The sequence below is a fragment of the Manihot esculenta genome, chromosome 4 (genome assembly GCF_001659605.2).
Source record: "Manihot esculenta cultivar AM560-2 chromosome 4, M.esculenta_v8, whole genome shotgun sequence".
NCBI classification, from domain to species: Eukaryota; Viridiplantae; Streptophyta; class Magnoliopsida; order Malpighiales; family Euphorbiaceae; genus Manihot; species Manihot esculenta.
In genome coordinates, this window is record NC_035164.2 from 4,082,839 (window position 1) to 4,210,945 (window position 128,107).

At 36.3% G+C, this 128,107-nt stretch overlaps 8 protein-coding genes, 1 long non-coding RNA gene and 1 other non-coding gene across 11 annotated transcripts; 3 read left to right on the forward strand and 7 right to left on the reverse strand.

Annotated features, from left to right (window-relative positions):
• Window positions 1-32,731: 32,731 nt before the first annotated feature.
• Window positions 32,732-32,805, reverse strand: TRNAV-AAC. The gene has a single exon. It is a non-coding gene; the product is annotated as a tRNA-Val (tRNA).
• Window positions 32,806-32,868: 63 nt separating this feature from the next.
• On the forward strand, window positions 32,869-34,849 carry LOC110613754 (THO complex subunit 4A). Its single transcript, XM_021755046.2, has 5 exons — window positions 32,869-33,162; window positions 33,258-33,404; window positions 33,885-33,953; window positions 34,039-34,214; window positions 34,484-34,849. Exons 1-5 carry the CDS (start codon window positions 33,001-33,003, stop codon window positions 34,644-34,646), a joined length of 717 nt encoding a protein of 238 aa, XP_021610738.1. The 5' UTR covers window positions 32,869-33,000; the 3' UTR covers window positions 34,647-34,849.
• Window positions 34,850-42,823: 7,974 nt separating this feature from the next.
• LOC110612958 lies at window positions 42,824-48,857 on the reverse strand. 2 transcript variants are annotated; one of them, XM_021753831.2, is made up of 11 exons: window positions 48,563-48,857; window positions 48,117-48,201; window positions 47,444-47,640; window positions 45,927-46,009; window positions 45,123-45,168; window positions 44,936-44,992; window positions 44,728-44,782; window positions 44,542-44,642; window positions 44,354-44,417; window positions 44,124-44,257; window positions 42,824-43,421 (listed from the first exon to the last, which is right to left on the reverse strand). In XM_021753831.2, the coding sequence occupies exons 1-11, from the start codon at window positions 48,641-48,643 to the stop codon at window positions 43,257-43,259; spliced, it is 1,068 nt and encodes a 355-aa protein (XP_021609523.1). In that variant the 5' UTR covers window positions 48,644-48,857; the 3' UTR covers window positions 42,824-43,256. The 2 variants fall into 2 exon arrangements, with proteins under 2 accessions (XP_021609523.1, XP_021609522.1); XM_021753830.2 differs by having other exon boundaries at window positions 44,124-44,260.
• An 11,116-nt stretch (window positions 48,858-59,973) lies between these two features.
• Window positions 59,974-65,253, reverse strand: LOC110612801 (ACT domain-containing protein ACR9). Its single transcript, XM_021753604.2, has 6 exons — window positions 64,870-65,253; window positions 64,077-64,292; window positions 63,878-63,983; window positions 61,159-61,510; window positions 60,443-60,727; window positions 59,974-60,263 (listed from the first exon to the last, which is right to left on the reverse strand). The coding sequence occupies exons 1-6, from the start codon at window positions 65,021-65,023 to the stop codon at window positions 60,123-60,125; spliced, it is 1,254 nt and encodes a 417-aa protein (XP_021609296.1). The 5' UTR covers window positions 65,024-65,253; the 3' UTR covers window positions 59,974-60,122.
• A 1,884-nt stretch (window positions 65,254-67,137) lies between these two features.
• On the reverse strand, window positions 67,138-67,703 carry LOC110612877 (histone H4). The gene has a single exon (XM_021753711.2). It carries the CDS (start codon window positions 67,612-67,614, stop codon window positions 67,303-67,305), a length of 312 nt encoding a protein of 103 aa, XP_021609403.1. The 5' UTR covers window positions 67,615-67,703; the 3' UTR covers window positions 67,138-67,302.
• A 1,544-nt stretch (window positions 67,704-69,247) lies between these two features.
• LOC110614152 lies at window positions 69,248-71,509 on the forward strand. Its single transcript, XR_002487744.2, has 2 exons — window positions 69,248-70,677; window positions 70,771-71,509. It is a non-coding gene; the product is annotated as an uncharacterized LOC110614152 (long non-coding RNA).
• A 792-nt stretch (window positions 71,510-72,301) lies between these two features.
• On the forward strand, window positions 72,302-72,698 carry LOC110612952. Its single transcript, XM_021753821.2, has 2 exons — window positions 72,302-72,554; window positions 72,652-72,698. Exons 1-2 carry the CDS (start codon window positions 72,431-72,433, stop codon window positions 72,696-72,698), a joined length of 171 nt encoding a protein of 56 aa, XP_021609513.1. The 5' UTR covers window positions 72,302-72,430.
• A 6,119-nt stretch (window positions 72,699-78,817) lies between these two features.
• Window positions 78,818-85,480, reverse strand: LOC110613808 (UDP-glucuronic acid decarboxylase 6). The gene is made up of 13 exons (XM_021755135.2): window positions 85,129-85,480; window positions 84,867-84,974; window positions 83,785-83,871; window positions 83,502-83,589; window positions 81,843-81,934; window positions 81,023-81,087; window positions 80,854-80,942; window positions 80,503-80,580; window positions 80,323-80,416; window positions 80,062-80,128; window positions 79,900-79,963; window positions 79,744-79,784; window positions 78,818-79,180 (listed from the first exon to the last, which is right to left on the reverse strand). Exons 2-13 carry the CDS (start codon window positions 84,954-84,956, stop codon window positions 78,995-78,997), a joined length of 1,041 nt encoding a protein of 346 aa, XP_021610827.1. The 5' UTR covers window positions 84,957-84,974; window positions 85,129-85,480; the 3' UTR covers window positions 78,818-78,994.
• A 4,539-nt stretch (window positions 85,481-90,019) lies between these two features.
• LOC110613713 (protein real-time) lies at window positions 90,020-101,586 on the reverse strand. The gene is made up of 7 exons (XM_021754962.2): window positions 101,403-101,586; window positions 100,502-101,034; window positions 100,258-100,409; window positions 93,928-94,023; window positions 93,125-93,381; window positions 90,783-91,003; window positions 90,020-90,618 (listed from the first exon to the last, which is right to left on the reverse strand). Exons 2-7 carry the CDS (start codon window positions 100,853-100,855, stop codon window positions 90,256-90,258), a joined length of 1,443 nt encoding a protein of 480 aa, XP_021610654.1. The 5' UTR covers window positions 100,856-101,034; window positions 101,403-101,586; the 3' UTR covers window positions 90,020-90,255.
• Window positions 101,030-106,801, reverse strand: LOC122723550 (cell surface glycoprotein 1-like). Its single transcript, XM_043956061.1, has 3 exons — window positions 106,375-106,801; window positions 101,251-101,337; window positions 101,030-101,034 (listed from the first exon to the last, which is right to left on the reverse strand). The coding sequence occupies exons 1-3, from the start codon at window positions 106,799-106,801 to the stop codon at window positions 101,030-101,032; spliced, it is 519 nt and encodes a 172-aa protein (XP_043811996.1).
• Between the last annotated feature and the right edge of the window lie 21,306 nt (window positions 106,802-128,107).

Sequence of the window (128,107 nt, forward strand, 5' to 3'; positions counted from 1 at the left end):
CCACCTGTGTAGGTTCGGACCCGAGGAACCGAGGACCCCAGCAGTGAGTCAGCTGCTCCAGTGTCTGGTCAGAGCTACCCAGAGGTGAGTGGAATATCTCATTATGTTTTAAAGCAAATAATGGACTTTTTAGCATGATTCACGCATCATGAATGCCATGAGATGTACTAGGTTGTTTGCATTAGAATTCACAAATATGTTGCATTGCACCTTTTATTGTTGATGTGGATGAACGTTGGATGATCCATAGCCCTCGATCTATGATATGACGATGTGATATGTACGGTACGGAATGTAAGACCAGTGGGACCCATTCTACGTTCGCTGGCACTATGTAAGGGAAAGACCAGGACCCATTCTATGTTCTGGCACAGTTGGACACTGTTATGTTATGATATGTAAGGGAAAGACCAGGACCCATTCTACGTTTTGGCACAGTTGGACACTGTTATGTTATGATATGTAAGGGAAAGACCAGGACCCATTCTACGTTCTGGCACAGTTGGACCATGTAGAGGGCTATTGGTGACAGGTTCATCCTTGATGTGATTAGCTGTGATGTGATGCATTCCATGATCCATATGATTTAAATGTTTTTATTATTCTGCTCACTGGGCTCTAGTAGCTCACCCCTCTCCCATTTTTCCCCAGGATTGCAGGTACAGGGTAGACCAGGAGGTTTACAAGAGTGATAAAGTCTGATGTATGAAATAGATAGTGTGGACATGATAAATGTATTAATGTTATGTAAAAGTATAGTTTCAGTCATGTAATGATATTGAGGATTAGAGATGGTGCTTGACTTTATGTATGAGGTATCCCTTTTTATACATGATCTTAAATCTTTTTATGATGTTTATGTAGACCAACTCAACATATGATGTTTTGCCCATTGGGGCATTGATGAGATCCCACAGAGGGGTCATGATTATGATTATGAGTATGTTCAGTGCATGCACAGGTTGAGTTTGGCATATGAATGAAAGAAAAGTTTTAAATTTTTATGTATTTTCTTGATCATGTATGGGATTAAACAGGTTTTCAGGATGTATGTTTGGCTTGCTACGGGTCCCGGCGGCCTTAAGTCGACCCGGATCCTAGCGCCGGTAGCGGTCCGAATTTCGGGTCGTTACAGAATGGTATCAGAGCCCTAGGTTCATAGGATCGGACCTAGAGTGTCGGGCTCATAGATGTTTTAGAAGGTCAAGCACAATAGGAAAGATCATGTCCACTAGGATAGGATGTGGAAGTCCTGTCTTGTATGATGATGTGAAATGCCATGATTATATGCATGTGCATAAAAGATATGTGATGTATGTGATGAGGGTTCATGTGTGCCCACATGAACCATATGATGCTAATGTTTATGTGATGTGTACTGTTTTTCAGAAAACAGGATGAGAGGAACCCGTCGATCTGCAAGATTGACTGGAGTACCACCTGAGGATGAGGGCACGAGCGCCCGTCCTCCTACATTGCCTAGGGCAATGTCATGTAGAGCAAACAGAGAAAGAGTGTCAAGGGACCCTAGAAGGTCTTTTGATGCTAGCAGAAGGGGGACAGATAGAGGAGGAAGTTCTTCAGATGTGAGGGAGGTTACGGAAGAGGATCAGAGGAGGGATGGGAATCTGGATGTTAACATGGAGGAAGAGGGGACAGGGGAGTCTCAGGGAGGCGTTCAGGCCTCGGGGTATGGTTTTCCACCCCATTATCCACCCTTTCCACAGGGTTCAGGGTATCCGATGGGAGGTACGTCGGATTATTCCAGCTTTAACCCCTATCCTACCTACATGCCTTATCCACCTTTCTATCCACCTTACACACAGTACCCAGCTTATCCACCCTCACCCTTCTATCCAAACCCGGCAAACCCCACCTCGGGGAATGCTGCACCCCCACCTCCACCACCTACAGAACCAGCAGCCCCAGTTACTCAACCTCCCAGACCTAGCTCGGCCGGTGGGAGCAAAGTAAAGATGACAGATTACCTTAAACTAGATGCTCCCAAATACAAGTCAGGGGATGACCCCTTTGAGTATCTGAGAGTAGTGAAGACAATAACTGATGAGCTAGGGGCGGATGATAGCAGGGCCATTCAGATGGCAGGGTTCACTTTAAAATGCAAGAAGGCACGGGAATGGTTCAAGTGTTATGTGGACCCGAGACTAGACGGCATGACATGGGAGGAATTTGCGAATGAGTTCGCTAGTTGGGCTTTTCCAGACAGTTCCAGAGAACTGAAGATGATTGAGTTTGAACAGCTGAGACAGACAGAGCACATGAGTGTAGAGGAGTTCACGGATAAATTCTTAGAGCTATTGCCTTTTTCAGGGCAAGCTCTAGATACCGATTCGAAGAAAGCCAAGAGATATGTTATGAAGCTGCATTCCAGGTACTCCTCGTTGATTCAGTCAGTTGAGAGGGAAAGTTTCCACACTGTGGTGGATATGGCTCGAAGGATGGAGGCGAGTGCTATAGTTGAGGGGTCAGTGAAGCAGTCAGTGACCCAGTCTTCAGGGGTTAAGACCCCAGGCAGAGGAGGGCCAGGTCTCTCTTCTCAGAGCTCAAGTAAGAAGAGATGGGATAACACCACCAAGAAGCCGAAGAAGAATAAGTTTTGGAATAAGTTGAAATCCGGTCTGGGATTTGGCGGTGGCTCGAGCTCAGGCTCAGATGGTACAGAATGCCAGAGATGTGGAAGGCCGCACAGGGGAGTGTGTCGAGCTGGGACCAATACATGTTTCAGATGTGGACAGGAGGGACACATGGCTCGGGAGTGTACTAGAGCACCTTTTATAGGCCAGCCCCAGCAGACAGCTTCTGGTAGTGTGGCACAGCCAGCAGCTCCAGCCACAACTCAGGGCAGTGGCAGAGGTAGAGGGAGAGGGGCAGCTTCTTCTTCTGGTTTCCGAGGTGAAGGTCCATCAGCTCCAGCCAGGATCTTCACCATGACTCAGCAGGAGGCTAACACATCCAACACCATGGTGTCAGGTAATCTCGTCATTGGGTGTTCTGATGTGTATGCTTTAATGGACCCGGGTGCATCTCATTCATTTATTGCTCCGAGAGCCGTTGAGAGGTTGGGTCTGATAGTCTCTGGGTTAGAGTGTCCCCTATGGGTCAGTGGACCCAAGTGTGACCCGTCAGTGGCAGTGTCAGTCTGCCGGTACAGTCCAGTTTTTGTTGAGGGAAGATGCCTCTCCGCCGACCTTGTGGTTCTAGATTTGACCGATTTTGACGTCATTCTAGGGATGGATTGGCTATCTACTCATGGTGCTACCTTGGACTGCAGGGACAAGGTAGTCAGGTTCAGAGATCAGAACGGTTCAGAGGTCGTCTTCAGAGGAGACAAAAGGGGTACACCTAGAGGTCTGATATCAGCTCTTCAGGCTCGTAGGTTGCTTAGGAAGGGATGTCAGGGGTACTTAGCTCATGTGAGAGAGCTAGACAGTCAGGTCAGGGAGCCAGCCTCGGTGCCAGTTGTCAGAGAGTTTCAGGATGTCTTTCCAGATGAGCTTCCAGGTTTACCACCTGCTAGGGAGATAGAGTTCGAAATAGAGTTGGTGCCTGGGACTAGACCGATCTCTATCCCTCCCTACAGGATGGCCCCAGCCAAGTTGAAGGAGTTAAAAGAGCAGTTGCAGGAATTGGTAGAAAAGGGCTTCATCCAACAGAGTACCTCACCTTGGGGTGCTCCGGTCTTATTTATGAGGAAGAAGGATGGGTCCCTTAGACTTTGTATCGACTACAGGCAGTTGAACAAAGTCACTACCAAAAATAGGTACCCTCTGCCAAGGATCGATGATCTATTCGACCAGCTAGCAGGAGCGGGTTGTTTCTCCAAAATAGATCTAAGATCGGGGTACCATCAACTAAGAATAAGGGATGAAGATGTGCCAAAGACAGCTTTCAGGACCAGATATGGGCATTTTGAGTTCCTTGTGATGCCGTTCGGGTTAACAAACGCCCCTGCAGCATTCATGGATCTCATGAACAGAGTATTTAGCCAATACCTGGATCACTTCGTTATTGTCTTCATAGATGATATCTTAGTGTATTCTAGGAACGCAGAGGAGCATGCCCATCATCTGAGGTTGGTTCTGCAGACCTTGAGGGAATATGGCTTGTATGCCAAGTTCTCTAAGTGTGAGTTCTGGCTGAGGAGCATTTCGTTCTTGGGGCATGTAGTGTCAGAGAATGGGATAGAGGTGGACCCCAAGAAGACAGAAACTGTGGCTAACTGGCCTAGACCCACTTCAGTGACGGAGATCAGGAGTTTCTTGGGTTTGGCAGGTTACTACAGGAGGTTCGTTCAGGACTTCTCGAAAATAGCAGCTCCTATGACCAGACTAACCAGAAAGAATCAGAAGTTTGTGTGGACCGACCAGTGCGAAGAGAGTTTTGAAGAGCTTAAGAAGAGGTTGACTTCGGCACCAGTTTTAGCTCTGCCATCTAGTGATGAGGACTTTACAGTCTTTTGTGATGCGTCCCGTGTGGGACTGGGTTGTGTACTAATGCAGAATGAGAGGGTGATCGCTTATGCTTCTAGGCAGCTGAAGAAGCATGAGTTGAATTACCCCACACATGACCTTGAGATGGCAGCAGTAATCTTTGCACTCAAGATGTGGAGGCACTACCTCTATGGGGTTAAATGTGAGATCTTTACAGATCATAAAAGCCTGCAGTACATCCTGAGTCAAAGAGATTTGAACTTGAGACAGAGGAGATGGGTAGAGCTGCTGAGTGACTATGATTGCAAGATTCAGTATCATCCGGGTAAGGCGAATGTCGTGGCAGACGCCCTAAGCCGGAAGTCACTAGGCAGTCTATCCCACATCACGGCAGAGAGGAGACCAGTGGTGAAGGAGTTTTACAAGCTCATTGATGAAGGTCTACAGATGGAGTTGTCTGGTACAGGTGCCTTGGTGGCCCAGATGAGAGTGGCACCCGTGTTTCTGGAGCAGGTGGCTCAGAAACAGCATGAGGACCCGGAGTTAGTGAAGATTGCCAGGACTGTTCAGTCAGGCAATGATAGTGAGTTCAGATTCGACAGCAAGGGGATCCTCCGCTATGGGAGCAGACTATGTGTACCAGATGACATAGGGCTAAAAGGAGACATTATGAGAGAGGCTCATAATGCAAGATACAGCATTCACCCCGGAGCCACCAAGATGTATCAAGATCTAAAGAAGGTTTATTGGTGGCCAGCTATGAAGAAAGAAGTGGCACAGTTTGTGTCAGCCTGCGAAGTGTGTCAAAGGGTGAAGCTGGAACATCAGAAGCCGGCTGGAATGCTTAACCCGCTACCTATTCCAGAATGGAAATGGGAAAATATAGCTATGGACTTCGTAGTGGGGTTACCGGCGGCGTCCAACAGATTGGACTCCATATGGGTGATTGTGGACAGACTCACCAAATCTGCTCACTTCATCCCTGTCCGAAGTGGCTATTCTGTGGACAAGTTGGCGCAGGTGTATGTAGATGAGATCGTCAGGCTGCATGGGGTTCCTGTTTCGATAGTGTCAGATAGAGGGCCCCAGTTCACCTCCAGGTTTTGGCGGAGTCTGCAGAGTGCCATGGGTACCAGGTTGGATTTCAGTACTGCCTTCTACCCCCAGACTGATGGACAGTCGGAAAGGACCATCCAGACTATCGAGGATATGCTCAAAATGTGTGTGCTGGACTTTGGCGGTTCTTGGAGGCAGCATCTACCTTTGGTGGAGTTTGCCTACAATAACAGCCATCATGCTAGCATCGGGATGGCTCCATATGAAGCTTTATATGGAAGGAAGTGCAGATCACCTGTTTGCTGGGAAGAGGTTGGAGAAAAGGCCTTGGCAGGGCCTGAGCTAGTAGAGATTACCAGCAAGGTAGTACCCATAATCAGAGAAAGGATCAAGACTGCTGCAAGCAGACAGAAGAGTTATGCAGACATCCGCAGAAGGCAGTTAGAGTTTCAAGAGGGGGATCTGGTATTGCTCAAGGTGTCTCCTATGAAAGGAGTGGTTCGCTTCGGAAAGAAAGGTAAACTAGCCCCACGATACATCGGACCCTTTGAAATCTTGCAAAAGATTGGGAATGTGTCGTACAAGCTGGATTTACCTGCTTCAATGGAAAGAATCCATCCGATTTTCCATGTTTCAATGTTGAGGAAGTTTGTGTCAGATACGAGCAAGGTTCTTAGTGAGCCTGATGTGGAGGTCCAAGAGGATCTCACCTATGTTGAACAGCCCGTACGGATCATAGACACCCATATCAGAAAGCTAAGAAACAAGGAAATCCCGATGGTGAAAGTCTTGTGGAACCACCACAATTTGGAAGAATGCACTTGGGAGACACGAGAGTCTATGCTCCAGCAGTACCCTCATCTCTTTTAAGGTTAGATCTCTATGTGTTTATGTGTTTATGTATGTATGTTATGTTTTATGCCATGCTATGTGCTAGTTGGAGGAACATTCGGGGACGAATGTTCTTAAGGGGGGGAGAATGTAATACCCGGCTAGACTCCGGTATCGGAATTCCTACCGTCCGGTGGAATCTCGGATGTCGGAAGCCTCTAGTAGGGTAGAATCATGTTTTCATAAAATGTTTTAAGGTATTTCATGGTTTTAAGTAAAATGGAAATGAGTTTTTGCATGAAAACAACCTTGAAGGAAAACTCAGGTTCGGCCGCCGAACCTCAAGTTCGGCCGCCGAACATGCATGCCTTCGGGAGCGCCTTTAGGCCCCCCGAAAGCATAAGTGAGGAAAGTCCAGGTTCGGCCGCCGAACATGACATGCATGCGGAGGCACGTTCGGCCCCGAACGTGGCCTGGCCAGCTACTATAAAAGGGTCCCTTAGCCGAAAACGGGCGAGCTTTTTCCCCATTTCCGGCCAAGGTGAGTTCTCCGCCACCCCTCACCGATCTTGAGTCTTTTCCTTCAGATCTTTCGAGTTTTTCACAAGTTTTTACTTTTTTTTGAAGATTTTCGAATTTTAAGCAAGTTTTGGAGCTTTGGGGTTCAAGAACTCAAAAATCTCCCACCTCCGAGTTTAGGACGTCTCTCTCTCGATCTTCAAGAGGTAAGAGCCGATCTTAAGCTCATTGCATGTTTAAAGTAAGTTTTATGCAAGATCTATGGGGTAGAATGCATGTTTAGCTCATGGTTAGGTTTATGGGTTCTATTTGTGTTTTTGAACAATGTGAGTTTCTTGTGTGTTGCAGTTGGGGTTTTTGATGGTTTGATGCCCCTAGGAACTTGTATGCTTGTGTATGAGTGTTGTAGAATAGGTTTATGCATGTTTGGATGAGAGTGGAGGCATAAATGCATAAGGGAGCTGAGTTTCTGCCATTCTGGGAGAAACCAGGTTCGGCAGCCGAAGGAACTTTCGGCCGCCGAACGTGCTTGTGGAGGCAGCCTTCGGCTGCCGAAGCTTTCCCCCGAAAGGAGACTTTCGTCTCTGTCTGGGAGTTTCGGCCGCCGAAAGTGCCGCCGAACATGCATGAGTTTCGCCTCTGTCTGGGAGTTTCGGCCGCCGAAGGTGCCGCCGAACCTGCCTGACTTTCGGCTCTGGAGGGACTTTCGGCCGCCGAACCTGCCGCCGAAAGTGCCCTGTCCAGCCCTCTCTTGCATGTTCTTCTATGATTGTTTCATGATGTTTTAGGGGGTTTTTGGGGAGTAGTTTAGAGTTATGTTCATGTTTGTTTGGTCCCTCATTTGAGTCCACCTGTGTAGGTTCGGACCCGAGGAACCGAGGACCCCAGCAGTGAGTCAGCTGCTCCAGTGTCTGGTCAGAGCTACCCAGAGGTGAGTGGAATATCTCATTATGTTTTAAAGCAAATAATGGACTTTTTAGCATGATTCACGCATCATGAATGCCATGAGATGTACTAGGTTGTTTGCATTAGAATTCACAAATATGTTGCATTGCACCTTTTATTGTTGATGTGGATGAACGTTGGATGATCCATAGCCCTCGATCTATGATATGACAATGTGATATGTACGGTACGGAATGTAAGACCAGTGGGACCCATTCTACGTTCGCTGGCACTATGTAAGGGAAAGACCAGGACCCATTCTACGTTCTGGCACAATTGGACACTGTTATGTTATGATATGTAAGGGAAAGACCAGGACCCATTCTACGTTCTGGCACAGTTGGACCATGTAGAGGGCTATTGGTGACAGGTTCATCCTTGATGTGATTAGCTGTGATGTGATGCATTCCATGATCCATATGATTTAAATGTTTTTATTATTCTGCTCACTGGGCTCTAGTAGCTCACCCCTCTCCCATTTTTCCCCAGGATTGCAGGTACAGGGTAGACCAGGAGGTTTACAAGAGTGATAAAGTCTGATGTATGAAATAGATAGTGTGGACATGATAAATGTATTAATGTTATGTAAAAGTATAGTTTCAGTCATGTAATGATATTGAGGATTAGAGATGGTGCTTGACTTTATGTATGAGGTATCCCTTTTTATACATGATCTTAAATCTTTTTATGATGTTTATGTAGACCAACTCAACATATGATGTTTTGCCCATTGGGGCATTGATGAGATCCCACAGAGGGGTCATGATTATGATTATGAGTATGTTCAGTGCATGCACAGGTTGAGTTTGGCATATGAATGAAAGAAAAGTTTTAAATTTTTATGTATTTTCTTGATCATGTATGGGATTAAACAGGTTTTCAGGATGTATGTTTGGCTTGCTACGGGTCCCGGCGGCCTTAAGTCGACCCGGATCCTAGCGCCGGTAGCGGTCCGAATTTCGGGTCGTTACAGAATGGTATCAGAGCCCTAGGTTCATAGGATCGGACCTAGAGTGTCGGGCTCATAGATGTTTTAGAAGGTCAAGCACAATAGGAAAGATCATGTCCACTAGGATAGGATGTGGAAGTCCTGTCTTGTATGATGATGTGAAATGCCATGATTATATGCATGTGCATAAAAGATATGTGATGTATGTGATGAGGGTTCATGTGTGCCCACATGAACCATATGATGCTAATGTTTATGTGATGTGTACTGTTTTTCAGAAAACAGGATGAGAGGAACCCGTCGATCTGCAAGATTGACTGGAGTACCACCTGAGGATGAGGGCACGAGCGCCCGTCCTCCTACATTGCCTAGGGCAATGTCATGTAGAGCAAACAGAGAAAGAGTGTCAAGGGACCCTAGAAGGTCTTTTGATGCTAGCAGAAGGGGGACAGATAGAGGAGGAAGTTCTTCAGATGTGAGGGAGGTTACGGAAGAGGATCAGAGGAGGGATGGGAATCTGGATGTTAACATGGAGGAAGAGGGGACAGGGGAGTCTCAGGGAGGCGTTCAGGCCTCGGGGTATGGTTTTCCACCCCATTATCCACCCTTTCCACAGGGTTCAGGGTATCCGATGGGAGGTACGTCGGATTATTCCAGCTTTAACCCCTATCCTACCTACATGCCTTATCCACCTTTCTATCCACCTTACACACAGTACCCAGCTTATCCACCCTCACCCTTCTATCCAAACCCGGCAAACCCCACCTCGGGGAATGCTGCACCCCCACCTCCACCACCTACAGAACCAGCAGCCCCAGTTACTCAACCTCCCAGACCTAGCTCGGCCGGTGGGAGCAAAGTAAAGATGACAGATTACCTTAAACTAGATGCTCCCAAATACAAGTCAGGGGATGACCCCTTTGAGTATCTGAGAGTAGTGAAGACAATAACTGATGAGCTAGGGGCGGATGATAGCAGGGCCATTCAGATGGCAGGGTTCACTTTAAAATGCAAGAAGGCACGGGAATGGTTCAAGTGTTATGTGGACCCGAGACTAGACGGCATGACATGGGAGGAATTTGCGAATGAGTTCGCTAGTTGGGCTTTTCCAGACAGTTCCAGAGAACTGAAGATGATTGAGTTTGAACAGCTGAGACAGACAGAGCACATGAGTGTAGAGGAGTTCACGGATAAATTCTTAGAGCTATTGCCTTTTTCAGGGCAAGCTCTAGATACCGATTCGAAGAAAGCCAAGAGATATGTTATGAAGCTGCATTCCAGGTACTCCTCGTTGATTCAGTCAGTTGAGAGGGAAAGTTTCCACACTGTGGTGGATATGGCTCGAAGGATGGAGGCGAGTGCTATAGTTGAGGGGTCAGTGAAGCAGTCAGTGACCCAGTCTTCAGGGGTTAAGACCCCAGGCAGAGGAGGGCCAGGTCTCTCTTCTCAGAGCTCAAGTAAGAAGAGATGGGATAACACCACCAAGAAGCCGAAGAAGAATAAGTTTTGGAATAAGTTGAAATCCGGTCTGGGATTTGGCGGTGGCTCGAGCTCAGGCTCAGATGGTACAGAATGCCAGAGATGTGGAAGGCCGCACAGGGGAGTGTGTCGAGCTGGGACCAATACATGTTTCAGATGTGGACAGGAGGGACACATGGCTCGGGAGTGTACTAGAGCACCTTTTATAGGCCAGCCCCAGCAGACAGCTTCTGGTAGTGTGGCACAGCCAGCAGCTCCAGCCACAACTCAGGGCAGTGGCAGAGGTAGAGGGAGAGGGGCAGCTTCTTCTTCTGGTTTCCGAGGTGAAGGTCCATCAGCTCCAGCTAGGATCTTCACCATGACTCAGCAGGAGGCTAACACATCCAACACCGTGGTGTCAGGTAATCTCGTCATTGGGTGTTCTGATGTGTATGCTTTAATGGACCCGGGTGCATCTCATTCATTTATTGCTCCGAGAGCCGTTGAGAGGTTGGGTCTGATAGTCTCTGGGTTAGAGTGTCCCCTATGGGTCAGTGGACCCAAGTGTGACCCGTCAGTGGCAGTGTCAGTCTGCCGGTACAGTCCAGTTTTTGTTGAGGGAAGATGCCTCTCCGCCGACCTTGTGGTTCTAGATTTGACCGATTTTGACGTCATTCTAGGGATGGATTGGCTATCTACTCATGGTGCTACCTTGGACTGCAGGGACAAGGTAGTCAGGTTCAGAGATCAGAACGGTTCAGAGGTCGTCTTCAGAGGAGACAAAAGGGGTACACCTAGAGGTCTGATATCAGCTCTTCAGGCTCGTAGGTTGCTTAGGAAGGGATGTCAGGGGTACTTAGCTCATGTGAGAGAGCTAGACAGTCAGGTCAGGGAGCCAGCCTCGGTGCCAGTTGTCAGAGAGTTTCAGGATGTCTTTCCAGATGAGCTTCCAGGTTTACCACCTGCTAGGGAGATAGAGTTCGAAATAGAGTTGGTGCCTGGGACTAGACCGATCTCTATCCCTCCCTACAGGATGGCCCCAGCCAAGTTGAAGGAGTTGAAAGAGCAGTTGCAGGAATTGGTAGAAAAGGGCTTCATCCAACAGAGTACCTCACCTTGGGGTGCTCCGGTCTTATTTATGAGGAAGAAGGATGGGTCCCTTAGACTTTGTATCGACTACAGGCAGTTGAACAAAGTCACTACCAAAAATAGGTACCCTCTGCCAAGGATCGATGATCTATTCGACCAGCTAGCAGGAGCGGGTTGTTTCTCCAAAATAGATCTAAGATCGGGGTACCATCAACTAAGAATAAGGGATGAAGATGTGCCAAAGACAGCTTTCAGGACCAGATATGGGCATTTTGAGTTCCTTGTGATGCCGTTCGGGTTAACAAACGCCCCTGCAGCATTCATGGATCTCATGAACAGAGTATTTAGCCAATACCTGGATCACTTCGTTATTGTCTTCATAGATGATATCTTAGTGTATTCTAGGAACGCAGAGGAGCATGCCCATCATCTGAGGTTGGTTCTGCAGACCTTGAGGGAATATGGCTTGTATGCCAAGTTCTCTAAGTGTGAGTTCTGGCTGAGGAGCATTTCGTTCTTGGGGCATGTAGTGTCAGAGAATGGGATAGAGGTGGACCCCAAGAAGACAGAAACTGTGGCTAACTGGCCTAGACCCACTTCAGTGACGGAGATCAGGAGTTTCTTGGGTTTGGCAGGTTACTACAGGAGGTTCGTTCAGGACTTCTCGAAAATAGCAGCTCCTATGACCAGACTAACCAGAAAGAATCAGAAGTTTGTGTGGACCGACCAGTGCGAAGAGAGTTTTGAAGAGCTTAAGAAGAGGTTGACTTCGGCACCAGTTTTAGCTCTGCCATCTAGTGATGAGGACTTTACAGTCTTTTGTGATGCGTCCCGTGTGGGACTGGGTTGTGTACTAATGCAGAATGAGAGGGTGATCGCTTATGCTTCTAGGCAGCTGAAGAAGCATGAGTTGAATTACCCCACACATGACCTTGAGATGGCAGCAGTAATCTTTGCACTCAAGATGTGGAGGCACTACCTCTATGGGGTTAAATGTGAGATCTTTACAGATCATAAAAGCCTGCAGTACATCCTGAGTCAAAGAGATTTGAACTTGAGACAGAGGAGATGGGTAGAGCTGCTGAGTGACTATGATTGCAAGATTCAGTATCATCCGGGTAAGGCGAATGTCGTGGCAGACGCCCTAAGCCGGAAGTCACTAGGCAGTCTATCCCACATCACGGCAGAGAGGAGACCAGTGGTGAAGGAGTTTTACAAGCTCATTGATGAAGGTCTACAGATGGAGTTGTCTGGTACAGGTGCCTTGGTGGCCCAGATGAGAGTGGCACCCGTGTTTCTGGAGCAGGTGGCTCAGAAACAGCATGAGGACCCGGAGTTAGTGAAGATTGCCAGGACTGTTCAGTCAGGCAATGATAGTGAGTTCAGATTCGACAGCAAGGGGATCCTCCGCTATGGGAGCAGACTATGTGTACCAGATGACATAGGGCTAAAAGGAGACATTATGAGAGAGGCTCATAATGCAAGATACAGCATTCACCCCGGAGCCACCAAGATGTATCAAGATCTAAAGAAGGTTTATTGGTGGCCAGCTATGAAGAAAGAAGTGGCACAGTTTGTGTCAGCCTGCGAAGTGTGTCAAAGGGTGAAGCTGGAACATCAGAAGCCGGCTGGAATGCTTAACCCGCTACCTATTCCAGAATGGAAATGGGAAAATATAGCTATGGACTTCGTAGTGGGGTTACCGGCGGCGTCCAACAGATTGGACTCCATATGGGTGATTGTGGACAGACTCACCAAATCTGCTCACTTCATCCCTGTCCGAAGTGGCTATTCTGTGGACAAGTTGGCGCAGGTGTATGTAGATGAGATCGTCAGGCTGCATGGGGTTCCTGTTTCGATAGTGTCAGATAGAGGGCCCCAGTTCACCTCCAGGTTTTGGCGGAGTCTGCAGAGTGCCATGGGTACCAGGTTGGATTTCAGTACTGCCTTCTACCCCCAGACTGATGGACAGTCGGAAAGGACCATCCAGACTATCGAGGATATGCTCAAAATGTGTGTGCTGGACTTTGGCGGTTCTTGGAGGCAGCATCTACCTTTGGTGGAGTTTGCCTACAATAACAGCCATCATGCTAGCATCGGGATGGCTCCATATGAAGCTTTATATGGAAGGAAGTGCAGATCACCTGTTTGCTGGGAAGAGGTTGGAGAAAAGGCCTTGGCAGGGCCTGAGCTAGTAGAGATTACCAGCAAGGTAGTACCCATAATCAGAGAAAGGATCAAGACTGCTGCAAGCAGACAGAAGAGTTATGCAGACATCCGCAGAAGGCAGTTAGAGTTTCAAGAGGGGGATCTGGTATTGCTCAAGGTGTCTCCTATGAAAGGAGTGGTTCGCTTCGGAAAGAAAGGTAAACTAGCCCCACGATACATCGGACCCTTTGAAATCTTGCAAAAGATTGGGAATGTGTCGTACAAGCTGGATTTACCTGCTTCAATGGAAAGAATCCATCCGATTTTCCATGTTTCAATGTTGAGGAAGTTTGTGTCAGATACGAGCAAGGTTCTTAGTGAGCCTGATGTGGAGGTCCAAGAGGATCTCACCTATGTTGAACAGCCCGTACGGATCATAGACACCCATATCAGAAAGCTAAGAAACAAGGAAATCCCGATGGTGAAAGTCTTGTGGAACCACCACAATTTGGAAGAATGCACTTGGGAGACACGAGAGTCTATGCTCCAGCAGTACCCTCATCTCTTTTAAGGTTAGATCTCTATGTGTTTATGTGTTTATGTATGTATGTTATGTTTTATGCCATGCTATGTGCTAGTTGGAGGAACATTCGGGGACGAATGTTCTTAAGGGGGGGAGAATGTAATACCCGGCTAGACTCCGGTATCGGAATTCCTACCGTCCGGTGGAATCTCGGATGTCGGAAGCCTCTAGTAGGGTAGAATCATGTTTTCATAAAATGTTTTAAGGTATTTCATGGTTTTAAGTAAAATGGAAATGAGTTTTTGCATGAAAACAACCTTGAAGGAAAACTCAGGTTCGGCCGCCGAACCTCAAGTTCGGCCGCCGAACATGCATGCCTTCGGGAGCGCCTTTAGGCCCCCCGAAAGCATAAGTGAGGAAAGTCCAGGTTCGGCCGCCGAACATGACATGCATGCGGAGGCACGTTCGGCCCCGAACGTGGCCTGGCCAGCTACTATAAAAGGGTCCCTTAGCCGAAAACGGGCGAGCTTTTTCCCCATTTCCGGCCAAGGTGAGTTCTCCGCCACCCCTCACCGATCTTGAGTCTTTTCCTTCAGATCTTTCGAGTTTTTCACAAGTTTTTACTTTGTTTTGAAGATTTTCGAATTTTAAGCAAGTTTTGGAGCTTTGGGGTTCAAGAACTCAAAAATCTCCCACCTCCGAGTTTAGGACGTCTCTCTCTCGATCTTCAAGAGGTAAGAGCCGATCTTAAGCTCATTGCATGTTTAAAGTAAGTTTTATGCAAGATCTATGGGGTAGAATGCATGTTTAGCTCATGGTTAGGTTTATGGGTTCTATTTGTGTTTTTGAACAATGTGAGTTTCTTGTGTGTTGTAGTTGGGGTTTTTGATGGTTTGATGCCCCTAGGAACTTGTATGCTTGTGTATGAGTGTTGTAGAATAGGTTTATGCATGTTTGGATGAGAGTGGAGGCATAAATGCATAAGGGAGCTGAGTTTCTGCCATTCTGGGAGAAACCAGGTTCGGCAGCCGAAGGAACTTTCGGCCGCCGAACGTGCTTGTGGAGGCAGCCTTCGGCTGCCGAAGCTTTCCCCCGAAAGGAGACTTTCGTCTCTGTCTGGGAGTTTCGGCCGCCGAAAGTGCCGCCGAACATGCATGAGTTTCGCCTCTGTCTGGGAGTTTCGGCCGCCGAAGGTGCCGCCGAACCTGCCTGACTTTCGGCTCTGGAGGGACTTTCGGCCGCCGAACCTGCCGCCGAAAGTGCCCTGTCCAGCCCTCTCTTGCATGTTCTTCTATGATTGTTTCATGATGTTTTAGGGGGTTTTTGGGGAGTAGTTTAGAGTTATGTTCATGTTTGTTTGGTCCCTCATTTGAGTCCACCTGTGTAGGTTCGGACCCGAGGAACCGAGGACCCCAGCAGTGAGTCAGCTGCTCCAGTGTCTGGTCAGAGCTACCCAGAGGTGAGTGGAATATCTCATTATGTTTTAAAGCAAATAATGGACTTTTTAGCATGATTCACGCATTATGAATGCCATGAGATGTACTAGGTTGTTTGCATTAGAATTCACAAATATGTTGCATTGCACCTTTTATTGTTGATGTGGATGAACGTTGGATGATCCATAGCCCTCGATCTATGATATGACAATGTGATATGTACGGTACGGAATGTAAGACCAGTGGGACCCATTCTACGTTCGCTGGCACTATGTAAGGGAAAGACCAGGACCCATTCTACGTTCTGGCACAATTGGACACTGTTATGTTATGATATGTAAGGGAAAGACCAGGACCCATTCTACGTTCTGGCACAGTTGGACCATGTAGAGGGCTATTGGTGACAGGTTCATCCTTGATGTGATTAGCTGTGATGTGATGCATTCCATGATCCATATGATTTAAATGTTTTTATTATTCTGCTCACTGGGCTCTAGTAGCTCACCCCTCTCCCATTTTTCCCCAGGATTGCAGGTACAGGGTAGACCAGGAGGTTTACAAGAGTGATAAAGTCTGATGTATGAAATAGATAGTGTGGACATGATAAATGTATTAATGTTATGTAAAAGTATAGTTTCAGTCATGTAATGATATTGAGGATTAGAGATGGTGCTTGACTTTATGTATGAGGTATCCCTTTTTATACATGATCTTAAATCTTTTTATGATGTTTATGTAGACCAACTCAACATATGATGTTTTGCCCATTGGGGCATTGATGAGATCCCACAGAGGGGTCATGATTATGATTATGAGTATGTTCAGTGCATGCACAGGTTGAGTTTGGCATATGAATGAAAGAAAAGTTTTAAATTTTTATGTATTTTCTTGATCATGTATGGGATTAAACAGGTTTTCAGGATGTATGTTTGGCTTGCTACGGGTCCCGGCGGCCTTAAGTCGACCCGGATCCTAGCGCCGGTAGCGGTCCGAATTTCGGGTCGTTACAACTATAATCTACTCCTTTCATTTTAAGGTATCTATCTGGAATATCTGATGTTGAAAACCTGGGTTTTATTATAGTCTGGATTACAGGTTTAGGTTCGTCTTCTTTATAGGTTGCATATTGTAACGACCCAGAAACCGGACCGCTACAGGCGCTAGGATCCATATCAGCTTAAGGCCGCCGGGACCCGTAGCAAGCCTACTATGCATTCTGTAAACCTGGTAAATCCTATACATGATCAACAATTTCCATAAAAATTTGAAACTTTACATCTACCAAGCTTAACCTGTGCATGCACACTATCTCTGTAAACATAAAACCCCATACTAGAGCCCTCATCATATGCTCTAGTTGGGTCATCATTTCATATATTAAGCTTGGTCCTCAACATATATCATTACAAAACATAATAATATACAGATCATGTACAAAAGGGATCAACCAACTCTAGGGCCAAGCACAATTCTATTAATAACCATTACATGACTTTACATCATTTTACAATACATGTCCACTACTGCTATTACATAAACTTTTCTCTTCGTAGCTATCCCATGCTATCTCTGGCCCTGCAAACTTGGGGGTTAGGGAGAGGGGTGAGCTACTAGAGCCCAGTGAGTAGAGCACTAATAAAAACATTTACTAAAACATGCTTCCATGAAATGCATCACATCACAAACAATTATCATTCCGGATGGACTTGTCACCAATAACCTCTACAGATCGTAACATGTCCACTGTGCCAGGGGCGATTAGGCTACACCTGGTCTTCTCTTACTCTATGCCAGGGGTGATTAGGCCACACCTGGTCTTCTCTTACTATGTGCCAGGGGCGATTAGGCCACACCTGGTCTTTCCATCTCATATCATATCGAGGGCTAAAGGATCCTCCAATATCCATCCACATCAACAACGTATTATGCAATGCATCATATTCGTGAATACTAATGCAAACATCCTAATATATATACATGGCATTTATGATGCATGAGTCATGCATACTAAGGTAAACAACCTAACATATATACATGACATTGATGATGCATGAGTCATGCTAAAACCTTTCATTTAATTTGAAACATAGTTCAGTTCTACTCACCTCTAGTAGACGCTGGAATACCTCTGAACCAGCTAACACTGAGGGTCTCCTTGGTTCCTCGGGTCCGATCCTACACAGGTGGACTCAAATGAGGTACCTACAAACTCTAACATAACTCTAAACATTTTCCCAAAAACCCCTTTAAACATCTCAAACATGCATGGAAAAACAAGCAAAGGAAGGCTGGACAGGGGACTTTCGGCGGCAGGTTCGGCGGTCGAAGGTCCCTCCAGAGCCGAAAGTCAGGCACTTTCCGAGGCAGGGTTCGGCAGCCGAAAGTCCTTCCAGAGACGAAAGTCATAACCTTCGGCGGCATGTTCGGCAGCCGAAACTCCACTCCAGAGTCGAAAGTCCAAACTTTCGGGGGCGAGTTTAGACGGCTAAAACAACCTCCTCAAGGGGTTCAGCGGCCGAACTTGAGTTCTCCAAGAAGGCAGAACTCGATTCAACCTTAAGTCTCCAGCCTTCAAAACCTCTCCAAAACATGCACAACTCACAAACAAGCTCTCAAACACATGCATATACCCTTCTTAATGCATATAGGGGCTTAGAACTAGCTCAAACCCCCTAAAACAATACATATACATACATATGGCTTATGAGCAACATAAACCCTATCCATGCAAACCATGCAAAAACCACACTTAAACCCTTCCAAACTCACTTAAAACATAAAGAAAGGTGAGGATCCATGCTTACCTCTTGAAGATCGAGAGGATTGATGGTCTAAACTCGGAGATGCAAGGAAAAACAGATCCGAAACCTCTAAGCCTCACAACTTAGCTTCTTTGCTCAAAAACTTCAAAACCAACATGAAAACTACTTACAACTTGCTCAACTTTGAAGAAAACCAAGAAATCAACAAAAGGAGATCAATAACGCACCTATACCCGAAAAGAGAGAGAAAACTCACCTCTAATCCGGATAAGGGACCCTTTTATAAGTGGCCGGTCAACCACCTTCTGCGGCCAGAGCTGTTTCCACAGCTTCACCATGTTTGGAAGCCGAACTTGGGCTTCGGTGGCAACGAAAGCAAGCCACCTTCGGCGGCCGAAAGTGAGGTTCGGCGGCCGAACCTTACATTTCCCTCCTTGGTCTTTTCTTTTCAAAACTTCAAATTGTCTTAATCAAACCACTAAAAACAGTCAAAAATATTTTAGAAAACCTTTCTTTTACCCTTCTAGTAAACTCCGAAATCCTTGAATTCCAAATTCCAACGGAGCTTCCGCCGGAAAGTATGAATTCGCTGGGGTCTAGCCGGGTATTACATTCTCTCCCCTTAAGAACATTCGTCCCCGAATGTTCCTCAACTAACACATGCAAAGGAAGAACATAAACACAAAAACATATAAAGCACATAGAAATACACAAAAACTAACCTTAAAAGAGATGAGGGTATTGCCGGAGCATAGATTCCCGCTGTAACGATCCGGAAATCGGACCGCTACCGGCGCTAGGATCCAAATCGGCATAAGGCCGCCGGGACCCGTAGCAAGCCTAACATTCATCCTGTATACCTGTTAAATCACACACGTGATCATACAATTACATAGAAATTTAAACTTTTCTTTCAGTTCCCAAGCTTACCCTGTGCATGCACAACTCAAAATCATAATCCCCACACTGGAGCCATCATCAAATGCTCCAATGGGGTAACATCACATACAATAAGCTTGGGTTACATAAAAACATCATTAAACCATTACATTTGAAAGATCATGTATCAAAAGGGATTAACATACAAACTAGGGTCAAGCACAACTCTAATCCTCAATAACATCATTACATTTCATAACTGTTCAATACTGTTCATTACATTACTATACAATACCTTACATTTCAATAATTTATTATGTCCACCACTAGCTATTACATAAACATGACTTTACTCTAGCTGACCTCCTGGTCTATCCCGTACCTGCAAACCTGGGATTAAGGGAGTGGGGTGAGCTACTAGAGCCCAGTGAGCAGAATAATAAAACATTGTATTTAAAACATATGATATCATGGAATGCATCACAGCACAAACATTTCACATCAAGGATGGACTTGTCACCAATAGCCCTCTACATAATCCAATCATGCCAGGGGCGTAGTGCAGGCCACACCTGGTCTTTCTCTTATACATATCATATCATACATATCCAATTGTGCCGGGGGCGTAGTGCAGGCCATACCCGGACTTTCTCTTACATTGTGCCAGGGGCGTAGTGCAGGCCACACCTGGACTTCCATATCATATCATATCATATCTCATCATACTGAGGACTAATGGGTCATCCAACATCCATCCACATCAACATCAAGATATGCAATGCAACATATTCGTGGGTTCTAATGCAAACAACCTAATACATATCACATGGCATTTATGATGCATGAACATGCTCAAAACTTTATTAGTTTAATACATAGTTTAGTTCTACTCACCTCTGGCTAGCTCAGACAAGACTTGGAAGCAGCTATCTCACTGCTGGGGTCCTCGGTTCCTCGGGTCCGAACCTACACAGGTGGACTCAAATGAGGGACCAAACATACATGAACATGACTCTAAAATACTCCCCAAAAATCCCCTAAAACACCTTAAAACAATCATAGAAATCATGCAAAGGAAGGCTGAACAGGGCACTTTTGGCGGTAGGTTCGGCGGCCGAAAGTCCCTCCAGAGCCGAAACTCATGCACCTTCGGCGGCACTTTCGGCGGCCGAAGGTTCCTTCCAGAGACGAAACTCATGCATGTTCGGCGGCACCTTCGGCGGCCAAAACTCCCTTCTAGAGCCGAAAGTCCACTTTCGGGGGCAGGGTTCGGCAGCCAAAAGGGCAGAACTCAGCCTCCACAATGCACATTTGCCTCCCAAACCATTTCAACTCAAAGCCAACACTTCCAAAACATGCATACACACATACATAAGCTCCTAGGGGCTTCAAACTATCCTAAACCCCAACTACAACACATCAAACATACATATACAACACCCATTGCCCATATACTCAACATTAACCAAAAACTCACTATAAATCTAAACATGCATTTCTACCCCATAAACTTCATAAAACTTGTTTAAAACATGAAATGAGCTAAGGATCTACTCTTACCTCTTGGAGAACGAGAGGAGAGGCGATCCAACTCGGAGATGGGGGAGATCGAGCTCCTTGGGTCTCCAAGCTTCAAAACTTGCTTCTTTCGCTCAAATATCTTCAAACCAAGATAAAACTTGTTAAAACTCGAAAGATTTGAGGAAGAACATCAAAAATCAACCATGGGAGAGCATGGACTCACCATTGGCCGAAAATGGGGAGAAAGCTCCCCCGTTTCGGCCATGGAGCCCTTATATAGGGGCTGGCCAGACCACCTTCGGAGGCATAAGGTGCCTCTAAAACTCATGCAAGTTCGGCGGCCGAACCTTGGCCACTTTCGAAAGCCTAATTTGCCCCCCTAAACTATCCCATGTTCGGCGGCTGAACTTGAGGTTCGGGGGCCGAACCTGAAAATGCCTCCATAGTCTTTTTCATTCAAAACTCAGTTTCTTTCTCACTTAAAACCATAAAATACATTAAAACATTTCATAAAAGCATGATTTTACCCTTCTAGAGGTTTTCGACATCTGAGATTCCACCGGACTGTAGGAATTCCGATACCGGAGTCTAGCCGGGTATTACACCCGCGTCTCCCAGGTACATTCTTCGATATTATGGTGGGTCCAAAGGATTTTTACCATCGGAATTTCCTTGTTTCTCAACTTTCTGATCTGCGTGTCTAGAATCCGCACTGGCTGCTCAACATAGGTGAGATCTCCAAGGATCTCTACATCAGGCTCACTAAGAACCTTGCCCAGATCTGATACGAACTTTCGTAGCATAGAAACGTGAAAAATCGGATGGATTCTCTCCATAGAAGCAGGTAAATCTAACTTATACGATACATTCCCAACCTTCTGCAAGATCTCGAAGGGTCCAATGTACCGTGGAGCTAATTTACCTTTCTTCCCAAAACGAACCACCCCTTTCATTGGAGACACCTTGAGCAACACCAAATCTCCCTCCTGGAACTCTAGATGCTTCCTGTGGACATCTGCATAGCTTTTTTGCCGACTCACAGCAGTTCTGATTCTTTCTCTGATAATAGGCACTACCCTGCTGGTGATCTCAATCAACTCAGGCCCTGCTAAGGACCTTTCTCCAACTTCTTCCCAGCAAACAGGTGACCTGCACTTCCTCCCATAAAGAGCTTTATATGAAGCCATCCCTATACTAACATGATAGCTGTTATTGTAGGCAAACTCCACCAAAGGTAGATGCTGCCTCCAAGAACCGCCAAAATCAAGCACACACATTCTGAGCATATCTTTAATAGTCTGGATGGTCCTCTCTGACTGACCGTCAGTCTGTGGATGTAAAGCAGTGCTAAAGTCCAACCTTGTGCTCATAGCATTCTGCAGACTCTGCCAAAACCTGGAGGTAAACTGGGGTCCTCTATCTGACACAATTGAAACAGAAGCCCCATGCAACCTGACCACTTCATCAACAAACACCTGGGCCAACTTGTCTACAGAGTAGCCACTCCTGATAGGGATGAAATGAGCAGATTTGTTCAGTCTGTCCACAATCACCCATATGAAGTCTAGTCTGTTAGACGCTGCTGGTAACCCCACTACAAAATCTATAACTATATTCTCCCATTTCCACTCTGGAATCGGCAGTGGGTTAAGCATTCCAACCGGCTTCTGATGTTCCAGCTTCACCCTCTGACATACCTTGCAAGCTGACACAAACTGTTCCACCTCTCTTTTCATGGCTGGCCACCAATAAACTCTTTTCAGATCCTGATACATCTTGGTGGCTCCAGGGTGAACATAGTACCTGGCATTATGAGCTTCCCTCATAATGTCTCCTTTCAGGCTCACATCATCTGGTACACATAACCTGGTCTCATAACGGAGGATCCCTTTATTGTCAAATCTGAACTCACCATTGTTGTCTGACTGAACAGTCCTGGCAATCTTTACCAACTCTGGGTCCTCGTGCTGTTTCTGAGCCACCTGCTCTAGAAACACAGGCGTCACTCTCATATGAGCGATCAAGGCACCTGTATCAGTCACCTCTAACTGCAGCCCCTCATCAATGAGCTTATAAAACTCTCTCACCACCGATCTTCTCTCTACTGAGATGTGGGATAAACTGCCCAATGATTTCTGACTTAGGGCATCTGTCACAACATTTGCCTTACCCGGATGGTACTGAATCGTACAATCAGAGTCACTAAGCAGTTCCACCCATCTCCTCTGCCTCAAATTCAACTCTCTCTAACTCAAGATGTACTGCAAGCTTTTATGATCTGTGAAAATCTCACATTTAACCCCATAAAGGTAATGCCTCCACATCTTGAGTGCAAAGATCACAGCTGCCATCTCTAAGTCATGTGTAGGATAATTCAACTCATGCTTCTTCAACTGCCTCGAAGCATAAGCAATTACCCGCTCATTCTGCATCAACACACAACCCAGTCCCACTTGGGACGCATCATAATACACTATGAAGTCTTCATTGCTGATAGGTAGAGCTAATACCTGTGCTGAAGTCAACCTTTTCTTTAGCTCTTCAAAACTTTCTTCACATTGGTCAGACCACACAAAAGTCTGATTCTTCTTGGTTAACCTGGTCATAGGAGCAGAAATCTTAGAAAAGTCCTGAACGAACCTCCTGTAATAGCCTGCCAAACCCAGAAAGCTTTTAATCTCTGACACTAAAGTGGGTCTCGGTCAGCTAGCTACAGCTTCTATCTTCTTGGGGTCTACTTCAATGCCTTGGTCTGATACAACATGCCCCAAGAAAGAAATGCTCCTTAACCAGAACTCACACTTGGAGAACTTGGCATACAAGCCATGCTCCCTCAAGGTCTGTAACACTAACCTCAGATGATGGGCATGCTCCTCTGCATTCCTGGAATACACTAAGATATCATCAATGAAGACTGTAACGACCCGAAAATCGGACCGCTACCGGCGCTAGGATCCAGATCGGCTTAAGGCCGCCGGGACCCGTAGCAAGCCTGACATATAACCTGTAAACCTGTATAATCCCATACATGATCAACAACATGCATAAAAATTTAAACTTTTCTTTCATTCATTTCTCATACACCAAACTCAACCTGTGCATGCACTAAAACATAATCATAAACTTGACCCCTCAGTGGGATCTCATCAATGCCCCAATGGGCGATATACATGCGTTGAGTTGGCTAACATCTGTATCATCAAAAATCTAAGATCATGCATCAACAAGGGATTACAATACTCATAGGGTCAAGCACATCTATAACCTCAATATACCTCATTACATAACATACTGTAATCTCTTGCATTACATCATAGTACAATTGTCATGTCCACAATCTAACTATTACATAAACATACTTCAAAACTCTGGCTAACCTCCTGGTCTACCCTGTACCTGCACAGCTGGGGTTAGGGGAGAGGGGTGAGCTACAAAGCCCAGTGAGCAGAATAGTGAAATCATATATTAAAATTTCATGCCATTATGTAATGCAACACATCACAACTAATCACATCTCGGATGGTATTGTCACCAATAGTCCTCTACATAGTCCAACTGTGCCGGGACGTAGAATGGGTACAACCGGTCTTTCCCTTATCATAACATATCATAACATACCAATGTGCCAGGGACGTAGAATGGGTACAACCTGGACTTCCATACTATATCATGCCGTAACATCATCATGCCATATGAGGACTAAAGGATCATCCAATAACCAATCCACATCAACATCATAAATGCAATGCAACATATTCGTGAATACTAATGCAAACAACCTACTATATCTCATGGCATTCATGATGCATGGATCATGCTCAAAATTCATATTTCATTTATTTTAAAACTTAAGGTTTATTCCACTCACCTCTGGCTAGCTCTGATAAACTCTGTAGCAGCTGGCTCACTGCTGGGGTCCTCGGTTCCTCGGGTCCGAACCTACACAGGTGGACTCCAATGAGGGACCAAACATACATAAACATAACTCTAATATACTCCCCAAAAACCCCCTAAAACATCAGAAAATAACTACATAAAAACATGCAAGAAATGGCTGGACAGGGCACTTTCGGCGGCAGGTTCGGCGGCCGAAAGTCCCTCCAGAGCCGAAAGTCAGGCAGGTTCGGCGGCACCTTCGGCGGCCTAAACTCCCAGACAGAGGCGAAACTCATGCATGTTCGGCGGCACCTTCGGCGGCCGAAAGTCCCAGACAGAGACGAAAGTCTCTTTTCGGGGGCAACTTCGGCAGCCGAAAGGCCTGCCTCCCCAGCCATGTTCGGCGGCCGAAAGTGCCTTCGGCTGCTGAACCTGGTTTCTGCCAAAGGGCAGAAACTTGGCTCCTTTATGCACATTTGCCTCCTAACTCTTCCAACATGCATATAACTCAACCAAAACATGCATACAAGCTCCTAGGGGTCTCAAACTACCTTAAACCCCAACTACAACATACATACACAAGCATTTGCAAGCCACATTTGCATAAACTCAAAAATCATCCATAACTCACTAAAAACCCACACATGCATTTCTACCCCATAGATCTTGCATAAAACTTATTTAAAACATATAATGAGCTTAAGATCGGCTCTTACCTCTTGAAGATCGAGAGAGAGACGACCTAAACTCGGAGATCCAAGCAAATGAGCTCCTGAGTTCCCAAAGCTCCAAAACTTGTCTTAAAACTTGAAAATCTTCAAAACCACGTAAAAACTTGTGAAAATCTTGAAAGATTTGAAGGGAAGAACTCAAGGATGGTGAGGAATGGCGGAAGGACTCACCTTGGCCGAAAATGGGGAAAAAGCTTGCCCGTTTTCGGCTAAGGGACCCTTTTATAGTGGCTGGCCAGGCCACGTTCAGGGGCCGAAAGTGCCTCCGCATGCATGCCATGTTCGGCGGCCGATCTTGAGGTTCGGCGGCCGAACCTGGGCTTCCCTCACCTATGCCTTCGGGGGCCTAAAGTACTCCCGAAGTGCATGCATGTTCGGCGGCCGAACTTTGAGTTTCGGCGGCCGAACCTGGGTTTTCCTCCAAAGACTTTTCATGCAAAAACTCATTAAATCTTCATACTTAAAACCATGAAATACCTTAAAACATTTTATGAAAACATGTTTCTACCCTACTAAAGGCTTCCGACATCCGAGATTCCACCGGTCGGTAGGAATTCCGATACCGGAGTCTAGCCGGGTATTACAAAGACAATAACAAAGTGATCCAGATACTGGCTGAAAACTCTGTTTATGAGGTCCATGAATGCTGCAGGGGCATTAGTTAACCCGAACGGCATCACTAGGAACTCATAATGCCCATATCTGGTCCTGAAAGCTGTCTTTGGCACATCCTCTTCTCTGATTCTCAACTGATGATACCCAGATTTTAGATCTATTTTGGAGAATCAACCTGCTCCTGCTAGCTGGTCAAATAGATCATCGATCTTGGGTAGAGGATACATGTTCTTGGTAGTGATTTTGTTCAACTGCCTGTAGTCGATACAAAGTCTCAAGGATCCATCCTTCTTCTTTACAAACAGAACTGGAGCGCCCCAAGGTGAGGTACTCGGTCGGATGAAACCCTTATCTACCAACTCTTGCAACTGCTCTTTTAATTCTTGCAACTCTGTTGGTGCCATCCTGTAGGGAGGGATAGAGATCGGTCTGGTTCCAGGCATGACTTCTATTTCAAACTCTATCTCCCTAGCAGGTGGTAGTCTTGGAAGCTCGTCTGGAAAAATATCTGGAAACTCCCTGACTACGGGTACTGAGGCGGGCTCCCTAACCTGACTGTCAAGCTCTCTCACATGAGCTAGAAACCCCTGACAACCCCTCCTAAGCAACTTACCAGCCTGCAGGGCTGATATCAAACCTCTAGGCATACCCCTCCTGTCTCCTCTGAAGACAAACACTGATCCATCCTGATCTCTGAACCTGACTACCTTGTCTCTATAGTCCAAGGTAACATCATGAGCAGATAGCCAATCCATCCCTAGAATGACATTAAAATCCATCAAATCTAGAACCACAAGGTCAGCTGGAAGGCATCTACCCTCAATGAACACAGGACTAAACCGGCAGACTGACTCTGCCACTGATGGATCACACTTGGGCCCACTGACCCAAAGGGGAGACTCTAACCCAGAAGCCATCAAACTCACTCTCTCTATGGCTCTCGGTGCAATAAAGGAATGAGAAGCACTAGGGTCCAATAAAGCATACACATCAGAACACCCAATGATGAGATTACCTGACACCACAGTGTTTGATGCGTTAGCCTCCTGCTGTATCATAGTGAAGATCCGAGCTGGAGCTGATGGACCTTCACCTCGGGAACCTGCTGAAGAAGAGGCTGCTCCTCTCCCTCTGCCTCTGCTACTGCCCTGAGTCATGGCTGGAGCTGTTGGCTGAGCCATACTGCCTAGAGCTGTCTACTGGGACGGTGCCATGAAAGGCGTCCTCGGACACTCTCGAGCCATGTGTCCCTCCTGCCCACATCTGAAGCAGGCTGTAGTCCCAAATCGACACACTCCCTTATACGACTTACCGCACCTCAAACACTCTGCACCACCTGAACTTGAGCTCGAACCACTCCCCAAACCCAGACCTGACTTCAATTTGTTCCAGAACTTGTTCTTCTTTTATCTTCTGAAGCCTCTGTCTACCTTTTTACTGCCTGAAGCTGCTGCACTCTGAGAAGAGGGATCTAGCTTTCCCCCACCTGGGGTCTTGGAACCTGAAGACTGTGCCCCAGACTGCTTAACTGTCCCCTGAATAATGGCACTAGCCTCCATTTTCTAGCTGCATCCACTATGACGTGGAAGCTCTCCCTCTCTGCTGCTAGGATCAGGGAGGAATACCTGGGATGAAGCCTCACGGTATACCTCTTTGCTTTCTTCTGATATGTGTCATAAGCCTGACCCGCATACTGCAACAGCTCCAAGAACTTATCAGTGTACTCATCGACACTCATATCCTCAGACTGCCTCAGCTGCTAAAACTCTATCATCTTCAGCTCTATAGAACTATCTGGAAAAGCCCACCCAGCAAATTCATTTGCAAACTCCTCCCAAGACATGTTATCTATCCTAGGGTCCACATAATTATTAAACCACTCCTTTGCTTTCTTGCACTTCAGAGTGAACCCCGCCATCTGAATGGCTCTAGTATCATCTGCCCCCAGCTCATCTGCTATCATTTTCACCGTTTTCAGATACTCAAACGGATCACCTCCTGTTTTAAACTTAGGAGCATCCAGTTTTAAGTAATCTGTCATCTTTACCTTGCTCCTCACTAGCGAGCTAGGTTTAGGTGTTTGGATAACAGGGACAATTGGTTCCGCTGGTGGCAAAGGAGGTACAACACTTCCTGGATAAGGAGTTGCTGGACTTGGGAAAAAGGGTGAGGGTGGATACATAGGGTACTGTGAATATGGTGGGTAAAAAGGAGGATATGGCATGAAGGTGGGATATGGGTTAAAGCTAGGGTAATCCGATGTACCTCCCATTGAATACCCTGGGTCCTGAAAGAAAGGCTGATATTGGGGTGGATAACCAAACCCCGAGGCTTGAACGCCTCCCTGAGACTCTCCCATACCCTCTTCAGACATGCCAACACCCACACTTCCTTCTCTCTGATCCACATCCATAGCCTCCCTCACATCCTCAGGCTCTTCACCCTGAATTGTTCCTCTTCTGCTTGCATCAAAAGACCTTCTAGAGTCCCTTGATGTACCTTCTCTGCTTGTCCTGCTAGACCTTGCCCTTGGCAAAGCAGGGGGACGGGCATTCATGCCTTCATCCTCAGGTGGAACTCTAGTCAATCGTGCAGATCGACGAGTACCTCGCATTCTGACTTCTGAAAACACAACACATACACATAAACATTAGCATCATATGGTCCATATGAAAACACATGAACCCCATAACATACATAACATATCATGAATGCACATGCAAAAAGTCATGGCATTTCACATCATCAGCAAGATAGGACTCTACATCCTATCCTAGTGGACATGATTACTCCTATTGTGCTTGCCCTTTTATGACATCTATGAGCCCAACACTCTCTAGGTCCGACCATATGAACTAGGCTCTGATACCAATCTGTAACGACCCGAAAACCGGACCGCTACCGGCGCTAGGATCCAGATCAGCTTAAGGCCGCCGGGACCCGTAGCAAGCCTACTATGCATTCTGTAAACCTGGTAAATCCCATACATGATCAACAATTTCCATAAAAATTTAAAACTTTACATCTACCAAGTTTAACCTGTGCATGCACACTATCTCTGAAAACATAAAACCCCATACTAGAGCCCTCATCAAATGCTCTAGTTGGGTCATCATTTCATATATTAAGCTTGGTCCTCAACATATATCATTACAAAACATAATAATATACAGATCATGTGCAAAAGGGATCAACCAACTCTAGGGCCAAGCACAATTCTATCAATAACCATTATATGACTTTACATCATTTTACAATACATGTCCACTACCGCTATTACATAAACTTTTCACTTCGTAGCTATCCCATGCTATCTCTGGCCCTGCAAACCTGGGGGTTAGGGAGAGGGGTGAGCTACTAGAGCCCAGTGAGTAGAGCACTAATAAAAACATTTACTAAAACATGCTTCCATGAAATGCATCACATCACAAACAATTACCATTCTGGATGGACTTGTCACCAATAACCCTCTACAGATCGTAACATGTCCACTGTGCCGGGGCGATTAGGCCACACCTGGTCTTCTCTTACTCTGTGCCAGGGGCGATTAGGCCACACCTGGTCTTCTCTTCCTCTGTGCCAGGGGCGATTAGGCCACACCTGGTCTTTCCATCTCATATCATATCGAGGGCTAAAGGATCCTCCAATATCCATCCACATCAACAACGTATTATGCAATGCATCATATTCATGAATACTAATGCAAACATCCTAACATATATACATGGCATTTATGATGCATGAGTCATGCATACTAAGGCAAACAACCTAACATATATACATGGCATTGATGATGCATGAGTCATGCTAAAACCTTTCATTTAATTTGAAACATAGTTCAGTTCTACTCACCTCTAGTAGACGCTGGAATACCTCTGAACCAACTAACACTTAGGGCCTCGGTTCCTCGGGTCCGATCCTACACAGGTGGACTCAAATGAGGTACCGACAAACTCTAACATAACTCTAAACATTCCCCCAAAAACCCCTTTAAACATCTCAAACATGCATGGAAAAACAAGCAAAGGAAGGCTGGACAGGGGACTTTCGGCGGCAGGTTCGGCGGCCGAAGGTCCCTCCAGAGCCGAAAGTCAGGCACTTTCAGAGGCAGGGTTCGGCAGCCGAAAGTCCTTCTAGAGACGAAAGTCATAACCTTCGGCGGCATGTTCAGGGGCCGAAACTCCACTCCAGAGCTGAAAGTCCAAACTTTCAGAGGAGGGTTTAGGCGGCCAAAACAACCTCCTCAAGGGGTTCAGCGGCCGAACCTGAGTTCTCCAAGAAGGCAGAACTCGATTCAACTTTAAGTCTCCAGCCTCCAAAACCTCTCTAAAACATGCACAACTTACAAACAAGTTCTCAAACACATGCATATACCCTTCTTCATGCATATAGGGGCTTAGAACTAGCTCAAAACCCCTAAAACAACACATATACACTCATATGGCTTATGAGCAACATAAACCCTACCCATGCAAACCATGCAAAAACCACACTTAAACCCTTCCAAACTCACTTAAAACATAAAGAAAGGTGATGATCCATGCTTACCTCTTGAAGATCGAGAGGATTGATGGTCTAAACTCGGAGATGCAAGGAAAAACAGATCCGAAACCTCCAAGCCTCACAACTTAGCTTCTTTGCTCAAAAACTTCAAAACCAACATGAAAACTACTTACAACTTGCTCAACTTTGAAGAAAACCAAGAAATCAATCAAAGGAGGTCAAGAACACACCTATACCCGAAAAGAAAGAGAAAACTCACCTCTAATCCGAATAAGGGACCCTTTTATAGGTGGCCGGTCAACCACCTTCGGCGGTCAGAGTTGTTTCCACAGCTTCACCACGTTCGGAACCCGAACTTGGGCTTTGGTGGCAACGAAAGCAAGCCACCTTCGACGGCCGAAAGTGAGGTTCGGCGGCCGAACCTTACATTTCCCTCCTTGGTCTTTTCTTTTCAAAACTTCAAATTGTCTTAATCAAACCACTAAAAACAGTCAAAAACATTTTAGAAAACCTTTCTTTTACCCTTCTAGAAAACTCCGACATCCTTGAATTCCAAATTCCAACGGAGCTTCCGCCGGAAAGTATGAATTCCGACGCCGGGGTCTAGCCGGGTATTACACATATATTACTGATGGTATACTTGATACTCTTCCTATATCTTCTGTTATTACTGAAGATGTTGATCCTGTATATCTACTACTTATACTTCTATTAAATTTTAATGAGACTTTACCATCTTCAAACTGCTCTATTTTACTTAAACTTGTATTTGGTTTTACTTTTTCTTGTTCTGATGGAGGTAATATACCTTCTAAAATCCATTCTTCTGATAAGGTTATATCTTTCCATTATATTGTTTTAGGTATTACAGTATTTGTTTTAGTTAAATCTATCTGCAAAAACCTTGTTTCTCCCTTTTTAGGTTGTAATTTATATTTAGTTCCAAATGCTGAATTCATAGCTTTATAATGGATTTTATACATTAATGCTATCGGGATAGATCCTTGTTTCATTTTATAATTATGAGTTTTAATTTTCAAGACTATACTGTCTAAAATATTTAAATCATTTAATGATATTGTCATATCTGGATATACCTCAAAAGATATTGATCGTTCAATTAAACTAGTTTCTATAGATCCTAATAAAGAATTCTGAAAATTTAAAAATCTTGCATCTCTTACTACTGCTAAAATACTAGTATTTAATCCTTCTCTAGTTAAAGGTTTTATACCTACTTGAATTAGTCCTATATGAATATACTTGTATTTTTTTACTCCTATGACGATTTAATGTTTTTGATGATAAAAGTGTTATTTTCTCAAAAGGTTTGCTTAACCGAAAATCTCTTTCTTCTGTTTTTGTTACATAGTCTGTTTTAAAAATATTAAACTTTGGGATTTTATAAATCTGTTCCTTATCTATCTTAGGAATTTCCCACTCATCTATTGCTTTTACAAAATCTTCCAATATTAACTCATTTTTATTTATTACTCTTTTAATTTTTGAAGACTCTAAATCATCTGATTTTATTGTACTAACTGATTTATACAAAAAATGATCCATTTTCAAAAATCTTGAATTATGTCGCGGTCACTGCCTGTTATACCCTATGACACCCAAAACTTTAGCTAAAACGGGTTCAGTTGGCATACCCAAAACATACTATTTCAAAAAAATTTTAATAATGGATTCTTTCCCATGTAAATAACCTTAGGCTCTATACCATTCTACCAAAAACTTAAAGCTATTAGTAGAAGCGTTACTTTAATATAGCCCAGTGACCCTGCACACGGTAATGTCTCCACCCAATCCTTTTTCCTCTTTCCTTCCCTGCGGGCTCGAACCCGTGACCTGCTCTAATACCATTAGGGTGCATACCATTCTACCAAAAATTTAAGCTATTAGTAATGGCGCTACTTTAATCCTATATAGCCTAGGAACCCTGCACACGGTAACATCTCCACGTTGGGTGCCACTTTGGGGAGGCACACTCTTTGGATACTTTTTTGGATTAAATCCCTTTTTGCATGCGAGAGAATCCATTATTAAAAAATTTTTGAAAGAGTATATTTTGGGTATGAAAAAAATTTTTTGAGTAAATTTTTAACATGATTTGTGAAATTTAATAAAATTTACAATTTAATTTTTATTTTTTATTGAGAATTAATTTAATCCACATGATATTTATTAATAAGATAGTTATTATATTAAATTTACTGTTAAAATATAATGATATAATCATTCAAAATTTATTTTTTTATAACAGTTCAGTGTCTATAATTTAAATTTTATAATGATTTAATTTCCTCCATTCTATTTTAATTTTTTTTATATAGTTAATTAATAGTGAATTTAACATATTTCTAAAAAAAGGTAAGGATTAAAATGCTTATGTCCTTAAATGTGGAGGACTATATTGTAATTATTTTACAAAAATGGCGTCGCCCGGACTCGAACCGGAGACCTTCAGTGTGTTAGACTGACGTGATAACCAACTACACCACGACACCGTTTGTTTAACCGACTACTTTAGCCCTAAATTAACAGTTCTAAATGTGGCTTTTCTTCAAGGAAAACCCTATCATCCTCCTCTGATTACTTCGTTCTCTTTCTTCAAATTGATAAGTTTTCTCCGATTTCTTTCTCTCTTCCTGCTTAACCTGATTTTCCATTTATTTATAAATTTACAGAAATTTTAACAAAATATGTCTAGCGCTTTGGATATGTCCCTTGACGATATCATCAAGAGCAATAAAAAGTCCGGATCCAGCAAAACCCGAGGACGGGGCCGAGCTTCCGGACCTGGACCTGCTCGACGATTCACCAACCGCGGCGCTAATAGAGCTGCGCCGTATACCGCCCCTAAGGTAGTTGTTTATTTATGGTTTTGATTTTTGTGGCCAATTTTTTTTATTTTTTTTTCTGAATTAACTATTTTGCGATTGGAATGATTTCTTCTCAGGCGCCTGAAACGACGTGGCAGCACGACATGTTTGCGGATCAGGGTGTCGGGTACCCGGGACTGGCAGGTCGGTCCCCCGCTATAGAGACTGGAACGAAGCTTTACATTTCTAATCTTCATTTTGGCGTTTCAAACGAGGATATCAAGGTACTTAATTTACAATATCTTATATTTTTATTCTGTTTGTTGTTTGAATGCTTGGGGATATATTTTGATAGTATGATATACTATTCTTGGTGTAGTTTATAGATTCTGAATTAGTTTTAGTTGGAGTTACTTAATGAACATGTTTTTCAGAAAGTGTTTGGATTTAATTTGATGCTGCATGCAGAATGGAAATAAGGTGGTGGCTATTGAAATTAAAGGGTTGTTAAATTTGGATTATGAATGGAAACTATTAGTAGATCTTTTGCAGAATGATTTCTCTCTTGATTGTTATAAGTGCCTTCAAAAAAAGTTGTTTCAGTAGTCTGCATTCCACCAGTTTATGATTTTATTATGGAGAATTGATTCCCTAATTTTGTTGATGGCTGTGTAATTAAAGGGGAAACATATTGATAAGTGTTGGCTGCAAATTTTTCATGTTTTACAAGTTCCTTTAACTAATGGTTGTTAAACGCTATGCAGGAGTTGTTTTCTGAAGTTGGAGATTTGAAGCGGTGTTCAATCCATTATGATAGGAGTGGGAGATCGAAGGTATCTAATCAAGTTTGGCATGAACTGCATCCTTCTGATCAATACTTTGTGTCCAGTGTAGTTTAGAAAAACCTCTTTTTCTTAGGGAACAGCAGAAGTAGTCTTCTCCCGGAGAACAGATGCTGTAGCTGCTGTCAAGAGATATAACAATGTTCAGCTTGATGGGAAACCAATGAAGATAGAGATGGCAACAAATGTTGCTACTCCTGCTGCTCCAGCTTCAAGTGGCACATTTGTAAATTCAAATGGAGCTCCTAGAGGGTATGAATTCTACTCCTTTTTGTTTAACTTCATGCACTTTCCAAATTTGTTTCATGGTTTGAGAAGTTGTCAACTTAGCACATGTACCTGTAACAGTGTTGTTATTTATTATATGTAGATCTTGATAAAGCTTCAAATAGAACTTGTTTGTTGTGAAACATTTTGTTAGATTTTGTTTTGTACGGGAGAAAGTCAATTGAACCATTATAATTGTTCTAGATATGAAAGTTTTGTTGCAGTGTTTTTGACTGTTTTCCCTTATCTTTTAGGGGACAAGGAAGAGATGGTGCTACAGGGAGGCCACGTGGTGGCAGTGGCCGTGGATTTGGAAGGGGTCGTGGACGTGGAAGGGGTCGTGGTGAAAAGGTATCTGCAGAAGATCTTGATGCTGATCTGGAGAAGTATCATTCAGAGGCAATGCAGACAAATTGAACTCATTTCTTTTGTTTTCTTGGTTGGTCTTACACCTTTCTTTTGTGGCCTTTTATGTGCTTGATGATGCAACAACCCCGACTATGTTCTGTAACTTTATAAAGTCTTTAGGAATTACAGAAATGCTAAGAGAGATATTGTTGGGATCTTTGTAATGGAGTTTGAGCATCTATTTTCTATGGTTCTTTGACTTGGGCATTAAATATGTGGGTTAATGGACAGCAGTCAGTATGCAATTCCACTCATGCATTTTGTTTGGTTTGGTTAGCTTCTCAAATCCCTTATGCTTTACTCTGCAAGTTGGAGTAGCAAGTGGAAATATATTTTTTTATGGATTCTTGCACAAAGAGATGCTGTTTGCAAATGGTGTTGTTGGTTGTGCTTACATCACAAGGAGTGGAGGATTCAGCCTGAACAGAAATTGCCAAGTGTTCCTGTTTCTTTGGGTTGCTTCTTCATCATATAACAGGGAGATTTCCTCTGAGGTAGATTTCTTTATATCTGAACTATATATGTTTTTAGAACTTGAACTGTGTTTATGGTGCAGCTGATTTTGATGTTTGGGCTGTTAGCTTTGTAAGTTATGTCTCTTTCTGTATTCTGTCCAGGGAATTTTAGTTCCCCTGACTATTCCGTATGGCTGCTGATGTAGCACGTTATAGTGTTGGAATCTCTTTGCTTCAGTCATCCTGAAAATGTTGAGAATACATGTGGAGAAAATCTGGGACATGTTTTCAAGTAGAAACTGGCTTTAGGTAAGTGTTTGTCAATCTGTATGGATTATGAACTTTTGAGATGAAGAATTGAAGTAGTTTGGCCTGTGATAAAGAGTTATTATTTAAACCTCCTTGATTGAGGGTTTCAGAGCTTCTTTAATTGGCCAAGAAAGACACTTATCTTAAGAGGAACTGCATTGAGTGGTATGAGCTACTGATACTTGTTTCCCAACAGAACTTGGATATTTTGCTGCATGTATGAAAATTTGAACAATACTGTTTTTAGAGAATGGGTGCTTTATTATTGTGTTCCTTCTTTGTTGTTGAAAGCATTATGCTGGGTTACTTCCGACTCCTCAGTTCTTACTGATTTGGGATCGAGAAGCGACTGGCTGAAGGTTAATAGTCTGCGTGTGGAATGGAACATAACATGTATTATGTAATTTAGGTGCCTTGTTCAGGGATCTCAATGCAGGCAGTTCCGTTGTTGGAATTCAAAGTTGGTTGTATCCGAGTGAAATGGGTGCAAGTGATGGCATTACTTTCTTTTTCTGCTAATGTTGTTGGTGGCTGCCTATTCATTTGGTTTTACTGAACTCTACCAGCTACTGTAATGTGGTATGTTCTAACTCATGTTGAATGCCAATTAGAATGTTCCAGCTACTGGAATATGGAATGAAAAAGGGTGAAAAGAATGTGCATGAATGACCATAATTTATATATAATAGCTTTTCAGGTTATTATACTTATTGTTTTTTATATTTAAGATTATATAATATTAAATATTATTATGCTATTAAAAGTTTAAAATAAAATAATATGATTAATAATATATTTTTATCTTAAAAATATAATAAAGCATAATTGTTAAATTAAAAAAGAAATGTTTATATTTTTTTAGTTGTTTTAAAATTATTGTTATTTTATTATTGTAATATATAAATTGATTATTACAATTTTATTTATTTTTTATAAGATTTTTTACAATATTTTTTAATATTTAATAAAATTTAATATTTTTATAATAAATACAATTGAAAAATTAATGAAAAAAATATAATGACGAAGGGAGTATTGCTTTAGTTTCATATTATATATGTGTTTGGCTTTATTTAATATTTAATGATTAAATTTTAAATTTAAAAAAAATTAATTTATATTTATATTTTTTTCTATTTAATAATTTTATTTTTTAAAAATTTTAATTATATTTATTTTAAAAATATTAAATTTTTTTAAATAGTAAAAATATTTTAAAAAAATTTTATAGAATAAAATTATAATGATTTGTATAGTAGTGTAATAAAAATGGATAATAATTATGGTACAGTAAAAAAAAAAGAATTTTGAGTCGAAAAAAATATTAAATTAGAATATAGATGAACTCTAATAAAAGTATATAATAACCATTACATTTATTTAGGTAAAATAAGCCATTGGCTATAGTGTAGTGAAAATTAATTTTTCACTAAACAACTTTAAAAAAATTCACAAGATTCAATTAAAAAGCTTTTAGTGTTTGAAAAGGTCTTACTTGATGGTTAAAAAGCTGAAAGTTTCTAACCATGCAATATCCTTTTTGCTTATGTAAATACAAATTGTCGCGAACTCAATCATGTGACATGTTTAACAATTCTTTGATAAAACAAGAAAAAGTATTCAGATTATGTATGAAACTTGCTTTACTTTAAGCAACACTTTAATGATGAACTTTATAATCTCTTTTTTTCTTTTTCTTTTTTTTTTCTTTTTTACCATATCAAAACCAAAAGAAATTCACAATAACACCGTTGAATTTCATATATTAATCCCTAATAAAAAATAATGAAAAGATTTCTAATAAAATATTGAAATTTTATTTAAAAATTAAAGGATCTGAAAAATTAAAAATCAAAAATCAAAATTTGAGAAAAATATGTTGGACGTACACATATTCTAATAACTTACAAATTTTGACATTTACATCATAAAATTAAAATTTTGAATAATAAATTTAATACTTTCACATTTATCTCGATTTTAAAATTAATTTTGATCATATCATATTATTATTAAAATATCCGTCAAATAAAAAAAATTAAATTTTTAGACTAATTCATATTTATATTCAAAATTTTAAATTTTAAATAATAAAATTAAATATTTTTAATTTGTCACAATTATAATTAGGAGAACTAAATTGAATTTAGAAAACTTAAAGATAAATTACTATATAATTTTTAAAATTTTATATTAACAAAACATATAGCTCTTTAATTTAAATTTTATATTAAAAATAAATTTATTTTATATTTATCTATACAATATTAAATATATTATATTAAATAAATATTTATATATAAATAAATTCTCATTACATAAAATATCATATAAATATTATATATTACAATATTTCATTAGATATTTATAATTATATGGAGGACTGTAGTTCATATCAATAATCTACATACTTTAGTATGGATCAAGTCTAAAAATACTGGTAAAATAAAATAGTTTTAAAAGTCAATAATAAACTTCTCTTAAAAACACCAATAATTGAGGATAAGAGAAATACATGCCACAATTAAATTAATAAGTTTGACTTGATGCAATTTGAAGAATGTAATCTCACACGCACAATAACAAAAAGCACACAAATAATATGAATAATTTTGAATTTTTTATTAAAATTTCTTTCATATAAAAAGGACGGCTTAAATTTATATAGAAAAAATTAAACCTAACTCTAAGAGAATAAAAATAAATCAAATCATAAAGTATCCAAACAAAACTGATCGAATTTTAATAACCCATAATAAGGGAGCGGCACACTAAGGCCCAGACTAAGTTCAAACAACTAAACTAATAATACTAAAACAAATAAGATAGCATAAGTTTAACTTAAACAAATGGTCTTACAAAATACATCATTAAGGCCAAATAATATGTATAACACATCCTCAATGTTGTCTATGAGTTATGTACATACTTTTTAAGTTGCACATGCATTACACATATTTCTTTAAATCTGTCCACTTAGTTTGATAAATTTATACACCTTCTAATTAGGCACAATATACTTAAATTTTCACAAAATCCTTCCTTAATCCTCACTTTAGGTTTTTTTTTATATAATTTTGGTTCATAGGTTTAATTATACTCTTTAAACTCATAATTGCAAGCGTTGCATAAAATCTGTCCCATATGAATTGAAGTATGCTCCAAGTATTTTTAGATCATATGAATATGATTTTAAACTATTTTTATACCATTTGAATGATATAAATATAACAAATTGAAAATACTTAGTTTTATTATCTAAAATTTAAAAATTTAGATATAAATATAAATTAACATAAATATTTAAATTTTTTTATCTAACACATCTTAAAAATAATAATTTATATATGATATAACATGTGAATCAAAAAATTTTTTTATCAAAATTAATTGAGATTAGTTACTGAAATTAAATTAAATGTAAAAAAATTGACTTTAATAAAAGAAGATCAAAAGATACCCTCTGTTCATAAAAACAAAAATCAATAGAAGCGCTCCATACAAGATGGAGACAAACAAACAAACAAACACTACTAAACAATGAAAACTCTAAACTCTAATATGATTGTGATGTCGTATTATATTTTTTCAGAGTATAGATCTATAAAATAAAAGAAAATATTGGGTGAATTAACTTATAACCTATTTGATGTTTGATATTGAAGTCGGTATTTATATTGAATAAATTATGAAATTGATTGTTTATGGAATAATGCATCTGTATATAGAGTCATGAACTCTTTATATAATATATAAGATAAAATTCGAATACTATTAAAGGGGTGTATGAAATAATACAACTACATCTATGATAAAATATAGAATACTATATGAGATAAAATTATTAGATAAAGATAATTTTTAATATAGATAATGACTTATTTTAATTAGGATTTTACCAATTTATTAGAAGGTTTATAGAGTATTTAAATTGTTGATACATTTTCAATCATTGAAACCTAAATTTAATATATATGTTTGAATCAATTTATATCAGAAATTACTCGAAATAATAGTAAAACTGGGAGTTTGTCGAAGTCGGATTTAGAAATTATTGAATCGGAGTTTTCCCCAAGAATTTCAGGAATATAATTTTGTATTTCAATCGATTTTGAATAGGTGTTAATTAATTTTGTATTTCAATCAATTTTGAGCATGTGTTAATTAAAAGGAAAAAAAAGGTAAAATAGAAAATTTTGTGTTTATGAAGGAATATTGAACATAATAATCAAATTTAAGCTCTATTTATTTGCACAAAATTATTCATTTTTCATTGTTTAATTTTAATTTAAAAGTTAATTTATATTTTATTTGCATGAAATTATTTATTTTTCATTATTTAATTTTAATTTAAAAGTTAATTTATATTAACAAATTTATATATAAATATATTAATAAATTTTAAAAAATAATTTCTTTTTTAAAAAAGTCATTTTCTTTTTAAGATAACTATTAGTTTTATTAGAAAAATATTTTTCGTTAATTAATTTTTCTAAGTGCAGTATAAACGTTAGAAAATAAATGCAATTTTAAATATAATTTTAAATATCTAAATAATTTAAAATGAATCAAAATACTTTAATGTAAATTTTAACCAGGATTTTCCATGAGTATTGGAAACAAAAGGCAAACAATATTGGTTATCTTCAGGTGACTCTAATACTAGTTTTTCCATAAATATGCTTCTTTCAGGCGTGTAAAGAACCAGTTGCATAAGTTGAATGATTACATAGGAACTTGGCTATCTCGGGACAATGGTCTTTAGGATTTAATTATTTCTTATTTTCAATAGTGGTTTACGTCCTCAACGGATAGCTCCAAACAACTCTTATCTTATATACAATGCAAGGTCACAAAAGCTCATAATTTATCTCTTCTCAAACCTTGTACCTCTTAGGAAGTGGTTTTTGCATTGAAGGCAATGCTGCATCCAGATAAATTTTCTGGTCCAGATAGTTTCACGGTAGGTTTTTATCAGTAGTTTTGGGATGCTTGCCTCCGATTTCTTAATGGTGGTGCCCTCTAACAACAATTTGACTTCTATTGTGTTAATTCCTTAAGAAGCAAAAACCTAAATCTATTCCTCATTTGTTATCTAGAGCTAACAAGGCATGCTGATCGGGCTGCCAAGTGACTGAGTCTGTTCTCCTACCGCTTGTCACGTCACCAGACTAGACTGTCTTCTGATTTGGGCGCGGGATCAGTCCGGCCGGCCTTACTCACGAATTAGAGTATATGAGGTTGAGCCGGTCTCTTTCAGTGAATTTTATTAGACTTTGAGTCTATATTTTTCTCCAGGGTCCAGTCTCACCTCATTATGTATAGTAATTTCTGATGCAAATGAGGATATAGCCTTTTTATATTTCTCTGGGGTTTGTACTAGTATCGTAACAATTTAATCTAGAACACTAGGCATAGCACTATCACCAAGCTGCGTGCTAATGTGTGAAGTGTATATGATGAATGGTGTGTGGCATAGAACCTACACTTGCCAGATATCCAACCTGAAATGCCTTCCATTAGTGCAGTTTAGGTAGCTCTTCCTCCGCTTTTTCTGAAATATAATGTCAATGTTGCAGCACCAACAAATGGATGTGGGATTGGTTTAGGTTGGTTGGTCCATGATCACCCTGGTAGTTTTATCCATAGCAGTTTCATTTTTATTGATAAATATTTTCCAATTGCTATTGCAAAAGATTTGGTGGTAGGAGAGGCGTTGAACTGGATTAAACAACAAGATCTCAACATATTGTTAGGACTGTTAGGTAATAATAGTGGTAAAAAACTAGCTTATTAGTTGTTGAGAATTAATACAATAATACTCTCATTCTCTCTACCAGTCCCTTTGTAGAATTGTATTGTAGAAATGAGAATATATATACTCTAAAGAGGCGTATAAAATATTAATTGAAGAATTAATACAATAATACTTCCATTCTCTCTACCAGTCCCTCTCTCCTCCTTCTCAATCTCTCTTCTTCTTCCTTCCTCCTCTGCTCTATTCTGCCTTCTTCTATTCCCTTTCCCTGTCTTCTATTTCCTTCCCCTTTTCTCTATTTCTTGATTGAGTTGGGAGAGTCTTAACACATATCTAAGAAGAGTCGGACTATTTGTCAGTTATACAATTGACTTTACTCATTGTGTGTATTTTTCTTATTTTGGTACTTAATAGAAGATGTTAAAAGCCTTAAAAAATGGATCAATTGTCTAGATGTTAAAAGCCTTATAAAAAGGATGAATTGTCTCTTTATCCTATCTTAAGAAGCTTGCGAATCAGTATGCCCATCTCTTAGTAGAGGTTGTTCCTACATCAAGTTAGAATGCATGAAGTCTTTCGCCTCCGTATTTTATTTTTTAGAATGCTCTATCCATTTTATTTTGATATATTTTTTTCATAAGGATGAGGTGCAGGACTCAATAATTTGCATATGCCCATCTAACCACCGGAACAAGTTAAACTACCATATCAAATTTTTATAAATACTCTATCTATCGCCATTTCTATTTTCGTTAGACCTTTTTATATTAATTTTTATTACCGTGAATCCATTTTTATAATACATATGCATAACAAAAAGAATGATAAAAAAGAATTTATATTCTTTTGATCTCATAATTTTTATTTATTTTACTTCTTTATACATTAAAAAATACATAAATTTTTCAGAAACATCCATTTTACAAATATTAAATTGTTTTAAATATTAAAATACATTTTAAAAAAATTGTTAAAAATAAAATTAAAATCAAATATAATTATAATAATTAATTTATATATTACTATAATATAAAAAATAAAGTACAATAATTTTAAAATAATAAAAATAATAATAAAAATTATAAAATGAAAGGAATATAATCGTTTAAAATAAATTGTTAAAAACCAAGGAAAAAAAATATTTTTTGTCGTTTATTAGTTATAGTAAGTTTATTTTAAAGTTCTAAATTTTAGATTAATTTTAAAGATTTTATGTTAATTATTCTATGTGAATAAAGACATGACGTAAAATTTACGATAAAATTTTATATTTTAGCTATTCCCAATTAAAATGTTTTATTGATGGAAGTACCAAGTTAGATTAAAAAAACTATTTTTCTAAATTAAAAATTCATAAAAAAATTATTATTATTATTATTGGAAAGAGAAAGGAGATGATGTGCAAAGAAATAAAATAGAAAAAGATGAATAAAATAAAAGGGAAAGTGAGAAATGGTAGATGAAAGAAAAGATTCAACACCCAATAAATATACCATTAAATATCACTTACGTTGATTATTCGTAAATAATGATTATTGTGATTGACATTTTCCTATAAATTTCTAAATTTTAAAAAATTAATTTTCCATCTGCTTCTAAGCATAAGTTGCACATAGATAATATGGAAAAAGTTATAATGAGTGTTTATTTGTATACTAACAAAATTAAAATAATAAAAAAATTAGGCTTCATTATTATATACATAAAAAAATAATCTGCATCCTTACAGTGATGAACACAAACCTTTACAATTATATTACATTAACAAATTAGCTATAAAAATTGATAAAAATGCCTAAAAAAAACAGTTTGGACTTTGTTTAATTAAATGTACCCACTTAGAATTTGATGTTTTACAAAGAATCAAGAACTAGTATCGCAAAGAAAGAAAATTAAATTAAATTAAATTAAACAAAATAAAAAGGGAAAACAACATTGATCACTTCCCTTGGAGACTAAAATGGGAGGAGAGAAATAAAGAAAAACTTACTTGTACAACACACATGATCTGAAATGCGAAACATCTGCAGGCCTTCAATTCAGATTTAGACTTCCACTGGAGGCCTTTTTTTTTTTCCGACATTTTAGCATGGATACTTAGTTCTCCCTCAGCTTGTCCCAGCCAGAAAACAATTGTCGCACAAGACAGTAGAAAATTGCCTTCATGCAAGATTTTATGAAGTTGAAACAGGAAGAGGGCCAGCACCATGGATATAACAGCCGGAAAAACAGACTTATAAGATGTCGAGGGTATCGTCCCACCTGAGCCAGATACACTCTTGATGTTATTGCATTTAAGTTGAGAAGCATAAACTAGGTGGTGGGCATCATGCATGTTCTCAAGTTTTATCAAAATGATTTGGGAATTATTCTAACCATTTAAAAAATAGAGTGAAGTACAAAAAAAGAAAATTGTGGTTTCTTTAATTTTTCAATTCAAAGTCTATGATTCAATTTGTATCAAACTAGTATTTCGCAGTATCGCACTATTAACAGACGGCAGCAATTATAGACGCCATTAAGAAATGTCAATGTGAAAATTATATCAGGAGATATTATTTTGATACAAATTGAATCACAAACTTTAAGTGAAAAATCAATAAGATCACATGGTAGTTTTTTTGTATTAATCCCCTTAAAACTATTAAGAAAAATATTAATTAACAATTATATTTTGCTCGCTGCATCAGTATTTTCTAACGGAGTCTTGAAATTGCAAATGTTTGTTAAGAACTTGATATCACGAGTTACTACTTTGACACAAACTGAATCAAACCACATGGTACTCTTTTGTACTTTCACCAAAAATATTACATGGAACAAATCATCTTGAATCAGCATATATATAATTTGTTATAGAAGTAAGACATCACATGACATCAAAACAGAATAATTATGCCAGAAACCAAATAATGATTATTCATGTTGCTTTATATATGTTCATTGGGAAAGAAAGTAACTCACAGGGAAAAGCAGATCTAAAGTTTCCCAGGCTGCATGACGAACAGCTCTGGTGGGATACATTGGACCACCAGGAGAAGTAAAGCTATACAAGCACGCCCTTAGTCTTGTACTTGTGGTCATTCTCAGTTCCATTCCTGCTGAAATTCAATATGCAACTTCTTCAGAATGCTGTCAAGTATAACATTTGCTAGAAATATAAGTCTCAACTCTTTGATGTTGTATAGTACTACCTTGGAGAATTTTAATTTGAGAGAGGTAATGCAATAGAACTGGCTCCACCTTCAACTTTTGAAGCTGACCAACAAAGGAATTCCAACACCGTTACAACAGGCAACTACAAGCATATGTCCAACTACACAGAACAGATAAAAAATGAAATTTCAATAATAAAATATGTATAGACTAAAGATTGATATACCTGGTCTGCAAGTTCAATCACAAAGAAATCCACTGGACCACCAACCAAGAAAGCATTTGGAAAAACAGGAAAGTGCTTTAAGAAGATTTCTAGTTTGTCATCTACACAGAACAAAGTATCATAAATAAGCAAATAACCATGAATTCATTGTTCAATGTTGAATTAATGCAAAGTAATTAAGGTTACCTAAGTTGTAATAAAGTAAGGATCTTGAGAGTAGAAGAAACAGATCTTGTTGTGCCTGAATTAAATTGACAAATTACATTTTTCAATTATATCTGATTAAGGAAAATTTCACATGTTTGCTACTGAATGATGGTTCCAAAGTTCTAAACATATTTGTAGTATATAGTAATGACAGCAGAGCTAAATCATTCAACAGTGACTTCCTGACCTGTAATGGAATTTTATTCAAGCGCTTAGGCTCTAGTGCAACTTCCTCAAGGAGATACTGAAACCGACAAAGCACAAAGATAAAAGTAACAGGTATTAGAAAACAACAAGAAAAAAATAACAAAATGTGTTTTAACAATGTATATCAACTTTTATGGGTCACTTCAACTTATTGAAAGGCCTCTTACCCGAAAGAGGCTTTGAAAATGCCGGGTGTTTGTTTGGATGTCAATCCTGAGCAGATATCAAACAAAAAAAATTACCACATCTGCTGTAAAATACAAAATTTTAGTTTCCTCTATCTTGAAAGATATGTACACTACAGTATTAATCTGACAGCACAGAGTTGACACACTATGAAAAGGTACATCTGGACTTCTCCCACCCAAAATCCCCTCTTCTACTTTTCTTGCCAGGTTGACCTCTTGGCCACATATATGACATTATCTGACCAAATGAGAAAGCTATTTGATTGGAGCTCCAAGGTTATTAAGAACAGTATGACTTGCCATCTCAGTTCAGCATTAGACCACTTAGAAATGTGCAGTTTGATACCCAGATATTCAACAAGCAGAGGGGAAAACAAAATACATTGATTTTTTTACTCCAAGAAAAATGCTACAGATAGCAAGCTAAGAACAGTTAGATTTTGATCTGATTTATGACATGGAATTGATCTTACACGATGACCAGAACTTGATTCATCTTGAAAGAAGAGGAAAATGAAAAGAGATGTATAATCAACATTACTCGGAACCTTAAGATGGTCAACTTCAAAATGGAATCTTAAGGTGGTCAATTTCAAAACTAGTGCATTTCTTCCTTTTTTTTTTTCAAATCCAGCCATAAGAAACTCAGTTTCATTCCTGATGCATAAGTAATGTCAAAGAGTGCAGCCAACACTTGGCGATATTCAATCAAAAGAAATAAAAAAAACTATTAAGCAGGTGCTAAAGCACAATCAATCTACGCAAGATTGCAGGCATTCATACCAGAAAACGTTTGTAGCACCTTGAACTAGAGCAGATGAATAACGTAGAAGTACTTCAGTACTATGAAGATGGGATTCAAATAGCTGCAGAAAGGTACAAGTACTAATCAGGCAACATAGGACCTTGGAAAAGCGGTCCAGAATTGTCATTTACTACAGAATTTCGATAGACAAAATAGATGACATTGGCATATTGTTAACAGAAAAATTCAAAATGAGGCTTGAAATCACATTCATAGAAGCAACCTTTCAAATAAAAATCTCGGCTTAAGATAATAGCCTTAAATCTGAACTACAAAGGCATTGAATTATTCTGACCAGTTATCATGTGAAATAAATACAATGACTGAATGAGGGGAAAAAGTTTAAAGATGTGGTGAATAAATACAATGTTTGAATGAGGGAAAAAAGTTTAAAGAGGTGGTGAATAAATACAATGATTGAATGAGGGAAGAAAAGACAGTGGTGAATTCACTCTATAAAGACCATCTGTTCATTTTCCTAAAAAAAATAACATGTGATTAACAGTTCATTAGAGCCCGAAATATGAAAGAGGACAAGGTTAAGAAATAAGACAGGACAATACTAGTACAAATAAACAAATATATATATATATATATAAATGGGCCCAGACCTTACTTAAACTTTGATTCAGTTGGATGAGTCAAGTACCTCAAAACATGATCATATATAGTACAAAATTAATGGTATTTCTGTCTACTTCCAAACTAAATACTGTATCCTAACTTCAGATCTAGACTTTAGGCCATCTTCGGGTAGTAGATTGTGTGCATAAAGATGATATTTGAAGAGGCATGGGTTAATATATTTCCCAACTGAACCTCAAATACAATTGTGTACTCATTAATCCAACTACCATCTGGAAACACATTTAACATAATAATTCTGTGTATTAGGACATTCTCATACAAGTACTAACAGCCAGCTAGGCTCCTATACTTGCATTGTCATGGCAGCCAAGCTACTCATCCTCATTCCTTAATGACAATGTTGCAACATAAAAGGCTGAGAATAATGGATATTCTTCTTGGACCTGGAATCCAAATTTGGTATTATCTTAACTGCTAATAAGGAAAAGGATACCAGGTACTGGCGTCAGACTGAAGATCCTAAGAAATCAAGAAGGGCACAGCCATACATGCTAACTTTAACAATTTGAACAAATTGTTCCCCATAGCACTTCTACTTTTCAGTACAAGCTACCAGAGCATATACCTATTTTGCCAGTTTAAAGCACCTATAATTTAAATTTTCAACAATGGAGTAAAGCCATCTACTCATAACATAAGACAAAACAAAAAAAATACTGTCACTGCAGGCTTTCAAGTTCCATTCAACAGATGGTTTTAATTTCCTAAAATAAAAATAAAAGAATTATATGACTAAATAATAAAGTTCCATATCTATGCCTATTATTACTATAAGATTCTACAGGTAGAAGAACTTTTAGTGGAACAGCAATAAAAAAATAAAAAATAAAAGCCCAAGCTGGCATACCCATTTGTGGAACAGAAGAGAAAAAATATGTGATGCAAATGATTGGCTCCAAAGTTGGACAATTAAATCAAGAATTCTTTTTCCTCTCTCCGGCACCCTAGCATAATAATCAGCGAGAACATTGTAAAAGCATAATTGACCATCAGCATCATCCTCTGCAGGAGAAATTGTATCTTCATCCCTGCTGAGAATTATATCTGTGTTCAATTTAAATTAAAAAAAAAAAAAAATGAGAACCCAACAACAGTGGCCATATCTATATGTATAGCATCTGCAATTGACAATGCAACAGTTTGCTGATAAAAAAGTCAGTTTTAAAAAACTTGCCTTCCATTCCATGCCATGCTTGTGAATAATGAAAATGGTGTTCCACTATATGGACGTAGGGAAGAACTCAAAAGCATCCCCATTCTCTACTTCTAGAATTTTGTCTTAGTTTTCAGGAAACAACAATATGCTTACGCTTCATCCAATTTTAGCAAGCATTAAAACATAAAATAGCCCATTATATATATCTCTCAGCTCTTCTACTTAAACAAATCCCATCTAACAGCCAACACAAAAACCTTTACAAATGCAAACACGTTACTTCGTTAGATTCTAGATCCTAATTCTATACTAAGTTTCCAAATAATTACCAACAAAAAATGAATATTTTACAGCACTAACTCACCTCTGGCTCGATCATCTACTTCCAGAGCTATGTCAGCAAACAACTCTTGCAACAAGTTGCGTCTCAGCGATGCAGAAGCTAGTGCCTGCAACAAATTTTTAAATTAATTTTTGGATCAAATTAGGTTAATTTGGAAATGCTTCTCTTGCTTTCACATAGCAAAAGTCGCATTTCATTTTCAAGCTCAACAAGCAAGAAAAAAATATTAACGACGGAAACTAAACAATATCACAAAGAAGATTTTTAATTAACAGCCATTAATAAATTATCACTCCACCATTGCAGACGGACGTTTAATTTAGGGAATAAGATATCTCTACTACGTAATGACAACGAAAAAGAAAATTCAGAACTCAGCAATCAATTTTTTCCGTTTCCTTCTACGTCTAATTATTCTCGGGAAACAAACAGAAAGATGAAGGAAGACGATGGATGAGAAAACACACCCGTTGGAGCTTTTTCTCGATTTCTAGAGTGAGAGCATCGAGATAACCTGAGCTCGGAGGCGTGGAAGAAGCTTTTTCCATTTTCTCTAAAATTGAAACCTCACAGCAACAATATCACAACAGCCATGATTTGGACCCAAGGCCACAGATTGAGATTAGCTTTGCATCAATATATGTACACGTATAAACTTGAGCTTATAGCTTGTGAAGAGAAGAAGAAGAATCCAATCAAATCGAGAAACGGCAAGTTTTCTCAAGTATCGAAACTGTTTGTTTGGATCATTTACCAGAAAAACGTAAATTTAAAATTTAATATCTAAAAAAAGAAAAGAAAAAAAAAAAAGAAGAAAGGAGTACGGCTTATTTTTTATTAACAGTAATTTAAGAATTAATCTATAATTACATAAAATTAATTTTAATTTTAAAAATAAAATTTTAAAAATTTACGATTAACTTTTTTATTAATATTAATCATTAAATATAGTGAAAATTTTTAAATATTTTTAATATAAAATAATTAATTCATAGTCTTTTAAAATCTTTTATCCTAATCCATGAGTAAATTAAATAATAAATTTTCAATCGCTTAAAAAACGGATGAATTTAAATTTTATACATGTATTTTTAAAATTAAAAAATTAATTAAAAAATTTTTCATAATATGAAGGTAAAATAGTAATTTTATTGATATTTATAAAGTAATTAAAGGGCGAGTTGTGGTGGGTGACGTGGCGTAGGAAGAAAGCAACACGACAGCAGAGAAGATTGAAACATCGCAGCAGTTGCAGAGGTCCTCCGAACAGAACAATAAATGGAGGAGTGGGAAGACATCGTCACCGTGTTCTTGCAGGTCGGGTTTTTCTCTGTGTGTAACGTGTTTCCACTGACACGTGGAAATATAAGTGACAAGGAAACTTGAGACGAGGATTTATTGATAGGAATAAACAATGAGGGATGAGAAGTGATACAATTACTGGTGGAGGCCAAAAGGGGAAGGACAGTCACTCTATAAGTAGACTTAAGCCTTGCAATTGAATTGGGCTTAAGCAGAATGCAAGTTTTCCCTTTATAGTATTATCATTATCATTAAGTCTAATACTTGGCAGAAGAAAATTGAAGCAAACTAGCGCATAAGTCCACATTTGAATAAAAAATAAATAAATAAAAACTCATAAAATTATATATGATTTGAATTTATTTTAAAATAAATATCTTTATGTTATTTATAATCAAAATTTTTTTTAAATAAATTTTTTTAAATTAATTAAATTAAATTTTTATAAACTTTTAAATTATAAATGACCGCAACCGAATTGTATGCAATAATAATAATAATAATAATTATTATTATTATTATTATTATTGGCCTAAGTTTTTCTCCCCATTCCAGGTTGCGATTTATATAGTTTTTTTTTTTTTTTTGAGGTGGCGGATTATGGAGACTACTTTATATGTTGTTTTTTTTATGGTTGTTCCGATTGTATGTGATGATGGGCGGGTTCTGAACATTCAAGTCTTGCCTAAACCTGTGCTAAAAAATTAAACCTTAATTTTATTAGAACTCAATGCACGGGCCTACTCCTTATATAAGTCTAGGACTTGTCCCGTTGAGCCGGACTAGGCGCGAACCTGCATGTGAGGGACCTGGTTTCGAATATTCGTTAGTTCCGTGGGACAATAAATCCCGTGATGCTCAGAAATGCGTTCAAGTGGCGCCGAATGAAATTAAATGGCCGTTTAACGGTAGAAAAGGATGCAATACATCCGTACGTACGGCCAGTATGACTATGGCAGAAGGGTATAAAAGTAGGATGGCAATTACACATCACTAGAGAATAAAAGAAAACGAGTGAAAAATGAAAATCAGGCTTACTAAAATATACTCTGAGTCTAACCCCCTACTGGATCTCAGATATCAATTGGCGCCGTCTATGGGAACGAAGGCGAGGCGATCTTACCGTAATCAGAGTTCTCATCCTCATTTCACCCACTAAGATCCACATGGCCAATCACGATAAAAATTATACTGGAAACACCCCAAACGACCTAAGCTCAACTCGGGAAGGTTCATAGTTTTCATTCTCTAGCCCAACTGCCCCAATAAATCAGCCACCCATGTTATTTAACCCTTCACCAAGCTCAGCCAGGACCATGCTCTGAATTACTCTATCTAACCAAAAACTGCAAAGCATGGCTCTCCAGTTATAAAACATTGCCCACTGGCTAGACCAGATGTTACAGTAGAGAGGGCTCAGTACCCCGTCGAGCAGGATACCTGTAGCCAAGAGGCTCAATATCAATGAGCCCAACCCACATTGAACTATCAAATCCCCCAACAGAGCAGTAAGAGGACAGACGATGGAGACGAAGAAGCCAGTTGGAGAAATGAGCCGACAGCCCGAGCTAGAGGTAGGATAGTAAGGGAGTTTATTGAGAATGATGGAGCTGAGAGCTACTCTTTTGAACCAACAGAAAGGTCGAAGAGTGAAAAGCTAGAAAGAAACTACCGCTCAGAGAAGAGGCCCAAGAGAGAACACGCAGACGTAGACTAAAAGTTAGAAAGATTAAAAGAGCAACTATTGACAGAATTGGGAGTACGAGACAACAACAGTTCCCTATTGCCAACCTCATCGTCATTTGTAAAATAGGTTCAACAGGAAACCATATCAAAGAAGTTCATGATGCCAACTATGGCAGCCTATGACGGGACGAGAAACCCCCGAGAACGTCTTGAACGACAAGACATTCATGGATTTGCAGGCTCATTTGAACGCCCTGATGTGCAAGGTCTTTCCAACCACCTTAACAGGATCAACCCGGGCATGGTTTAACAACTTGGAGTTGAGGAGCATTAAGAACTTCATCAGTAGATCCAATGTTGAAGTTCCTGCAGAAAGAAAAATGAGCTACTTAGAAACTGTGCAGCAAAGGATGAATGAATTCTTAAGAGAGTAAATGGCCAAATTCAACTCTGAGGCTTTGCAGATACCTGAGCTAGGTGAGAGAAGGACAGCAGAAGCCATGTAGAAGGGCATAACTTCTCCGGAGTTCTTTGGGTCGTTGTGTAAAAAGCCCCTTACTACCCTGTCAGAGCTGATGAAAAGGGCAGAGAAATACATAAGATAGGATGGCGCCTTGACGACTAGTCCATTTACCAGGGATGATAGAGAAAGATACAGGGTTGGGGAGGACAAGAGACAAGACAAGTCAGAGAAGAGACAGGACCGGGGACCGGAGGTATTGAACAAACACCAAGGGTAAAAAGAGGAACATAAACCTTACCAACCCCAACTTCCTGCTGAAGTCACTCTCCGGAATGTGTCCAGAGCTGAAGTGCTCGTAGCAGTCCAGGACAAAGATTTCATGCAATGGTCCAAGCCCATGAAAGTAGAGGCAAGCAGAAGGGACCCGGATAAATACTACCAATACCACAGAACATATGGCCATGACACAAATGATTGCTATCAATTAATAAATGAGATAGAAAGCTTGATTAAAAGAGGTCATCTTCGAAATTTTGCAAAGAAGCCAAAAGGCCAAAGGCAACAACAAGGTGCGGCTAAAGAAAGGCTCAAGAGACGGATTGGAGCACCAATAAATGACGGGTCCAGTAGAACAATCAACATGATTGTAGGAGGGATTGTAAGCCGTATGAGTAGGAGGGAAAAGAAGAGAGGTAGAAATGAAAATGAAAGCAGTGCAGAGGTGATGCAAGTCGCTGAGCACTCCCCAATAATCATCTTCTTTCCCCTAGAGGATGCACAAGGGGTGCAAATGCCCTATGATGATGTCTTGGTCATCGAAGCAGTTATCCATAACTTCAGGGTTTGTAATGTGCTAGTGGACAATGGCAGCAAGGTGAATCTATTATCCTACCAAGTCTTCCAGCAGATGAAAATACCTGAGGAGTAGCTCGTCAGGGACCAAACCCCAGTCAAAGGGATAAGGGGAACCTCGTTAGTGGTGAAAGGAAAAGTAAAAGTAGCCCTCACTCTAGGGGAGCCTCCCCTGTCACGGAATCACTATGCCATATTCCTGGTGGTGAAGTTACCCTTAAGCTACAACGCTATCTCGAGAAGACTAATGTTGTATGATTTTGAAGCAGTGACCAATATTTGGTATCTGACCATGAAGTTCTCGACGGAGGCAGGAGTCAAAGTTGTCTAGAGAAGGCAGGAGGAGGCCAGAGCGATATATCTGGCTATAGTAGAGGAACAATGCACCCAGTCAGAGGAGGTAAATCCTAAAATTATGGAAGTTAGAGATAAGAGAAAGGAGGCCAGGACTGAACCAATTGACAAGATGAAGACCTTCTCATTATCTAGAGAAGAAGGCGACAAGATCTTTAGCATCAATTCGAGCCTGGAAGAAGGCTAGAAAGAAGCTGCAAAAGCCTTGATCAGGGGGCATGCCTCGAGCTTTGTTTGGAAACCCTTGGATATGCCGGGGATCGATCCCAAGGTGATGACTCATAAGCTAAACGTCTTCCCTCATGCCAAGCCAATAAAATAGAAAAAGAGAGTCTTTAGGAAAGAGAAGCAACAGGCCAAGAGGGAGGAGGTGGAAAAATTAGAAGAGACCGAGAGTAATATACCCAAAGTGGTTAGCTAACTCTATAACGGGAAGTATAGGATGTGTATAGACTTCACTAACCTAAACCGAAACTTTCCAAAAGATTGTTATCCACTTCCTGATATTAATAAAATGATAGATTCTACGGCCAGTTTTGATTACTTATCATCTCTAAATGCCATGTTGGGGTATCACCAAATATCTATGGATAGGTCAGATGAAGAGAAGACCTCCTTTATAACTGAAGATGTGACATATTGCTATAAGGTTATGCCTTTTGGGTTGAAAAACTCCTGTACATACCAGCGATCGATGAATAAAATCTTCAAAGACCAAATAGGGAGAAATGTAGAGGTGTACATTGATGACATGGTAGTTAAAGTCGAACCTTCCAACAACATCTAATTGACCTAGAAGAGGTCTTCCAAGTGCTGCAGTGATACAGAATGAGCTTGAATCCTACAAAGTGTGATTTTTTCATCAGAGGAGGAAAAGTTTTGGGTTACATGGTCAGTGGAAAGGATATAGAGCCAAACCCAGAAAAAGTAGAAGCTATATTGAATATGTCTGAGCCGACCTGCATAAAGGATGTACAAGGGCTCACGGGAAGAGTAGTAGCACTTAACAGGTTTATGTCCAGGTCTGCAGAAAGATGCCCACCTCTCTTCAAGAAATTAAGGAAAGTCCCAAATTTTGAATGGTCAGAGGATTTCTGAGAGGCCTTCAAGAGCCTTAAGGAATATTTTAACTCTCCACATGTGCTCAACAGTCCATTGGTGGGGGAAGAGCTATTGAACTATTTATCTGCATTAGAACAAGCGATAAGTGTTGTGCTGATAAGGGAAGAGGCAGGGATCCAGAAGCCGGTCTTCTATGTTATTAAGGTACTTAAGGACACCGAAGTCAGGTATATGAACATAGAAAAGTTGGCATTTACTCTATTACTAGCCGTAAAGAAATTCAGAATGTATCTAGAAGATCACTAAGGAGTGATAATGACTGATCAACCTTAAAAGATCCTGCACAGGCCTGAAACTTTAGAGCGGATGCTAACATGGTCAATAGAAATTAGACCATACTGTCTCATTTATCGACCTCAGACATCAATTAAAGCACAAGACTTGGCTGACTTTATAATTGAATGCTCCTTTAGCACAATCGAGAAAGAATAGAGTGATGCACTACCTTTTTCAAAGGAAAAAAGGCTAGGAAGCAAGCCCTAATATGAATTCTTGTAGGATCTATTTATGGATGGGGCATCAAGTTCTACCAGTAGTGGGGCAGGAGTCATTTTAAAAGAGTCTGATGAGTTCAAAGTATGTTATGCCTTACACTTCAGGTTCCCAGCGTCCAATAACATGGCTGAGTACAAAGCTCTTCTAAACAGAATACAAATAGCCTTGAAAGTATGGGAAACTAACCTCAGAATAAATAGTGATTCACAACTGGTGGTAAACCAAATAACAGGAGTATACCAGACGAAGGACCCGGTCATGCAAAAGTAGTTAGCTAAAGTACGAGTCTTGGAAGCTAAGCTCGGTGAGCGAGAGATTATAGTTGAATACAGATGAATACCTCGAGAAGGAAATGAAGAGGTAGACCTGCTCAGCAAACTGCCTGTAAAAGAGCTAGAGCAACTCTCGGACGAGGTGTATGTGCAGCAAATCAATTTTCCTACTTTTGAAAGCCAGCCTCCATTATGCAGGTTGATGAAGAACAAAGCTGGATGACCCCTTACCTTGAGTATCTTGAAGCCATGAAATTGCCAGAAGACAAAGCAGAAGCTCGGAGAATCGCGACTAAAGCCGCTAATTACTAAGCAGTAAGAGGGACTCTATATCAAATAGGGAAGTCCAATTCGTGGTTAAGGTGTGTAGGGTTAGAAGAGGCATATAGGATAATCCGAGAAATACATCAGGGGGTCTATGGAGTTCATGAAGGAGCAACCACGTTAGTGAATAAAATTTTCTTGTAGGAGTATTACTCAACAGCAAAGGAAGAAGACGAAGAATTTATGAATAGATGTAATGTTTGCCAAACATTTACCAATGTATTTAACAGCTCGGTTACACCACAGTCAAGTATATCCAGTCCGTGGCCATTCTCACAATAAGGAATAGACATTCTAGGACCATTCCTTAAGACTGTGGGAAAGAGGAGGTTAATGATCATAGCTGTAGAATATTTCGCCAAATGGCCTGAAATAAAGGCTGTACCCACCATCACAGCTCGAAAAATGATAGACTTTGTGTGGAACAATATCATCTGCCGATTTGGGATATCCATAGCACTCATATCGAACAATGGGAAGCAATTCACAACAAATATGGGTGTATGGCATAAGTTTTCCTCAGTAGCTCATCCGCAGACAAACGACTAAACCGAAGTGACGAATCGAGTTATCTTTCAATGGATGAATAAATGGTTAGATAGTGCTAAAAAGAATTGGGCATCTGAGCTACACAGCGTCCTGTGGGCATTCTGGAGTACACCTTGGACATCGACAGGAGAAATCCCGTTTGCATTAGCATTTGGCATAGAAGTCATAGTTCTTGTAGAGCTACAAATCTCCACTCACCGGGTTCAGTTCAACGATGAAGACACCAATGGTGAGAAATTAAGGAGCAACCTGAATATTCTAGAGGAAATCAGGGATGAAGCACAAATGCGAACAAGCGTCTATCAATAAAAAGCAACTCAATACTACAACCAGAAAGTTCACAACAGAAACTTGAAATTTAGAGATTTAGCCCTGAGAAGACTAGAAGTCACAGGAAAAAAAAGATGTTGTGGGAAAGCTATTACCGACTTAGGAAGGACCATTTCGAGTCCCCAAAGTCATCATACCGGAAGTATACAGAATCAAATATTTATAAGGAAATTCAGAACCCCACATCTGGAAAATTCAGCATTTAAAAAGGTATTTTACATAAAATGTACAATATAATTGTTACCGTGAGAATATGAATAAGAATCCTCTTTGAAAAGGTAGGCAACCAATCTCAAAAATAAAATTTTTGACACTACAAAACTAATTGAGAAAATAAAAATTTTAATGAGATAGCTGATCGGTCTTGAAAATAAAATCTGTAGGCAACACAAAATCGATTGAAAAAATAAAAATTTCAATGAACTTGATAATCGATCTCAAAAATAAAATTATGGATATCACAAAAATCAGTTGAAAGAATAAAGATTTTAATAAAGTGAGTGACTGATCTTATAAATAAATCATCGGTATTACAAAATTGATTAAAAAAATAAAGAGTAAATGAGGTGGATGACCGATCTGAATTCAACATCAATATTCATTTTTACAGATCTCAGAAGTGAATATCAATATTCGTTTTGCGGTATACCAGAAGCTCATATCTAAACCTATCGTGTCGAGATCCGATAGCAAGATGAAGAGATATTGTCGGCTGGTGGTAACTCGTTGGGGTTATCGACACCTTGGGAGGCATGAAATGGGTTTAGAGGACACCACCACCATCTTGTTGCGAGCTTTGTTCGATTGTGTTGCTTTTTATATGTTTGGAGTGCTCTTTTGTAGGTGGGTTTGGAAAGCTGGAGAATGGCAACTCAAGGACATTACCAACACTATTGAACGGCTTTAGTCCTTAAAGGCCACATGAGAGTGAGATCGCCGAGATCACTACTTCTCTGGCCCTGCAACCCCAGACTTTGAGCTTCTTTTTTTTTCTGACTGACCTGAGTTTGCTTACATGGTGGTTCTTGCGAGCTCTCCTCTAAGATCAGTGCATGCGTTTGTCACCTTACGCTAGTGGTTGTGTTCACCAGTGGTAAAGATCCAATGGAGACAGATGTGTGCGGGCTTCACAAGAACTGTTTGATGAATGTAGATTATCTTCTCGAGTCAGTTTCACCCGGTGTTGCCCTAGAATTCGTTCCATGAGTTGGGCTTTATTTTACCTCTCTTATCCAGTAGGGCTCACTGGACCTATTTAAAACTCTTTATTGGCCTCTAGCCTACCCATATATTTTCCCCTCCTTTTTAATGAATATCTATTTCTGACAAAAAAAAAATCACACTTAAGTCTGCATAATATCATTATCATTAATTGCGAAAGATATTTGTCCACTCAATCGACAACCTAAGGCCATCTCCAACCCTATGCACTATTTTTTGCACCATTTTGGTGCTTTGCACTAAAATGGTGCAATATTTACTCCAACCTTCTGCACCAATTTTAACACCAAAAAGAATATTCTATTTATATTCTTCTCTCTCTTTAATATTATATTATTTATTTTACTTTAATTTTATTTATATATTTCACTTAAAAAATTCATATAATTTTATATATTCACTCTAAATATTTATATATTTTATATTTCCTTTGGACTTAAAGGAATTTAAAGAAGAAAATAAAATTTTATTGCTTGATTTAAATTCTATTTCTGATCCAATTGCTCGTGAAACATTTCGCCAAGAAAAAATTCGAATATCAGAGAAAAGAGCTCAGCGTCAACAACAACCACCGCCATCCGCATCTAATGTATATGGTCAATATCTCAATGATATTGCTGGATCCGGGTCTGACCTTCCGGAATATTAAATATTTAATGTACCGTGAATAATTGTATTTTGAATTAATATTTATGGTTCAATTATAATATATGTGTTACTTTACTGATTTATTTATATTATTCTATGTAATATATTATAAATAAATTAATTTATTATAAATATTATTTATAATTGTGAATATATTAATTTAAATTAAATTTTAATAATTATAAAAATATAAAATAAATTAAAAATATAATAAATTATAAGAGTGAAAAAAAATAAATTTAATTAAAAATATATATAAATTTAAAATTATATTATAATTAAAAAAACAAATTTTATTATATTATAAATTATAAAAAAAAAAAAAAAAAAAAACAGAAATAGCGCTGCTACAGTGTCACGCCAAATATGGCGTGATACTGTAGCAATTGCTAAAATGGCGTCTTCAAATGGCGCAGCGTTGGAGGGCCATCTCCAACGCTAAAATGAAGAATGGCGCAGCGTTGGAGATGGCCTAAGAAGAGAAAAAACAAAACTAAAATGTTTTTTAGAATAAATTATACATAATAAAAAATAATTGGATTTGATTTTCTTTTTAAGAATAAATCATTCACAATAAATGAATTTAACTGAATTTTTACATAATTATATACTATTTTATTTCTTTTAAAATAAAAATTTTATAATTAAAAAACATTTCGCTTTAAATATGAAAATTACTTAATTAATTTAATCTTTTTATATTTATTGATTAAATTATGGAAATATTATTTTTCAAACATGAAAATCAAATCCATAAAAAAGAAAATCAATTGAGTTAGAATTTTACAAATATTTAACTTTTTAAGCAGAGAAGAGTAATTAAAATATATCAATAAAAAGAGATGAAAAAACGTTAAAAAAAAAAACAAAAGCAAGTAAAAGCAATGAAAATTTTATTATTTTCAATATGAATATATCGAATTTTATGTGAATTTTATTATATATTTATAGTACAGATTTATGTAGAATCAATTTAAATTTTAAATAATAATTACCTTATTAAAATGTTATAACGAGAAAAAGAAAGAAACTTTTTGTTTACAGAGAAGCCAAGTAGCTCAAAATTTTAGGAGGGATTCTTGTTTGGGATCTTAGAAAACTGTAGAGATGAAGGAAAGAATTTTTTTGGTTTGTAAACAAGATGGGTGGCTTGAATTGTAGGTGTAATTCTTGTTTGCTTTAATTTTCTTAGAACATTGTTAAAGGATATTTTGTTAAGAGCCCCATTATCTAAAATGGTAATCAAATATAAGGGGTTTTCATAAGTCCAGGACCAATTAATTGATTCGATTTAACCTTTTCGAATGGCTGGTAGGGATGACAATTTATCTCCCTGCCCTGAAACGGGAAGATCTCCCAACTCAAGTTACATAATCCGCTCCAAAACCCTTTTTTTATTAAAAATTTATATATATATTAAAACTTATGTTTCTAATATGTATTTTTTTAATTAAAATTAAAATTTATATCGTTAGATTAAATACAAATCAAAAACTACTCGGCCTCACTCTTTAGTGGGGAATTCTCCTCGGTGAAAATCTCCTCTACTTTTAAGAAAATTCTTTCATGGATGTATATAAAGAAGTTTAATTTTAACAAATAATTTAAAATTAAAAAATATTATCTAAAATATAATAAAATCCATATATTAATATAAAATTCTAATTTTTTATTGATTATACGCCTAAGTGTAAAAAATTTTCCTTGCTTTTAAGTATCAAAAAGCATAAAAAGAGCGTCCCCGCCTCATCCACTTTGCTGCCATTCCTAATAAATTTAATATCTTTTTTTGAGTAGAAATCAACCTAATCTCTCTTGTCAGGAAGAAATAGATCTAATCTAAAGACTTCAAGAACTGGTGCAAAAGCCCATTCATTTATTTCTCCTTTACCTCTACCCTACAATTCAAAATTGCAGTTGTATTATTTTGTTGTTGAGGAGAAAGAGAAACTATGGGAGAGAAAGTTGTATCATTTGAAGATACAGCGAGCTTGATCTGGCTATATATTGGCATCAAAGAGGTAAGGATAACATTTAAGGCTATATAGAGGTAGAGTACCGTGGCCTAAAGGCTACGTGTAGCTCACGCTTATCGCTATCCGCTGAATAAAACTATAGGACTTAATAGACCAAAACCTACAGGTTTCGAAACATAAAGATGCCTTGGGCAATCCAATAGAATGCGCTACATTTATTAACAATATGAGATGAGATGAGCTCAACGTCGACTGCACAATTAGTAACTAATAAGAGGAGACTCTAAAAGACAAGCCATGTGCATCTTATGCAACAACTCACTATACATGATATACAAACGGATAACAGATCACTGTGGCCCAACATGTAATGCGAATAAGAGAAAATACAAGTAGTGACCCTCAAAATCAGATTACAAAGACATGATTCCACTTACCAGCCCATTAGTGTTCTTCTAACTCTATCTACAATCTGATTTCTAGCTATTGACGATTGAAATTTGATACTCTCCTCTAGGAGAAATCTGTAAACCTCCCATTCACGATCTGAGGCGGAGTGTCTTCCTATTTCAGCCTGAAAACCAAAAGTGCAACTTGTTAAGATGTACATCACACCATATTGGGAACTTACATTGGAACACGTAGAATAACAAAGTAAATAATGATTCTTTTATGGTGTTAGCGGTGAGTTGAAAGATATTGCAATTTGCTGGTGGATCCTAGAAACATCATCACTGATGTAAAGATCATTACCGAGAATATGCAGATCCCAAGTGACTTTAAACCATGTGTAACATCATAGAAAACTCTTGGCCTTCCCTTTCCAGATAACTCAACTGGATTAGCAACAAGAAGTTCAGTATCCGGCCCTCGATTTGCAATAATCACACGTAATGGGTGAAGCATTTCAACCTTCAGGCGAGAACACAATCCACTTTGCTTCTGAGGATCCACTATCTTCTTCCCATCCTTTTGCTGAATAAATAGGTCTAAATCACGGTAACCATTGTTGTTTGCTGAGAACCGACCGTAAGCTATCTGGATAATAAGAAAAGAAACAACAAATAATAACATTATGTTAATAACCTAGAAACAACATATTTTTCTGTGTAAATGAGACAATGAGTTGAGAACAATACCACATAAAAAAAGAAAAGATTGTGATAATTTAATTAGTTGGTGGCTCTTTGAGCAATTCTTTTTATTCCCAAAACAATACCATACATAAACTTAGAAATCCTTTTCTTTTGGGGGGCATTGGTAGCCCAAGAGCAACATAGAAATGTCCAGGTTGAGATAAATGATGGAAACAATTCACACAATGGGATGGGTAGGATCCCTATAAGTACAGCAAACTGTTAAACTAACATAATCCACAGCGCCTATATACAGACGACCAAAGAACTAATCATATCCCAACCTAGACCAGAGTTCTAAAAATAAATATGATGGAATGCACAAACCAATACCTGAATATTGCAGTCTTTCAAAGTTCTCATTACATCATAAAGTAGACCCTTGTGATCAATGCAATGTACTTGAAGCAATGTATGGGCAGGGCTCAATGAATTGTCTATATTTACATTGGTCTTTTTCAATTTTGTCATATCAGGGCTAAGAGCTTGTGAATGGATTTCCTTATCTGATATGTCAAATTGAAACAATTCTTCAGCAATAACAGGAGAAAGAGAACACATGCCCTGATGACACTCGTACTCAGGGCCTGTCAGCTGAAGTTCACAGCTTATACATGATTCACCTAACACAGCATGCAATTGTTCACATGTCTCATCTTGTCGTTCTTTTGTGTGTAGCAACTCCCTGAAACAAGATTAATAATAAGCAAAATTAAGGCTTGACTCTTTCATCTTTAATTAAAATCGATTTCATGGTTCATAATGTAGATTTCTTCATGACATATCTAAAAGCAAACAAGCTTCTGCCAAATCCTGCTCCTTCCTCATCAATCACTGGCATACTTGTTCAACATTTAGAATAACAATTTTTTCTCATGCTAATTTCAGTTGGTTATGAAAATTTTGCTAGGTAAAGCCTTGAAAGAATTAGCTAAGTTTCATATAGAGGTGCCATCTGATTGACTTGGTTCAAAAACAAACTGAAATCTCTAAAAATGTAAAAAACTGGACCAATTTGGTGCTGTTGTTCGATTTCATCAGTTTGTTCTTTTACCACTCCAACCAACCAAAGCTCAAAATCTCCTTCCCTTTCCACGCCAACAAGAGACTGCATGATCTCTAGTACGTCTAATCAATTTAACCAAAATGGCATCAATTTAACCAAATGTTACAAAGAGATCAACATTCAACATGGACAAATCAAAGAAAAAGTTTCAGAGATCAGCATGGAAACATATCAAACTCAAATATCGATACCATTTTATGCTTCAAGAAAAACAAAGACTAAATGTTAGCAGACCCTTGCTAATATACAAGAGATTCACACACATGGAGAAAGAAAAACATTGAAATGCAAGACCAAGTCAAAGTCACTAATGCAATTGAGAAAAACTAACTCCATATGCTATTACTACCCACGATATCCTACGTGGTAATAATGTTGTATCCTATGTGTTAATGGTGATGTTAGTGGTGTTGTTAGTGGTTAATAGTATTGCTAGTGGTTAATGGTGCTGTTAGTAGTGCTGTTAGTGGTATTAGTGGTTAATAGTGCTGTTAGTAGTGGTGTTAGTGTTTTCCTTTGTTTTCTTTCACTTTCCTTAGTTGTAGAAAGTTAATCCTCTATGTTCTGATCATGTTAATAACTTCCCTTGTTTATAGGAAGACGTTATCTTGTCCCTTTGTATTTAAGTTCAGTTAAGATAATAAAAGAGACATGATTAATTTACCAAAAGTTGTTGAATACTTAACTCAAGAGATTTTTAAGTTCTCTCGTTATACAACCTTCATCACAGGGCAAAAAAGAAACAACCCACTTTCTTCTTCATCCATTGATCCATTAATTCCTCAACCTCATCCCATAACTCAATCTCATTTCTAAGGACCCTAACACTAAATCCTAAAACGAACAAATCAAACAGTCGAGAATCCTCATATCTAAGCACTCAACATCAACAAATAGATCAAACAGTTGAGTTGACTGTTGAGACAAACAGATCCAACAACGAGGCAAACAGATAGTTCAACTTCAACAGCAGTTGAGTCAACTGGCATCATAAAATAGAACATCATGGTCCATGGAGAACACAGGAGGTTTGAGGTAGTCAAGGGTTGTGGTCCTCATGGAGGCTGCTGCTTTGCATGGAGGAGCTTGACCATGGCTGTAAGGGTTGTTGGTGATGAGATTAAAGGAGCTTTGAGGTAGCATCTTGAAGGCCGGATGAAAATAATCCCATTTTGGTGTGGGAGAAGAGATGTTAGAGAAAAGAGTTGAAAAAGAAAGAAGACTAGAAGAGAGGAGAGATGAGGTAGGCTGTCGAATGGTTGAGATCAATCACAATGAAAGGCTAGGAATCAAGACAAGGCAAATGGAGTTAAAAGAGGGGGGGAGTTCATCATTGTATGTTGCACACTGGACATTTCAAAGGGTCTCAAAATCTCCCGTCACTAAGCCAAGAGCAACTAATATATCAAACGTCTTCTGGAATTATATTTATTTTGATTGATATGGTTTTACCAATTTGCTTTCCTAAAAAACCGAATAGATTAAACCAATAAAACTAGACCAAACTGAATTATCGAATAATCCAAAAGGAAATTTTAATTTGGTCACTTTGGTTTGAACCAAGTTCTACTCAGCCCGTAGTTTTGCATCATGAAGGTAGAAATAAGGTATTGCTGTACAAAATGAACTTTTCTCGGGGAAGGAAAAGGACTTTCAGAAACAAGAAATCCAAGAGAAACTACAAACAAAATGCACCACAAACACTTCATCAGATCTAAGTCTGTCACGCATGAGATACAGTTCAATAATAAAATGACATTTACTTGCACTTAAATGAAAACACAACCAGTAAAAGTGGTAAAAAGAAAAAAAAAAAGTTATGGACATTATGCTTGTCATGTGATAGAATGCTGCAATGAATGAGATGCAGCCGACAAATTGAATAATCACTTAATTAAGTTGAAATAAACCACACGATAACAATAGAAGAAGGCCTCAATAAAGGATTTCAAATGGAGAGAAAAGGAGAGGGGGGGCGATGCTCACATGTTATCTGTAATGAAGAAGAGGTCCAGGACTCTGCCATCTGGAGTAGTTGTAACCTTGACACTTTGAATTGTGAGCTCAAGTTCAGAGAGAACCTGAGTAACATCTATAGAGAATTTACAATTGCATTAGAATTATACACATAAACACTCATAAAACAATCCAAGAACAGCAGCAAGCAAAAGAGAATTTAAATTACCATGTAGTAATCCTTTCCTATCGAGGCAAAAAAACTTCAACAAGTAAACTGGAGATGAAGTAGATGGCGGGGGTTGATGATTTAAGTAAAAGGAGACTGAACACGATGGACAAACAGATAGAAGGCGGTTCTTCAAATTTGACCATCTTACAAGCAAGCGAGAATGAGGAACAACCCAGAATACCAAATAACACCATTTTCCATCAGTAGAAACATCTGTCATCATAAAACGTTCAACACATATATATATGTTAGCCACATCTTCAACACCAACATAAATGCCGTTTATTCATCCCATAATTATCACAATTGCCGGCCAACCAACAGCTAACCCAGAATTACCAGAATTGTGTACAAAAGAAAGAGAATCAAGCCAAGGAACATGCCTGTTTTCTAATATCCAAAACAAATGCTGATGAAGTAGTCCACAGTCCACTACGACAACTAACCTTTAGGATTGACTATACTAATCATTTTTTGACATTCAGCTATACTAAAACAAAATCAATATGCAAAATTTATACATACTCTGATCCTCTTCCCTTCTCACTCCTTCCCCTACTAAATAACATCATTTCCACATCAAACAACTAAAGCTTTATTCTCTTAGGCTCTATGTAGTGCCAGAATTCGACGTTTCTATTGCTTAATAAAGACAAATTTCATATGTTTAACCCAAATAACAACTTTAGAAAAGCAAATAGACATTTGCAATTTACATCAAGCACATAAAACAATCCAAAGAAAAAGAGGGAGAAAGAATAGCAAGAAAAATAAAATACTGATGAAATACCTCCTTTGGTGATGTAAAGCCCAAAATCAAGAATTATTCTGCAAATATCGCAAGCGAGACCAGTCTTATCGGGGCAATTAACGGTGACAACATGAGGTTCTCCAGGCTTCTTCCCTTTCTGGATGACCACGGCGTCGTCACTCGGGACTCCCATGGCGGAAACCGGCGAGGAAAAGACCAAATGCGGGAATCAGATTGCAGCCGGAGGTTAATGCTAAAGTGTTCACTCTCGTTGACTTACTCTTCCCACTGTGATTTCCAGGCTTCCCCACTAAAATCTGGAACCTTAGAAGGAGGAGATAATCAGAAGAAGCTGGAACTGAGAGGTAGACGAGAAGCAGGAACAGATGCCGAATCCGTTTCCTCTTATTGGGAAATGTTTGTTTTGTTTGTGTAGAGCAGTGAAGAAAGGGGGTGCCAAGTCAGCAAATCACGGACCTTGAGCTTGACTCGTGGCGAAGCTGCAGTGGTTGGATAAAATTGTCTTTTTGCATTTTACAATCCGGATACTATTAGAAGGATCTACGATTAGATGCTGGACACGTGTTGGAATTATACTGTAATAAGATACTGGTACTTTTTTCGTATCGTCAGTTTTCTTGCTATCGTCACCGCGCTGTTCTTTACGCCAAGGTATCTAACTTTGCCAAGGAAAAACAGGAAAAGACATGCGATAATGTTCAATTTGTTAAGCGATCAATAATCATTAAGGTTTCATTTCGTTTTCGATGCGGATTTTTCAACCGATTCTTCAGTTTTAATGACAATGTTTTCAGAAGAATCTTTTGGTCGTATCTGTTAGAAGAGATCTAACTTTACAGTTTTCAGCATAAATTTTTAATTTTGAATAAAAAATTTTAATTTTTAAATTTATTATAATTATAATAATTTTTTAAATTAATTTTTATCACATAAATAATTTAATTTATTAAAATTAAATCTTAATTAAAATTTTAAACTTGTCATTAGATGAAATTTTTAAATTATATAATTAAAATATTTAATTTTTTATAATTAAATAAGAATATTAATTAACATTTTTTAATTTTTAATTAAAATTTAATTCAAATTAATCAAATTATTTATATGATAAAAATAATAATACATAATATGCATATGTGATTTAATTTAAATTTAATTAAAATTAATTTAAAAAATTAATACAATTTATAATAAATTTAAAATTATATAATGTTATGTCAATTAAAGAAACAAATTATATAATGAAATATTTTTGTTTATATACATATATTATTATTAATTTCATTAATAAATTGCACAGCATATAACATTATCATATAGATTTTTCTAAAATTTGACATGATTAATTATTTTCTCTAAAGCAAAGATAAATATTTAGAGAAAATAATTTATTTAAGTTGTATTTAAATACATACATGAAAATATTAAAAGAAAAGTAATTTTTCATGATAAACTTACAAATTCTAAAAAAATCTATAAAACAAAGAAATATTTTCGTAATTTTTTGATAGCAAATATTTTAATAATTTAAAAAGTAAAGGCAACTTTCCTTCAATTTTTGTTATCTTTAATTTTCTCTTAATTAAATATAAAAAATGAAAAAAAAAATTTCTCTCCAATTTTCCCACCCCTTTTATTTTCTCACAAGTTAGAATAGGTGAAATCACAAGTTCTAGTTTTAATTTTAATCAAAATTCAATGATCCCCTTTCTTGTGAGAATTTGTTGTCATTGTTTCAACTTTCCATCGTCATTATAAGAATCTTTTTTGTTCTTTATTGGAATAACTGAAGATTAATGCAAGCAGCTAGAGTTGAAGAAACACTATAGATGAAAACGAGAGAAGAGGGAGCATGAAAATTTCCAATATCTAGAAAGGGTGCTTCTTCAATGGCTTGTTCACAATGTTAGTTGAAGCTAAACTGCAATCAACCAAAATAGCCATGTTTAAGCTCTAAAATAATTAGAGGCGACATTTTAATTTTATAGAAACAAATATAATTATAATAAAAAAGCAATTTCAATTACAAGGAAAACAGAGCAACGTCTGGCCGCCTGCGTAATGCAATACACCGAATCAACACATCCAGCTCAATATCATTTCAACAAACACGTAGAATGCAGACAACACTGGTACGCACACCTCAACGGCAACGAGCAAATTTCAATTGCTTCAATATGTGACCACTTCCATGTAATCGGGTACTATCTTTTCTCAGCAGTTTCGCAAGCATCCAAACGACAGAGGGGAAAAACCCAGAAAAAAACAATAAAAGAAGAATATCAATTCTACCAGAAAATAAAAATTCTATTACTTGAGAAAAGGCGGCAATTACACAAATATTAGAAGCCATATTCAGAAAGAAGTCCCAGATCTAAAGAAAAGATCTACAATCCCATAAACTACCACCCTAATTCCTAAGAGTCCTACCTCAAAATAAACATATAAAACCTAACCCCCAAAACCATACAAAGTCCTTCCCTGCCTCTTGAGGGCATAAACCACGTCCATCGCGGTAACAGTCTTTCTCCTGGCGTGCTCAGTATAAGTCACAGCATCGCGAATCACGTTCTCCAAGAAGATCTTGAGGACTCCACGAGTCTCCTCATAGATCAAGCCACTAATCCTCTTCACACCGCCTCTACGAGCCAAACGACGAATAGCAGGCTTGGTGATGCCCTGAATGTTATCTCTTAAGACCTTCCTGTGCCTCTTGGCTCCTCCCTTTCCCAAACCCTTGCCTCCCTTTCCACGACCAGACATTTTCCCGGAAAGATTTTGAAAACTTCTAACAGAGAGTCTTAAGATTGATAAGCTTCAGCGGGATTCGATTTGACATGTTCTAAGAGAGGCATTTGGGTATTTATTCAGTGGCTTGGAAGGATTTCGGATAGGCGGGCAATATTTGAAGCCGTTGGATTTAACTTTTAATCGACGGCTGTAAATTATTTTGAGAGTTGTGCCACGGATTGTGCTTTTTTTGTACTGACGATTTCGATGCTCTAGCACGGTTTGCTAATGATCGTTAGATTTATGCATATCGACGACTATGATTGTCGATCCGCGTGACTCGACAATTATAGATGTGAACCGTGGATTGCATGAGAAGCAACGGCTACGAGTGCTGATCCGTTTGAAATGTAAACTTTAGATATGGACCATGTATACCAGTTTGCATTCGGGTGGGTGGAATTGGTTCTGTGGGCCCAAGACGTTTATCCCGTTCGGTCATTCACTGGATGTTTTTAACATCACGAGTTTAATCCATCCTAGTAACCTTTAACAGCAAGTTTAGAATTGAGTTCCGCGATTAGAAAAATATTTTTTAAAAATTAAAAATTATTTTAAACACTGTTAAAAAATTAGTTTAAAGAACATTAATTTTTTATTCTATAATTTTTATTTATTTTTTTATATATTTAAAAAATAATATTTTTTATTAATTTTTTATTATATTTATTTTAAAAATATTAAATTTTATTAAATATTAAAAAATATTTTAAAAAATTTTTAAAAATAAAATAAAATAAAATAAAATAAAATAGAATTATAATATTTAATTTATATGTTATTATTAAAAAAATAAAATAAATAATAATTTTAAAATAATTAAAAAATATAAATAAAAATTATAAAATACAGAGAGTATTTTATTATTTTAAAAGCATATTTAGAATTGAATTTAACGATTAGAAAAATATTTTTATCATTTCACATACAATTAAAAAAATCAGTTTGTAAATAACTATTTTAATATTTTTATAATTAAATTATATAAAAAATAATAATTATTTTTTATACTTTTTAAATAATATTTTTCAAAAATATTTTTATTATTGACAATTTTAACGACAATATTAAACAGAACTTAATAGATTTTAGATACTATTTGATATAGTTAATAAAAAAAAAATCTTTATATTCTCCTTCGATCTTATAATTTTTATTTATTTTATTTTTTAACACATATTAAATATTAAAAAAAATAAATTTTATTAATTTTTTAATTATATTTATTTAAAAAATATTAAATTTTATTAAATATTAAGAGATATTTTAAAAAATTTCAAATTAAATAAAATTACAATTAATTACAATAATATAAAAAAGTAATAATAATTTTAAAATAATTAAAAATAAAAAAAGATAAATAAAAATTATAAGATGGAAAGAATATTTTTTATACATTTATGAAAATTTTTTGTAAAAGTAGATAAAAATATTAATTTTAAAAAAATATTAATTTTTAGAAAATAAAAAAAAATCATATAAAAATATCAACAACTATTATCACTTTAGCATATATATAATTAATAAATAATATATATATATGGAATGGTAATAAATACCAATAAGAAAAGCGAGAATGGACGGTGATGGTGCGAAGTGATGAGTTCCATACCAATAAGAAAAGAGAGAATGGACGGTGATGGTGGGAAGTGATGAGTTCCATACCAATAAGAAAAGAGAGAATGGATGGTGATGGTGGGAAGTGATGAGAGTAATGGCGAAAGAGTGAGAGCGAGAGCGAGAAAGGAATATGGGTGAAAGTTGATGAAATTGAAGTCCGGGAGTTCATCAGATTAGGACACTTAAGGCAATGATTTAGTCTAACAAAGAGAGAGTGAATAAATGGAAAGAATAAATGGGAGTTAATGAATGGGTTATGAGTTTGAAAAGGTTAAGATTTCTTGAGAAAAACTAAGAATAGTGGTTTAGTGAATATGAATATTAAGGATGTCTTCAGTTTGGGTTAAATCAGTGGTATATTTCTAATTGTCTGACTGATCATGTCCCATCAGATTGATTTTTGAAGAACCGCCATGCGATATTTTTTCAAGAAGTTGAATTAATATTTGAATTATGTGGCCTATGAAACCCTTTTCTCAATCACCTTGATCTACTTTTGATTTTCACGATCTTTCCTCGTTTTGTATCTCCTCTCGTTCACTTTTTTGGAACTTCTGACTACGGGTACATTACTTTCTGCCATGACTCCCATTGAGTTCCCCATGGTTAAGAGGTTACCTTCTAACTTTACTTCCAGCAATCTTCATCGAGCTATCCCTAGGGTTTCTATCTACTGATTCTTATTATATCCGACTTCGAAGACGATTGTGTTGTATTTTTCTCTACTCCCGCTATTTTCGAAGATGCCCAAAATGGGAAGAAATTGGTTTTCTATATGAAGCAATTTGAATATGAGCTGTCTTTTCTCCTTTCTCACTTTTTCATAGAGATTTTTCAAATTTCACCAAGTTTTCCTAGGATGTTGACTCTAACCTCTATTTTGTTTATGAGGGCTTTTTGAGGCAGTGTGCTGGGAATGGTGTTTTAGGTAGTCCATTATTCTCTTTTAAGTCTCTTTTTAGGATTACCAAGTCTAATAACGTGTTCTGGAGTTTTTGTGGTCGTATGGGTCTTTCTATTTTTGTTGGCCACAAAGGCACATTCATCATGGGAGGGAGAGTTTAGAGTTTTGCTATTGTCTGTCTGAGGAGAAAGTTAAGTCTCTTTTTAGGATTACCAAGTCTAATAACGTGTTCTAGAGTTTTTGTGGTCATATGGGTCTTTCTATTTTTGTTAGAAACAAAGACCCATTCATCATTGGGGGGAGAGTTTAGAGTTTTGCTATTGTCTGTCCGAGGAGAAAGCAAGCATGGGGTTTCGACACCACTTAGGGAAGTGTTAATCCTTTGTGCAATGCCTTCCCTTGTCTGTCAGAGTAAGAATAGTTATATTTTGCTCGATTGACATCTCTTCCATTTAAATATGACATTTTCAGGTGCTTTTTGCTTCTTCCTAAGGATAGCTACTTCGCTACTGGTATTTCATAATTTAATTCTTTGTGTTCTTTGGCCTTTCTTTTCTTATTGAAATTTTCATTTTTATAATTTGAAGCTTCTAACATTTTAATAGGTTTGACCATAATGTCCCAGAATTTTACATTATCCAAGGATTTCGTTAAACAGGCTGTCGAGTAGTTCACTGCTCAAAAGACTACAGAGGTCATTTACAATGCCCTTGGTCTTGAACCTCAGCAGAAGGAAAAATGTGTAACCCTTGACAATCATGGGATTACCCTAGAATACAGTCATTGAGGAGAGTGTCTTGGAGATTATGAAGGAGGCAAGCATTAGGAAAACAATTGAAAAAGGGGTGTTCAGCAAACGACACATGAAGGAGATCGATCCTGTTATCTCTGCTATTTAGTTTTTCCCATTCAACCATTCCTTGGATAGGTTATTCAAAGTTTTAGTGCATAAAAAAGGCGGCATTGATTGTAAAGCTGCGTTATTATGACTATATGGTAGGGGATCTGACTCAATCATGGAGATTATCGACTCCCTTTCTTTGGCGTCTGATTTTTTCATTGCACTTGCAGAGATGAGCTTCTTCTCTTTGGTGTTGGAAGGTTTGGATTTTGCCTCTTGCTACTGTTTGTCCTTTTGCTTCTTTAATAAGTTTTTATGGCATCAAGTACTATGTAGGAGCAATAATTGTCGATCCTTTTCTCGTTACCAATGGTAGCCAAAGGTTCTTCCATGGGAAGGAGCAGCAATTCCAAAAGTTTGATCGGATTTAATTTTCAAGTTATTTGTAAGTGGATCTTTAAAATTTTATTCTTAATGAGTTTTTTTTATAAATTTTTTAGACCTTAAAATTCTGATTTATGTTATATTTTGAGTCTTAGGCCTTTTTTATAAATGATATTCTTTATATAAAAATAAATATATAATTTTTTTGGTAAAGAAATAAGAGGGAGTGAATTCGAGTGAGAGATGAAAGGAGTTTTTTTTAAAAAAAAAAATTATAATGATCTGTAAAATTGCATATTAATAACTTTAATAATATTTAAACTAACTCTCTATTTATTTATGATATTATTTAATTTTAATTTAAAAATTAAAATATATTATCAAATTTATATATATAAGTATGAAGAAGAAGTGTGCAAAATAATTTTCTTTTTTGAAAAAAGTAATTAAAAAATATTTTGTATTAATTAAAAATTTTAAATTCTCTAAATAATAAAAAATATAAAAAAATATTTTTATGAAAAATATTTTCAGTAAAATAAATGAAAATTAATTTTTTAAAAAAATTAAAATTATATAACTAAATTAAAAATATACTAAAAATTAAAGCCACTGCAGAGAAAAGTACACTAAGTCACTCCGTTCTTATATCAACGAGTATTTTATATAAAAAATTTAGATTGGAAACTGATAAGATTTCTCAATTCTAATATGTAGTAACTCTAATTTTCAGAATTTGAATACAAATTTAATAGGCAAATTCAAATTTATTCAAGGTGAAATCTGGCTTAGAAATTTTGCGTAATAACAGGCTCAAACAAGCCCAACTCAGCGAGCCCAATAAATAGGGCCAACGTATATATTTGACCCAATTTTCCATGAGCCAATCACAAGCCGTCCGATTCTATCCCTCAACGTTAGGCTAAAATGAAATCCGACGGTAACTAAGAGCAGGATTCTAACTGCAAATCTCGCCGTCCAGTCCAGATCCGCTAGACCAGAGAACAGAGAGAGAGAGAGAGAGAGAGAGAGAGATAAAGATGCCTAGGTGGTTCGATCCATGGCCCGTCTTCTTCAAGCGAGAGTTTAACAGGAACTGGCCGTTCCTGGTCGGCTTCGCCGTAACTGGAGCCATCATCACCAAGTTCTCTCTCGGCCTTACAGGTACCACATGTCGATCTACGCCTTGTTTTTTTTACTGTGTGTTATGTCTTCAAATATCTCTATAATTTGATCGGGTTTGCCTCTTAATTTTTTCCAGAGGAGGATGCGAAAAATTCACCTTTCGTCCAGAGGCACAAGAGGTAAATTTCTGAACCCTAGAGTCGATCCTTCTTTCTTTGTTTGTGATCTTTTTTTTTTTTTCAGTGTAGTTTTGTTATAATATGTAAGTTTACTTTATGATTGAGCTGAAGTTAATGTGAAAATTAGGATTTAAGTGTCAGAGAGGCGCTCAAGTATTCATGCTTGTATAGCGTAAGCATGCTTAGATTTTTCAAATGATAATCACTATGATTCTTTTCCTGAAATATAGTGTTTGGATTTCTGTGTGATCTGAGTGGAACCAGCGTTTGCTCAGTGGTTCACAGCCTGATGTGTTTTGGATCCCAAATTTTTATTCTAATATCCTTTTGTGGTTCTAATGTGTTGTATATCGATAAACAATCTTTACCATGTCTGTGTTGGGGCTTTTGTGGGGATTTTGAAGGGACTAGTCATGAAGAATGGGAGCATAATGGTTGCCATTTTACATAGTTGCACCTTGTGCACATTCCTCTATAACCTAAAGGAATTGGATTGAATAGTTAATGCAGCCAACATAGAGGAGATGATTTTAAGCCATTGGTATTAGGATATGTATGAATACAACTGCCTGGTCATTGAATATGCTCTTGTTCTTGGTGGGACTTATGAATAGCCAGGAAGCAGTCTTGAGAGCCTGGGATTAATGATTTTTAATTATCTTCTTTTCTTTCTGTGTTTCAGTTGTGTCCATTTTGTGCATGTGTGTCCATATAAAGCTTGTTCTTAATTTGTGCAGTCATAGGAGTTGCCTATGATGATTTGTTTAATTAATATCTTTGAGATTGTTGTGGTTATGTGGTTATTGGAACTACTTGGATAGATTAATTTCTTTCATTGTCATCTACAAACAGCACTCACTAATAATGCTATCTTTTGAATGGTATTTGCTGCTCTTGGTATGTGGTAAATGCCATTGTCATTGTTAGAGTGCATCTAATATAAGTCTGACCTCATATGGGAATAAGTTTAACAATCGTTTGATTAAATATTTAGATCAATATTTATTTGAATTAATTAAAATGTATATAATGAATGCATAAATATAAAATATTTTATCATATGGTTGTAAAAATGGTCCTTATATGCGCTTAAGCTCTCCATAGTCTTACCCTTGTTATGATCTGTTTTATTGTATTAGTAAAGTAGGATAATTTTTCTGTGAAGCAGAAAAGTACATATTCTCAATGATTGTGGGTTATATAATTTTGGCATATTTACACAACTTTGTGTATGATTTTGCTTGGTTTATATGTGTGCAGATGAATTGGAAACCCAATAAAGTTATCAGCAGTGCACTTATTGCTGGAAAGGAAACAGATTTGAAGTGTTTTTTTGGTCTATAAACTTCAATAAAAGGAGAGATGTTATATATTCTCCAGGTGTAATTTTTCTATCAGAGGTTGCTTTCTTTACTTGAATAACATTGAACACATTTATTAAATGGCTGTTTACATTTTGTTGAATTGAACATCTTTTGGGTGGAGTTGTGATTTGAGCTTCTGACATTTGAAACGCAGGCAGACAATTTGATGGACTATGGAATATTTCACATTAAATCATTGAGATATTTGGAATTATGTATTTTCAGGGGCTATGGAAATTTGACAAAGCACTGTCTTTTAAGGTAGCTCCTAGTATGATGGAAGATTTTGCCTCCCTTAGTGAAGTCTCCATATTCTTCTTGAGCTGGTGTTTTGCCAGCCTTTGCCTTCCTACCCTTGAGGTCCCTAGGCATACCTTTCCCCTTATTTTGCCTCTTTCTGCTCTAGATCTAGAGCTTTTCTACCCTTCAATTGTTTTATGTTTTTTCCACTTGCTTTCCGACCATGTTCTATTCAGATCTAAGCTGTTTCTCTGTGTTGACATTTAGGATGTACAGTGGAATCGCTCTGATCCAGCTAAGTAGTTTTCAGCGGGGTCTCTGATGGGTCTTGTTATGACTAAGAGATGGGATTGATACACAAAAAATTTCCCTCTATTTCATCTCTTCCTTTACTTCTTCTGTTCTACCTTCCTTCTCTCCCTTCTTCCCTTCTATTTCCTTTTCCCTTTTCCTTTGTTTCCTGTGGAGATGTGCCCTTGCGATAATAATTGGTACGAGTGCAGATACCAAGAGGGTGAAGCTTCAAATAAGTTCCTTTCTAGCTTTTTTTTCTGTCTTGGAAAGGTGTAGGCCTGTTATTTATAGACTTTTCTATAGTCTTTTTAGCTCTTACATTACAATAATCAGAATTCTTTGGAGGATATTACTGTAACTTTTTTTCAAGCTGGGCGTGGAGATACATCGTGGGATAGGTTGCACGTGGAGACAATTGGCATGACAGTGAAAAGGGGGATGAAAATAGAAGAAAGGGAAGGAGGGAACGAAGGGAGAATAATAGAAGAAGGAAAGAAAGAGAGAATTAGAGAAATATTTGTTGTGCATTCACCAGAAGATCTATCAATTACAATCTTCCGCTATGTGTACAGTGTATTATCGTATTATTTTCGTTTGGAAAACTTATTTACAAAAAACAATAAATGAAAATTGATATAAAAAATAAAGCTCAATTGAATTGAAAATTTTAAGGACCCTTAATTCCAAAAATAAGAGGATCTCACCTCCCTCCTTTATTGTGACCTCCTTGATGAGTTGATTCTATGTGCTCTTGAAGCAGAGGGTCTCAATTGTTGTTAGTGTTGCAGCCATCCCTATCTCTTTTGAGCAGGAGCGGCTCCGTTATCTCTACCCAGATCTAGGTTTTCTCTCTTCAATTGGTATCTCTACCCAGATCTAGGTTTTCTCTCTTCAATTGGTATCTCTATACAGATCTAGGTTTTCTCTCTTCAATTGGTATCTCTACCCAGAATTGGTGTGAGGTTGTATTATAGTTTTGTGTTGGTCTTTTTGTTATGAGCAGGTTGAGCTTTTGTGAGGTATGGATGTTTTCGTGCTCTGATTTTTCTCGATTCTGTGTAATTGTTCATTTAGGTTTGTAAGTTTGGATGATTTCTTATCTTTGGCTCTTTCTCGTTACTCAATTGGTGAACGTGGTTAGACGGTAGCTGAGAAATCTTTCCTTACATAGCACGCCACCACCATCCGGCAATCTTCGCGCAAAGGCTAACCTTCTTTGACTTGGGAAGAGGTTGTCTGGTAGCCCTTGTCCTTCCTTCCTCTTAGATTTGGTTTGCATGTGCTTGATTTGAGTTTTTTCTTTGATGTCTTTCTCCATGGGTGTTACAGTTAGTTGAGCAAGCTTTTGCTTTTCTTCTTTGGGCTCCATTTGATTTTCCTTTTCTTGGAGAAACCTGCCTCTATAGCAATCATTCTTGGCTAACGGTTGTGTCAATACTATACCTGGATTCGGATCTCCTACTTTTGAGCCTAGGATTTCACCGATTGCACTTCAATATTTTTTTTATCTCGTATTGTTGGTGGCCTTAGATTCATGGACGTTAGTTTTAGTTTTATATGGATTATCCTTGTATTAGCTTTTGGCCTTTATTATTCAATGAATATAAGATCGTTGAGAAAAAAAAAAAAAGGAAATCCTTATTGTGACAAGTCTTCCTAAGTGTGACATTTGATGAACTCCTTTTTCTAGCCAATAATTCATAAATGCTCAGTATGGAATTAAAAATTTTAAGAAATTCAATTTAATTAAAAGAAAGGAAAGAATTCAATTATTTTTAATTTAAAAAATATTTATTATACATAAAAATGAAATCTGACATTATTTTGTAAGCATCCATTTAAATTATTTTTTAATAAAATTGTCCATATCACAAGAATATTTGGCATTGAATTTAAAAATAAAACAAAATACTTTTTAAAAAATATCATTTAAAATTCGGGTGAAAAAAGGTAAGTTGAGAAAATTTATTTTATTATTTTAACGTTTTTATAACTAAATTATATTAAAATTAAATTTAAATTAATTTTTAATATTTGTTAAATAGTATGCGTAAGAAACTGCTTTTTGGGTTAGACAATAATCCTTTAAGTGAAGCTTAAGTAGTGAGTATTTTCAAGCAATCAAAGTACACAAACGTTATTTAAGTAGGTTGTTGGTTTCTTGATTTCTATGTCCAGCGCTCCTCGATGTTACATTTTTCAATTAAAAAAACTTGACACGTGATCTGTTTATATTTATACCTTAAGATTATAACATTATTTTCCTGTTATTTAGGATTTTTCTTTTTTTTTTTTCCTTTCATTTTCTTTTTACTATCAACTTAAATTACTTTTAGGCTGAGTATTTAATTTTTTTTTTAAACTGCAATCGAATTGTTAAGTCTTAAGGGTAAGTGTACATAGAAAACCCCTTAGGGCAGAAGAAGCAATAAGCCGAGAGGCCATAGAATGCTGGAATTCCACCACACTATAAAGCCTTAAAATTCACCTGGTCCAAAACCTAGAGCTAACACACAAATGCCACCACCATTGGAAGCAATAAAGCCAATACTAGAGAAGATGATGGTAGGCATCGGACAAGTCTTGCATGTATAGGAAAGACCGCAAAAATAATACAGAAGATAAAAGAAGTCACACCCAAACACTCACAGAAAATTCGAGAAACAAGGAGGATTCAACCTTTATTGACAGAAAATTCTCTCCCTCTAATTAGAAAAAAAAAAACTCTACTATAAATGACCAAATTATCTTAATTAAAATTTTCTCATTTTATTTCTAATATATGCAACATCCCTTTTCTTTAATTGTTGCAATCATTTTTAATATTATTTATTATAATATTATTCAGACACTCATTTTAATACATTTAATTTCATCTATGTGAACTTAATGAAATATATATAAACCCTCTAATCTTAATAATTTCAGTATTTAAAAGTGTTTTATTGGCTTAATAAGTTCGAGTTACTAATTTTTTTTTTTTAATTTTCCTATTCAGAAAAAGTAAAAATACAATAAACCCAGTTGCTGTGGGTAGAGATGCAATTGGCGTCCCTGTCTACCACAACTTCATCCACTTCTAAATCTGTTACAGATTGAGCATTCATGAAGCAAGGAGACTCATACTTGTTGATTACATTCAAATTTTATCAGCAAGACACTCTCTAAACATAGATGAGTGGTTCGCAAATAGTGTCATCCGCATGACTTCTTTTACCATTATTTTTAATAATTTAACAATAATTAAATAATAATTTAATTAATAAATTTTATATTATTAAAAAATTGGTCATATTAAATTTATCATAAATTGAAAAAATCAATCTAAATATAAAGGACTAAATTGTCCCATGTCCCATACAATAAAACTACACAGACTAAATTGTTAAATTAAAATAATTTAAGTGATTTTTTTACTGTAATACTAACCAAACAGAAAGTAGATATTAAAATGTCCTTAACCTCAAACTCAGGACTAAATTGTAAAATTACACTTATTACAATAATAAGTAGGCCTTAAATAATTCAAATATTTTGATATACTCACGTCTATATTTTAAATTTTTAATTTTAAACGATTAATTTATCATGATTTTATCTATAATCCTAAATCAATTTTAATCAAAATTTTAAAATACCACATATCATTCTACGTAATTTATTTTATTATTTTTTAATTAATTATACATTTAATTATTTGGATGAAATAATCTAAACTTTTTTATAACTTTATATTTATATTCCAATCGTTTTAGTTATTGAACAAAATAAATTAATTTTTTTTTTTTTATAAATTTACATTCACATTTCAATATTTCAATATTTAAATATTAAAGAGTGAAAAATAATTATAAAAAAAAATACATAAAAGATCAATGATAATATAAAATGACAAGGTAGGAATATCGTATTTTAATTAAAATTAATTTGATCTCATGGATAAAATTCTATAAATTTTAAAAATTTAGTATAATAGTCCAAAATTGAAAATTTTTAGATTATTTGAATTAATTGGCTTAATGGTGGAGAAACTCCCACTAGGTTTTACTCAAAGTTGAGAGATACTCACTACCAAAGACAAATTAATAGCAATGTCAAGCTATTACATTAATGCTAAAATTGTCACAAAAATTATCAATTTATTGATTGTTGTCTCAACAAAATTCAGGGCAATAATTTGCAGCAACTCAAGCAGGAAAAACAAATTTAAAAAAAGAACTCATAGTTAACTATATATAATGGTAAATGCCTATATAAAGCTTCAGAAGTAACTGTAAGAGAAAGGAAACGGATGATATTCATCATCAAAAGAGAAATGAAACAAGGGCTTATGCAAGTCCAGATATATGGGAGAAACAAACACTAAAGATTATGACAATCGAGAATTTAACACTGCTCATCTTCATTTCTTTTTGGCGACTCCGAGCCTCAACCGGAAGTCCTCTTCCATAAGGGGAAGGCCATCGCGCAACTTGACTTTTGGTTCCCAACCCAGCAATTCTTTTGCCTTTGTGATGTCAGGTTTCCTCTGTCTTGGATCATCTGGAGTATTTTCCACCATCTTTATCTCCACAGCAGGATTTATAAGCTACAAAAATCACAAAAGTATAAGGCTATGTTCAGTAACAATTTTAAAAGTAGTATTTAGGTTTTTGATTCAGTCAGAACACTAGTATTTAGTGGTTGAATGAGTGCATTATGAAAAGCTATTCGACTAACCACTACTAGAACAATTAACTGCTATTAAAATAGTTGCCAACTACTAGAACAGCTAGTATTACCAAACAATGCCTAAATATTTGCATTACCAACATAATAAAGTTTGAACTGCAATAATACTAGGAACTTATTTTCTCATACAGCTAGATCAGAACTCAGAAGATGCTTAATGGTCTCAGGTTTATATTAGATGTGTAGTTCCAAATTCTCATTCTCAGATATGCTTGACTAGAGCATCCACAAGATATCTCATTTTGGTTGCCACCATCTGGCTAGAAATCCTTTCAGACAAAAGAGACTCCTTGCTTGACAAATGTGGCAAATTAAATTACTTCCACAATATTTTATTTTACATTATTTTATGTGGCCTACTTCAAAATAAGCATAGATATATTGGCTGGGGAAAAATATAATGTCAAACTCAAAACTTACCTCCTTCACATTCTCAGCAAGTTCGATCATGGTAAATTCACCTGGAAGAGTACAGAAGAAAGGCAAGTTATGTAATTTTGCGCGATGAATATGATGTTGAATCTAAGTCAGAGGATGACGATTTATAGATGGGAATATTAGAGTTAGCAGGATAACCTGGATTTCCAATGTTGATTGGCCCAGTGTTCTCTCCTTCCATGAGTCGAATGAGGCCATCAACCTGTTGTGTTTCAAACAAACAGTTTGACAAACTTAGATAGAACCCATTAATGAACATCAACAGGGAATTGTGCAAATAAGATAATCTATTCAGCTCACCATGTCAGAAACATAACAGAAACTGCGAGTCTGAGTTCCAGGTTTTTGGACTGTCAATGGTTCACCTCTACAAAGGAAAAAAATGCAGGTGTAAATTGACAACTAGAGCATAGATATTTAATTAATGAACAGAAGTCTGAAGTCAGAAAACAAAGAATTCAAGGTTCACAGCAAGAAAGGCCTCCTGTGCAATTATCTTCCAAATGGAGTCACTCATATGATAAATCACCATCATAGTTGCAATAGTGCACAAGAACTTACCGAAGTGCTTGAGCAATGAAATTGCTGACAACACGCCCATCATCAATATTCATACGTGGTCCATAGGTGTTGAAAATTCTAGCAATGCGAATTTCTTAACATAAAGAAACATGAGAAAACACGTCACAAAATTTGGCACTAAGGAAATGTTTTTCAGGATGGATAAAAATCCATGTTTACCTATCCCATGCTGCCTGTGGTAATCAAACATCAAGGTCTCAGCCACACGCTTTCCCTCATCATAGCAGCTCCGAACCCCTATCATATTCAAGAGGATGAACTTGATACTAAGATCCTAGAGTCATGAGTATATTAAAGCATTGACAGTGCACAATGCAAAACTAATGCATCAAAGATAAAATTGTTCACTAATGGTGGACGTAAATCAAAAGAAGAATTAAAGAGAAATGAAAGAATGAAACATTATTTAACTTTTCTATTTTATTCCAAATGGTTGAATTAATTCCAGTTGAAATAATAGTTATTAGGTAAGCAAACAATAGATTTAGGTTTTAAGAAAAGAGAATATACCAATTGGGTTAACATTGCCCCAGTAAGTCTCTGGCTGAGGGTGCACTAGAGGATCACCATAAACCTCTGAAGTTGATGTAAGCAAAATCCTGCTTATCGACATTAGGGATGAGTACATCTTCACATAAATATCAGTAAAAATGATAAATTCATGACTAAATCCCCTAACCTTGCTCCAACTCGCTTGGCAAGACCCAGCATGTTCAATGTGCCGATCACATTTGTTTTTATCGTCTGTCAGGACATCATGCATTTCCAAGTTAGATGAGCTCAAAGTCTGCTATACACTCTAGATACAAACCTTTATGTAATCTAAGTAGGCGAAATAAATACATGAGAGCCACTTTATGCACAGTGAAAAATCACGGAACATGCTGCTGTCCATTTGTGTCCTCCAGCTAAAAATTGCATTTAGCTTATGACATACTACATAAATCCTCAATTGAATGCATCCAAAAAACAAGGGGAAGGAACTGCCTAATTGCTTAGGCTTCATAATTAAAGTCATTTAGAATGGAGAAAATTATGATTGATATTCTTTTGGATTTCTAGTGTACTTGAAAACAACAAGACTTTATTATAAGCTTTACAATCCCAAGCTAAGAAGGAATAAAACTATACTAAATGGGAACCTAATAATACCAAAATAGAGAAATTAAGATCCTATTGAAATAGGAAAAACTTAAAAGGATCTGCAGCATTCCAACAAAAGGAACTGGATAAGAATCCAGTTTCATGGCACACCCATCTGGACACTAATGTATGCATCAAGATGCTAATCCAGATTTGGCATGTGAAATAGGATGGTAAAAGAGGCAAAAGAGATTCCTAGATGTGCAATTGATAGAGACCAAAAACTAGTAAGCAATTTTATTCACTCTTACAAGCTGGGTAATTCATAACAAAGTGTAAGGGGCAAAACAAAAGCATAGCATACTGAATAAAAAATTGATAGCATGCTGAATAAAAATTGATAGCATGTTACACACCTTTACAGGATTATATTTATAGAAAATGGGAGAAGCAGGGCATGCCAGATGGTAAATCTGATCAACCTCAATCAACAATGGCTCCGTGACATCTAGGAAGGAACAAAAGTACACAATTCATCCAAATCAAAACATTGGAACTGCATAAGGAATTACAGGCAAAAGAAGATATGGATGGTAGAGTTGAATTAGGCACATTTGAAACATCAAGCATGGACAATAGTTGCATGGCACTTAAAATTAGAACATAGTTGCATGGCAAGTATGGTGTGACAGTAGAAGTCTTGAGTTTGCAATCAAGGATTACATGTTTGAGTCATACTAGGCGAAAATCTTCAGCATCAACAATTTCTTTTTGTTTTAATTCATTCTTCAGTATTATCAGAAAGTGGGCAGGTTTTTAATATACATTGGCATCTCATAATGCTTTCTAATTAGAGACCAAACAAGTAAAAAATATGTCTCAAGCATAAGAGGTGGATGAAGACTTTATGTTTTACAGCACCACTGGATCATAACACAAGTACACAGCATCTTAACCATTGGTTTTTGACTTCGGCATTGGCACAGGAATATGGACATTGATGTCGGCATTGATGTTGTATTTTTGAAGGAATTTTTCCTCTTTTGGCATAGTTATCTTGGGTTTGCTATGGCATAGGTTTATTGTGGTATAAGCTTATTGTGGCATGGATTTGTTATGTTTTTGGATTTGACTTAATTTTTGTGTTTATATGACATTTTTTTCTTGATCTTCCATATTCTCTCTCTTTTTTTTTTCTTATTTCTCATCTTGAATCTCTCAAACCAAGGCTACAACTGTTTGTTTTTGGGAGGAGGAGAGGAACAAGAGATTAATTGAGACTCCAACGGTATGTTGATTTTATTAATGCACTTTTATTTATATATTTAAAATTTAACTAAAAAAATAAAAAAAGATCATAAACAATTTTAAATTTTAAACTTAAAAGCTTAACAAAATAATTTAAAACTTAATTATTTGATTTAACAAAACAACCAAAATCTTATATTTGCAGTACTAATTCAATTTCAGCCACATTCAATGCCAGAGGAAGAGATTTCTCCATTCATATTCAATGTCAAGGGAAAAAATTTCTCTATTCACATTCAATGCCAGAGGAAGAAATTTCTCCATTCACATTCAATGCGAGGAAAAGAGGTTTCTCCATTTACATTCATATTTATATCCACATTCAAATTCACATCCACATTCAAAAGTTGGAGGCTAGTTACAAAATACAACAGTTCACAATATTCAAAATTTCTAGTTCCTAAACCAAGGAGGAGTTTTGAATAATCAACTTAGTACTGCAAATTTAAAATTATGGTGGTTATGTTAAATCAAACAATTAAGTTCTAAATTATTTTATTAAGATTTTAAGTTTAAATTTAAAATTGTTTATGATCTTCTTTGATTTTTTTTAGTTACATTTTAAACATATAAGTAGCAATACACTAATAAAATCAACAAATCATTGGAGTCTCAATCAATCTTTTGTTTTCCTCCTCCTTCCAAAAACCAACATTAACAAGTAACTTGATTCATGTAATGAGCAATAGTTAAAAGTTAATATATAAACCAGCACTGAATCTCAAGATAGATAAAATTTGATAAGAAACTAAAAGATAAGAATATACCATGGCGAATGAGTTCAAATCTTGGATGGCCAATCCATTTTTTAAGATTGTCCTTTGATCCAGTAAAGTAGTTATCAGCAACTATTACCTGAATAGATAGACACAAATTACATAAGAAAATGGTTAACCTTTATTTTTTATCTTACAAAATCAGCTTTCTTGTTTTAACGGATATAAACTTGTGCCGACAACATTTGCCATAGATTTATCCAGAATTTACTATGAAGTCCATTTGTTAATAACAAAACAACTATAAGCTTTATTAATAAGAAAATATGCTAACCTCATTCTTCTCATTTTCCATTAGTTTGTCAACTAGATGAGATCCAATGAATCCAGCTCCTCCAGTGACCAAAATTCTCATGTTGGACTGGCATCAAGAATGGAAATCAGTATTGAAGAGCATAGGGATCAACATATAAAAAAAGTGAGAAGAAAATAATTACAACAATAAAGCAAACTTTCTTTTCTTGAAAGGGGCAGAAAAATGTAAGAATGCCATTGGATGGAGGAGACACATAAAAAATGCACAACCAAGTGGGATGTTAAATCCACCTAAATTTTAAGTAGAACACTGGTATTAAGGAAATATCTCCATGACCTCATGGATATGAGACAGTAACTGTAAGTCTGTAACCGGGATAGGGCAGATCTAAGCTCTTGGAACCAAGTCTATAATAACAGTCAGTACTTCTTCCAGCTATGGCAAATGAGATTCATCTTTGCATCCACACTCACAGGTAATCAAGCAAACATTTCCTTAATTTAGTTTCCAAAATACAATTGATAGGCATTTTATTTAACATGCACAAGGTTAAATCTGACAGGGAAATGCATCAACTCGCCACAACTCATCACTAATGATTTAACTAAAACAGCTATTTCTCTATTCTTTTCTTGTGGGAATTAATTAGATTGGGCATCATGAAATGCATTGAACCTGTTCATCCCAGCTAACTACATTAATGCTAGTTCTGGATAGCTACATTTGAAATTGAAGATTTGGATTAAGTTTTAGTACAGAGTATTAAAAAGTTACGGATTTCAAATCACAAGGTTTTATTTTGGAATTAAAATTACACTATTGTATGAATTATTTCAAATGAATTTCCATGTTTATAGGCCTAATACATATTTACCAATCTAATCAATTAAACAAGGTAAAATTTTTCAAATTATACTCATGTTTCAAATCATGGGATACTTCACTAAACAACTGCACGCATATGGAGTCATTTTCTTGGAAAAAAAAAAGAATCAAGTCAAAAATAAATCAACCTACTCTAGAAATTCCTTCTCTGATCAAAATCAGGACCTTTTTAGTAGCTATAGGGCTGGAAACAGTCTGAAAAGGTGCAATCTTACCTGGAAAAACTTGGAGTTACGCAAAGGAGAAGGCATTGGGGGAGGCTTAGTCGTTGTTTGGTGCTCCCCATTCGAAGAATTGGTTCCCATTCTTCAGATCTCAATCACCTGCCACATCATCCTCCAATCAATGAATCATCCTTTGTAAATAAACAAAGATCAAAATACAAATACATCTTTTTTACAGATATACAGAAACAAATCCTGTAATGGAGAAGAGAGAGAGAGAGAGAGAGAGAGAGAGAGGAGCATATCATGGGACCTGATGATAATGAACTGCAAAGGAAAAAAACCCAAAACCCTGACTTGTTCTCTTGTGATTGACAACACTGAAGGGATCAGAGACTGATATTTATAGTCCAAAAATGGAAACTTCCCCACCAAAGACTTCTTAGAAAAGAAATAATAAATTACAATAAAGATTAAAAAAGAAAGAGCCTTCAAAATCACGTTAATCCAGACAAAAATTATAAAAGCCTTCAAATTTACGAAAAGTAATAATAGGGTGAGTCCTCGATGATAGCTCCTTGATAACAAATGCCAAAAACCCAGATCACACCAAACCCATATTATACAATATACAGCTCACACACTCTCAACCTAAAACAAAATGCACAAACCTGAAATTTCGTGCTTGCTATTGTTTTAACCTTAATGATATGCAATCTGCCCAAATATCCGGATTATCGAATACCCGAAGACCCGAATGCCCAATATACTGAAGCTCGAAAAGGAGACTCTGGATACCTTTTAATACCTCGGGCTATATCCTATTTGAAATCAAACTCTTGTAAAGCGGAAATTTAATCCCAATGAAATATGGTGTCTTAATTCAATTATCACAGTACTCAAAACCTAATTCTAACTTCCATTTAAATATGAGCAACGATTATTCACCCCTTTCATATTTCAAGACTAGAGCATTTTTTGCCAATCAAAGCTTTTTTTATTTTACAGATCTAAACTCGTTTGGAATAATTAAATTAAGCAGGCAAATATGGGGTTTACATGCGATGTTGCCAAATGGGTTGGGCTAGTAGTTTTAGGTTTTAGCCTTTTAGATTGAGAATCGAATTTAGGATCAGGGGATTATTCTTGGGCATCAAATTATGCTTTGATGCTGGACAGGGACCGATGGAGGTTGCCATTTATAAATAAACTTTTTCTTTTTCACGAGAAAATTAGTGTATTTTTTTATTTTAAAAAATATATTAAAACATTTGATATTTTAAAAAATATATTAATTAATTATTTTCTTAATTTTTATTATTAAATATTTTACCATTTAATTTTTATAATTTTAAAAAATATATTAATTAATTCTTTAATTTTATAAAAATCTACTAATTAATTTTTTAAATTATATTAAAATTTTTTTATAACATTTAACTATTAAAATTACTAAAAAATTAATTAGTAAATTTTTAAAATTTAAAAATTAATTAATAAATTTTTTATACTATAAAAATTAAATAGTGATTTTTATTTTTTTTTTCATGACTTTTCATCATTTTACTACAATTAGGAAACTTCATAGTGTACATCACTCAGTGAGATTATATGGAACTTATAAATATTTAAAATTTTAAATATTTATGTATTTAGTTAAAATATTTAAAAGTAACTGATAAATCAATCCTCGACATATTTACTAATAAATAGTTTATAAGTATATTTATTAAAAAATATTAAATAAAATTATGATAAATTTTAAAATTAAATGAGAAATCAAACAAACTTATAAATTTAATACTTATAAACATTAAAATAATTAAATTGAACTTATAAATCCACAAAATATTTAAATAATCTAACTCATTATCTATAAAAATAATACTTGATTTATATCTAATTATTTTTAATTTTAAATTATTTGATCTATTATTCATTAAATTTATATTTTTTAAAATTAAATTATTTTTTAAAATTTAAATAGTTCATAAAACTCATTAATTAATAAAATATTATTCATAAAACACTTTTATTTATAAAAATTTAAAATTTATTTCTCTAAATTTAGATTATTTAACAAATAATTTTAATTATGTAAGTAAATTAAAAACTAATTAAGTGAGATAATTACTTTTTAATAATAAAAATAGCATATGAAATTAAATTATGCAATAAATGAATAATTTTAGAAAAAAATTAGGAGTTGAAATTTTAAAAATGAAAAATAAATTTTTTAGATAGAAAAGAAGAGAGAATGAGATGAATAAAATAAAATGAATTATTAAAATTAAATAAATTAAATAATATTAAAGCGAATAAATATTTATTTGACATAAAAATTAAAGAATTTATTTTTATAACAAAATTGTTTAATTGAGTAATTTTAGAATAAAGATTAACTAAAAATTTTTTTGAATATACACAAATTTAGTGGTAATTTTTTCTGTTATAGGTAAAACTACTTAAATATTCCTATATAATTTGAAATTTTTTAAGGGTTCATAACCCCTTGGCCCCTTCGACTCCGTTACAGTTTGACAGGTAATTTATTTTGGACTTAGCATATATTTACATTATTTTTAGGATAACATTCGATATACATATAATTTTTGGAATATATTTAAGTGGTCACCCATTACGTAGCTCTGTATATATATATAACTAATATTTTATTTGCTTTTAAATCAATATTATTGTTATAGATTTTAAAATATCAGAATTGCTATTATTTTATTTTCTCATAATTGAAATATCAACGTTCTATATAGGAAACATGTTATTAAGATTTTATTTATTATATTTATAATTATAAATTAATTATTTTAGCAGTGATATCTTATCAAAATTTGTATTCAACTTAATATATTAATTGAATTATATTGTATTTATTCAGTTGATTTATTTTATTTTATTTCTATTTATTATTTATTTATTTGTTCACCCAATAAATTATATTTACTTTTTTTTGAAATGAAAATTGTATTTACCTTTATATTTTTAATATTACATATATTTTTTTTGGTGATCCACTCCTAACGGTTTATACTTTATAATATTATCCTTTTTTCTATTTCATCAATTTCAGAGTACAGTGAAAATCGGATCAATTTTAAGTTTTTAGTAACTTTTTATAATTTTGAAAGATGATATATAAATTATACGATCAATAAATATATTTTTAGTAACTTTTTATAATTTTGAAAGATGATATATAAATTATACGATCAATAAATGTATTTTGATTGGTGTATATATATATATATATTTTTTGATTTTCATAAGTAAAAATAGTAATGTAAATATATTATAATTTAAAGCCATCGATTATTTCTTTCATGTTTTAATATTTTGAAATTATAACATATTATATATATTTATTATGTGTATATTTGGAGAAAATTTTATCAATTTTTCTAGTCATATCTTTCTGCAGACTAAAAAGTAATATGCTGTATATGATTAAATTTAAAATAAATTTAAATATAAAATTAATATCTATAATAAATTTAGACTAAATACACATTACACAAATCTATTAATATTAATAATTATTTAAATAAAAATTAAATATTTGATAACAATATTTTTATTTTTTTATATTTTCATTTAGAAAGTATAATTTAAATATATTATAAAAATATTAAAACTTTTAAAGTAAAATCATTAATGAAAAGCATATTTTATATAAATTATTATTTTTAAAAAATATAGATTATTAATTAAAATATATAAAATTAAACATATTCATTGGACAATAACATGGAGATCAGATTATCTTCAAATAGTTTAAAATATATTCTTATTCTAATTTGATTTGAGATGAATTCATGTATGAAAAATAAAAATTGAATTTGAGTTTTCTAATTAAATATATTTAATAAAAATTGAACTTGAGTTTAAAACATATTCTAATTTAATTTCTCTTAACTCCTAACTTTCTATTTTTTTAATTAAATATAGATTCATTTCATTGATAAAAAGACTCTAAATCCCAATACAATCAACAGATCGAATCTCAATACAAGCAAAGAAATAGAGTACAAATAAAAAGCTCAAGGCTCAAAAGATAACCAAAGACCACAAAGACGAATCTAGCCAAAAGATCAAGCGTCACCGGAAATAAACCACTGGACCTGACCCTCCGTCACCTAAATCTACCCACACAACCAAAGGAACCCATCCCCAAACTAGGCTTAAGGCAAAACAATAAAGCAAATCAGTTAAAATCAAGCCTAGCCAAAACAATTGAAGCTATGGAAACAATGTCGGAGCTTGCGAAGAAGGCCACACCACTCGATTGTAACAGATCTGGCCTTAGGCTTATTAAACAACAAGGGAAGGACCATCATGCAAGACTTCTCTCCATTGCTACTCGTCCATATGAAGCCTAAGAATCAAGAAGCAAGTGTCCCGGCTGAACATTTTCGGGCCATGATAAAGTTTTCAGACACAAAGCTCCTTGACTTCTTGGTCTTTGGGAGTCTGCCAACGAAGGATAATTGATCGGTTATGGTGACACCTATATAAAACATTGTATATAGTCCATCGCTAAGTTGAATGTTCCTTGTAGTTTAATTATTTTCCACTCCCCAAGTTTGTCTCTATTTATGCAATATTATACTTTAACAATCTTATATACTTGTACCACTTTTGCTTCATTAAATATATTTGGCAAAATACTTGTTCTGCTCATAGTCATATAAGCTTTTAATTTTTAAAATAAATAAAATAAATTTTTGAAAAATGTTTTTAAATTTTATAAATAAATCAAATAAAACTTTTTAATTTTCAAAATAAATTAAATGAGTGCTTATTTCTAATTTATATATATATTTTAAACTTTAATTAAAAGACATATTTAATTAATTTTAATACTTAAAAGGCTATTTGAACTCTGTATTTTCTCTTAAAACAAAAAGCTATGTATTTCCTCTTAAAACAAAAAACTCTGTATTTGAAGTCTCATGTGACAGATGACCATAGCTTTAAGTGTCAAAGAAGGGTTGGTGTTCCTTTTTTTTTTTTTTACTTTTTTTTTTCCTTTTTGGTGTACAGACTTGCAATTGTTTTATATAGCTTTAGAGACCTGAAATTCAAAGATACGAAGATCCCTTAGTAGGAAATTTCAACAAAACCCCTTCAAATCAGTTTTTGAAATTAGACATTCAAACGTAAACATTGCAGAAAATTAAGGCAGAGGAGGATTAAAGGCCAATTCCTTTATTTAAAGATTATACTGACCAATTGCTTTATTTAAGGATAATACATGATGGAAAGAAAAAAAAAAAAAAAAAACTCAGTCACATGGCCTCATCAACGAGATAAAACATTCAACTATATAAAGCTGATCTTCTATTCATAAACGCTAAAACTCGGCAGATACTCTGGTGCATACGCAATAGCTACATCCAAAAGAATACTAAAACTGCAGAGGACACTAGACGGTTTCAGGATCGTGTAATATGCCAACCAAAGCTATAAAAACCCATACCATGAGGACGCCTATTACAGCAGTTCTCCACATGTGATCCCAGCTCTCATTTATGGGAACATCAGCCCCAAAATTCAGATGTGGTGAGGCCAGATCCTCACCATCACCAATATATTCAGTTGAATCTATCATGCGAATCTCGTTTATGGCCTGCGACTGTCGCATAGCATGAATTCTAATGGTTGAACATATGTCACATGAGCAGTTGCCTCCTAGATATGATGGGAGTTTATGAATATAATCGCAAATAACCTTGTGGTATTTGTTTCCTTCAATTCTCAACTTCTTTCGAGTGGTGGGTTTTAGAACCTGTTCAGCGCCACAGAACAGATATAATATAGGCAGAGAAATCAGAGCTTTTTTACAGGACAAGACACCAGCTCAACAACATGCCCCTCCCTCCCCAATAATAATAATAGTAATGAAGGAACCTTTTTTTCTCAACAAATTAAAAAAAAGGAGCATATGCTTACCTGAATGAAAGTTTGGGCAATGACTCGAACCACTGGAGGAAGCCGTATAACAAGCAAATGGCCAAGACGATTGGGGAAGTTATCTTGCAGAAGTGAAGAGCAGGATCTCACTATCTGCATAGGAAGTCTCAGTGGTGATATTCCATCACAATCCACAAGAACTGTAATCTGAGGATTATCCTTGTCAACCAAATGAAGGACTCCATGCTCTACCTGAGAGACTGGAACATTGATGATTACTTGCTGTTATTATATCACAAAGTGCTAGAAACAAATAAATTAATAAAACCACCTCTACCACACTCGGTTCAAGTTGATCTTTCTAGCACTAAACTGAGTTACTTCTTTTGTTATGGCAGGAAGACTAGATGCTTGCTAAAACCAGTTATTTTCTTGATCTTGGGCTTTGCTTAGCAGGACAATTACGCTTGTAATAAAGTAAAGCAGTAACCATCCATTGTTAGGTTCACAACCTAAATTTTTGAAACATAGGATTAACCTAAAATCCTGGTTCCAGAAGCTGGTTGTTTTCTTATGTCCTCCCAACAGGTAAGTATCTTCATGGAGCACCCAAGACTAGGAAGAAAATTACTAGAATGAGACATTCTCCGGGCATTAAATACAAGGAAATATGTTAACAGGCCCTTGCTAATATACAAGAGATTTACATATGAAGAAAGAAAAATATTGAAATGAAAGACCAGGTCAAAGCTACTAAATATGATAGTTGAGAAATTCTTATTTTTCTTATAACATGATTGAGTTGCTACCAAAGTTGTGGATTAAGTTCTGCAGTGTTCTCCATTTAGTTAATTGTTTTTTCCACGTTCCCCACTTAAGTAGTGGTCTTTCCTTAATTTTTTAATTGTAGGAGGGTGTTCCTCAATGTTGAGTTCATGATTTTCAGGTTTCTAACATGATTTTCAGGTTCCTTATTTGTAGAAAGAGGTTATATATTCTCTTTAGTATTTAAGTTCAACAAATCAATAAATAAAAGAGACATGTTGAAAATTGCAAAAAGTTATTGAGTACTAAAACCCAAGAGATTTTCAAGTTCTCCCTCAATGAGCTTGTATAACCTTCATCATAAGTAAAAATAGAAACAACCACTTTCTTCTTCATCCATTCATCCATTAATTTCTCAACCTTGTCCTATAACTCAGATCCTATTTCTAGGGACCATAACATTTGGTATCATAAACTAGAAACTAGAGTTATGGGGGATTCAATCCAACAACACCTCAATAGAATTTTAGCCTTGTTTCTTGAAAAAATGGCTGCCAATAAATCCCGACAGGAGGAACTCAACACAATGCCAAAAAGTCTACATCCATCTCAAATGGATGTACCTAAAGTCGAGCTTCAAAATTAAAATCAAAAGGGTAGCCGATTCAACTTGAGCAAGATCTGATTCTTCCAATAGCGCTCCTATGGTCCCTAAATTCATTAAATTGGATTTTCCACGATTCAATGAGCAAAAAGATCCTCTGGATTGGTTAACTCGTTGTGAGAATTTTTTTTGTGTCATCAATAAACAGAGAATGATGAGAAGGTAAGTTTGGCTTCATTTTACTTGGAAAGCATTGCACAACTTTAGTTCATTCAATTACTAAATGATTATCCAGATCAGTCTTAAAAAACTCCCACTCAATTGAAACAACAATTCCCTGCTCTCGTGCTTGAGGACAAGCACGTCTACATTGGGGAAAGTAATGTTAGCAGACCCTTGCTAATATGCAAGAGATTCACACATGGAGAAAAAAAAAATTGAATGGTGGTTGAGAAATTCTTATTTTTCTTGCAACATATTGAGTTGCTGCCAAGGTTGTGGATTAAATTCTGCCATGTTCTTCACTTGGTTGTTTTTTTCCATATTCTCCACTTAAGTAGTAGTCCTTCCTAATTCCCTAATTGTAAGAGAGTGTTCCTTCATGTTGAGTTCATGATTTTCAGCTTCCTTATTTGTTGGAAGAGATCATATCTTTCCTTTAGTATTTAAGTTCAACAAATCAATAAAGAAAATATGTTAAAAATTGCCAAAAGTTATTGAGTACTAGAACTTCAGGGATTTTCAAGTCATCTCTTGATGAGCTTGTACAACCTTTATCTTAGGTCGAAAAAAGAAAAGTTGATTCCACCCTCATCCATTAACTCCATGTTTTCCACTCAATCGTCCCATAATCAGATCCTATCCTAGGGGCCATAACAAAATGCCAACACATTTGCCTTCCATTAAAATTTTCATACAGAAAACTCCTTGCTTAGTTATTTCAATTGAAGAGAGCCTTGTCCCAAGGATAATATGGCAAGCAACATTTAATCAAGAAACAAAAGGAACTTACTAACTGCTTGCGCGAAGCGAGGTCTCTCATAAAATGGTAAGTTGAGGCAAGCCAGTCCAAGGCGTACAATGAGACAAGGCCTGCGCTCCACATCAAATCCATGCCAGAAAACCATATTTGACCACATCTCCAGCTCTTGTTCTGAAAGAATTCTGTAAGTCTCCCTCCAACGTATTGTCTTCTTAATTGATGATAAGAAGCATGAAAAATCACCATTTGCAGCAGCAAAAAATCTATGGAGCTCATCCTCATTAATTCTGCACAAACATCTATGTCATGGTCTGCTGCAACATGAAAAGTCAAGAGTTCAAGAGTATATGTGTGAAGTTTAATAATATAAAAATGGATCCAAAACCAGTGCCAGAAGAGGTTATGCCTTTGAGAAAAATAACAAAAGGTAGATGATTGGTGATGAAAATGAGATTATTAGCGTACATAAGAGTGAAAATGATATTACAAGTTTCCTCGATCGTTAGGGTTTCTATCAAGTTTATCTTATGCGCCAAATTGTGAAGTACAACAGGAAGCAGATTGGATCAACTTCATTAGAACAATCAACTTCAATCATAATATTCACAAGTGGATGGCTTTGGACCTTGAATAAGCATGAAAACTGATTAAACATTGAAATTTCTTTAGGTTTGAACCCAGTTGCTTTGAGTAGGTTCAATAATGGATGCAGAATTATGTCATTGATTAGCCAAAGCATTTAACAAGATCAAACAAATTTTGAAAGCTATATCACTCTATTTTTCTGCTCCTATTTGTCCAACGTTCTTGAAACAAGAGAATAACAAAACCACCTTTCTGGTAACGTCATGCCTTGGTTTTCTAGCTCTTCTAGGAGTTGCATCAACCAATTTTCAGTTTCAATACTTTCAGGATTATCATCAGCAGTCCTGCAGATCAGATGAAAAAGAAGAATTATGTAACAAGCAGACAGAACCCACAACAAACAATAGCTGAAGAAAATTCTCATAAAAGAAATGCAATTTGAAAGAACTTTAAGAAAAAAATATGTACTTGCAAAACCTTCATGCTAAAAATTTGTAGGTCAATAGATCCCCAAAACAAGTGATCTTCAATCACAAATCACAACAAAACAATTAATAAAATCTCTTGTCAATATACCTTGCAAACAAGATTCACACTCGGTTCAAGTTCATCTTTCCCAGCACTAAAATGAAATTTATTTTTTAGCACAGAAGGTACACTAGATAGTAGATATTTGAACCAGTTATCATTCTCGACCTTGAGATTTGCTTAGCAAAAAATATACTTCGAATAAAGTAAAAATAGGTGATCATCCCTGGCTAATGTCACAACCTAGATTCTTAAACGTTGGACAAACCTAAAAATGCTGGTTTGAGAAGTTGGTTTTAAGTAGGGGTGTAATCGAGCCGAGCCGAGCCGACTTTTGTAAAGCTCAAGCTCGTTTATTAAAAAAGTTTGGAAGCTCGAGCTCGACTCGAGCTCTAATATTTGATTCGAGCTCGGCTCGAGAATTAAATATTATAATCGAGCTCGATTCGAGCTCGACTCGTGAAAGGCTCGTTCGATTTAATAACGAGCCTAATTCGAGCTCGAGCTCGAAAAGCTAGATTAAGAAGCTCGTTAATAAAACTCGAGCTCGAATTCGGAAAGCTCGATTAAGAAACTCGTTAAAAAAGCTCGAGACCGAACTTAAAATTAAAAAGTTTGGTTTGAGCTCAAGTTCAGGCTCGAACTCGAATTAATAATTACACTTTAATCAGTTTTTAATCATCATTAATTTAAATAATATTAAAAAAAGAGAGTGTACATAAAAAAAATTACGTAACACAATTTATAACTAAAATAACACAAATAAATATAAATTCAACAACATAATAAAATTAGATTACACACAAAATTTAATATCAAACGAATAAAGTTGATTCCAACTTCCAACAGTTGAAACAAGCTAATATAATTTAATTATCTTCATAATCATCTTCATGCTTGTTCAATTAGTTAACTTGAATTTCAACTTCAACATCCATATAACCTTAATTAATTATTATTAATATACTTTGATAATTATTATCATCTTTTATATTGTATGCTTAATTATATACAAAATTTTTTTTATAATTATACTTTAATTTTAAAATGTATATAATTTTTACAACTCAATTTATCATGTAGTACTATAATTTTAAAGAATACTTATTATAATAATTAATATTAATTATTTGTGATTATACATTAATTTTATGGAATCTTATTATAATAATTATATACAAAAGATTTTTATAATTTAATTTTAAAGAATATTAATTATAATAATTAATCTTAATTATTTGTAATTTTTAATACTATAATTTTCAAATATTTATAATAGTTTAAATTTTATAACTTTATAGTTATTTTTATTTTTTTAATAATATATGAACTTATTCATAAATTTATTTAACGAATTGGTTTACCAATTTATTTAAACAATATTACTCACGAGCCTATTTAACGAGCCTGCTCGCGAGCCTTCTCAACGAGCCTGCTCGCGAGCCTTCTCAACGAGCCTGCTCGCGAGCCTTCTCAACGAGCCTGCTCGCGAGCCTTCTCAACGAGCCTGCTCGCGAGCCTTCTCAACGAGCCTGCTCGCGAGCCTTCTCAACGAGCCTGCTCGCGAGCCTTCTCAACGAGCCTGCTCGCGAGCCTTCTCAACGAGCCTGCTCGCGAGCCTTCTCAACGAGCCTGCTCGCGAGCCTTCTCAACGAGCCAGCTCGCGAGCCTAAAAACGAGCCAGCTCGCGAGCCTAAAAACGAGCCAGCTTGCGAGCCTTAACGAGCGGAATACTATGGAGCTCAAGCTCAGCTCGTTTAAGTGACGAGCCTCAAAATTAAGTTCGAGCTTGGCTCGTTTAAAAAACGAGCCGAACTCGGTCGAGCTTTTATCGAGTCGAGTCTCGAGTAGCTCACGAATAGCTTGGCTCATTTACAGCCCTAGTTTTAAGTCCTACCAACAAGTGAATATCTTCATGAATGTTCCCAAGAATATGGGAAGAAATTGACTATAAGAGACATTCTCAAGTCATTAAATATGTAGAAATGTCAGCATTTTGCCTCCCACTAAAATTTACATAGCAAAAGAAAAAAACTCACTCAGTTTTTTCAATTGAAGAGCATTACCCTTCAAATGGGTATATCCCAAGGGTAATATCGCATGTCATTAAGGAATTATAATCTCATATAAAGTCAACAAAGCAGGTTTGGGGCCCATCCAGTTACCAAGTATGTCAAACACATGCATCAATTGACCCAAATAAACTCTAATATAAACTTGGTTAGGCGTTCCTGCCTTCCATCTATATATCTAATCATATTATCAATAATCCAATCAAACTAACATTTAAAAGGATATGAATTGCATATACGGTCTAAAAAATCAACAGAATTTACTTTCAATTACAATGCTAACATCCAATCATTAGCCATTAAGTTGTCATATACCTGTTCTGTTTCTCAGGTTAGCATATGTATATGAATGCAGGATTCGCAAACAAAATTGAAGAGAAATTGTCCTTAACTAGCAATTTCTCTTTTCATGGATTGTATTACACATGAGAAACATTAAAAAGAAAAAAAGAAAAGCGATAAATTCAAATGATATTGATCACACTATCAATTCATTTGAGCACGGCCATGCATTTCTCAGTCTCACTTATCGAGGGGCCCAGAAGATATCTCTCTCAAAGAGAGGGACAAATCCTATCTTGATTGTTCATTATCCTCTACATAATTTCTATCATGCTCAATCATAACCTTTATGATTGTCCGATTAAAGACAACGTTTGGTTATGTCAAAACATAATAGTCCTTATGTTGGAAACTATGACAATCTCAAGTCAAAGGATTAAGACATAACTACTTTGAGATTCACTTATGACAATGACCCATACAGTGATCTCAATGCGGGTCCATCCAATAGTCAGGTTAGGGAACTCGCCTCCGTGCCCGTTGTTAGAGAATTTCCAGATATCTTCCCAGACGAGCTTCCAGGACTACCACTTGCTAGGGAGATAGAGTTTGAAATAGAATTGATGCCTGGAACCAGACCAATCTCTATTCCTCCCTACAGAATGGCACCAGCAGAGTTGAAGGAGCTTAAGGAGCAGTTGCAAGAGCTGGTAGACAAGGGTTTCATCCGACCGAGTACCTCACCCTGGGGTGCTCCAGTGCTGTTTGTGAGAAAGAAGGATGGATCCCTTAGACTTTGTATCGACTACAGACAGTTGAACAAAGTCACTACCAAGAACAAGTATCCGTTGCCTAGGATCGATGATCTATTCGACCAACTAGCAGGAGCAGGTTGTTTCTCCAAGATAGATCTGAGATCCGGGTACCATCAGCTGAGGATAAGAGAAGAAGATGTGCCGAAGACGGCATTCAGGACTAGATATGGGCACTATGAGTTCCTAGTAATGCCGTTCGGGCTAACCAATGCCCCTGCAGTATTCATGGATCTCATGAACAGAGTTTTCAGTCAGTACCTGGATCACTTTGTTATTGTCTTCTTTGATGATATCTTGATGTATTCCAGAAATGCAGAGGAGCATGCCCATCATCTGAGGACAGTTTTGCAGACCCTGAGGGAACATGGCTTGTATGCCAAGTTCTCCAAGTGTGAATTCTGGTTGAGGAGCATCTCATTCTTGGGGCATGTGGTGTCAGAACAGGGAATAGAAGTGGACCCCAAAAAGGTAGAAGCTGTAGCTAACTAGCCTAGACCCACCATAGTAACAGAGATCAAGAGCTTCTTGGGTTTGGCAGGTTACTACAGGAGGTTTGTACAAGACTTCTCTAAAATTGCCGCTCCTATGACCAGATTGACCAAGAAGAACCAAAGGTTTGTGTGGTCTGAACAATGTGAGGAAAGTTTTGAGGAGCTGAAGAAAAGGTTGACGTCAGCACCGGTGTTAGCTCTGCCCACTAGTAATGAAGACTTCACAGTGTTCTGTGACGCATCCCGTGTGGGACTGGGTTGTGTGTTGATGCAGAATGAAAGGGTGATTGCTTATGCTTCTAGACAATTGAAGAAGTATAAGTTGAATTACCCTACACATGACCTAGAGATGGCAGCTGTAATCTTTGCACTCAAGATGTGGAGGCATTACCTTTATGGGGTTAAATGTGAGATCTTCACAGATCATAAAAGCCTGCAATACATCCTGAGTCAGAGAGAGTTAAACTTGAGACAGAGGAGATGGGTAGAACTGCTTAGTGATTATGATTGCAAGATTCAGTACCATCCGAGTAAGGCGAATTTTATGGCAGATGCCCTAAGCCGGAAGTCACTTGGCAGTCTATCTCATATTACAGCAGAGAGGAGACCGGTAGTGAGAGAGTTCTACAAGCTCATTGATGAAGGTCTACAGTTAGAGTTGTCTGATACAGGTGCTTTGATAGCCCAAATGAGAGTGACACCCGTGTTTCTGGAGCAGGTGGCTCAGAAACAGCACGAGGATTGTTCAGTCGGGCAAGAATGATGAGTTCAGATTTGACAGCAAAGGGATCCTCCGCTGTGGGAATAGATTGTGTGTACTAGATGACGTGAGTCTGAAGGGAGACATTATGAGGGAAGCTCATAATGCCAGATACAGTGTTCACCCTGGAGCCACCAAAATGTACCAGGATCTAAAAAGAGTCTATTGGTGGCCAGCTATAAAAAGAGAAGTGGCACAGTTTGTGTCCGCCTGCGAAGTATGTCAGAGGGTGAAGCTGGAACATCAGAAGCCGGCTGGAATGCTTAATCCACTGCCGATTCCAGAGTGGAAATGGGAGAATATAGCTATGGATTTCGTGGTGGGGTTACAGGCAACGTCCAACAGACTAGACTCCATATGGGTGATTGTGGACAAACTGACAAAATCTGCTCACTTCATCCCTGTCAGGAGTGGCTATTCTGTGGACAAATTGGCGCAGGTCTATATAGAAGAGGTTGTCAGGTTGCATGGGGCTCCTGTTTCTATAGTGTCTGATAGAGGACCCCAGTTCACCTCCAGGTTTTGGCGGAGTCTGCAGAATGCTATGGGCACCAGGCTAGACTTCAGCACTGCTTTCCATCCTGAGACCGATGGACAGTCAGAGAGGACCATCCAGACTATAGAAGATATGCTCAGAATGTGTGTGCTAGATTTTGGCGGTTCTTGGAGGCAGCATCTACCCTTGGTGGAGTTTGCCTACAATAACAGCTATCATGCTAGCATCGGGATGGCTCCATATGAAGCTTTGTATGGGATGAAGTGCAGGTCACCTGTCTGTTGGGAAGAAGTTAGGGAAAGGTCCTTAGTGAGGCCTGAGTTAGTAGAGATCACCAGCAGGGTAGTGCCCATTATCAGAGAACGAATCAAGACTGCTGTTAGTCGGCAGAAGAGCTATGCAGATGTCCGCAGGAGGCATTTAGAGTTTCAGGAGGGAGATTTGGTGTTGCTCAAGGTGTCTCCTATGAAAGGGGTGATTCGGTTTGAGAAGAAAGGTAAGCTAGCTCCACGGTACATCGGACCTTTTGAGATCTTGCAGAAGATTGGGAATGTATCATACAAGCTGAACTTACCTGCTTCAATGGAAAGAATCCATCCGATTTTCTATGTTTCCATGTTACGAAAATTCGTGTCAGATCCAGACAAGGTTCTTAGCGAGCCTGATGTAGAGATCCTAGGATATCTCACCTATGTTGAGCAGCCAGTACGGATCCTAGACACACAGATCAGAAAGTTGAGGAACAAGGAAATTTCGATGGTGAAACTCCTTTGGAATCACCACAACATCGAGGAATGTACCTGGGAGACATGGGAGTCTATGCTCCAGCAGTACCCTTATCTCTTCTAAGGTGAGTGTTCTGTGTTTCTATGTGTATGTTATGTTATATGCTTTACATGTGTTAGTTGAGGAACATTCGGGGACAAATGTTCTTAAGGGAGGAGAATGTAATACCCGGCTAGACTCCGGTATCGAAATTCCTACCGTCCGGTGGAATCTCGGATGTCGAAAACCTCTATAAGGGTAAAATCATGTTTTTATAAAATATTTTAATGTATTTTATGGTTTTAAGTAAGAAAGAAATTGAGTTTTGAAAAAAGGATCAAAACTGAGGGAAGTTCATTGCAAGCATACCTAGTATCGTGAGAAGAATGTATAAGGGATGACTCTGAATGTGTTTCTGAATGGGCCTGAGAATCACCAACATCATTTGAGGCAATATCACTATTGGATTGTTCAGAGAATGCTGTTGCAACTGATAGGAGTAACAATGGCCTCGAGAACATCTAGAAAACAACAAGAAAGTAACTATAAATTATTTTGCTGGAAAACATATGTGAAGAAAATGAAATTGGTTATGATAAAAGCAATTTCGGACCTGCATGCCTTTGACCAAACTGTTCAAGGGACCCCATCTACGAATCCACTTAAAAGGTGGATAGCAAAGAACTTGCAAAGCCTGAAGACCATGCCATAAAGGGGGACACTTGGACCTGGAAACTCTTCTTACCGACTCTAAGGCGGCAACCTTGAGTACAAAAATTGCTACATGACCAACTGCACCTCCACCATTTTTATCATAGCCCAGTGAAGCTATGAATTGATAAGCACTCTGTGGAAATGGTTTAGAATCAGAAGCACCTAAATTTCTCTTATAAACCTTTTTCCTAGCGGCAATAGTAGTCGCTTCAGAATTCTCACTTAACCCAGAAAAGTAAGGTGGCTCTCCCATGGAAATTGATAGAAAAATTACTTCTAATTCACATTCTCAGCTAACTAAGACTGTCGCCCTCCTATACTTTATTTTCAACTAGCAGAAGCTACCTCCATTTTAAAAAATCTGAACAACCATTAAAGGGTAACTACCAAGCTTTTGATGTCTCACCAAACGAATCATAAGAAAATGTCAACCTGCAAGTAGTAAACACCAAGGATAAGATCAACATATCAAAATATGACTAACGAATTCACAGATACAAAAACGCAATTGGCAAAAAATCGATTAATGAAAAAACAGCGCAAGAAGAAAAAAAAACTTCTTAAATAGCAATTAATTATCCACAAGGAAACAGGTCATTCAAGGAATCAAGATCAATAAAGTTAATGAATTACGATTCTCATACTAACTTTCATTTACTCTAAAGACCAACAAATCACAGTAGCCAAAATTCATAGAGTTCAAATTGACAATACCGACATCAAGCAGAGCTACATCTAGATTAATAATCAACATAACAAAAACAAAGGAAAACCTTAAAATTCCGTTAAAAAACCCTTACCGGAAAAGCTACGAACTGATCTGACTGATCTCAGGTGGATCACGAATTGGAGAAAATGAAGGCAAACGAGGTGCAATCGGGAGAATCCAGCGTTGGGTTTATGAAGAAAAGTGTATCGGCGCTTTTTGGTTGGGCCTTTTACGTGATTTGGATTGGTCAGTCTTTTAGAAGGAAATAGAAAGAACGAGTTTTTGTCATTTTGGTTTAGTTGCTTCTTACAACAGCTGTCACCATCAAAATGGAAATAATGACAACAACACTAATCCGGAAGCGAAACGGAGGGCCCAATTTACACGTGTACGGTTGCCAAACACCAGGGCATCTTATAATAGCCTTTTAATTAATTACTCTGAAGACAATAAATTTAATTTAATTATTTTAAATCAAATCACTGATTTAATTTAGTTTTATTTAATTTAATTTGATTTTTTTAGTGAAAATAATTTTGTCATTGTTGATAAATTGTTAAATTTCTCTCCTAGTCCCTCAACTATATGTAATATTTCATGATCATTCATAAACTTCAATTTTATTCATAAAAATATTATCTTTAATTTCCACCTACCTACGGTCCTTGACACTATATTGACACAGTATTTGTGAAGTAATTTTCATTTAAGCCATTTAATTTTTAATATATTTTTATTTTAATTATTTAATTCTTAATTTCTTTCTTAAAATTTTTTAAATTTTAATTAAATTTTTACTAAACTCATTTTTATTTTAAATTCTTTTAAGTTAACATAAATTAAAAAAAATTCTCCCTTTTATTCTTTTTATCTATAAATAAAATTACATATTTTCTCTTTTCTCTTTCACTCTTCCTCTTAAAAATATACGATTCCATTTTGCAACATATAAAAGAAAAAAATTTTAAATTATCTAAAATTATTACACTATCCATGATAAAAGAGTAAAAAAATTAAAGATAGAATAAATTTTTTTCTTTTTTCTTAATCAATACTCCTTATATATTAATAAAAAATTAAAAATAATATCACCTTTTTAATAATATCATTTATTGTGTTTTTTTAATAAAGTCAAAGGTGTATATATAATATATAGATTCTATTTTATTTTATTTTTTAAATTTATTTTTTAAAGTATTTTTAAATTTTAAATATTAAAATTTTATTTCACAAGAATAGAATAATAAATATTTAAAATTAATTTTGTTATAAATATGTATAAAACTATATAAATAATTATTTAAAAAACTTATTTGTTAACTTTTAAAATAAAATATAATTAATAAATAATTTATTTTTATAAAATATTATATTGTTATTTTAAATATAAAAATCTTATATATTTAAAATAAATTAACAAATAATATGCATAATTGATAGGCGGTTGTCGAAACCGTAAAAAATAAACCTATTAAACAATCAACAATAAACTTGTAGACAGTGGCAATAGGGTCGAACCACAGGAAATTGACACCAATGATTTTCCTAATAATGACTAGGTCAAGTAAATAACAAGTAAATAAAAGAGGGGGGTTTTGTGTTGAAGATGTACTAAAGCTAATTAACAATAGCAAGCAAATAATTTAAAGATGAGTAAATCAATAAGAGAAAAGCTTCTAGTTGAAGTATGGATCTATTTCAGATTGTTTAGAATTGATCATTGATTCTTTAATACTCCTATTTATCTCAATAAATTAGTTTAGGATGTGGAAGACGCTTCTCACAATCCAAATTCCTCCTTAGTTCTAGTTTGATTAGGAAACGTTCGCTAATCAAACACTAATCAACAAATTGCCAAGGAACGTCCTTAGGGCATTGTAGCATCGAACAACTGTTGACTGCATTAAGACTTAGAGAAACCCAATTCTATACTTGCCAACCGCGTAGTCAAGTTTAGATTATGCAATTTGATTAAATGTGTATTTGAACAACCTAAGCAATTACGGACTTAAATCATTCAAACAATATTACTTAAGCAATTTAAAAGCAATGATCCCTTATTGATTCTAAAAGCAAAGTAATAATTATGGAAAGCTCAAATTGCATAAATATTGAAGATAAATAGAAGTTTAACAATGGAGATTTAAATCTCCCAATTCATCACAAAATCTGAAATTCACCAACTTCAACTAGAAAGGAAGGAAATTAGCCACTCATGGTGGACTAAGTACACAAAAGATGAAAAGAAAGGAAAAAAGGAAGATGCTGGAGAGTTTCTGGCGAGTTGAGTTGCTGATCAGAGGATGCCTTTGCTGGTTTGGAGGCTCTCCTTTTATAGCTGCAGAATTTCTCTCCATCTAGGGTTTTGAAATCCCTCTTTGATTTGGTGTTTGACTCCTCTTTTGATGTTGATTTTAATTGCAATTGGAATTCCTTGGATGAGAGACTCTTTCGTGGCTCTTGGTTTTGTGTTGGAAGTGATTGGATTGGATTTGGACTTCTGAAAATTCGGATTTCTGTTTTCTGCCCATTTTCCCGCTCTGCTGTAAGTTTCTACTGTCAAAGTGATTTGCCCGGTGATTTGACCAGTTTCTTCAAGTGATTGTGTAACATCCTCAAACCCATAGGTAGAGTAGTGCCATCGTTAGGCTAATTCAAATAGCTTCACATGATGTGCATTTACATTGAATTAATGATACTTGGCCCTGGTAAACGTAATAGGAGTCGAGGTTAGCTTAAGGGTATGGCATGCCATATAAACATACAGAGTTCGCAGTACTGCTACCGATACATGATCTATATTTGAGGTTACATATCTGGTACCTCATAAACATGGCCACAGAGCCCTGCTATCACAGTTTTGGCCTCTGAGCCTACCGTTCGGCACCCTGTGCCTACCGTTATAACTCCTTATCTACCTAGTCGATCCTACTATGTGGTTATAAGGGCTAAGATCTTAATTAAGATTGATACTTGATTTTGTAAACTTATTGGTGAATGTTAACATGTTTACATCTACTAGCTTGTAATTGTTTACTTGATTATCTATTTATGCGAGCTTGTTTGTTTTATTCTGTTATTTGTTGTTATCACCCACTGAGCATTAGCTCAGCGTGTTGGTTTTTACCTCACGCAGGTTGTAGATAACGTAGGCACGTGAAGTTCATCAGAGGTCTACATCAGATACCAAGGCCATTATCATAGCTGGTTGTTTTGAGTCTCTGAGGCATAGTATAGTTTTATTTTGGCATGTACATATTAAATAGAGTGAGTTATGAAGGTCATGTAAATCAAAGAATAGTAGGATGTCAAATAACAGTTGATAATGTTGCATGTGTTTTTCATATATGCTACAGGGTAAAATGTGGATGAAAAAGAGGAGACTCTGCAAAAATTTTGGTTTAAACATTTACCTTAATCGCTTTATAAAATTTACTTGGACTATCTAAAACTTGGTATTTACAGATAAAGAAAATTGTTTAGTCTTGATATGTCTAAAAGGTATAGTTTGTGACAGACCTTGCTTTATCTACACTTGATAGGGTAAGGGGTGTTACAGATTGGGCAAATCACTGACCAGATCGCTTCTTTGTGAGTCAGTCCTCTATGTCTCTGCGAGTGATTTGGCCAGTGATCTTCGAGTTTCTTGGGCAAATCACTGCCCATATCACTGCTGTCTGTTGCCTCCGGGTTTCTGCTTTAGCTTGATCTGGGCAGTGATTGGAGCAGTTTAGCTGGTGATCTTGGGCAAATCACTGGGCAAATCATCCTTCTGTACTTTTTCTGCACTTTTTCTCCCATTTTCTAATTTCTTCCTTTTCTGTAAAAACAAGATAAAAACCATAAATTAAACTAAAAAATGTGTAAATAAGCAACAATAATTATGATAAAAATGTGGCTAAATTATGCTTGATCAAATACCCCCACACCTAGCTTTTTGCTTGTCCTCAAGCAACAAATAACTTAGCCAATCAAGCCCCTTTTTCTTTTGAGCCTAAGTACCACTTAATCAGCCCCCCCCTAGACTCCTAATCTGAACTATCACAATATAGAGTACATGCACTAAGGTCATCCTCTCCTTTCCTTGTTTCCTTTCACCTACTATGATCAAGAGAAAGGTTTTTGACTCAATCATGCTTATTCTTTTATGTTAGGTTTAGTGCAGCCCCTAGGAGTGACTTGCCCCTTTTCTTCTTTCTTCCTTTTTATTTTTATTTTCAGCAGCACTTATTCTTATCCTTGCCTGAAAAAGTCACTAACCTTTTTACGCGATTGTGTACATGGGTGATACACCCCCGGTTACTCAGTTAGTCACTTGTTCAAGTGGCTACTAGCTCTGTTCATAGTCTAGACCATCGAAACTTATTTGCTTGGAAAGGTCACTGACCTTTTTACGCGATTGTGTACATGGGTGATACACCCCCGGTTACTCAGTCAGTCACTTCTCCAAGTGGCTATTAGGCTCAGTTCATAGTCTTAAACCATTGGAACAAGTTTATGATTTGTGCTTTATGATAGTTTGGGCAAATCAGCTCATAGGGAGTTACACTAACTTTGTGTTTGCATGTATTTTTATTTTTATTTCCCTTGACCACAATAAATTTAAGGATTCAATTCAAGTAAAGAACTTTCTAAGTGAAGGTAACATACTGTGAATGATTCAATTTAGGCTTAAAGGGGTGGCAAATCAATGGGGTCATGAGATAAGGAGACTCTTTCAACCTTGTTAACTATGTTGAGTAAAGCAATTAGCTACAAAATTCTGTGTGTGTGTGCTAGGAGTGTGAAAAAATTCTGGTGTGTGCAAAAAAAGGTAAAAATAATGCAAAAAGAAAAAGAAACAAAAAGAAATCAAAAAGGTGGTGTGATCAGTGAATAAATACTCTCCAGTACCCCCACACCTATCCCAAATATTGTCCTCAATGTTTGAATATATATATATAGAGAAATGAAGGAGAAAAGGGAAAGGGACTTCCTGGCCTGTGGGTGATTTGACCAGTGACTTGGGCAAGCACTGGGCAAATCACTGGGCAGATCACTGGGCAGATCGCTAGGTGTATCACTTGGCAAGTCCGTGGGCGCATCAGTGGGCACATCGCTGGGCATAGCGCTTGGCACATTGCTGGTGAAATCATTGGGCGTACTAGTGGGCGCATCAGTGGGCAAATTGCTGGGCACATCAGTGGTTGCATCGCCTTCCTCATGACCTGCGGGATGTGTGGCAATGGTGGTTTCTGGTTCTGGCTCTGATCTCGGCGGTGGAGGTGGCGACTGAGTTCTTGGCCGTTTCTGGCCGTGATATGTCTGGACGGCCGGTGAGTCGGTGCGTCCTGTTGCTGTTTCAGTAGCCGGTGGCGTGTCGGTGCTGGTGGTGGCCGGTGGAGTGGTGTCCCGTGCTTCGTCATCACTGTCGGAGGGGATGGGTTTCGGTAGCCCTAATTTCTTCCTCATGAATGGTCTGCCGGTGGCCTTCATCTTGATTCTTACCATGGTGGTCTTGAGTTTGCCGGTGGGTGAGTGGTGGTCGGAGAAGAGAAATCTTGAAGAAGAAGAGAAGAAAAACAGTAGATAGCGTAAAAATTAAAAGAATAAAGAAAAGAACTACTTAAAGTGATTTGGGTATGTGATCTGCCCTGATCATTTAATGCTGGCCCTCTGAATTCTTGACAGGGTGATTTGCCCAATGATTTGGGCAAGCAGTGGGCAAATCACTTTGGCCTGATCACTCCTCCTTTGTAGTTGCTGGGCTGGTACTGTTCACGCCCTTTGCTGATGATGTGCTTGGTTTTGCGATGGGACCGGTGATCTGGTCACTTTATCTGGGCAATTGGGCAAATCATTGCCCCGATCACTTGTGACTATGGTATATTCAGTCGATTTGTCCGGCGATTTGGGCAAGCAGTGGGCAAATCACTGGCAAATCACTACATCTGGGCTGCCTCCCAGTAGCGCCCTGTTTTCTGTCTTGGGCTGGACTTCAGTGTCTTGCTCAGCAGTCTTGGGAAGGGGGATCCAAGGGAACCTCCTCCACAACATGGACAATAAAACCTTCATAGAATCTCTTCAAACGATGCCCATTAACCTTGAAAACCTTGCTTGTTTGTGGACTCCGTATGTCAATAGCTTCATGTGCTGTATCCTGTCTCTGATTCTGGTGAGATGAGCCTCCACCGAATGGTCTTGAGGTGCCTTTTATGTCTTCCAAGGTCCACCCAATTGCTTCTTTATGCTTCCTCAACACATCAAGGAGCTTTTCCTCTTCTTCTTGGCTTAGCTGGTTAGAAATAATTACTGGAAGTGAATTTCCAGCTCCCAAGTAGGCATATTTGAGGTGGCTTGGCAATGGTTTCAGTTCTAGTGCTGATTTCTGCTGTTTGCTGTCTGATTTGGGCTGTGATTTGGGCAGATTATCTGGTGGTCTGGGCAAATCACTTTCTGTCAAGTCTGTCTGCTCCAGTGATTTGGTCTGTGATTTGAGCAGATTATCTGGTGGTCTGGGCAAATCACTGGGCAAATCACCCACATCCAGCAAGTTACAGCAGTCTGCTGTTTTTTCTGCTTCAGTGATGTTGCTGTCCACTTCTCCTTTCCTGCAAAGACCTTTATAAAGTAAGTTTTCTTGATCAAAATCAAAAATTTCTTGACTTAAATCATCAATAACATCAAGGCCATAAACAGGAGAAACATCATTGGGGAATTTCATGGCATCATAAACATTAAATTTGATAACTTCCCCTTCAAACTCCATAGTCAATGTGCCATCATGCACATCAATTTTTGTTCTTGCTGTGCTCAAGAATGGTCTCCCAAGTAAGATATCAGAGGTGGTGTTGCTCTTGTCTTCCTCCATGTCAATAACATAAAAATCTGCTGGAAAGACTAATTGGTCCACTTGTACCAACACATTTTCTAGCACTCCCTTGGGGTAGACAATGGATCGGTCAGCTAATTGGATCACAATGTTGGTGCCCTTGAGTGTACCTGCATTCAACAAGTTAAAAATAGATAGAGGCATGACATTTATTGAAGCTCCAAGGTCACACATGGCCTTCTTTATTCCCACATTGCCTATTTTGCATGAAACCGCAAACATTCCTCTATCCTTGCATTTGACTGGTAGTTTTCTTTGGATGACAGCTGAAACACACTCTCCCACACTTACCTTTTCACGTTCAGCAAGTTTCCTTCGGTTTGTGCATAGCTCTTTGAGAAATTTGGCATACCTTGGAATTTGCTTCACAGCATCAAGTAGGGGAATGTTAATTTCCACTTTGCGAAGTGTCTCCAATATCTCTTTTTCCTCTTTCTCCTTTTGGGACCTTGCAAATCTCTTTGGGAAGGGAGGAGGTATCTTGAATTTTTCTGCTGGTTGCTGTTTCTGCCTTTGACTGGATTCTGCCTTCTCTGGTGATTTGGGCAAATCACTTTCTGCCTTCTCTGGTGGTTTGGGCAGATCACTACTGGACAGCTCAGTTTGACCAGCGATCGGGTCAGTTTCTACTAGTGAACTGGGCAAATCACTGCCCTGATCACTTTCTGGCAGAATTTCTTCCATGCCCTATTTTTGCAATTTTTCAGCCCTATTGTCTTGCAACTCCTTTCCACTCCTTAATGTGATGGCACTAGCATTTTGCCTTGGATTTATCTCAGTTTGGGAAGGTAGCTTTCCTTGTGATTCAATTTTGTTCAAGGATGAAGCCATTTGCCCCATTTGTTTCTCAAGATTCTGCACAGTATTTGCCAAATTTTTCACAATCTCTTCAAGAGAAGCATTGGAATTCTGAGGTGCAGCTTGAGCTTGGTTTCTTTGCTGGTGGCTTGGATATTGCTGTCCCCTTGCATAACTGAAATTTGGATGGTCCCTCCAACCTGGATTATAAGTGTTTGCATAGGGATCATACCTTCTTTGCCCATTGAAGCCTCCAATAGCATTGACTTGCTGGTCCTCCTCTTGAAGGGAAGGACATAGATCAGTAGGGTGGTTGTTGGCACATATTCCACATGGCTTGGGCTGCTGAATTTGCTGAACTTGTTGGGTTTGACCCACAACAAGGCTACGGACAACATTGGTGAGATCAGAAATTTGGGATGCCAAATCAGATGTACTCACCTCATTCACTCTTCTTGATGGCTGCTCTTGATCTCCAAATTGCTGAGAAGCTGCAGCCATGGTGGAAATTAAGTCTCTCATCTCTCGAGCTGATTTTTTCTCAATTGATCCTCCACAGGCTGCGTCAATAAATTTTCTTTCTGAGGGTAGCAAACCTCCATAGAAGTAATGAATGAGAGATTTGTCAGAAATATCATGTTGAGGACAGCTTGTGCACAGCCTTTTGAATCTTTCCCAGTATTCATACAAGTCTTCAGAGTGCTTTTGCCTTATGCCACTTATTTCTCAGCGGATGCCTATGGCTTTTGAGGTTGGGAAGAATTTTCTCAAGAATGCTCTCACCATATCAGTCCATGATGTGATGGATCCGGGTGGCAAGTAAAATAGTCATTCCTTGGCATAGTCGTCAAGGGAAAAAGGGAAGGCTCTAAGTTTAATATCCTCTTCTGGAATACCTTGGGGTCTCAAGGTGGAGCACACCACATGGAATGCCTTCAAATGCTTGTGAGGATCTTCGTTTTCTAAGCCTCTGAATTTGGGAAGGAGATGGATCAGACCTGTCTTAAGCTCAAAAGGTGCTGTCAATGGGGGATACTCAATGCATAAGGGTGCTTGGTCTCCTTCTGGTTCGTCTAGCTCTCCGAGAGTTCTTTCCCGTTGCTGAGGTACTTGGATAAGCAAGTTTCTAGCTTGATTTTCAGCTTCTACAGGTGCAGCAGGTGGTGCTGCCATAGCTGGATTTTCTGCCATAACCTGGAATCGGGTATCAGGTTCAAATGCAGTAGTGGCTGTAGGCGAGTCTGCTGGTGCAAAAATTTCTGCAGCAGGGGCATATGTGACAGCAAGTGCTTCAGCTGGTGCAGAAAAATCAGCAGGTGTAGCAACAGCTCTGTGAGATGGTGTTGTTGATGAAGACGCTTTTGAGGCTTGGTTCCTCAAATTTGCTTGCTTCCTTAAGTGCTTGGCAGTTTTTTCAATCTCAGGGTCGTAAAGAAGAGTGTCCTTACGGCCAGACCTGGTCATAAAGGGAAAATATGTTAGTTTTTATCAATTCCCCGGCAACGGCGCCAATTTTTGATAGGCGGTTGTCGAAGCCGTCAAAAATAAACCTATTAAACAATCAACAATAAACTTGTAGATAGTGGCAATAGGGTCGAACCACAGGGAATTGACACCAATGATTTTCCTAATAATGACTAGGTCAAGTAAATAACAAGTAAATAAAAGAGGGGGGTTTTGTGTTGAAGATGTACTAAAGCTAATTAACAATAGCAAGCAAATAATTTAAAGATGAGTAAATCAATAAGAGAAAAGCTTCTAGTTGAAGTATGGATCTATTTCAGATTGTTTAGAATTGATCATTGATTCTTTAATACTCCTATTTATCTCAATAAATTAGTTTAGGATGTGGAAGACGCTTCTCACAATCCAAATTCCTCCTTAGTTCTAGTTTGATTAGGAAACGTTCGCTAATCAAACACTAATCAACAAATTGCCAAGGAACGTCCTTGGGGCATTGTAGCATCGAACAACTGTTGACTGCATTAAGACTTAGAGAAACCCAATTCTATCCTTGCCAACCGCGTGGTCAAGTTTAGATTATGCAATTTGATTAAATGTGTATTTGAACAACCTAAGCAATTACGGACTTAAATCATTCAAACAATATTACTTAAGCAATTTAAAAGCAATGATCCCTTATTGATTCTAAAAGCAAAGTAATAATTATGGAAAGCTCAAATTGCATAAATATTGAAGATAAATAGAAGTTTAACAATGGAGATTTAAATCTCCCAATTCATCACAAAATCTGAAATTCACCAACTTCAACTAGAAAGGAAGGAAATTAGCCACTCATGGTGGACTAAGTACACAAAAGATGAAAAGAAAGGAAAAAAGGAAGATGCTGGAGAGTTTCTGGTGAGTTGAGTTGCTGATCAGAGGATGCCTTTGCTGGTTTGGAGGCTCTCCTTTTATAGCTGCAGAATTTCTCTCCATCTAGGGTTTTGAAATCCCTCTTTGATTTGGTGTTTGACTCCTCTTTTGATGTTGATTTTAATTGCAATTGGAATTCCTTGGATGAGAGACTCTTTCGTGGCTCTTGGTTTTGTGTTGGAAGTGATTGGATTGGATTTGGACTTCTGAAAATTCGAATTTCTGTTTTCTGCCCATTTTCCCGCTCTGCTGTAAGTTTCTGCTGTCAAAGTGATTTGCCCGGTGATTTGACCAGTTTCTTCAAGTGATTGGGCAAATCACTGACCAGATCGCTTCTCTGTGAGTCAGTCCTCTATGTCTCTGCGAGTGATTTAGCCAGTGATCTTCGAGTTTCTTGGGCAAATCACTGCCCATATCACTGCTGTCTGTTGCCTCCGGATTTCTGCTTTAGCTTGATCTGGGCAGTGATTGGAGCAGTTTAGCTGGTGATCTTGGGCAAATCACTGGGCAAATCATCCTTCTGTACTTTTTCTGCACTTTTTCTCCCATTTTCTAATTTCTTCCTTTTCTGTAAAAATAAGATAAAAACCATAAATTAAACTAAAAAATGTGTAAATAAGCAACAATAATTATGATAAAAATGTGGCTAAATTATGCTTGATCAATAATACAATTGCTTAAATGGTAAAATTTCATTTATAAAATTATCTAAATTAATATCTAAAAATTATTCATTAATATTTAAATAAGTTATATCTAATTAATATTTTTATTATTAGTAATTTTTTAGTGTGATTCAAAATTAAAATATAAAAATATTACTTAAATTATTAAAATAAAATAATAAATAATTAATAAATTATGAGAGTAAATACATTAAAAAAAGTAAAATGAAAAAGGAAGATATAATAAAAATAAAAATAAAAGATAAGAAATAAAGAAAAATATATTTTTTATTTATTTTAATTTAAAAAAGTGTAGTAATATGTAAAAAAGAAATTTAATAAAAGTAAATTAAAGTTTAAAGAGTTTTATAAAAAAAAATAAAATTGAGTGATTAAATTAAAAATTAAATGAAAATTACGCTACTCTTTAGATATCTCCAAGCTCGAGCTAAAGTGGACATGCCAATGTCGATTTAAAGCTTTAACTAATGATTTTTTCTCTTATGTGTACATAGGTTGAGTAAAGTAGCTCATTCTACTGATGAAATCCCCATCTCCTTCAAAGTCCACACAAAATCTAATATTCCTAAAAATTTCCATTAATCTCCATTGTTGACAATACCATGTAGTGGTTTGAGGATGAACGAAGGCTATTCATGTATTTATTGGGAAGACTAGTATTTGAGTCAAACAAAAAAATTAATCGTATTGTATTAATTTAAAATTTTAATTTAATTTTTTATTTATTTCGATTTTGTTTGGTTTTTAATTTTAAAAATTTTAATTATTTTAATTTGATTTAATTTTAAATAAAAAAATTAAAAAAATCAAGCCAATTAGTGATAATAATATATTATTTTTGATAATATAAAGAGATTAAATCATAATTAAGATTAAAATATTTCAATTAAATTTTAAAATATTAAAAATAAAATGTAAAAAATAAAAATCCATTAAAAAGTTTAACTAATTAAATCAAATTGAATTAAACTGAATCAAATCAAGTTAATTTAAATTGATTTCTCTTCAAAATCAATTCGATTTAATTTTTGTTTATAAATATTAAAATTTTAATTTTTAATTTATTCATTTCAGTTCAATTTTGAATCGAAACCTATGTATTTATGCTATGCATTTATAGTGTAAGTGTCTAATGGGAGAGTTGAGAGGGAGGGAGAAAGATGTGGTGCAATATAGAGGCCCAACCTCGCACATTTTGAATTGGATGCAATAAGTGTAATATTTTAATTAATTATAATATTACTGTACATAACATTTTAATTACTTAATTACACAAGTAAACAAGATATTATACATCTTAATTACTTAATTAATCATCTAGTCCAATCGAACAATAAAAAGTCCAACCTATAAAGTTTGAGGATCAGACCTCTAATACCCCTGATCTTGTTAAAGTTCAAATCAGATAGGCAAATTTCTGCAAAACTCATCATTGAATGCGGCCGCAATTAACCTCAGTGATTGGAAGGAATCCGCTTCTATATGGATCAGGTGGTTAGTGTCGACCTCCCGCAGCTGATCGTTTTCTTAGTACATCACCAAGATCATGAATGCACATGCAGTAAAACAGATTGACGTGATGTATATGATAAACATAGCATGGATTAACTAGCCCAGCCGTTTAACACGCCTATAGGCGAACATCCCTGTTCAGTCTGATGAAATATGATACAAAGGGTATCAGAATATGTGTATTATTGATTTAATCCAAAAGGAGGGAGCTCCCTCTCTCCCAGGTCTCTAGATATTTTCACGCATACTCTCTAGAACTTCCTCTTTTTCATTATTATTCTATTTTCATTCTTTCTTTGCATTAATACATTTCTCAAAAAAGTTCTAGATTTGATTTAAGCGTCAGAGGATATCCACCAGTACATCTCCGATAGACCCCTTACCGTCTTCTCATATTTTGCAAGTCTCTTATTTAAGATCGAGTATGAGAGAATTTATATGAAATTCCAAAGTCATCCACCCCTCATCAAACTAATCACGGACCAACGATTAACCCATCGAATCAATCCACTGTCTTGGTGATCCTACCGGACCACAATTCATCAATGTGTAAAGAAAAATAGTGTTTGAGAAAAAGAAAAGAAAAGAAAAATGATGAATTTATATATGGTTAAAAGGGTAAATTTATTCCTAAACTATATAATAAGTGTTAAACGTATTAAATTTTAACTTTTAATTTAAATTTGTCTTTAAATTAGCATTAAAAAGGTAAATAAGGTCATCACTCATTATTGTTCTAAATAAGAACTATGTTCTGCTTGGTCTGTCGGGCATTGTTTTTGTATTATTTAGTTTTTTAATGATAATTTAAGAATAAACTTAAATCTAAAAATGAAATTAATATTTTTTTCTCTTACTATATAATTCAAGGGCAAATTTAACATTTTTGCCATTTACTTTTTAAGCAATATTGCTTCACTAAATACTCCACCTCCTCATATTCATTCCATCTATTTCATAAAAAAAGAGTATATTTGGAAATTACTTAATTATGCGACCATTTGCAAAGTTCATACATCCAAAATGGAATTATTCAATTACAAGCACAAATAGAAAGAAGTGAAATCAACTATATTCATACATGGGAAAGGAGAGGACCAAGAATTGGATCCAGTAAGATGCAATTCATCGTTGTTTGAGCTGCAGGGAAAGGAAGCAAAAGCCGAGACAAAGAGAGGTCAGTTTCTCAAAGTTCCAGCTATCCATGATGCAGACACGTGACTGAATTTGAAGGTTTACAAGAGTAAATGCGTTTGGCTGAGGGTAGTAAGGATGCTAAGTATGTTCTTCAAGTATATTAAAGTTGAATGTGGAAGGAGTTAAAAAATCGAAGAAGACAAAGTGGAGCCTCTCTCCTTGAGGAGGGAAGAGGTATATATACTATTGGTCGTACTAGGTACTGCTGTACCACGTTCCTTCAAAGCCGACAAATGCATTTTTGGCAGACTTTTTAAGACGGTTTATTAATGGTGGGTATTTTGCTCATTTAATACTTAGCCAACTAAGAGATCATGTCATTCCTAACACTTGTTATGACAAGACTATCATCGCATACTTATTTAAAGTTTCGTATGGATATTACAGGTCAGAGGCTTGATGCTTAAAGTCGGGACTGGGAGAATGCAACAAGTTGGTAGCAGTGCTTTAGACTCTTATAGGTTGTGTATTCCATTGGCCTAATCAGGCCAACCAGTCCTTCTTACTATAATTAATAGGGTTTATGGCAGGATTATACACATATCTTGATATAAGCGGAGTATATATTTTTATATGTTATTAGAAATGGATGGTGCAAAAACCAGAATGCTTTTGCGACAAACATATACAAAAATAAATCGAAGGAGGTGTTGACACTAATCAAAAGCCAGGGCAACTGTCGGTGTATGCTTTTTTTTATGTAAATTAACACTTTGAAGTGCACTTATTTTCCAAAATAATGGTCGAAAAATGATGTCCCTTCCCCTCTTGTACTAATATTTTCTATGCCTTTTAAGGCTGCAAAGAAAGTTGTATCTTAAAACAAAAAATTGTTTGTTATGAGTAAAAAAAGTATTGCATTGTTATAGGAATAGCTTATTTTAATAAGTTGTGAGAATGAAAAAATAAAAAATTCAACATAGAAATATTATAAGGTTTTTCAAATATTTATACTGCGGAAAACTTTAATTTAAACATGAATGTAATTTTTTTTAATTTTGTTACATATTCCTGAATAAAAGTGTTTTTTTTCACGTTTCAAAACCAATTTATACACGGTCATTGTGTAACTAATATCTCTAGATAATGGAAAGCATAAACCACCTGTAATGTGTTATGTGCTAGCAAAAAGTAAATCTCACATTCAATGACATGAAATCAGTCTTCAAAGGCTAATTGAAGACTTGCTAATACTTCTCAAGCCTTCTCTGTAGTAAGAGAAGAGCATCAAATCTTTTTGACACATTTAACAACTACAGATTCATAGTTGTCAATGTTATGTATTACTTAATTCTTGTGATTTAATCTCTTAAAAATATATTAACGTTTCAAAAAGACCTAAATTATTTAGCATGTTTTTAAAAATAAGGAAACTAATTAATTATTTTCATAAAATTATATGAACTTAGTAATTTTATCTAAATTAAATAAAATAAAAATATTAAAAATTTTGGTAATTAAAAAATAAATCATTTGAAAAAATATTTAAAACTTAATTGTTTTACTTTTAAAAATTTTTTACCATGTATTATTAATGGACGTCGAAACCACAAAAAATAAATTTATACTTTAAAATAAAACTTGTGATAATCGTAAGTAGCGTTAGATCCACAGAAAATGATAAGTAAGTTAATTCTATTGAAAGAATAAGAAATAAAAATAAAATAAAATGAAGGAGATTTTGAATGTAGAGAAATAAATAAAATCAATTTAAAAAAAGAAGCAATTAAATTGAAGAGAAAGAATCAAGAAGAAAAACATTCAGTTAAAGAAACAATTTTAGTTTTAGTTTTTGTTAGTTGATCATAGATATAAAATAATCTCAATTTAATAATTGATAAATCAGTTATAAATATCGAAGACGTTTCAGATATCCAATTATTTTTTAGATTTTAAACTAGTTAAGAGACGCTCGTTAACTAACTCTAACTCTTGGACAACTGTAGGACACACTCCTAGAATTTAATCCAATTATTGCACTAAGAATTAAAAGGATCTGATTCTAACTAATAAACGTAAGACGCACGATTTATTTAAGTTAGATTATATTATTTCTTAGGAAGGACTTAGGCAACCTAATTCACTACTTATTTCAGTTTAACTAAACAATTACAGATTTAATTAACCTGAATGGCAATATATCATTCTATCAATTGAGCAATGACGCCTTAATGCAATAACCAACAGAATAATAGTAAGCAACAAATACAAAAATAATATAAATACTAAGAATAATTGAGGAAACAATAGAATCACATGAATCTCATAACCAATTGAACCGAAACTTTAATTAGTTTTTAACTGAAAAGAAGAAATTTAGTCACACATGTTCATGGCTAAGAATGGGAGATGAAAGATGAGATGAGATCTCAGATACATTAGAATGTCATCTTTTTATAGTGCTAAAAGTCCTAATTTAACCTAAATACAAGTAGCTAAAATTAAAGTCGAGTACATTTTGGTAGATTAGGGTTATCTGTTTGTTTCTCAGATTTGAAACTAGATTCTGTTCGTCACGTATGTTATGCCCATAACACATTTCGTCTGGAAATTAGAGTTTAAGTATGAATCTATTCCTTATCTTTCTATGAATTTGGTTATAACCACATTTGATCTCAGAATGTAGAGTTCAAATTGGATTTTTCTCTTATTATTCTTCAATCCTATCAAGATAACAAAATTTAAATGAATTAGCCTATTTTAAAGGAAATGAAACTCAATATCTAAGTATTTTAGAATATTAAAACTACATAATTATGCATATTATCAATTCCCCCACACTTAGATAAGACTTTTCCTCAAGTATGTACTCATTAAACAGAAAATAATCACAAAAGCTACTCATAATTAATGGCTCACAAAGTTAACTTAACTTACTTCAAGCAACCAGCATGTCACAACAAAATCTCATCAACATATACAAATCATAAAAGAAATACCAACACAATCTTCAAAGCTAAAATGCAGCAAACTCATTCTTAATATGTGACCATGCAATTAAGTTTAAATAAATTCTTAAGTTAGTGTATAAGCAAACATATACTCAACTATTTAGTGCATAAAGAAACATATACTCAACTAATCAAGAAAGTCTCTTAAAGTTATAATTTTCACTAAGAAACCAGGAATCCACTTTTTATTTATTTTATCATTTTTATTTTTATTTTTATGGTCTTGGTTCAAGATTTTTTTTTTCTGCTCCTATGAGGGTATACTCTCCCAATACTAGTTTTCTCCATTCATAAGGGACATCCATGCCTTAAGGGGAATAGACTTAAACCATCCAAACCAACCGGTGATGATAAACCATCTTATTAGTGGTATGTTTCAAATTATTAACGGTCCTACGGGGCATAATTCTCCCAATTACTAGTTTTCTCCGTTCACAAAGAACGTCTCTTGTTTAAGGGGAACAAATATCATACCATTTGAACCAACCAATGTTGGTAAATCCCTCAATATTATTAATAAATCTTTTATTTTTTATTTTTTTACTGAAAGCTTAGTTCCCCGGAATAGTGTTAAGACTCACTGCAGTAGGTTAAAATAGAGTTTCAAAATGCACTATTGGTATTTTATTAAGCAATATCAATTTACTTAAACACAAGTTTGCACATTTCAACTCATAAAGAAAAATGCTAGAATCTCCTAATAATTTGCATAAAAAGATAAGAGGATGTCATTTGTGCTAGCTACCTAAAAATATTTAATTTAACTCTGAAAGTCTTTTTTTTTTTCCTTAAAGAGAATAAACAAACCAAACAGAAAAAAAATTAAACTAAAAACAAATGAACATGTATATGAACAGACTCCCCCACACTTGGATCACAATATCTTCAATGTAATAAAAAATACAAGACAACTAAAGCAGGTATATGTTCAGCTTTTCTCCCACACTTGGATCACAATAAAAAACAAGAAGAGAGTTTAGAATATAACCTGAAAGGATGTCATGGCCTCCTACTACTGCTGCCAGTGTTGAGAATGAATTGCAGCCCGCATGTCGCTTACTTTGTTCGCTAGGTGTGCTAGATGAGTAGCAACACGCTTCAAGATATTTTCGAAGAGACTCTCCATCTGATCAATTCTGGTGTTAAGGGCTTGTAAAGCTTATTGGGCATCAAATGGAGGATTAGCCATGGATGGGGCAGGGACAACAGGAGCTGTGCGTATAGCACCTCCTCTTTTGAACACTCGATCAGGTCGCGAGATGATGGGACCTGGAGGACAAAGAGAAAACATAGCACCATTTTTACATAGTAGACTCATTTCATCGAGACTCATTAAATCTAAAGGTGACATGTCACAAACTTTATGCAAATTATTATTTGTTAAGTTAATTAATCATTCATATAGAGCAATATGGGTGACTATGTATCCTAGAATTAAAAGTCTACGACGACTAACAACAATGCATATCTGTGAAGCAATAAAACAATCCAAATTGACCCTTTTACCCTCAGTCATGCACCATAAAAAAAAGGGAAATTTACTTTTTAGTCCCTGAGGTTTAACGTAATTAACACTTCTGTCCCTCTATTTTGGCGACCCAACACTTAAGTCCCTCACTTTCTCTTCCGTCCAAATTCGTAGTCCTTCCGTCCATTTAAACCGTTTGGTCAAAGAGTCAAAGGTGAGATGTGATAATTTTTTCCAAAAATGCCCTTCTCTCCATGTGAAATCCCAGAAGAAGAAGAAGAAAGAAGAAGAAGAAGAAGAAAGAAGAAGAAGAAAAAAGAAGAAGAAGAAGAAAGAAGAAGAAGAAGAAGAAGAAGAAGAAGAAGAAGAAGAAGAAGAAGAAAGAAGAAAGAAGAAAGAAGAAAGAAGAAGAAGAAGAAGAAGAGGAAGAACTTGCAGAAGAAGGAAGAAGAAGAAGTTGCAGAAAGAAGAAAGAAGAAAGAAGAAAGAAGAAAGAAGAAAGAAGAAAGAAGAAGAAGAAGAAGAAAGAAGAAGAAAGAAGAAGAAGAAGAAAGAAGAAGAAGAAGAAGTTGCAGAAAGGGGAAGAAGAAGAAGAAGAAGAAGAAGAAGAAGAAGAAGAGGGTTAATTTTGTCAATTTACGTGTCCCAAACGGCTATTTTGGACGGAAGGACTACGAAATTGGACAGAAAAGAAAGTGAGGGACTTAAGTGTTGGGTCGCCAAAATAGAGGGACAGAAGTGTTAATTACGTTAAACCTCAGGGACTACAAAGTAATTTTCCCTAAAAAAAACAATTCAGTCTTAGTTAGGATTCCAGGAGAATCCTTCCTTCCTGATGCAAGTAGACCAATACAGGTGAATGTAAATATGAATCACTAGATTTTATATGATTAAAAGATGCTGGTGGTTGGTGTGTGAGTAATTCATGCTTAAAGTCATCGCATATGTCAATGTATACATGCAAATAAGCTTCTGAGTGTGCAAATTCATCATCAATTAACCTAAGTACCCTATTGAACTCATAAGTGAATTTGCAAATCTTTGACCCAGTAATCTAAATTTGACAAACTTAACTATACATAGTGTGTACTCAGTCAGTGAATCAATAGAGAAGGTGGAATAAAATTCTCAAATAAGTTCATAGTAGATGAGACAGTTAATGACAAAGAATTTTTTTCAACCAATATTCGCAATCAACACATTCACATTTAAATGTAATTCCTGTAAAGTAGGATCATATAAGACTTTTCTTTATATAATAAGAAGAGTTGTAACTAAGGCATACCTTGCTTTGTCTTTTGTATTTGTAAATGAAGGTTATAGTTTAACTATAATGGAGCCGGAGGTAGGTGATGCCTGCCCCTCCCAAGGCGTGTCCCTGTACCAACAACAACAATGTTTATCACGACTAGGGGTGAGCAATATTCAGTTCAAACCGAAAAAACCGACCGAACCGAACCGATTTGAAAATTTGGTTCGGTTTTTTATACATTTCGGTTCGGTTCGGTTTTTAATTTTAGAAATTTCGATTATTTCTGTTCGGTTCGATTTTGATCAGAAAAAACTGAAAAAATCGAACCGAACCAATTAGTGATAATAATATATTTTTTCAATAATATAGAGAAATTAAATCATATTAAGATTAAAATATTTTAATTAAATTTTAAAATATTAAAAATAAAGTGTAAAAAATAAAAAAATTATTAAAAATAGAAACCGATCAAACCGAATCGAATCGAACAGAATCAGACCAGTTCGGTTCGATTCGGTTTCTGACCAAAATCAGTTCGGTTCGGTTTTCATAAACACTAAAATTTCAGTTTTCGGTTTATTCGGTTCGATTCGGTTTTGAACCGAATCGACCGAATGCTCACCCTAATCACGACAGGATTATCAACTGAAGAGGCAGGAGATTGATCTTTTGAAGAAGTAGAGGTGGAGTGATGCAAACTAGCAGAAAGATCCTCATTGTCAATGGTGGCTGAGGAGGATGAATCGGCAGGAATAGAAACTGCCGCGATGGTGGCACAAAGAGGCTGTCGGCAACGGTAGTGGCAGCGAACGGCGCGGGTAGGGAGCTCGTCGTCGATGGATGGTGCTACCATGGCTGGCCGCGGCAGTGGAAAGGATGCGGCAGTGGCTTCGCAGGAGGGATCTGTGGTGAGAGAGGCGACGCAATCTGGTGAGGATCGCTTGGCACTGCTATGGAGAGGATGCGGCTTCTCGTGAGGGACCTGTGGTGAGGGAGGCGATGCGATCCGGTGAGGATTCGGTGGCGGCGGCGACAATTGCTAGTCCAAGGAGCGACGAGTTGCGTCCATTGGAAGTGCGAGCTCACCAACCATCAGTGGTGGAGGAGGACCTGCGTTTGGAGGCCATGAGAATATGTGAGGTGTGGCTACTGTAAGAGAGAGAATAAAATTGAGCTAGGATTAGGAAGAGTAAATAATAATAATAATAATAAAGAGTAAAAAGGGAAATAACCGTAATACTACCTCCTTCACTCAAAATACACCATTTTGTGAGAGAAAAAAATAAAAATAAAAATCAAAGATCGGTAAAATACTTTAAAAAAATCACATACCTGTAAAACACTTACCATTGGAGAAGATAATTGAGAATAAAAAAATTGAATAAAACAAATAAAATATGAATAAATAAAGATTAAAACAGGAGGACATTCTTGTTACCCGTCGTAAGGTTGGTTATGGGCATAACATAAACATATCTCTATAATTTTTTTTTATAACAAAAGAAATAAAATCTGACTAGAGAATGGTAGGAATAGTTCTAGTTTATAGTTGTAGGTAGACTTGACTTCCTTGCAAGCTAGTCAATGAAGTGGAGGGAAATTACTGAGATTAATTTTCTCAACTTGTTGTGGCTGAAAATTCTCATAAAAATGTTTTAGACGATGGCCATTGACATTGAATGACTTGTTGGTATCCACACTCCTTATTTCTACAGCACCATGAGAAAAAAATATTAGTGACAATAAAAGGACCAATCCATCTAGTTTGTAATTTACCAGGAAATAATTTTTGTTTAGAATCATATAGCTGAACTTTCTGACTAACTGAAAATGGCTTTCTAGAGATTAATTAATCATGCAATGCCTTGGTTCTTGCTTTGTAAATTCTTAAATTATCATAAGCATCATTCCGAATTTCTTCCAGTTCTTGCAATTACAGCTCACGATGCACACCAGGTTTATCCATGCTCATATTGCATTGCTTTACTGTCCAGAAAGCCTTATGTTCAATCTCCACAGGTAAGTGATAAGGTTTGCCATAGATGAGGCAGTAAGGGGACATGACAATTGGTGTTTTATAAGCTGTCCGATATGCCCATAGGGCGTCCTCCAACCTCAGACTCCAATCTCTATGATTGGGAATGAGTGTTTTTTCAAGAATGGACTTAATTTCTCTACTGGACTCCTTTGCTTTTCCATTTGTTTGTGGATGATATGCTGTGGAAGTTCGATGATGGACACCATATTTCTTAAAAAGTGCTGCAACTATCTTATTGCAAAAATGAGTTCCACGGTCATTGATTATGCCTTTGGAACTCCATACCTGTTAAAGATATATGACTTGACAAAACTCACAACAAGTTTAGCATCATTATTATGGGTTGCTTTTGCTTCTACCTACTTAAAAACATAATCAACAGGTAACAATATGTATATATGACCAAAAAAAGATGGGAATGGCCCCATAAAATCTATATCCCAAACATCGAATATTTCATAGACAAGGATGGGTTGTTTGGGCATTTGGTCATGATGACTTAAATTTTCAGATTTTTGATAATTAGCATAAGATTTACAGAATATAAAGGAATCATAATATATATGAGGCTAATAAAATTCACTATCAAGAATTTTATGAGTTGTTCTCTTTAGACCAAAGTGACCTTCACATGCGTGGACATGACAGAAGCTCATAATGGAACTGATTTCATTACCTATGACGCATCTCCTAATAATCTAGTATGAGCATATGCGCCATAAATAAGGTTCATCTCAAGTATAATACTTGGATTCATGTTTGATTTTTTCTCGTTTAGTTCTGGTTAAATCATCAGATAAGGATTTAGAGACCAAATAATTAACTATATCTGCGTACCATGGAACTTGCTCTGAGTCAGAGAATAGGTATTCTTCTAAAAAGTCATCATTAAGTGGTGCATTTTCTTCAACTAATAATGGCAGTCGACTAAGATGATCAGCGACTAAGTTCTCAGATCCCTTCTTATCTCGAATCTCAACATCTAACTCTTGAAGCAAAAGGATCCATCGAACCAATCTAGGCTTTGCATCTTTCTTCTTGAAAGGTATTTTAGAGCTGCATGGTCAGAATAAACAATTACTTTAGTACCAAATAAATATGAACGGAATTTTTCTAAAGCAAAAAACTATAGCTAACAGTTCTTTTTCTGTAGTTGAGTAATTGCACTGAGCACTATCAAGTGTTCTAGATGCATTGTAAATAATGTGAGGATCTTTTTGCTTTCTCTATCCTAAGACCGCGCCCACAGCCCGATTGCTAGCATCACACATAATTTCAAAAGGTTGACTCCAATCAGGGGGTTTATATTACTATTGCAGTGATTAATACCTCCTTGAGTGCATCAAAAGCTTGTTTGCAAGAATTATCAAAAGTAAACTCAATATCCTATTACAATAACCTATAGAGTAGCTGAGCTATTTTTGAGAAATTCTTAATAAATCGTCGATAAAAACTTGCATGCCTAAGAAAAGAAAGAATTTTTCGCACATTAACAGGGTAAGGTAATGACTTAATAATATCTATCTTACATTTATCAACCTCAATTCCCTTTTTTGACACAATGTGTCCCAGTATTAGGCCTTGATCTACCATAAAATGACATTTCTCATAATTCAACACCAAATCAGACTCTACACACTTTTTAAGGACTTTTTTAAGGTTAGCTAAACATTCATCAAAAGAGTTACCATATACGGTGAAATCATCCATGAAGACTTCTATGATGTCTTCTACAAAATCTGAAAATATACTAACCATACATCGCTAAAATGTGACTGATGCATTGCAAAGCCCAAATGGCATTCGTGGGTAGGCAAATGTGCTAAATGGACAGGTGAAAGTAATTTTCTCTTAGTCTTCGGGTGACATAGGAATTTGATGAAAGCCTGAATATCCATCAAGACAACAATAATGAGATTTTCCAACTAGACGCTCAAGCATCTGATCAATAAAAGGAAGTAGAAAGTGATCTTTTTTAGTGGATGTATTTAATTTACGATAATCTATACAAACCCTCCACCCGTTTTGAACGCGAGTGGGTACTGGTTCCCCATCTTCATTTTTCACCACATTAATGCTTGTTTTCTTAGGGACAACCTAGACTGGGCTCACCCATTTGCTATCAGAAATGGGGTAGATCACACCTGCATCAAGTAATCTCAGAACTTCTTTTTTTACCAACTCCATCATAGGAGGATTCAGACGACGTTGAGCTTTCCTGGTGGGCTCGTTGTTTTCTTCCAATAAAATTTTGTGCATACATATGGAAGGACTAATTCCTTTTATATCGGCTATAGTCCAACCGATTGCACCTTTGTTTTCTTTTAAGACTCGGATCAGCTCCTCTTTCTTATATGGCGACAGCTTGTTGGAGATAATTACGGTAGAGAACTTTCTACCCTAAAGTATGCATACTTGAGGTGAATAGGCAATGGTTTCAACTCTAGTTGTGGGGCTTGCACAATAAATGGTAAAAGTTTAGAATGAGCCGTAGGTAATTCTAAAGTAGAGACATTACATTTGATTTTATTAGCTTCAAGTTCGTAGACAACATCTTCCAGCCTTCCTTGTAAGACAAAGTCAGTACTTATGGCTGCCAATTTAGCTTTATTCAAGTTCTCATACATAACAGTTCTTAGGTCATCCTCACCTTGCAACTCAAATACTTGTTGGACAATGGTTCGATGATATCTACACCACACACATTAGAAAAGTCATTTGGGTATTTCATACTGTCATACACATTAAAATTTTATAATTTTTCTATCGAACTCCATGGTAAGTGTGCCATCAAAAACATCTTCTTTTGTTTTAGCAGTTGTCAAGAAAGGTCTACCTAACAGAAGGTTAGCTGTATTAGAGGTCTTATCATCATCCATATGAACTATGTAAAAATCAGTAGGGAACACTAAATTACCAACTTGTACAAGCACATCCTCTAAAAACCCCTCGGATATATAACCAATCTATCAGCCAATTGTATCACCACACCAGTTTCTTTCAAAGGGCCCACATTTAAAGATTGATAAATAGACAATGGCATTACATTTATAGATGCATCTAAGTCACACATTGCTTTCTTAACCCCTACTTTGCCAATTTTGATAGATATAGCAAATATACCTTGGTCCTTGCACTTGGTAGGCATTTTACTTTGAAAAATAGCAGATACCTTTTCATCCATACAAACCTTTTGGTAGCCTACCAGCTTTCTTTTATTTATGTATAATTCCTTTAAGAACTTGGCATAGCGAGGCACCTGTTTAATTGCATCAAGTAAAGGTATATTGACTTCTATCTTACGAAATGTCTCAAGGATCTCCTTTTCTACTTTCTCTCGTTTGAGCTTGGCTAATCTCTCAGGAAAATGAGGTTTAATGATTAGAGGTTCGAATTGCACAGGTGTTGAAGCTGATTTGTTCGGTTTAGGTACAATCATCTCAGTTTTCAGGTCTATATTGCGGTTGTGCTCATGACTTACCTGACAAGGATTGTCGTGCCCATGGCTTACCTGATTAGGATTGTCCTGCAGTTCTTTTCCGCTTTAGAGTGTAGCGGCACTTGCATTCTGCTTGGGGTTCACTATGGTCTGAGAGGGTAGTTTACCTTGTTTTTCAGTTTGTTCATTGATACTGCCAATTGACTTATTTGTGTTTCCAGATTGCGAATACTTGTCCAGGTCTTTTGTTGAAACTGTTGAGTCTCCTGTTGAAATTATTGAGTGTTAGTTGCTAAATTTTTAACAATATTTTCTAAGAACATACCTAGATTAGTGTTAGTTCCTCAACAGCGAGTTGCACCTGATCGCTGAATGATGAGAGGTCTTTGTTCCGTTGTTTGGCCTCTTTTTTCAGTTTTCTGGCGGTTTCTCAATTTCTGAATTGAACTCGAGTTTATCTGCAAGATTAAAATATGTCATTCAAAAAGAATTAATAAAACAATTTAGAACCAATTCCCGGCAATAGCGCCAAAATTTGATGGGCGTCAAAACCACCAAAAATAAATTATTGCTTTAAAACAAAACTTGTGATAATAGTAAGCAGGGTCGATCCCACAGAGACTGGTAAGTAAATTAATTCTATTGAATGAATAAGAAATAAAAATAAAATAAAATAAAATGGTAAGAGGTTTTAAATGTAGAGAAATAAATAAAATCAATTCAAAAAAAAGAAACAATTATATTGAAAAGAAAGAATCAAGATGAGAAACATTCAATTAAAGGAATAATTTTAGTTTCAGTTTTTGTTAGTTGATCATAGATATAAAATAATCTCAATTTAATTATTGATAAATTAGTTATAGATATTGAAGACGTTTCAGTTAGCCAATCCTTTCTTAGATTTTAAACTAGTCAAGAGACGTTCGTTAACAAACTCTAACTCTTTGACAACTGTAGGAGACGCTCCTAGAATTTAATCCAATTATTGCATTAATAATTAAAAGGATATAATTCTAACTAACAAATGTTAGGCGCTTGGTTTATTTAAATTAGATTATATTATTTCTTAGGAAAGGCTTACGCAACCTAATTCACTGCTTATTTCAGTTTAAATAGCAATATATCATTCTATCAATTGAGCAACGACGCCTTAATGCAACAACCAACAGAATAATAGTAAGCAATAAACACAGAAATAATATAAATACCAAGAATAATTGAGAAAACAATAGAATCACATAAATCTCATAACCAATTAAATTGAAATTTTAATTATCCTTTAACTGAAAAGGAGAAACTTAGCCACATATGTTGATGGCTACAAATGGGAGATGAAAGATGAGATGAGATCCTAGATGCATCAAAATGTTCTTTTTATAGTGCTAAGAGTCCTAACTTAACTTAAATACAAGTAACTAAAATTAAAGTCAAGTACATCGTAACAGATGAGGGTTATCTGTTTGTTTTTCGGATTTGAAATTGGACTTTATTCGTCAAGTATGTTATACCCATAATATAGTCCATACACAGTTCGACTGAAAATTAGAGTTTAAATATAACTTTGTTTCTTATCCTTATATGAATTTGGTTGTGAGCACGTTTGATGGATGTAGAGTCCAAATTATATTTTTCTCTTATTATTCTCTAATCCTACCAAGATAACAAAATTTAAATGAATCAATCTATTTTAATTAAAATCAAACTCAATATCTAAATATTTTAGAATATTAAAACTACATAATTATGCATATTATCAATTATTCATTTTTACTTTTAATAATATAATTAATCATATAATTACAAATACATATTTTAAAATAATTATTTAATTTTAATTATGAAAATGTTCTAAAATAATTTTATTCATATTATCAATTATTCATTTTTACTTTTAATAATATAATTAATCTTATAATTACAAATACATAATTTTAAAATAATTATTTAATTTTAATTATGAAAATTTTATAAAATAATTTTATTCATAAAGGTAATTATTTTTCATTTAGAAAAAGAAAACCTTTATTATAAAGGAAAAGAGAGGAAAATAACTTAAAAGTTCTTTTTGAATCTTATGTAAATTTTGGAAAATTTAAAAATCAGTTTTCAATTTGGAAACGTGTGAAATGTAAACATGAAACTTTGGAGAAAAGGAAAACTAGTTTTTAGTTTGGAAATATAGCACATAGAATCATAAAACTACGTTTT

Bases quoted from the DNA above. Each gene is read 5' to 3' on its own strand.
- LOC122723550 (XM_043956061.1), bottom strand. From the start codon at position 106,801: ATGGTAAGAATCAAGATGAAGGCCACCGGCAGACCATTCATGAGGAAG. The intron at 101,338-106,374 runs GTGATACACCTA...TTATTAATCTAG, and splicing joins TGCGCCCACGGACTTGCCAA to ATGTAGCTCTGCTTGATGTC.
- LOC110612877 (XM_021753711.2), bottom strand. From the start codon at position 67,614: ATGTCTGGTCGTGGAAAGGGAGGCAAGGGTTTGGGAAAGGGAGGAGCC.
- LOC110612801 (XM_021753604.2), bottom strand. From the start codon at position 65,023: ATGGGAGTCCCGAGTGACGACGCCGTGGTCATCCAGAAAGGGAAGAAG. The intron at 64,293-64,869 runs GTATTTCATCAG...TTATGATGACAG, and splicing joins GCTTTACATCACCAAAGGAG to ATGTTTCTACTGATGGAAAA. The intron at 61,511-63,877 runs GTGAGCATCGCC...ATCTTGTTTCAG, and splicing joins TTCTTCATTACAGATAACAT to GGAGTTGCTACACACAAAAG.
- LOC110613808 (XM_021755135.2), bottom strand. From the start codon at position 84,956: ATGGGAACCAATTCTTCGAATGGGGAGCACCAAACAACGACTAAGCCT. The intron at 80,129-80,322 runs GTAAGTTCTTGT...TTTCCTTTGTAG, and splicing joins TTCATTGCTCAAGCACTTCG to AGGTGAACCATTGACAGTCC. The intron at 79,181-79,743 runs GTAAGTTTTGAG...TGATTTTTGTAG, and splicing joins TTGCTGAGAATGTGAAGGAG to CTTATAAATCCTGCTGTGGA.
- LOC110613713 (XM_021754962.2), bottom strand. From the start codon at position 100,855: ATGGGAGAGCCACCTTACTTTTCTGGGTTAAGTGAGAATTCTGAAGCG. The intron at 94,024-100,257 runs GTATGCTTGCAA...TCTGATCTGCAG, and splicing joins CATTCTTCTCACGATACTAG to GACTGCTGATGATAATCCTG. The intron at 93,382-93,927 runs GTGGTTTTGTTA...ATGTTTGTGCAG, and splicing joins GGCATGACGTTACCAGAAAG to AATTAATGAGGATGAGCTCC.
- LOC110612952 (XM_021753821.2), top strand. From the start codon at position 72,431: ATGCCTAGGTGGTTCGATCCATGGCCCGTCTTCTTCAAGCGAGAGTTT. The intron at 72,555-72,651 runs GTACCACATGTC...AATTTTTTCCAG, and splicing joins GTTCTCTCTCGGCCTTACAG to AGGAGGATGCGAAAAATTCA.
- LOC110613754 (XM_021755046.2), top strand. From the start codon at position 33,001: ATGTCTAGCGCTTTGGATATGTCCCTTGACGATATCATCAAGAGCAAT. The intron at 33,163-33,257 runs GTAGTTGTTTAT...ATTTCTTCTCAG, and splicing joins CGCCGTATACCGCCCCTAAG to GCGCCTGAAACGACGTGGCA. The intron at 33,954-34,038 runs GTATCTAATCAA...TCTTTTTCTTAG, and splicing joins ATAGGAGTGGGAGATCGAAG to GGAACAGCAGAAGTAGTCTT.
- LOC110612958 (XM_021753830.2), bottom strand. From the start codon at position 48,643: ATGGAAAAAGCTTCTTCCACGCCTCCGAGCTCAGGTTATCTCGATGCT. The intron at 47,641-48,116 runs GTGAGTTAGTGC...AATTGAACACAG, and splicing joins AGTAGATGATCGAGCCAGAG to ATATAATTCTCAGCAGGGAT. The intron at 44,643-44,727 runs GTAACCTTAATT...TGTTCTGTGTAG, and splicing joins CTTACTTTATTACAACTTAG to ATGACAAACTAGAAATCTTC.